This window comes from Lithobates pipiens, unplaced genomic scaffold (genome assembly GCF_037356315.1).
Source record: "Lithobates pipiens isolate NorthernLeopardFrog02 unplaced genomic scaffold, aLitPip1_a1.2 Scaffold_8, whole genome shotgun sequence".
Classification (NCBI taxonomy): domain Eukaryota; kingdom Metazoa; phylum Chordata; class Amphibia; order Anura; family Ranidae; genus Lithobates; species Lithobates pipiens.
The window spans coordinates 610,025,167-610,169,345 of NW_027507903.1; the positions used below are offsets into that span (position 1 = coordinate 610,025,167).

At 45.5% G+C, this 144,179-nt stretch overlaps 1 protein-coding gene across 2 annotated transcripts; it reads left to right on the plus strand.

Moving 5' to 3' along the window:
- Positions 1 to 18,641: 18,641 nt before the first annotated feature.
- KCNAB3 (potassium voltage-gated channel subfamily A regulatory beta subunit 3) lies at positions 18,642 to 106,654 on the plus strand. 2 transcript variants are annotated; one of them, XM_077470631.1, is made up of 15 exons: positions 18,642 to 19,736; positions 40,669 to 40,712; positions 53,789 to 53,826; positions 53,973 to 54,052; positions 56,474 to 56,545; positions 66,601 to 66,645; positions 66,744 to 66,788; positions 70,487 to 70,530; positions 75,719 to 75,805; positions 81,520 to 81,605; positions 94,132 to 94,252; positions 100,290 to 100,384; positions 102,976 to 103,096; positions 103,179 to 103,267; positions 106,206 to 106,654. In XM_077470631.1, exons 1-15 carry the CDS (start codon positions 19,516 to 19,518, stop codon positions 106,293 to 106,295), a joined length of 1,278 nt encoding a protein of 425 aa, XP_077326757.1. In that variant the 5' UTR covers positions 18,642 to 19,515; the 3' UTR covers positions 106,296 to 106,654. The 2 variants fall into 2 exon arrangements, with proteins under 2 accessions (XP_077326757.1, XP_077326758.1); XM_077470632.1 differs by lacking the exon at positions 56,474 to 56,545 and having other exon boundaries at positions 18,646 to 19,736.
- The last annotated feature ends 37,525 nt before the right edge of the window (positions 106,655 to 144,179 follow it).

The following is a 144,179-nucleotide window of genomic DNA, read 5'->3' on the forward strand; positions in this document are numbered from 1 at the left end:
TTCTTTTAACATTCCTTTTTATATTTTTGAAGGGAAAGAGGGTTAGGGCCAGGACACCCTTTAGTAGTTGCAATTTCAATTAGCAGACTCCGAGACTTCAATAGGGGGACAGCTGTACAGGGAAAGGTCCCAGCAAGGCACCACTTCTGCATGTGCAGGATTGCTGTCTCCTATGGCAACAGTACTTAACAGTTCCTAACACAAGGTTCAACAGTTCACTCAGCTTCACTACAACGTCTACTTGTAGTTCTTCAGCCCCTTGAGCTCCTAGTCTCTCACTGGACTCTCTGATTCACTGACTCTGAATCCCTGGAGCTCCTTAAGGCTTTTGTGGTGGTATCTCCCTCAAGCATCACCCCCGCTTCCCTGCCAGGTCTCTAGCTTGGCACTCCAGATATTCCTCAAGCTTCCCCCCTGCTAACCGGCTCGGTCCCTGGCTTGACACACAAGGCTGCTCTGCAAGTGTCACCTCCACTGGTTGATTCCCTGACTTGATCACCGACCTGAAGTTTTTTCCGATTCTCCACCATGCCCGTTTGGTGAGAATGTTGCTTCGGTACTCACTGTGGTACCTAGTAAAGGCGATTGGTCCCTTAGTGGCGACAGCTTCCCTTCTACCTCCGACCACGACAAGTTCTCCAGCTGGTAGAACCATCACTTTTGGTTGGACTGCAAGCCGCAGCCCCAACCCTGCGCTGCCCTCTTACTTCTGGATAAGCCCTCACACAACCTGACAGCCCGATGCACCCGGGATAGGCCCAATCTCTGACCTAGCAGCCCGGGCGTACAACACACGTCCACCCAGACTGCACAGAATAGTGATCACCTGACCTCACCCGATTATATAGGCTCCCAGCAGGCCAAGGGATTCAATAAAACACCTGCCCATTGGCTGAGATACACCATATACCCATAACCTGACCTTGGGTTGCTCTTCTCAGATCTAGTACCACCAAGTTCCCGTCGACCTAGTGGTAGAATAGAAAAGTGCAACAAGGCCAAACTTAGGGAAAAATCAATGGATCTCTAACAATTAACTGCAGTAGCTACTCCTGACAAGGAATTTTGTTGAGGAGCTCCCTGACTAAACCCCAGGGCGCTACCTCCATTTATTTAAAAATGTTCTCTTTTTGCTTGCTTTTCCTCTTTCTTTGAGAAAATTCATTTTTTATTTTGTCAGCTCTTTCCGGCTGCTTTCTCTCTCTGTTGTTCTCCTTTCCTCTATCTTTTTTTTTTAATCTCTCCCCATTCCTTTATTTATTATCTTCCATTTTTCTTCCCACATTCCCTTTTATTTTTACCTTTCCTATCTGTATAGTTTTTTTATTTTTTTAATTATTTTTTTTAAATTAATTTTGAACCATCATATCTCTGTCAATTGCTCTCTCTCTGGGCCATCCACTGTCATTTTATCCTCGGTGTCACCCTAGTCCATCCGTCTCTCTGTCTGTTTTCCTCCAGCTCCGTCTCTCTCTGCGTCACTACATGCTGAGTCAGAGAATTCAGTGTAGCAGTGTGGGTTCTGCAGTTTTCGCTGTGCTGCATTAAATCTCTATGCACATCCATCTCACTCACCAGCCTCTCCTCCCTGCCTCCACAGCCTCTCCTCCTCGGCTCCCCAGCCTCTCCTCCTCGGCCCCCCAGCCTCTTCCAATACAAAGTTTCCTCCTAACTTACAGGCCTCTTTTAACCCTTCTCTTGCTGGGGACTTGGACAGTGACCCATGATGTGAGATTTCACGTTCCTCTGCTATTTTGCCTTTTCACTCCATTTTTCTACGGAGCGATTTGGAGGACGCTGCAGGTGTTATTATGATACTTGGCACCGGCCTCATTTTTATGTATCAGACAGTAAAATCTTCTCCGGGAAAAAAGCTTGAAATTTTATGACATAATGGTCTTTTCTGCGGGGAGGGTGGGAGAGGATGTACAGTACAGGCCGTAGTGTCAATTTTGGAGAGAATTTCTAAATTAGGTTCTATTCAGATGGAGAGAGAAGGAAGCATGCTAGAAGGAGAAGGGGATAGAGAGAGAGAGAGAGGATGATGGGAAATGGCAAGAGGGGAGAGAAGGATGGGAATGAGAGAGAGAGCGAGCGAGCATGGGGAGATAGGGATCAGGAGAGAGCATAGGGTAGGGGGAGAGAGAGGAGATAGTGAGAATAGGTCAGGGGGAGAGAGAGGAGAGAAGACTAGAGCAGATGGGAGAGAGAGGAGAGGGTTAGAATAGCGTAGGGGGAGAGAAGGGAGAGGGTTATAATAGCGTAGGGGGAGAGAAGGGAGAGGGTTCAATAGGGTAGGGGGAGAGAGAGGAGAGAAGGACAATAGGGCAGGGGAGAGAGGAGAGGGTGAGAATAGGGCAGGGGGAGAGAGAGGAGAGAAGAATAGAGCAGGCGAGAGAGAGAAGAGGGTTATAATAGCGTAGGGGGAGAGAGAGGAGAGGGTTATAATAGCGTAGGGGGAAAGAGAGGAGAGGGTTAGAATAGGGTAGGGGGGGAGAGAGGAGAGAAGGACAATAGGGCAGGGGAGAGAGGAGAGGGTGAGAATAGGGCAGGGGGAGAAAGAGAAGAGTGAGTGAGAATAGGGTAGGGGAATGAAAAGAGTGAGAGCGAAAGAGAGCAGGGGTGAGAAGAGAGAGAGAGAAAGAGTGAAAATAGGGCAGGGGGAGAAAGAAGAGAGAAGGAAAATAGGGCAGGGGGAGAGAGAGGAGAGAGTGAGAATAGGATAGGAGGAGAGAGGAGAGGGATTGAGAATAGTGCAGGGGGAGGGAACAGACAGTGTGAGAAAAGGGCAGGGGGAGAGAGGAAAGGGGGTGAGAAAAGGGCAGGGGGAGAGAGGAAAGGGGGTGAGAATAGGGCAGGGGGAGAGAGAGGAGATAGTGAGAATAGGGCAGGTGGAAAGAGGAGAGAGTAAGAATCTGGAAAGGGGAGAAATAGGAGAGAGTGAGAAAAGGGCAGAGGGGAGAGGAGAGAAAGTAAGAATAGGGCAGGGGGGAGAGAAGAAAGAGTGATAAAATGGCGGGGGGAGGAAAGTGAGAGCATTTAAAAGGGGTGAGGAGAGAGTAGAAATGAGAAGAAAGAGCACAAGAAAAGGGCAGGGAGAGCGAAAAAAAATAGGCTTATGGGGAAGAGGGAGAGAGCGGTAGAGGGTGGAGAGAGGGAGATCAAGAAAATAAAAAGGGCCAAGAAGAGTTACAAAAAGAGGCTAGAGCAGGAATGGTGGATAGAAAGGAAGGATGGAGTGAAAAAAAAAAAAGATAAAAGGATAGCATGCGATGGAGGGCGATAAAAAAAAGTTGGAGAGGAACGGGTGGGGGCATGAGAGTTGGACAGGGAAAAGGAAAAAGCAGGATAAAAAAGGGCAGATGAGAGGAAGTGAAGAAAGAGGAGGGAGTAGAAAAGAAAAAGCAAGAAAGAGACAGAGAAAAAAATAAATGAAAAGAGAACGGAAGGGAGAGAGCAGGAAAGAGAGAAACAGGGAAAAGAGAGAGCAGAAGAGAATGAAAATTGGGAGGAAGAGAGATGGAGAGATAAACATGGGGAGGAGGAGCAAACTAGAAGAAGAGAATGAAAAGAAGAGGGGTGAGGGGGGAGAGATGTAAACAAAAACAAGATAAAATGGAAGAGAGGAAAGGAGGAGAGGGGGAAAAGAAAGGAAAAGAGAGGAGAAAGCAGGGCAGAGGAAGCAGGATATAGAAGAGATTGGGTGGATGGTGTGAAAGGCATTGGATGGGATAAAGAGTGAAAACAGGAGTTGGGAAGGTGGGAGAGAGAGAAGTGAGGGATACACAAAGAGAGAGAAAAATGAAGGGAAGCAAAGCGGCAGAGATAGAGAAGCAGGAAAAGAGTGCAGGGAGGGAAAAAACTGAGGGAGGACAAGGGCAAGAATATATCGAGAGAGCAGGGAGGGCTAGAGAGAGCAGGGGGGGGATAGGGAGGGCAGAGAGAGATAGAGAGATAGAGAGAGAGAGAGCAGGGAGGGATAGAGAGAGAGAGCAGGGAGGGATAGAGAGAGAGAGCAGGGGGGGATAGAGAGAGAGCAGGGAGGGATAACAAGAGAGCAGGGAAGGATAGAAAGAGAGCAGGGAAGGATAGAGAGCAGGGAGGGATCATGAGAGAGCCAGGAGGGATATCGAGAGCAGGGAGGGATAGAAAGAGAGCAGGGAAGGATAGAGAGAGCGGGGAAGGATAGAGAGAGAGAGTGCGAGCAGGGAAGGGATAGAGAGAGCAGGGAGGGATAGAGAGAGCAAAGAGGGATAGAGAGAGAGAGCTAGGAGGGATAGAGAGAGAACAGGGAGGGATAGCAAGAGAGCAGGGAGGGATAGAAAGAGAGCAGGGAAGGATAGAGAGCAGGGAGAGATCATGAGAGAGCCAGGAGGGATATCGAGGGCAGGGAGGGATAGAAAGAGAGCAGGGAGGGATAGAAGGAGAGCAGGGAAGGATAGAGAGAGAGAGTGCAAGCAGGGAAGGATAGAGAGAGAGATAGCAGGGAGGAATAGAGAGGCGGGAGGGATAGAGAGAGCAGGGAGGGGTAGCAAGAGAGTAAGGAGGGATAGAAAGAGAGCAGGGAAGGATAGAGAGCAGGGAATGATAGAGAGAGAGAGAGAGAGAGCAAGGAGGGATAGAGAGAGCTGGTAGGGATAGAAAGAGAGCAGGGAGGGATAGAAAGAGAGCAGGGAATGATACAGAGAGAGGAGGGAGGGATAGAGAGAGAGAGAGGAGGGAGGGATAGAGAGAGAGAGCATGGGGGGATAGAGAGCAGGGAGGGATAGAGAGCAGGGGGGTAGAGAGAGCAGGCGGGATAGAGAGAGCAGGGAAGGATAGAAAGAGAGCAGGGATGGATAGAAAGAGAGCAGGGAAGGATAGAGAGAGCGGGGAAAGATAGAGAGAGCAGGGAGGGATAGAAAGAGAGCAGGGAGGGATAGAAAGAGAGCAGGGAAGGATAGAGAGAGCGGGGAAGGATAGAGAGAGAGAGAGTGCGATCAGGGAGGAATAGAGAGGCGGGAGGGATAGAGAGAGAAGGAGGGGTAGCAAGAGAGTAAGGAGGGATAGAAAGAGAGCAGGGAAGGATAGAGAGCAGGGAATGATAGAGAGAGAGCAAGGAGGGATAAAGAGAGCTGGTAGGGATATAAAGAGAGCAGGGAGGGATAGAAAGAGAGCAGGGAATGATACGGAGAGAGGAGGGAGGGATAGAGAGAGAGGAGGAGGGAGGGATAGAGAGAGAGAGAGCAGGGAGGGATAGAGAGCAGGGAGGGATAGAGAGAGCAGGGAGGGATAGAGAGAGCAGGGAGGGATAGCAAGGGAGCAGGGAGGAGAAAAAAGAGAGCAGGGAAGGATAGAGAGAGAGAGCAGGGAGGGATAGAGAGAGCAGGGAGGGATAGAAGGGGGGAGGGAGGTATAGAGAGAGCAGGGAGGGATAGCAAGGGAGCAGGGAGGATAAAAAAGAGAGCAGGGAAGGATAGAGAGAGAGAGCAGGGAGGGATAGAGAGAGAGAGCAGGGAGGGATAGAGAGAGAGAGAGAGAGAGCCGGGAAGGATAGAGAGAGAGCAGGGAGGGATAGAGAGAGAGAGAGAGGCGGGAGGGGTAGAAAGAGAGCAGGGAATGATACAGAGAGAGGAGGGAGGGATAGAGAGAGAGAGAGGAGGGAGGGATAGAGAGAGAGAGCATGGGCGGATAGAGAGCAGGGAGGGATAGAGAGCAGGGGGGTAGAGAGAGCAGGCGGGATAGAGAGAGCAGGGAAGGATAGAAAGAGAGCAGGGATGGATAGAAAGAGAGCAGGGAAGGATAGAGAGAGCGGGGAAAGATAGAGAGAGCAGGGAGGGATAGAAAGAGAGCAGGGAGGGATAGAAAGAGAGCAGGGAAGGATAGAGAGAGCGGGGAAGGATAGAGAGAGAGAGAGTGCGATCAGGGAGGAATAGAGAGGCGGGAGGGATAGAGAGAGAAGGAGGGGTAGCAAGAGAGTAAGGAGGGATAGAAAGAGAGCAGGGAATGATAGAGAGAGAGCAAGGAGGGATAAAGAGAGCTGGTAGGGATATAAAGAGAGCAGGGAGGGATAGAAAGAGAGCAGGGAATGATACGGAGAGAGGAGGGAGGGGTAGAGAGAGAGGAGGAGGGAGGGATAGAGAGAGCAGGGAGGGATAGAGAGCAGGGAGGGATAGAGAGAGCAGGGAGGGATAGAGAGAGCAGGGAGGGATAGCAAGGGAGCAGGGAGGAGAAAAAAGAGAGCAGGGAAGGATAGAGAGAGAGAGCAGGGAGGGATAGAGAGAGCAGGGAGGGATAGAAGGGGGGAGGGAGGTATAGAGAGAGCAGGGAGGGATAGCAAGGGAGCAGGGAGGATAAAAAAGAGAGCAGGGAAGGATAGAGAGAGAGAGAGCAGGGAGGGATAGAGAGAGAGAGCAGGGAGGGATAGAGAGAGAGCAGGGAGGGATAGAGAGAGAGAGGCGGGAGGGGTAGAAAGAGAGCAGGGAAGGATAGAGAAAGCAGGGAAGGATATAGAGAGAGCAGGGAAGGATATAGAGAGAGAGAGCAGGGAGGGATAGAGAGAGAGAGCAGGGAGGGATAGAGAAAGCAGGGAAGGATATAGAGAGAGCAGGGAAGGATAGAGAGAGAGAGCAGGGAGGGATAGAGAGAGAGAGCAGGGAGGGATAGAGAGAGAGAGAGAGAGAGAGAGAGAGGCGGGAGGGGTAGAAAGAGAGCAGGGAAGGATAGAGAAAGCAGGGAAGGATATAGAGAGAGAGCAACGAGGGATATAGATAGAGAGCAGCGAGGGATAGAGAGAGAGAGAGCAGGGAGGTATAGGAATTAGGGAAGGGAATTGGTACTGTAAATGATGTGAATATGCACACTAAAGAAAAAAATGCATCTGTCTTTGTACTTTTTCTGCAATTGCCACATAAAGGATAAATTATAGCAACAGCCAATAAAGGCCTGGACTAACAATGCACAGCTGTCATAGGCCAACACAGGCAAGGAGCCAATTACAACTTCTCCATCTCACCTGAAGTTGAACTGGATGCTATACTGGACATAACATGGACAGCAACATGTCTATTAAATGTTACAGAAAAAATGTATATTTAAATTAAAACCTCAGCTATCACTGGTTTCTTGTGAGGGGTGTGGTTGGTAATTTGATGCATAGGTGAATTGATGCACAGCAAATGTATTTGTAGATTGTATTAACTTGATTATGACAATTCATTGATTTCTTATGTTTGGACGGGCAGTGTTCTCATGAATGTAAAGTGTCAGTGATGACGTCACTGGTCTCTAGTGATTGGACGGGCTGTGTTCTCATGAATGTAAAGTGTCAGTGATGACGTCACTGGTCTCTAGTGATTGGACGGGCTGTGTTCTCATGAATGTAAAGTGTCAGTGATGACGTCACTGGTCTCTAGTGATTGGACGGGCAGTGTTCTCATGAATGTAAAGTGTCAGTGATGACGTCACTGGTCTCTAGTGATTGGACGGGCTGTGTTCTCATGAATGTAAAGTGTCAGTGATGACGTCACTGGTCTCTAGTGATTGGACGGGCAGTGTTCTCATGAATGTAAAGTGTCAGTGATGACGTCACTGGTCTCTAGTGATTGGACGGGCAGTGTTCTCATGAATGTAAAGTGTGAGTGATGACGTCACTGGTCTCTAGTGATTGGACGGGCTGTGTTCTCATGAATGTAAAGTGTCAGTGATGACGTCACTGGTCTCTAGTGATTGGACGGGCTGTGCTCTCATGAATGTAAAGTGTCAGTGATGACGTCACTGGTCTCTAGTGATTGGACAGGCTGTGTTCTCATGAATGTAAAGTGTCAGTGATGACGTTACTGGTCTCTAGTGATTGGACGGGCTGTGTTCTCATGAATGTAAAGTGTCAGTGATGACGTCACTGGTCTCTAGTGATTGGACGGGCTGTGCTCTCATGAATGTAAAGTGTCAGTGATGACGTCACTGGTCTCTAGTGATTGGACGGGCTGTGTTCTCATGAATGTAAAGTGTCAGTGATGACGTCACTGGTCTCTAGTGATTGGACGGGCAGTGTTCTCATGAATGTAAAGTGTCAGTGATGACGTCACTGGTCTCTAGTGATTGGACGGGCAGTGTTCTCATGAATGTAAAGTGTGAGTGATGACGTCACTGGTCTCTAGTGATTGGACGGGCTGTGTTCTCATGAATGTAAAGTGTCAGTGATGACGTCACTGGTCTCTAGTGATTGGACGGGCTGTGCTCTCATGAATGTAAAGTGTCAGTGATGACGTCACTGGTCTCTAGTGATTGGACGGGCTGTGTTCTCATGAATGTAAAGTGTCAGTGATGACGTTACTGGTCTCTAGTGATTGGACGGGCTGTGTTCTCATGAATGTAAAGTGTCAGTGATGACGTCACTGGTCTCTAGTGATTGGACGGGCTGTGCTCTCATGAATGTAAAGTGTCAGTGATGACGTCACTGGTCTCTAGTGATTGGACGGGCTGTGCTCTCATGAATGTAAAGTGTCAGTGATGACGTCACTGGTCTCTAGTGATTGGACGGGCAGTGTTCTCATGAATGTAAAGTGTCAGTGATGACGTCACTGGTCTCTAGTGATTGGACGGGCAGTGTTCTCATGAATGTAAAGTGTGAGTGATGACGTCACTGGTCTCTAGTGATTGGACGGGCTGTGTTCTCATGAATGTAAAGTGTCAGTGATGACGTCACTGGTCTCTAGTGATTGGACGGGCTGTGCTCTCATGAATGTAAAGTGTCAGTGATGACGTCACTGGTCTCTAGTGATTGGACGGGCTGTGTTCTCATGAATGTAAAGTGTCAGTGATGACGTCACTGGTCTCTAGTGATTGGACGGACTGTGTTCTCATGAATGTAAAGTGTCAGTGATGACGTCACTGGTCTCTAGTGATTGGACGGGCTGTGCTCTCATGAATGTAAAGTGTCAGTGATGACGTCACTGGTCTCTAGTGATTGGACGGGCAGTGTTCTCATGAATGTAAAGTGTCAGTGATGACGTCACTGGTCTCTAGTGATTGGACGGGCTGTGTTCTCATGAATGTAAAGTGTCAGTGGTGACGTCACTGGTCTCTAGTGATTGGACGGGCTGTGCTCTCATGAATGTAAAGTGTCAGTGATGACGTCACTGGTCTCTAGTGATTGGACGGGCTGTGTTCTCATGAATGTAAAGTGTCAGTGGTGACGTCACTGGTCTCTAGTGATTGGACGGGCTGTGCTCTCATGAATGTAAAGTGTCAGTGATGACGTCACTGGTCTCTAGTGATTGGACGGGCTGTGCTCTCATGAATGTAAAGTGTCAGTGATGACGTCACTGGTCTCTAGTGATTGGACGGGCTGTGCTCTCATGAATGTAAAGTGTCAGTGATGACGTCACTGGTCTCTAGTGATTGGACGGGCAGTGTTCTCATGAATGTAAAGTGTCAGTGATGACGTCACTGGTCTCTAGTGATTGGACGGGCAGTGTTCTCATGAATGTAAAGTGTGAGTGATGACGTCACTGGTCTCTAGTGATTGGACGGGCTGTGTTCTCATGGATGTAAAGTGTCAGTGATGACGTCACTGGTCTCTAGTGATTGGACGGGCTGTGTTCTCATGAATGTAAAGTGTCAGTGATGACGTCACTGGTCTCTAGTGATTGGACGGGCTGTGTTCTCATGAATGTAAAGTGTCAGTGATGACGTCACTGGTCTCTAGTGATTGGACGGGCTGTGTTCTCATGAATGTAAAGTGTCAGTGATGACGTCACTGGTCTCTAGTGATTGGACGGGCAGTGTTCTCATGAATGTAAAGTGTCAGTGATGACGTCACTGGTCTCTAGTGATTGGACGGGCAGTGTTCTCATGAATGTAAAGTGTCAGTGATGACGTCACTGGTCTCTAGTGATTGGACGGGCAGTGTTCTCATGAATGTAAAGTGTCAGTGATGACGTCACTGGTCTCTAGTGATTGGACGGGCAGTGTTCTCATGAATGTAAAGTGTCAGTGATGACGTCACTGGTCTCTAGTGATTGGACGGGCTGTGTTTTCATGAATGTAAAGTGTCAGTGATGACATCACTGGTCTCTAGTGATTGGACGGGCTGTGTCCTCATGAATGTAAAGTGTCAGTGATGACGTCACTGGTCTCTAGTGATTGGACGGGCTGTGTTCTCATGAATGTAAAGTGTCAGTGATGACGTCACTGGTCTCTAGTGATTGGACGGGCTGTGTTCTCATGAATGTAAAGTGTCAGTGGTGACGTCACTGGTCTCTAGTGATTGGACGGGCTGTGCTCTCATGAATGTAAAGTGTCAGTGATGACGTCACTGGTCTCTAGTGATTGGACGGGCAGTGTTCTCATGAATGTAAAGTGTCAGTGATGACGTCACTGGTCTCTAGTGATTGGACGGGCTGTGTTCTCATGAATGTAAAGTGTCAGTGATGACGTCACTGGTCTCTAGTGATTGGACGGGCTGTGTTCTCATGAATGTAAAGTGTCAGTGATGACGTCACTGGTCTCTAGTGATTGGACGGGCAGTGTTCTCATGAATGTAAAGTGTCAGTGATGACGTCACTGGTCTCTAGTGATTGGACGGGCTGTGTTCTCATGAATGTAAAGTGTCAGTGATGACGTCACTGGTCTCTAGTGATTGGACGGGCTGTGTTCTCATGAATGTAAAGTGTCAGTGATGACGTCACTGGTCTCTAGTGATTGGATGGGCAGTGTTCTCATGAATGTAAAGTGTCAGTGATGACGTCACTGGTCTCTAGTGATTGGACGGGCTGTGTTCTCATGAATGTAAAGTGTCAGTGATGACATCACTGGTCTCTAGTGATTGGACGGGCTGTGTTCTCATGAATGTAAAGTGTCAGTGATGACGTCACTGGTCTCTAGTGATTGGACGGGCTGTGTTCTCATGAATGAAAAGTGTCAGTGATGACGTCACTGGTCTCTAGTGATTGGCCGGGCTGTGTTCTCATGAATGTAAAGTGTCAGTGATGACGTCACTGGTCTCTAGTGATTGGACGGGCCGTGTTCTCATGAATGTAAAGTGTCAGTGATGACATCACTGGTCTCTAGTGATTGGACGGGCTGTGTTCTCATGAATGTAAAGTGTCAGTGATGACGTCACTGGTCTCGTAGTGATTGTATCGGATGTTCTCATGAATCGGAAGCTTCTCTGGTACTTTTTCATCTTTATACTTTTGAAGACTTTCTGCTTCCTTTCTAACATTGTTTTACTATGGAATTCTGCAGCATTGTCTTTTTCAGAACCTCCATTACAACAAACAGTATACAATAACTCAATAACTAACAACCAATAAGAATCTCTTTTACATTGTTCTTGTTAATTTAACAATGAAAGGTGAAATATGTCTTTATTCTCTTCCTTTCTTCATACTGCCTTAATTGGATAAGCTTCATTGCCTCTCTCTGGCCTAGAAGCTGCAGAGCGTTTGTGTATTAGCATTTCTGTCACATCACCTGCTGTTCACCGGAATGGGAGATTTTCTAATGTAACCAGGGAGCATTGCACTTTGTCCGCTCCTCTGCCCTCCTTCTCTCACCTGGCACCTGTAGGTCAACCATCATATCTTGGGATCTCCCTCACCTGTGACCTGAAGGACATCAATGTACCATCTAGCCCACTTGGCACCCCCCATTAGAGTACCAATGTAACAGGTAGAGCATACGTTTCACTTCTCCCCAGCTGGAACTTTCAGTGGGCCACCTAATATCTCTGAACCTTTCCCCTTCAGAGTATCAGATTAACCTCTTCCATAGGTGTGCACAGCCTATTGATTTGACATTATTCAGACCCACAAGTCTAATCTCTCCCAACCTGACACCTGAAGAGTACCAGCCTGGCCTTTTTTCCACCTGGCAACCGCAGAGCACCAGTATGACCTCTCTCCACTTTGACACCTGCAGAGTATCAATCTGACCTCTCACCATCTGACATCTGCAGAGTATCATTATGACCTCTCCCCACCATGCACCTGTTTAGTACCAGTCTGACCTCCTCTCACCCGAGACCTGCAGACTACTAGTCTCATGCTTCCGTGCCAGGCACCTACATGGCATCAGCCTGCCCTCTCCCCACCAAACCTGTAGAGTACCAGTCTGACTGCTCCTCACCTTGCACCTGAAGAGCACCAGTAGACCTCTCTCCACCTGAGTACCAGTCTGACCTCTCCCTATCTGGCACCTGCAGAGTACACGTCTAACCTTTCCCTGCCTGACACCTGCAGAGTACCAGTCTGACCTCTCCCAACCTGGCACCTTCACAGTACCAGTCTAACTTCTTCCAACCTAAAATCTGCAGAGTACCAATCTGAACTTCCCCACCTGACACCTTCAGAGTACCAGTCTGACCTATCCTTACCAGGCACCGGCAAAGTACCAGTCTGACCTCTCCTCACCTGACACCTGCAGAGTACCAGTCTGACCTCTCCTCACCTGACACCTGCAGAGTACCAGTCTGACCTGTAGATTACAAATATGATGTCTCCCCACTTGCCACCTACAGAGTACCAGTCTGACCACTCCCATGCTGGCAACTGCAGAGCATCAAACTGAACTCTCCCCACATGAAATCTACAAAAGGCAAGTCAAAACTCTCCACACCTGACACTTGCAGAACACCAATCTTACTTCTTCCAACCTGGTACCCACAGAGCACCACTGTGACCTCTCCCCACCTGACACCTGCAGAGTACCAGTTTGACCTCTCCATAATTGGCACCTTCACAGTACCAGTCTGACCTCTCCCAGCCTGAAACCTGCACAGTAGCAGCCTTACCTCTCTCCACTTGGCACCTGCAGAGCACCAACCTGACTTCTCCCCACCTCACACTTACAAATTATCAGTCTGATCTCTCCCTACCTGGCACCTGCAGAGTAATAATCTGCCCTTTCCCCACCAGTATCAGTCTGACCCCTTTCCGCCTGGTACCTGCGTACCAGTGTGACTGTTCCCCACATGAAACCTACAGAGTGCCAACCTGACCTCTCCCTACCTGGCGCCTGCAGAGTACCAACCTGACCTCTGCCCACCTGGTACCTGCAGTGTATCAGTCTGACCTCTCCCTACCTGATACCTGCAGAGTACCAGTCTGACCTCTCCTTACCTGGAACCTGCAGAGCACCAGTATGAACTCTCTCCCCCTGATACCCGAAGAGTACCAGTCTGACCCGCTACCAACCTTGCAACTGCAGAGTACCAGTTTGACCTCCCCTACCTGACAGGTGAAAAGTACCAGTATGATCTCTCCCCACCTGACACATGCTTAGTACTAGTCTTAGTACTAGTCTGACCTCTCCCCACCTGATGAGTACCAGTTTGACCTCTCCCAACCTGCAGAGTACCAGTCTGACATTTACACAAATCGACAACTGCAGAGTACCAACCTTACCTCTCCCCACCTCGCACCTGCAGACCACCACTATGACCTTCCTCTACCTGACACCTGAAAAGTACCAGTGTGATCTCTCCCTACCCCTACCTGGCACCTGCTTAGTACTAGTCTGACCCTCCCCACATAATGAGCACCAGTTTGACATCTCCCAACCTTGCACCTGCAGAGTACCAGTTTGACCTCCACCTACCTGATACCTGAAAAGTACCAGTCTGATCTCTCCCCACCTGAACCCTGAAAAGTACCAGTCTGACCTATCCCAACCTTGCACCTGCAGAGCACCAGTTTTTCCTCCCCTACCTGGCACCTGAAAAGTACCGGTGTGATCTCTCCCCACCTGTCACCTTCACAGTACCAGTCTGATCTCTTCCAACTTGACACCTGGAGAGTACCAGCCTGACATCACCCCACCTGACCTGACACTTGCAGAGTATCAGTTTGATCTCCCCCTACCTGACACCTAAAAAGTACCAGTCTGACCTCTCTCCACATGATGTCTCCCCATCTGGCACCTGCAGAGTGATAATCTGACCTCCCCCCCACCTTGCATCTGCAGAGTATCAGTCTGGCCTCTCCCCACCGGGCACCTGCAGAGTACCAGCCTAACCTCTCCCCACATGACACCTACAGTGTACCAACCTGACCTCTCCCCACCTGACACCTTCAGAGTACCAGTCTGACTCCTTTTTACCTCACACATTTAAAGTACCAGTCTGACCTCTCCCTACTTGGCAACTGGAGAGAACCAGTCTGACCTATCCTCACCTGGTACCTACAGAGTACCAGTCTGACCTCTCCTCACCTGCAGAGTACCAATCTAACCTCTCCCCACCTGACACCTACAGAGTACCAGTTTGACCTCTCTCCATCTGGCACCCGCAGAGTACCAGGCTGATCTCTCCTCACCTGGCACCTGCAGAGTGCCAGTCTGACCTCCCCCCCACCTGGCACCCCCAGAGTAGCAGGCTGACCTCTCCCCACCTGCAGAGTACCAGTCTGACCTCTCCCCACCTGGCACTCACAGAATACCAGTCTGACCTCTCCCCACCTGCAGAGTACCAGTCTGACCTCCCCCTACCTGGCACCCGCAGAGTACCAGTCTGACCTCTCCTCACCTGGCACCTGCAGAGTATCAGTCTGACCTCTCCCCACCTGACACCTGCAGAGTACCAGTCTGACCTCTCCCCACCTGGCACCTGCAGAGTACCAGTCTGACCTCTCCTCACCTGGCACCTGCAGAGTATCAGTCTGACCTCTCCCCACCTGACACCTGCAGAGTACCAGTCTGACCTCTCCCCACCTGGCACCCGCAGAGTACCAGTCTGACCTCTCCTCACCTGGCACCTGCAGAGTACCAGTCTGACCTCTCCTCACCTGGCACCTGCAGAGTATCAGTCTGACCTCTCCCCACCTGACACCTGCAGAGTACCAGTCTGACCTCTCCCCACCTAACACCTGCAGAGTACCAGTCTGATCTCTCCTCACCTGACACCTGCAGAGTACCAGTCTGATCTCTCCTCACCTGACACCCGCAGAGTACCAGTCTGACCTCCCCCCACCTGGCACCCGCAGAGTACCAGTCTGACCTCTCCCCACCTGGCACCCGCAGAATACCAGTCTGACCTCTCCCCACCTGCAGAGTACCAGTCTAAACTCTTCCCACCTGGCACCCGCAGAATACCAGTCTGACCTCTCCCCACCTGCAGAGTGCCAGTCTGACCTCCCCTACCTGGCACCCGCAGAGTACCAGTCTGACCTCTTCTCACCTAGCACCTGCAGAGTACCAGTTTGACTTCTCCCCACCTGACAACTGCAGAGTACCAGTCTGACCTCTCCCCACCTGACACCCACAGAATACCAGTCTGACCTCTCCCCACCTGCAGAGTACCAGTCTGACCTCCCCCACCTGCAGAGTACCAGTCTGACCTCTCCCCACCTGACACCTGCAGAGTACCAGTCTGACCTCTCCCCACCTGACACCTGCAGAGTACCAGTCTGACCTCTCTCCATCTGGCACCCACAGAGTACCAGTCTGACCTCTCCTCACCTGGCACCTGCAGAGTACCAGTCTGACCTCCCCCCACCTGACACCTGCAGAGTACCAGTCTGACCTCTCCCCACCTGGCACCCACAGAATACCAGTCTGACCTCTGCCCACCTGCAGAGTACCAGTCTGACCTCTCCCCGCCTGCAGAGTGCCAGTCTGACCTCCCCCTACCTGGCACTCGCAGAGTACCAATCTGACCTCTCCTCACCTGGCACCTGCAGAGTACCAGTCTGACCTCTCCCCACCTGACACCTGCAGAGTACCAGTCTGATCTCTCCTCACCTGACACCTGAAGAGCACCAGTCTGACCTCTCCCCACCTGACACCTGTAGAGTACCAGTCTGACCTCTCCTCATCTGGCACCTGCAGAGTACCAGTCTGACCTCTCCCCACCTCACACCTGCAAAGTACCAGTCTGACCTCTCCCCACCTGACACCTGCAGAGTACCAGTCTGATCTCTCCTCACCTGACACTTGAAGAGTACCAGTCTGACCTCTCCCCATCTGACACCTGCAGAGTACCAGTCTGACCCCCCCCCACCTGGCACCCGCAGAGTACCAGTCTGACCTCTCCTCACCTGGCACCTGCAGAGTACCAATCTGACCTCTGTCCACCTGATACCTCCAGAGTACCAGTCTGACCTCTCCCCACCTGGCACCCGCAGAATACCAGTCTGACCTCTCCCCACCTGCAGAGTACCAGTCTAACCTCTCCACACCTGGCACCCGCAGAATACCAGTCTGACCTCTCTCCACCTGCAGAGTGCCAGTCTGACCTTCCCCTACCTGGCACCCGCAGAGTACCAGTCTGACCTCTCCTCACCTGGCACCTGCAGAGTAGCAGTCTGACTTCTCCCCACCTGACACATGCAGAGTACCAGTCTGACCTCTCCCCACCTGCAGAGTATCAGTCTGATCTCTCCTCAACTGACACCTGCAGAACACCAGTCTGGCCTCTCCCCACCTGGCACCTGCAGAGTACCAGTCTGATCTCTCCTCAACTGACACCTGCAGAGTACCAGTCTGACCTCTCTCCATCTGGCACCTGCAGAGTACCAGTCTGACCTCTCCCCACCTGACACCTGCAGAGTACCAGTCTGATCTCTCCTCACCTGACACCTGAAGAGCACCAGTCTGACCTCTCCCCACCTGACACCTGTAGAGTACCAGTCTGACCCCCCCACCTGGCACCCGCAGAGTACCAGTCTGACCTCTCCTCATCTGGCACCTGCAGAGTACCAGTCTGACCTCTCCTTAACTGACACCTGCAGAGTACCAGTCTGACCTCTCTCCATCTGGCACCTGCAGAGTACCAGTCTGACCTCTCCTCACCTGACACCTGCAGAATACCAGTCTGACCTCTCCCCACCTGGCACCTGCAGAGTACCAGTCTGACCTCTCCTCACCTGGCACCTGCAGAGTACCAGTCTGACCTCTCTCCATCTGGCACCCGCAGAGTACCAGTCTGACCTCTGCTCACCTGGCACCTGCAGAGTACCAGTCTGACCTCTCCTCACCTGGCACCTGCAGAGTACCAGTCTGACCTCTCCTCACCTGGCACCTGCAGAGTACCAGTGTGACCTCTCCTCACCTGCAGAGTACCAGTCTGACCTCCCCCCACCTGATACCTGCAGAGTACCAGTCTAACCTCTCCCCACCTGGCATCCGCAGAATACCAGTCTGACCTCTCCCCACCTGCAGAGTGCCAGTCTGACCTCCCCCTACCTGGCACCCGCAGAGTACCAGTCTGACCTCTCCCCACCTGCAGAGTGCCAGTCTGACCTCCCCCTACCTGGCACTCGCAGAGTACCAATCTGACCTCTCCCCACCTGGCACCTGCAGAGTACCAGTCTGATCTCTCCTCAACTGACACCCGCAGAGTACCAGTCTGACCTCTCTCCATCTGGCACCCGCAGAGTACCAATCTGACCTCTGCTCACCTGGCACCTGCAGAGTACCAGTCTGACCTCTCCTCACCTGGCACCTGCAGAGTACCAGTCTGACCTCTCCTCACCTGGCACCTGCAGAGTACCAGTCTGACCTCTCCGCACCTGCAGAGTACCAGTCTGACCTCCCCCCACCTGATACCTGCAGAGTACCAGTCTAACCTCTCCCCACCTGGCACCCGCAGAATACCAGTCTGACCTCTCCCCACCTGCAGAGTGCCAGTCTGACCACCCCCTACCTGGCACCCGCAGAGTACCAGTCTGACCTCTCCTCACCTGGCACCTGCAGAGTAGCAGTCTGACCTCCCCCCACCTGATACCTGCAGAGTACCAGTCAAACCTCTCCCCACCTGGCACCCGCAGAATACCAGTCTGACCTCTCCCCACCTGCAGAGTGCCAGTCTGACCTCCCCCTACCTGGCACCCGCAGAGTACCATTCTGACCTCTCCCCACCTGACACCTGCAGAGTACCAGTCTGACCTCTCCCCACCTGCAGAGTACCAGTCTGATCTCTCCTCAACTGACACCTGCAGAGTACCAGTCTGACCTCTCTCCATCTGGCACCTGCAGAGTACCAGTCTGACCTCTCCCCACCTGGCACCCGCAGAGTACCAGTCTGACCTCTCCTCACCTGGCACCTGCAGAGTAGCAGTCTGACCTCCCCCCACCTGATACCTGCAGAGTACCAGTCAAACCTCTCCCCACCTGGCACCCGCAGAATACCAGTCTGACCTCTCCCCACCTGCAGAGTGCCAGTCTGACCTCCCCCTACCTGGCACCCGCAGAGTACCATTCTGACCTCTCCCCACCTGACACCTGCAGAGTACCAGTCTGACCTCTCCCCACCTGCAGAGTACCAGTCTGATCTCTCCTCAACTGACACCTGCAGAGTACCAGTCTGACCTCTCTCCATCTGGCACCTGCAGAGTACCAGTCTGACCTCTCCTCACCTGGCACCTGCAGAGTACCAGTCTGACCTCTCCTCACCTGGCACCTGCAGAGTACCAGTCTGACCTCTCCTCACCTGCAGAGTACCAGTCTGACCTCCCCCCACCTGATACCTGCAGAGTACCAGTCTGACCTCCCCCACCTGGCACCTGCAGAGAGTACCAGTCTGACCTCTCCCCACCTGGCACCTGCAGAGCACCAGTCCAAGCCCCTCCCCCTCCCAGTAGACCTCCCTCATCCTCTCCATCACCTGCAGTCTGCGGAGCTCCGCTCAGCATCCCCCTTTAACCACACGCAGCTTAACAGCATCCTCTCATCTCATCATCCTCATCCTACCAGGCACCTGCTGTGCACCTCACATCTTAATTTCCCTGCTGCAAGGTGCCATCCTCTGTCATCACCTGCAGAGCATCGCTCTTGCCAGGGCAGCACAGCTTGGCCTCTCGCCCGCCCGTCCATAGACAAACTGCATGCACTGCATGCAGCGTGGTGAGTGAATGAGGAGGAGGGGCTCCTATTAGCTGCATCGGTGCAGAGTGGGGGGATGAGAGCGAGAAGCAGGGAGGGAGAGGGATGTGTGAAGTCTGTACCCTTGATAACTGCAGAGCTGTCCCACCACTGCACACAGCCTGCCCTCTCCCTATTTCATCCAGCTCTGCAAGTCCTGCAAAAGCAACCTCCACCCCCCTACACCAGTCCAATCCCTGGAATCTGCTCTGAACACCTCTGCTTGCAGCTCTCCCTAACCCACGCACCATCCTGCCATTCTCTATACATCCTTCTGGACTCCTCACTTTTTTTTGTCTTACTTTTCCCATCCCCCTCCTCTCCAGTCTCTCTCCATCCCCCCTCTGTCTCATTCTCTCTATACCTCTCATCTCCTTTCTTCGAAACACATCTTCATGCCCTTAGTGGCTCGTCGTCCTGGTCACTACTGCCCTGGGATATTGCCCCTCTAGGCTACCCCACCTTGCTGGACCCCCCCTGTGCCCAAGGATATTGACCCCCCCCCCCAGGCTACCCCTTCTTGCTGGACCCCCTCATCCCCAATCATATTGACCTACCCAGGTCAATCCCTTGGAACACCGACTTCTCTTACCACTCATTTTAGCAGGACCCTTACACCCTCTTGCCCCCTTCCTTGATTAGGCACCCTACCTTTCCCCTCTTACCTGTCTCACTATGCAAGTTTCATTTGCTTGCACTGAGCAGACTCTAAGAAGTAGGACCAGCGAGGACCGTCTTTGCCCCAATCGCCCTTCTGGGGGGCAAAATGGGGGAAACAGTGGGCAGACTAAGCAGCGCACTCCCCCCATGGGGACCAAATACCCTAATCAGGTGCTCCCGCTGCTTACACACATGCTACGGGAGTCTACGGGCAAAGCTACGGGTATGAAGTACAGGTAAGAGGATGCAGAATACTTCAATTAGGAGGCTTCTGGGGTTTGACTAATTTTAAGGGAAGGTGACTTTCTCCTATTGGCATAGAGTTGATACATATATGGGGATAGTACAGTAAATGACATTGGACTTCTTCTATGTATGTCCTCTATATTCTAATAACTGCTTCAGTTGGGCTACAGTTGTAAGTACATTTAAGCTTGGCTATCTACTGTGTGCAGCCTGTTATGTACGCTATAACTACATGGGCAACTAATTTAGAGAAAAATACAAAGTGTCACCTTATATTGTCCTGAAGAGGCTTAAATTAATAGAATTAAAAACTTCTTGACACTTCTAAGCTAATGCAAAAATATACTGGCGGTCCCTAAAGATTGTATGAGATACTCCTGACATGTTGAAGTGGAGCTAAGATATTCTCAAGATCGTAACGATGTACCCCTGTGGTGTGCTGAAGTATATCTGAGATATTCCCAAGATTGTAATGAGATACCCCTGAGATTGTGTCAAGATATACAATGACATACTGCTGAGAAATTCCAGAGGTAGTGCTACAATATATCTGATACGCACTTGAGAGATTGTTGACATATACCTGAGATAGTGCTGAGCTATACCTTAGATTTTGCTCAGATATACCTGAGATAGTACTGAGATGTACCTGAGATTGTCTGGGAAATACCTGAGATAGTGCTGGGATGTACCTAAGATAGTGCTGAGATGTACCCGAGATTTTGCTGGAATATACCTGAGATAGTGCTGAGATGTACCTGAGATAGTGCTGAGATGTACCTGAGATAGTCCTGGGATATACCTGAGATAGTACTGAGATATACCTGAGATTGTGTTGGGATATCCCTGAGATAGTGCTGGGATGTACCTGAGATAGTGCTGGAATGTACCTAAAATAGTGCTGAGATGTTCCTGAGATTGTGTTGGGATATACCTGAGATCGTGCTGGGATGTACCTGAAATAGTGCTGGGGCGTACCTGAGATAGTGCTGGGACATACCTAAGATAGTACTGGGATGTACCTAAGATAGTGCTGGGATGTACCTAAGATAGTGCTGGGATGTACCTAAGATAGTGCTGGGATGTACCTGAGCTAGTGCAGGGATATACTTGAGATAGTGCCGGTATATACCTGAGATAGTTTTGAGATGTACCTATGATAGTGCTGGTATTTACCTAAGATAGTGCTGAGATTTACCCGAGATTGTGCTGGAATATACCTGAGATAGTGCTGAGATGTACCTGAGATAGTGCTGGGATATACCTGAGATAGTACTGAGATATACCTGAGATCGTGTTGGGATATCCCTGAGATAGTGCTGAGATGTACCAGAGATTGTGCTGGAATATACCTGAGATAGTGCTGGGTTGTACCTGAGATAGTGCTGGGATATACCTGAGATAGTACTGAGATATACCTGAGATCGTGTTGGGATATCCCTGAGATAGTGTTGGGATGTACCTGAGATAGTGCTGGAATGTACCTAAGATAGCGCTGGGATGTACCTAAAATAGTGCTGAGATGTTCCTGAGATCGTGTTGTGATATACCTGAGATCGTGCTGGGATGTACCTGAGATCGTGCTGGGATGTACCTGAGATCATGCTGGGATGTACCTGAGATCGTGCTGGGATGTACCTGAGATAGTGCTGGGACGTACCTGAGATCGTGCTGGGACGTACCTAAGATAGTGCTGGGATGTACCTAAGCTAGTGTAGGGATATACTTGAGATAGTGCTGGTATATACCTGAGATAGTGCTGAGATGTACCTGAGATAGTGCTGGAATATACCTGAGATGTACCTGAGATTGTGGTGGGATATACCGGAGATAGCGCTGAGATGTAACTGAGATTGTGTTGGAATATACCTGAGAGAGTGTTGAGATGTACCCAAGATAGTGCTGGAATATACCTGAGGTGGTGCTGAGATGTACCTGAGTTAGTACTGGAATATGCCTGAGATAGTGCTGAGATGTACCTGAGATAGTGCTGAGATGTACCTGAGATAGTGCTGAGATGTACCTGAGATAGTGCTGGGATATAACTGACCTAGCGCTGAGATGTACCTGAGATAGTGCTGAGATGTACCTGAGATAGTGCTGAGATGTACCTGAGATAGTGCTGAGATGTACCTGAGATAGTGCTGAGATGTACCTGAGATAGTGCTGGGATATAACTGACCTAGCGCTGAGATGTACCTGAGATAACACTGGGATATACCTGAGATTGTGCTGAGATGTACCTGAGATTGTAGTGGGATATACCTGAATAGTTCTGAGATGGATTTGAGATTGTGCTGGCATACCTGAGATAGTGCTGATATGTACCTGAGATTGTGGTGGGATATAGCTGAGATAGTGCTACGATGTAACCAAGATAGTGCTGGGATGTACCTAAGATAGTGCTGGGATGTACCTGAGCTAGTGCAGGGATATACTTGAGATAGTGCCGGTATATACCTGAGATAGTTTTGAGATGTACCTATGATAGTGCTGGTATTTACCTAAGATAGTGCTGAGATTTACCCGAGATTGTGCTGGAATATACCTGAGATAGTGCTGAGATGTACCTGAGATAGTGCTGGGATATACCTGAGATAGTACTGAGATATACCTGAGATCGTGTTGGGATATCCCTGAGATAGTGCTGAGATGTACCAGAGATTGTGCTGGAATATACCTGAGATAGTGCTGGGTTGTACCTGAGATAGTGCTGGGATATACCTGAGATAGTACTGAGATATACCTGAGATCGTGTTGGGATATCCCTGAGATAGTGTTGGGATGTACCTGAGATAGTGCTGGAATGTACCTAAGATAGCGCTGGGATGTACCTAAAATAGTGCTGAGATGTTCCTGAGATCGTGTTGTGATATACCTGAGATCGTGCTGGGATGTACCTGAGATCGTGCTGGGATGTACCTGAGATCATGCTGGGATGTACCTGAGATCGTGCTGGGATGTACCTGAGATAGTGCTGGGACGTACCTGAGATCGTGCTGGGACGTACCTAAGATAGTGCTGGGATGTACCTAAGCTAGTGTAGGGATATACTTGAGATAGTGCTGGTATATACCTGAGATAGTGCTGAGATGTACCTGAGATAGTGCTGGAATATACCTGAGATGTACCTGAGATTGTGGTGGGATATACCGGAGATAGCGCTGAGATGTAACTGAGATTGTGTTGGAATATACCTGAGAGAGTGTTGAGATGTACCCAAGATAGTGCTGGAATATACCTGAGGTGGTGCTGAGATGTACCTGAGTTAGTACTGGAATATGCCTGAGATAGTGCTGAGATGTACCTGAGATAGTGCTGAGATGTACCTGAGATAGTGCTGAGATGTACCTGAGATAGTGCTGGGATATAACTGACCTAGCGCTGAGATGTACCTGAGATAGTGCTGAGATGTACCTGAGATAGTGCTGAGATGTACCTGAGATAGTGCTGAGATGTACCTGAGATAGTGCTGAGATGTACCTGAGATAGTGCTGAGATGTACCTGAGATAGTGCTGGGATATAACTGACCTAGCGCTGAGATGTACCTGAGATAACACTGGGATATACCTGAGATTGTGCTGAGATGTACCTGAGATTGTAGTGGGATATACCTGAATAGTTCTGAGATGGATTTGAGATTGTGCTGGCATACCTGAGATAGTGCTGATATGTACCTGAGATTGTGGTGGGATATAGCTGAGATAGTGCTACGATGTAACCAAGATAGTGCTGGGATGTACCTAAGATAGTGCTGGGATGTACCTGAGCTAGTGCAGGGATATACTTGAGATAGTGCCGGTATATACCTGAGATAGTTTTGAGATGTACCTATGATAGTGCTGGTATTTACCTAAGATAGTGCTGAGATTTACCCGAGATTGTGCTGGAATATACCTGAGATAGTGCTGAGATGTACCTGAGATAGTGCTGGGATATACCTGAGATAGTACTGAGATATACCTGAGATCGTGTTGGGATATCCCTGAGATAGTGCTGAGATGTACCAGAGATTGTGCTGGAATATACCTGAGATAGTGCTGGGTTGTACCTGAGATAGTGCTGGGATATACCTGAGATAGTACTGAGATATACCTGAGATCGTGTTGGGATATCCCTGAGATAGTGTTGGGATGTACCTGAGATAGTGCTGGAATGTACCTAAGATAGCGCTGGGATGTACCTAAAATAGTGCTGAGATGTTCCTGAGATCGTGTTGTGATATACCTGAGATCGTGCTGGGATGTACCTGAGATCGTGCTGGGATGTACCTGAGATCATGCTGGGATGTACCTGAGATCGTGCTGGGATGTACCTGAGATAGTGCTGGGACGTACCTGAGATCGTGCTGGGACGTACCTAAGATAGTGCTGGGATGTACCTAAGCTAGTGTAGGGATATACTTGAGATAGTGCTGGTATATACCTGAGATAGTGCTGAGATGTACCTGAGATAGTGCTGGAATATACCTGAGATGTACCTGAGATTGTGGTGGGATATACCGGAGATAGCGCTGAGATGTAACTGAGATTGTGTTGGAATATACCTGAGAGAGTGTTGAGATGTACCCAAGATAGTGCTGGAATATACCTGAGGTGGTGCTGAGATGTACCTGAGTTAGTACTGGAATATGCCTGAGATAGTGCTGAGATGTACCTGAGATAGTGCTGAGATGTACCTGAGATAGTGCTGAGATGTACCTGAGATAGTGCTGGGATATAACTGACCTAGCGCTGAGATGTACCTGAGATAGTGCTGAGATGTACCTGAGATAGTGCTGAGATGTACCTGAGATAGTGCTGAGATGTACCTGAGATAGTGCTGGGATATAACTGACCTAGCGCTGAGATGTACCTGAGATAACACTGGGATATACCTGAGATAGTGCTGGGATATAACTGACCTAGCGCTGAGATGTACCTGAGATAACACTGGGATATACCTGAGATTGTGCTGAGATGTACCTGAGATTGTAGTGGGATATACCTGAATAGTTCTGAGATGGATTTGAGATTGTGCTGGCATACCTGAGATAGTGCTGATATGTACCTGAGATTGTGGTGGGATATAGCTGAGATAGTGCTACGATGTAACCAAGATAGTGCTGGGATATAGCTGAGATTGTGTTGGGATATCCCTGAGATAGTGCTGGGATGTACCTGAGATAGTGCTGGAATGTACCTAAAATAATGCTGAGATGTTCCTGAGATTGAGTTGGGATATACCTGAGATCGTGCTGGGATGTACCTGAAATAGTGCTGGGGCGTACCTGAGATAGTGCTGGGACATACCTAAGATAGTACTGGGATGTACCTAAGATAGTGCTGGGATGTACCTAAGATAGTGCTGGGATGTACCTAAGATAGTGCTGGGATGTACCTAAGCTAGTGCAGGGATATACTTGAGATAGTGCCGGTATATACCTGAGATAGTTTTGAGATGTACCTATGATAGTGCTGGTATTTACCTAAGATAGTGCTGAGATTTACCCGAGATTGTGCTGGAATATACCTGAGATAGTGCTGAGATGTACCTGAGATAGTACTGGGATATACCTGAGATAGTACTGAGATATACCTGAGATAGTGTTGGGATGTACCTGAGATAGTGCTGGAATGTACCTAAGATAGCGCTGGGATGTACCTAAAATAGTGCTGAGATGTTCCTGAGATCGTGTTGTGATATACCTGAGATCGTGCTGGGATGTACCTGAGATCGTGCTGGGATGTACCTGAGATCATGCTGGGATGTACCTGAGATAGTGCTGGGACGTACCTGAGATAGTGCTGGGACGTACCTGAGATCGTGCTGGGATGTACCTGAGATAGTGCTGGGATGTACCTAAGCTAGTGTAGGGATATACTTGAGATAGTGCTGGTATATACCTGAGATAGTGCTGAGATGTACCTGAGATAGTGCTGGAATATACCTGAGATGTACCTGAGATTGTGGTGGGATATACCGGAGATAGCGCTGAGATGTAACTGAGATTGTGTTGGAATATACCTGAGAGAGTGTTGAGATGTACCCAAGATAGTGCTGGAATATACCTGAGGTGGTGCTGAGATGTACCTGAGTTAGTACTGGAATATGCCTGAGATAGTGCTGAGATGTACCTGAGATAGTGCTGAGATGTACCTGAGATAGTGCTGAGATGTACCTGAGATAGTGCTGAGATGTACCTGAGATAACACTGGGATATACCTGAGATTGTGCTGAGATGTACCTGAGATTGTAGTGGGATATACCTGAATAGTTCTGAGATGGATTTGAGATTGTGCTGGCATACCTGAGATAGTGCTGATATGTACCTGAGATTGTGGTGGGATATAGCTGAGATAGTGCTACGATGTACCCAAGATAGTGCTGGGATATAACTGAATTAGCGCTGGAATATACCTGAGATAGTGCTGAGATCTACCTGAGATAGTGGTGGGATATACCTGAATAGTGACAAGATGGACTTGAGATCGTGCTGGCATACCTGAGATAGTAATGGGATGTACCCAAGATTGTGGTGGGATATAGCTGAGATAGCGCTGGGATGTACCAAGATATACAATGACAAACTGCTGAGAAATTCTTGAGATAGTGCTATAATATATCTGATAGACACTTGAGACATTGTTGAAATATACCTGAGATTTTGGTCAGATATACCTGAGATTGTCTGGGAAATACCTGAGATAGTGCTGAGATGGTGCTGAAGTATACCTGAGATAGTGCTGAAGTATACCTGAGATGGTGCTGAAGTATACCTGAGATGGTGCTGAAGTATACCTGAGATAGTGCTGAAGTATACCTGAGATGGTGCTGAAGTATACCTGAGATAGTGCTGAAGTATACCTGAGATGGTGCTGAAGTATACCTGAGATAGTGCTGAAGTATACCTGAGATGGTGCTGAAGTATACCTGAGATGGTGCTGAAGTATACCTGAGATGGTGCTGAAGTATACCTGAGATGGTGCTGAAGTATACCTGAGATGGTGCTGAAGTATACCTGAGATGGTGCTGAAGTATACCTGAGGTTGTCTGGAATATACCTGAAATAGTGCTGAGACGTACCTGAGATTGTGGTGGGATATAGCTGAGATAGTGCTGGGATGTACCCAAGATAGTCCTGAAATATACCTGAGTTAATGCTGAGATATATCCAAAATAATACTGAGATATATGTCTGTGAGAATGCTAAGATGTACAGTATGTGAGAGAGTGTACCTAAAACAGTGTTGAGATACACATACAAAGCTCTGAGATACACCTGAAATACTGTGCCTGTGATAGTACAGAGATATATCTAAGATAGTGTTGATATATACCTGGGATAGTTGAGATACTCTATACATGAGATAGTACAGTGATATACACTGATTGGCCATTGTATTAGGTACACCTTGCTAGTACCAGGTTGGATCCACTTTTGCATTCAGAACTGCCTTAATTCTTAGTGGTATAGATTCAACAAGGTGTTGGAAACATTCATTTCGAGATTTTGGTCCATATTGACATGATAGCATCACACAGTTGCTACAGATTTGTCGACTGCACATCCATGATGCAAATCTCCCATTCCACCACATCCCAAAGGCGCTGGAGATCTGGTGAGTGTGGAGGCCATTGGAGTACAGTGACATCATTGTCATGTTCAGGAAACCAGTGGTGAGATGATTTGAGCTTTGTGACATGGTGCATGATCCTGCTGGAAGATGGGTACACTGGACATGGTCAGCAACAATACCGTGACATTTAAACAATGCCAAGAAAATATTGCCCACATCATTACACCACCACCACCAGCCTGAATCGTTAATACAAGGTAGGATGGATCCATGTTTTCATGCTGTTTACTCCAAATTCTGACCCTGCCATATGATTTTTTCAGCTGAAATTCAGACTGATCAGACCAGGCAACGTTTTTCCAATTTTGGTGAGCCTGTGCGAATTGTAGCCTCAGTTTCCTGTTTTTAGCTGACTGGAGTGGCACCAGGTGTAGTCTTCTGCTGTAGCCCATCTGCTTCAATGTTCAATGTGTTGTGCACTCAGAGATGTTATTCTGCATACCTTGGGTGTAGCGAGTGGTTATTTGAGTTACCGTTGCCTTTCTATCATCTCAAACCAGTCTGCCCATTCTCCTCTGACCACTGACCTCAACAAGGCATTTTCCTCCACACAGCTGCCGCCCACTGGATATTTTCTCTTTTTCGGACCATTCTCTGTAAACCTGAGAGATGCTTGTGGGTGAAAATCCCAGTAGATCAGCAGTTTCTGAAATACTCAGACCAGCCTCTCTGGCACCAACAACCATGCCACGTTCAAAGTCACTTAAATCCTTTTTCTTCCCCATTTTGATGCTCGGTTTGAACTTCAGCAAGTCGCCTTCACTACGCCTAGATGACTAAGTGCATTGAGTTGCTGCCATGTGATTGGCTGATAACATGAGATTGCTAAAATAAACCCAAGATTGTACAGAGATATACATGAGATTGTGTTGATAGATGCCCAAGAGAGTGTTGAAATATACCTGATATAGTACTGAGATATACCCGAGATAGTACAGACATATGTAGCGGCCACAACCTTTGCTGTGCGGCCTTGACTTATTGGGCTTACCAGTTACCTTCTCTCGGCCTGCTCTTCCACGTCTAGAGGTTCCCAGGGTTGATACCCAACAACTTGAACACTGACACAGATGAAGTCCTCTTTAAAGGGTTTTATTTTGCAATATTAACTTCCAAACAACACAGTCTTTTTGGGAACAGAGGGCACGGGTGAAGAACTCAGGCACCTTGAACTGCAGGTCTAGCAAAGTCTCTAATTCCACCCAGAGAGTAGCCACTCACAGCTGGGTACTTCAAGGCTGAACAGATCTCTAGCCAGAGATCATGGCAGTCAGCACATTGACTCAAAACTTGAAACAGTCCTGTGAACATGGACAAGTTGTAACCAAAGGCGAACAGGAACCTTTTTCCTCCGTACCTGGAACGTTTCCCGTCTCCTCAATGGTACTGGAAAAGCGTGAATTTGTCAATGTCCTTCCCAACTCAGTAACAAGGCACTTCTCAGGATGCCACTTGCTGGCCCTCCTCTGAAGAGTCCTCCCCCGGTCACTTCCACAAGCTGCGGCGCCTCTCCGAGCCAAGAGCACACCCGGACACCTTGAATCCTCCCTCAGTTACTGCGCCTCGGACCAGCAGGTTCCGAAACTCGGGAACAGACTGATCCCTACCCCAGACCAGGCGGGTCTATCAGGGGCCTTCCACAGGAACATGTTGCGGGGTGTCGAATACCCCGTGACCGGGACCCCTCACAGGGCTATCCCAGTACTGGAACCAGAACACACCACACGAGTCTCACAAACTCCTCTCTCTCAAACACGCGACCCACACCTCTTAAGTACACCTTCCCAGACTCCCCAGCGGGCCCGGCACTCCCACTGATTGGTTCCTACAAGGCTGATACCTAAACATCCAACCAGACCTGGTTCTGGCCTGTCATGTGCACCTCACCGTTCACATGACCAGGCAGAACTTCCAAACACAGCCTGGCCAGACTGGTGTTAAGGCCTAACCTACACAATTAACCCTCAGAACCCCTATTGTTCTGAGGCAAAAACTAAATTTACATGCGTATGACATTTTGTCCAAAATGTCCTCCACTACACATATATCTGAGATAGTGCTGAGATATAACTGAGAAAGGGCTAGGACATACCTTAGATAGTGCTGAGGTGCCCCTGACATAGTACTGAGATACAGCCGAGACAATACTGTGATACAACATCTGGCATAGTACTGAGATACTCCTGAGAGAGTACAAGGATATGCCTCAGGTACAGTATTGCTAAAGGTAATCTGAAATGTTGCTGAGATGTACCTGAGCTCTAAGGGTATAAGCAGTGCCAGAACAAGGTCATCCAGCGCCCAGGGCAAATATTCCCATCTGCGCACCCCTCCCTATTCATGATGTGCAAGCTTAGAGGATCCTACACCCAGTAAACCATTGTGCCCAGGGCAATCGTGCCTCCCGTCCACCCCTTGTCTTGGGTAAAAGCGATAAACTGCTCTGTTTCACCTGGCTGAGATCCCACATATCTCAACTTGTGATCCACCTCACAGTTTAGATTATCTTCCATCTACTGCAGGCAATAAGCATACCCTTAAAGTGGTTGTAAACCCTTACAACACACTTTGACCTACAGGTAAACCTAGATTAAGGCTTACCTGTAGGTCCAAGAAATATCTCCTAAACCTACACGGTTTAGGAGATATTTGCCGAAAGACAGGCACTGCTGTCTACGGCGCATGCACGCAGGCGCACTGAGCGCGGCACCGTCAACGACGAAGATGCCGCGCATGTCGGCTCCCATGCGCATGCGCAAGAGTGACGTCATCGCGGCTTCACCGAATGACAGCGGCGGAGCAGCGAGACCCCACCGAGAAGATGGATGCGCCGGACTACAGGGAACGGCGGTGACTTTGCTGGCTCCTGTGTCAGGTAAGTAACACATAATGGACTACTATGCGATGCATAGTAGTCCATTATGCTTTGTCTTTGCAGGGAATGAAAGAGGAAGTAAACTCATCAGGGTTTACTTCCTCTTTAAGAACTCATGTTGTAAAGTGCTGAGCAAACTGTTGGCGCTATATACATCCTGTATAATAATAATAATAAAGGAATCCTTTGGAACTCCTACCATTCTACTTCTATATTAGAGTGCTAATCCCTTTTCACCTTTGCTCCAGATATGTATTATTATTATACGGGATTTATATAGCGCCAACGGTTTGCGCAGTGCTATACAATGTAGGAAGACATTACACCAACAGTACAATTCAAAACAAGGGAGGGGGTTAGAGGCCCTGCTCCTGTGACTTTACAATCTGAGAGGGAGGGGCTGGTGAAACAAAAAGGTAGGGACTGCGAGGGATGAACTCATGAGAGGAGTAGAAGATGCGGTTGTTAGCTGGAGGCAGGATAGGCCACCCTGAGGAGATGAGTTTTCAGGGATCGTCTAAAAGTGGACAGAGTAGGAGATAGCTGGACAGAATGGGGTAGTGAGTTCCAGAGGATGGGAGAGGCTCTGTAGAAGTCCTGGAGACAAGCATGGGAGGAGGAAACAAAGGGAGCTAAAGCGCAGAAGGTCACGGGAGGAGCGGAGAGGACCGTTTGGGTGATATTTGGAGATAAGATTGTTGATGTAGCTCAGGGCAGAATTGTGAATGGCTTTGTGTGTTATTGTTAGTGTTTTGAATTTTATTCGTTGGGCAATGGGAATCCAGTGGAGGTATTGACAGAGAGGAGTGGTGGACACTAAACGGTTGGTAAGGTGGATGAGTCTGGCTGCTGCATTCCTCCACCTATAGAGGTCGCCTGCCAACCCCTTCTAACATGGTTAGTGAGCGATTGGTCCAGCAGTCCCACCTCAGGTAGTCTTATTTGGACTGAATGTTCCTTACAAAAAAACAATCTCTTTTTAGAACCGGCAATACATTTGTGGGGGTGGATGGAGACCTATGGGTAGAGTGAACGTCTTGTGCACCATACAGTAAAAAGTACTCCTTCATCCGTTTATTAGAAGAAATGGTCCCTCGGTAGGGTGATCCCACAACAAACATCTGATTGATGGGAATCTGGGGGTTCCACAATTCATTTGCTTCCTTAAACATTTGTTTATAGAAGGTTTTATAGAGCTCAAGGTTTAACCAAGTAGTGACTTCACCTGATTATTGAGAGCTAAAATATCAGATAAAACAGCATTCCCGAGGTGTGTGGAAGATCAAAGACCCTGAATGACAGGACAGAATGTAGAATTGATGCCTGTAGGATGATGTACACATATCCGATCCCTTGTCTCTGCTAGATAAATATGCAGTCAATGAATATTTTATGACTCAAATTCAATTTAGTAAATCTATTAAACATATATCAAGTTTAAAGAAGAGTCAGTCATTATGAATTAATGCTGCCAGTCTGCCACTATAAAAAATTTAATAATAAAATGACACACTATACAACTTCTTACATTTTATATTAGTCTGTCAGTACAATAAATAGATCAGTGACATCACTAACACTTCAGGGTCATGAGAACAGTGACGTCATCACTGACACTTTACATTCATGAGAGCACAGCCCGTCCAATCACTAGAGACCAGTGACGTCATCACTGACACTTTACATTCATGAGAACACAGCCTGTCCAATCACTAGAGACCAGTGACGTCATCACTGACACTTTACATTCATGAGAACACAGCCCGTCCAATCACTAGAGACCAGTGACGTCATCACTGACACTTTTCATTCATGAGAACACTGCCCGTCCAATCACTAGAGACCAGTGACGTCATCACTGACACTTTACATTCATGAGAACACAGCCCGTCCAATCACTAGAGACCAGTGACGTCATCACTGACACTTTACATTCATGAGAACACAGCCCGTCCAATCACTAGAGACCAGTGACGTCATCACTGACACTTTACATTCATGAGAACACAGCCTGTCCAATCACTAGAGACCAGTGATATCACCGACACTTTATATTCATGAGAACACAGCCGGTCCAATCACTAAAGATCAGTGACACCATTGGCACTTCCTATTTATATAATCTAATTGCTAGAGACCAGCGACATCCCCAACACAACCTGTAACAAACAAATAAATAAATAAATAAATAACTAACACCCAACCACAACACTACCTGCCTGGAGTTTGCATGTTCTCCCTGTACCTGCGTGGGTTTCCTCCCAGTACTCTGGTTTCCTCCCACACTCCGAAAACATGCAGGTAGGTTAATTGGCTTCTGTCCAAAATTGGCCCTAGTATATGAATGGGGACCTTGGATTGTGGGCTCCTTGAGGGTAGGGACTGATGTGAGTGTGCAATGTACAGGGATAGGGACAATTGTAGACACTCACTCAGGTTGAACTGGATGGACTGGTGTCTCTATTCAACCTTACTAACTATGTAACACTTCATGGTCATGAGAACACAGCCTGTCCAATCACTAGAGACCAGTGACATCACTGACATGGCGGACAGGGGCGGACTGACCATTGGGCCACTCGGGCACTACCTGAGGGCCCCATGCCACTAGGGGGCCCCATCAGGGTTGCCAGCCTCAGCAAAACCAGGGACACTATGTAAAAATGTGTGGGTTTTTTTACATCTGTCTCTGAAATGTCCCTTACCGACATCCTTTTGGTCTAAAAATCCAGAGATTATAGCTGCCCCACCTCTCCAGTACCTTCTCAGCCAATAGAAACATGTCTGTGTATACTGTGTGATTGTATACTGTGTGTGTGTGTTTGTGTATACTGTGTGGCCCCATAATCTCTGATTGCCTGGGGGCCCCATAATCTACTATTGCCGGGGGGCCCCATGAGTTGTCAGTCCATCCCTGCTGACACTTCATATTCATGGGAACACAGCCCATCCAATCACTAGAGACCAGTGACACCATTGACATCTCCTATTCATGTAATCAAATCTCTAGAGACCAGTGACATCCCCAACACAACCTGTAACAAATAAATAAATAACATTTCATATTCATGAGAACACAGCCCGTCCAATGACTAGAGACCAGTGACATCACCAACACTTCATCTTCTTGAGAACACAGCCCGTCCAATCACAAGAGACCAGTGACATCACCAACACTTCATCTTCTTGAGAACACAGCTCGTCCAATCACAAGAGACCAGTGATATCACCGACACTTTATATGCATGAGAATACAGCCCGTCCAATCACTAGAGACCAGTGACATCACCAAAATTTCATATTCTTCAGAACACAGCCCATCCAATCACTAGAGACCAGTGACATCACCAACACTTCATCTTCTTGAGAACACAGCTCGTCCAATCACAAGAGACCAGTGATATCACCGACACTTTATATGCATGAGAATACAGCCCGTCCAATCACTAGAGACTAGTGACATCACCAAAATTTCATATTCTTCAGAACACAGCCCATCCAATCACTAGAGACCAGTGACATCACCAAAATTTCATATTCTTGGGAGCACAGCTCGTCCAATCACAAGAGACCAGTGATATCGCCGACACTTCATATTCTTGAGAACACAACTCGGGCTGTGTTCTCATGAATATGAAGTGTCGGTGATATCACTATATCACTAACACTTCATATTCATAAGAACACAGCCCATCCAATCACTAGAGACCAGTGACATCACAGACGCTTCATATTCACGAGAACAAAGCCTGTCCAATCACAAGAGAACAGTGACATCACCAACACTTCATATTCTTGAGAACACAGCCAATCCAATCACTAGAGACCAGTGACATCACCAACATTTCATATTCTTGAGAACACAGCTCATCCAATCACAAGAGACCAGTGACATCACAGACACTTCATATTCACGAGAACACAGCCCGTCCAATTACAAGAGACCAGTAACATCACAGACACTTCATATTCTTGAGAACACAGCTCGTCCAATCACAAGAGACCAGTGACATCACCAACACTTCTTATTCATAAAAACACAGCCTCAAAATTTGGGTGAAATTTTTTAAGGATATTAAAAAACAAGTGAATTGAAAATTTTTCTTGCCAGCCATGTCTATGAGACACAGCTGGCCCTGCCCAGTGGCATTGACCCCGGGAACTATTCAGGCATCATCAAGTCAATCAGCCACAGCCCACTGAACCCCTAGTAATTTCTGGAGGAACCCTATGATCTCACAGGACCCCGGTTACAAATGGCTAGGTGAAAACTGCCCATGGATGAGTAGAATTTCAAATGAAAATTCTCAGAAAAATAATTCTCTAAGTAAGTTTTTTTTTCGTTCTTCTGATTATTAGTGGGGTCAAATTGATGTTCATTTTTGACCGCAGTAAGGAGAAAATTCAAAGGAGTAGGATGGAAATTTTAGCTTTAATGAACTCATTTCTAACAGTATATTTTGGTTTTCATGAATTCGTCCGTTAATTCCAAAATCAAATGTCAAAAATTTCAAATGAGAATTTTCGTAGGAATTTTCCAAAGAAGTTGGAAATTCTATGGCCAGCTTAAGCCATAGTGTGAGGGAAGTCACCTAATGTCCCTAGACCAGGGGTGTCCCCATAGAGATAGAGTGGTGGGACAATTCTCTCCTTGGCAATGACCAGTTGTGCTACCACTGGGCTGAGCTCTCAATGCACAATCTGCTAAGCAACCAATGTTGACACTTTAGGTCATTTTTTTCCCCCTTCCTCATTATTTGTTTCTGAAAGGAGCCCCTTCCCCCATAATGCCCCAGGGAGCTTCCAGGGCTGCCTTATCTTGTGCTTACACATGCAAGTACATCACTAAAGATGAAGGCTCTATGTAGACCTTTGGAAAAACAGCAATTCATTTGCATGAGCAGGGCGATACGTATTTAGGGATGTCCTGTCAATGGGGTACTGTTGCTATTGTTGTAGAAAGAGAAAACGATCTAAAAAATTAGACAGGCACTGTAACTACTTAAAGGGATACTAAACACCCGCTGTTAAATGTACATGGCCCCTTCTATTTCTGTATGTGGATGATGGCACTGTAATTATTTTAAATTAAAAAACAAACAAAAAAAACAAAGTTATTTTTTCCCAATCGTTATACAGCTGTCACATGACCCAGCTCTCTCCCAGCCTGTCTGCAGGGAAATGTAAGTAGGAGGAGCTTCTAGTCCTCTGCTGCTGGTTTAAAAAAAAAAAAAAAAACAGCCTTTGGATACAGAGTAAAAATAAATAAATAATACCAATAAACTGCTTTAAATTGTATATAAATATATATTTGAAATCAAATTATTTATTATTTTGTGGAAATTACAGGGTGTCAGTCACAGGCTTTGTCACTTTCCTCCAGTCTGTGTCTTAGAATAAGGGGGAGGTGAAGCCTCCGTTAATCTACATGTAATATCCTACCCCCATTGTGTTTAGTTGGTTAGTGGGCATGGAGAAGCAGGGAGGGAGTGGGCTGTCATCATACGTGTGTGCAGTCTATTGTATTAGGGTTTGCACCCCACAACACAAATATGCATGTGACTATATATATATATATATTCAGACATACATACTATTTTAAATAGTTTTTTTTATGTTCCAATACATTTAACATCTTATGGCAGAGAGGGGAGTGTGAGGGAGGTAAGAGAGAGGGGGAGAGAGAGAGAGAGAGAGAGAGAGAGAGAGAGAGAGAGAGAGAGGAGGGTGAGAGAGGGTAATGGATAGGGGAGGGTGATAAGAGAGAGGGGGTGAGAGGGGAGGGTGAGGGGGGTAAGAGAGAGAGAAGAGGGTGAGAGTGGGTAATTGAGGAGGGAGGGTGAAGAGGGTAAGAGAGAGGGGGGAGTGAGGGGGTAAGATAGAGGGGGTGAGAGAGATGGGAGGGTGAGAGGGGGTAAGAGAGAGAGTGGGGTGAGAGAGAGGGGAGGGTGAGAGGGGGTAAGAGTGAGGGGAGGGTGAGGGGGTAAGAGTGAGGGGAGGGTGAGGGGGGTAAGAGAGAGGGCAGGGTGAAAGAGAGGGGAGGGTGAGGGGGTAAGAGAGATATGGATTACGTGTGTAGTGCATGACAGGGCACAGTGCGTTCCCTTTCCCTCGGGTCCCATTTGGCCTGCACACTTCTGTACACTGGATGATACATTGGATGGCACTAGTGCATGGGGTCATTAGGGTGTGCCCAGACACACCTGTCACCCCCCTTGAACATGCCCATGGCTGTCATTTACCACTGTGTATACACCCACATATGTGACTCTATAGTCACATGGTCTGCAATGTTTTCTGGAAGCTATGTACAGACTCTGCCAGCCTCTCCCATCAGCCACGATCTGCCTACATTGCACAGAGAAGCACAGAGACCCAGTGAAGACACATCACTGAGTCTAAAATAAAGTATGTAATGAAGATGGAAAGGTTTTATTTAAACATTTAATTATCGAGTTAATGAGGATGGAGGGAGGCGAAAAATAAGCAGATTAAACTTCAGCTTTAATTTTTTTCTTATGACAGCTTGACAAATGGCCGATGCTCTATTAGAGAGATACAGGGATTTATTATACAACCAAACTTTTCTGTGCTTTTCTTGCATTTTATGCTGATGTTCGCTGGCTCTCATCTCCCCAGTCTAGACTTGTAATGATCCTGTACCATTTATGTATCAACAACGAGAATCAGAACATTCCGATCTGTACTCCCCGGGAGAGACCTTGGTAGATCTGTGCCAACTTATGAGGGACATTCATCATAAACCAGCTCATGGTTATGGCAGGAATACTATCATTAGTTACATATCAAAACCTACCAGCGCGAAGATCTGCGCTGCGAGCGAGTCAATGCAGAATAATCACAATACAGAAGCACGGATGATAATGATTATAACAACAATAATAATAATAATTTTTATTATTACTTTTTATTATTATTTTAATTATTATTATTATATCATATTATAAACAGATAAAAAGCCCCAAATTTGTGGACTTCTGCCCAGTGTTAATTTTGACGTCAAATTTAGTTTTAGTCATAGTCTTTTGACTGCCATTTTAGTTTTAGTTGTATCTTAGTCATCTGAATTTTTTAGTTTTAGTCGTATTTTAGTTGACTAAAATCTCCAGTACCAGTGTTAATTTCATCGATAAGAATATTTTCGTCTATTTATTATTATTGTACACGATTTATATAGCGCCAACAGTTTGTGCAGCGTATTACAGTGTGTGTGTGTGTGTGTGTGTGTGTGTGTGTGTGTGTGTGTGTGTGTGTGTGTGTGTGCGCAGTACAATTACAATACAGTGCAATACAGAAGGGATGGGAGGGCCCTGCTCATGGCACTTCCAATCTAAAGCAGTGGTCTCCAAACTGGACGTGGCCTTTTGCTTGCCTTTATCTGGCCCTTGGGGCACTATTCCTTCCACTGATACAGCACTATATCTCCCACTGACACCAACAATGGGTGTACGATCCCACCTACTGACACAATCGTTGGGGCACAATTCTTCGCACTGACATCAATGATGGGGATTATTATTGATGGGGCACTACTACTCCCACTAATACCAGTGATAGGGCACTATTCCTCTCACTGATACCAAGGATGGGGTACTATTCCTGCCACTAATACCAATGATGGGGCACCATTCTTCCCACTGACACCAACAATGGAAATTATTCTTTCTACCAATACCAATGATGAGGCACCATTCCGCCCACTGACACCAACAATGGAAATTATTCTTTCCACCAATACCAATGATGAGGCACTGTTTCTCCCCCTGCCACCTACAGGTGGTATTATGTAATTGTTTTATGGATTTTTTTTTTACCATCTCTGATCACCAAGTCTGAGGAATTGTCTACTCTTGATGGTCACAATCTGGCCCTCCTAGAGTTTGAAGGACAGTAAACTGGCCCTTTGCCTAGAACAGTCTTTCTCAACCTTTTCAACACAGAGGAACCCTTGAAATAGTTCTCCGGTCTCGGGGAACCCCTGCTAAAAATTTGAAATGTACAACTCATGATACGTTAGTGTGATGGTCAGTGGGAGGAATGGTCCTTACACTTGTGGTCATTGGGAAGAATTACCTCCTTACAGATAGCTAAAAAGATCAATGGTATCAGTGGGAACTTATCTGAGTGGCAGAAATTGCCCAATGCTGAAGGAACCCCTAGCAACCTTTGGGAGAACCCTAGGATTCTACGGAACCGTGGTTGAAAATCACTGGCCTAGAAAGTTTGGAGACCCCTGATCTAATGGAAGGGGTAGATGGTAAAAAAGGTAATAGCTGCGGGGGGATGATCTGATGGAGGTGGCTCGGGTACGGTTGTTAGGTGGGATAGGCTTCCCTGAATAAATGAGTTTTCAGGGGATCACCTACTCTACAAAAGGAACAATGCCTCTGACCATCATACATATACGAGATTGTTGTACATTCCATATGACCCCATGTGAGGTCAGGTACTGGGGTTGGATGAGAAGATCTTACTCACAATCACCATTCCAATTCATCACAAAGGTGTTCTATCAGGTTGAGGTCAGGGCTCTGTACAGGTCACCCAAGTTCCTCCAGACCAAACTCACCCATCCATGTCTTTATGGAGCTGGCTTTGTGAACAGGGGCACAGTCATGATGGGCCAGAAAAGGGTCTTCCCCAAATGGGAAACATCTGAAGTCAATGGTCTGGAGGTTGTCCTACATACATGTAGCCATGTTTCAAATGATGTTAAAGCTTATAGGAGATTTCAGTGATTGAGTTTACATCTACTTTAGGATTTCCTGAAGGGGAGAACCGAGACATTGGAGAAAAGGTTACAGTTTTTTTATAAGTTATAGATTAGGAACAAGGTTTTATAGTTCCTAACATTTGTTTTTGGTGCTGAAGCTACAACACTAAGATATCAGATGTGAAAACAGAATTACCTTATGTCTACTACCAATAAAAATACTAGGGTTCCCCATTGGTGGATCCTATAGTTCTCCTGGGGTTATCCTTTAGGCTGGGTTCACACAAGTGTGAATCGGATGTAGTTTTCTCCGCATCCAATTCGCTTGTCGGGAGACTGTGACCGGCTGTCAATGGAGGCGGTTGACACAGCTCCGGGAGCGAATTGCACAAAGGTCCTGTGCGTCTTCTGGTCCACTTCAGGTCCGAATCCAGCCAAAAATTTGGGCCTAATTCATCCCTGGAACCGAGAACAGGGACACGCCAGACTCCTGTTGTGAGCCGCTCAGCACAGCAGTGTGTGAACCCAGCCTTAAAGTAAACCTGTGTTTTGGCCATGCAAAACAAGAGGTAGTCTATATGGGTGGGCCCTGCTGCTTATACTAACCCTTCTGTCTAAACCTCACCACTTGATTTGGCCAATGGGCATGTCGAGAGAAAGACCCCTGTAAGTTGGAGCTTATAGAGTGCTGGGAGTTCTCTCTGCCACTCCATTTGTTGGTTATGTATACTTGTAGGCAGGTGCAGTCTACTTTCTCCCCTGCAGGTGGCTCCATTCCACAGCAGCACTGCAGCTAGAGAGGAAGTCAGGAGGAACATGGTTCCTCGAAAGTTTCCTGGGCCACTGGGGAAGTGATTAAAATGGATGTTGCAGCCTCATGTGACTTGCGCAGCCAGGGCTGGACTGGGACAGAAATTTGGCCCTGGACTTCACTCAGACCGGCCCACTTACATTTTGAGTGTCCCATCAGCACCCCCTTACAACATAGTGTCCCATCACCAGTCCCCTTACAACATAGTGTCCCATCAGCACCCCTTACAACAGAGTGTCCCATTACCAGCCCCCTTACATCAGAGTGTCCCATCAGCACCCCCTTACGTCAGAGTGTCCCATGAGCAGCCCCCTTACATCAGAGTGGCCCATCACCAGCCCCCTTACATCAGAGTGGCCCATTGAGCCATCAGCCCACCGGGAAACTCCCGGTAGTCCCAATGGCCAGTACATGCCTGTGCGCAGCCATCTTGGGTCAGGCAGAGTCTATTTAAGGCCCTGGCTCCCAGACTTGGAGCTGGAAGAGTAGGGACAGGCACTCTGTCTGTTAGGGACAGTAGTAGCGTTAGGGAGAGGTTTGGAAGGGAAAGCGTGGGGTTGCATCTCTCTTGTACACCTTGCCGGCTGGGCACTACTGTTTTTGGTGTCCATGTATCAGTTGTACATTACATGTCATGACACCTGATGTGGATATTTGTTTTTGGTCAGTGAAGGAAGGTCAAGCCCTTAAAATATAGGTCAGCTATGTTCTGTTGTTTTTTCTTAAGGGGTAAAAAAAAAAAGAAAAAAAAAAAAAAGAAGAAAGACTAGTAAAGGTCATACAATTCAAACTAGTCTAATACTGTATCAACCAAATACATAATACTAAACTCTGTTCTGTCAAAAATGATCTTCATTTTTTTTTTTTTTCCCCTTCTAACAGGAATCTGGGGAAATCTGGATTACGTGTATCTTGTCTTGGACTAGGTAAGTGAGTCTTTAATCGGTGTCTTACTTCCTCCACCTCAGTTTCTTTCTTTTCCTCTTTATATATACAGTAATGTGTATATATAGCATCTTATATGTTGCCTAGGCAAAAAAAAGTCTCATACATCTAATTGCACACACATGCTACAAGAGATTTGGGATACACTACAGGGTTTGTAAGGTCAGTAAACTGGGGACATGCTACAGGGGGTTATCATAGATTGTGGGCATTATATAATAGTTGGTCAAAGACCAGGGACATGCTACAGGAGATGGTCAGAGAATGAGGGCCTCCACAACGGAAGGGAACATCTTTTATCTATTTTCCTGCCAGTGACCACCTTGTCTCGGCACAGAGTCAGAGACAGTTTAGACTATACAGAACATTAGTCCTTCTACATGCTCCAAAAGGTGAACTTAGCCTTTCATTAATTTTTAATACTCAAAGCAAACTCCGTCCATAGAGCTAAACATCCCATGATATCCCAAGGCAGACAGACACAACAGAAGATTGGAATACAGCCACACCCCAAACTATCATAGCAAAGAGTCTATAACAAAATGAGACAATATACAATATATACATATATACAAGATTGAGTCACATTAGTACAGATCCGATTGTGTTTCTCATTCACCTCGCAAAGAGTATTGTTCCCTTAAAATACAGGGCCCATAATCAGAATTCAAGAGGCCAGCATTCAATTCTCTCTCCCGGCTAGGTCTGTCACAGCTAGAAAGGGAGCCACTCCAGTACCCTCACAAGGCCTTGCTGTCAGAAACCATGAATCAGGCTGAGACAGAAGTACAATTAAATCACACTTTTTTATTAATAAAAATAAAAAGGTAAATAGAAAAAGCATAGTCAAGCATAGCCAGAGTCCAGTAACCAGATCGGGTAGTCAGCCAGGCCAGAAGTCAGGGATCCAAGTAGAGCACAGCAAGCAGGATAAGGAGCCAGAAGGGATGTCAGCAAGCCAGTCTTTAAACATACCGCAGGAGATGATTTCAGTGATGTGGCTAAGGCGAAGGCAGAGGTGAAGTGAGCTGAAAGGCTTTAAGTAGGCAGGTGAGACGAGCAAGTTCAGGAACAGCTGGGTGACTGTGGAGAGAGATGAGAGCTGGCAATTAGCTGACAGCTGAGCAGCCAGCCCAGAGAAGGCAGGGCTAAGCCAGCCCTGACAGTACCCCCTCCTCAATGACCTCTTTCCCTCGGGGGGGCCACCGGCTTGAGGGGAAAACATCTATGGAATGCGTGGAGGAGGACAGGGGCATATATGTCCGAGGATGAAACCCAGGAGCGTTCCTCCGGACCGTACCCCTTCTAATGCACCAGGTACTGTATGCGCCCACGGAACCTACAGGAGTCAACAATAGATTGTACCTCATACTCCTCAGGGCTCTCAAACTGAATAGGGTGAGGATGTGGCACCGAGGTGGTAAATCGGTTGCAGACCAACAGTTTCAATAAGGAGACATGAAACACATTAGAGATGCGCATACTAGGAGGAAGGTCCAAAGCGTAAGAAAACTGGGTTAATCCTGCGAAGGATACGGAAAGGCCCAATAAACTGAGGTGCAAACTTCAGTGAGGGAGCATGAAGTCGGAGGTTTGCGATATGACAGCCAGACCCTGTCTAAAACCTGGTAGGAAGGCACAGGCAGGCATCTGCGGTCAGCATGGAGTCCATACCTATCATTAGCATGACGTAAAGCCTCCTGGACTTGTACCCAAGTGAAATAAAGACCACAAAGATGCTCCTCTAACGCAGGAATACTCTGCGGAACAAACGAGTCAGGCAACATGGAAGGTTGGAAACCATAATTTGCCATAAATGGAGACAATCCGGAGGCAGAATTCAAGGCACTATTGTGAGCAAACTCTGCCCATGGTAATAGGTCTGACCAGTTATTATGGTGGTCAGAAATATAGCAACGTAGGAATTGCTCCAAGGACTGATTGGCTCGATCTGCGGCCCCATTAGACTGCGAGTGATACGCAGAAGAGAACGCAAGCTGGATTCCCACCTGTGCACAAAAGGCTCGCCAGAATCCAGGGAACTGACTGCCCCTGTCCGAGACAATCACCTTGGGTAGCCCATGTAAGCGAAAGCTCTCCCGAGCAAAAATGGAAGCCAGTTCCTTAGAAGTAGGCAACTTCTTAAGTGGAATACAATGACACATCTTTGAGAACCAATCAACCACCATAAGGATAACAGTGTTGCCTTGGAAGTTGGGCAACTCCACAATGAAATCCATTGACAGGTGGGTCCAGGGCCTCTCTCCATTGGGTATGGTTGGTAGGAGGCCCACTGGAAGGTGTCGTGGAGTCTAATTCAGAACACACGGAACAGGCAGCTATGAAGGCAGTAACATCAGCCTGTAGACTAGGCCGCCAGAACTGTTGGGAAATGGCCCAAATGAGTTGATTCTTCCCAGGATGGCCAGCTGCCTTGGGAGAATGGTAAGTTTGGAGCATGGCAGTATGGAGACTCTCTGGGACAAAGCAGCGGGTTTCTCAGGAAGAGCATGGACCTGAGAAGCAAGAATTTTGTCACCCAAAGGAGAAGGAAGACTGGTGCGAACCGTAGCCAAGATATGATCAGGAGGAATCACAGGAACCGGTAGAGACTCCGACTTGGAAATGGAGGAAAATTGTTGTGACAAGGCACCAGCCCTTACATTCTTAGTACTGTGTAAGAATGAGACTATGCAATTAAAATACGACAAAAAAAGAGCCCATCGCAACCTTCTGGGAGAGAGGCACTTAGCCTCTGACAAGAATGTAAGATTCTCATGGTCAATAAGAATAAGAACCGGCACTGTGGTACCTTCAAGGAGATGTCTCCATTCTTTCAGGACTAAAATGATCGCCAACAGCTCTCTGTCACCAATCTCATAAATGCACTCAGCAGGTGACAATTTCTTGGAAAAGTAGCCACACGGATGCATAGCACTCTCAGAGTTAGGACGTTAAGACAGAAGGGCGCCAACCCAGTCTCAGAAGCATCAACTTCTAGGATAAAAGGCAACGTAGGATCAGGATGTATCAACACAGGAGCAGAAACAAAGGCAGCCTTGAGAGTCTCAAAGGCCTTAATGGACTCCGGAGACCAACTCTGTGGGTTACCGTCCTTTCTGGTCATATCAGTCGGAGGCTTGACTAGAGACAAGAAGTTATGAATAAACTTCCGATAGTAGTTGGCAAAGCCCTGGAAACGCTGCAGAGGATGTAAACCTACAGGTCGAGGCCACTGTAGGACTGCCAAAAGTTTCCCTGGGTCCATCGAAAAACCAGCAGTGGAAATGAGAACCTGTTCACAATGGAACTCGCACTTCTCCAGTTTACAATGGAGATTGCTCTCTATTAGTTTCTGAAGCACACGACAGACATCTGTGTGGTGGCTCTCCAGGGAAAATATGAGGATATCATCGAGATAAACCACCACACATAACTGCAACAAATCTTGGAGGACATCGTTAATAAATTCCTGGAAAACTGCCGGGGCATTACAAAGGACAAAAGGCATTACCAGGTACTCATAATGACCCGTTCTGGTAGTAAACACAGTTTTCCACTTGTTGCCCTCCTTAATGCGCAAGAGATTGTATGCCCCTCTCAAGTCAAGCTTTGTGAAAACCGCTGCTCCCTTGAGGCAGTCAAATAACTCTGTAATCAACGGAATTGGGTAGGTATTCTTAATCGTGACACGATTGAGACCCCTATAATCTATACAAGGTCTCAGTTCACCGCTCTTCTTCTTCACAAAGAAGAAACCAGCACCAGCAGGAGACGAGGATTTGCGGATGAAACCTTGAGAAAGAGTGTCTGCAACATACTCCTCCATGGCCTTATCCTCCAAGACCGACAAAGGGTAAACCCGGCCACGAGGAGGTATAGCACCAGGCTGAAGGTCAATGGCGCAATCATAAGACCGGTGTGGAGGCAAACTACCGGCTTGACCTTTGTCAAAGACATCGCTGAAATCGCAGTACTCCTCCGGCAGGGAGGAAAGTGAAGAGGTGCACAGGACCTTGTATACCTTAAGGAAGCATGTCTCACTGCATTGTGGTGACCAGGAGAGAACCTCAGCACGGAGCCAATCAAAAGAGGGGTTGTGCCTCTGTAACCAATGATAACCAATAACCAGCGGAAACCTGGGTGAGAAAATAATTTTGAATTGGATTATCTCATGGTGAAGAGCCCCTACGACCATGGACAATGGAACCGTCTCATGAGTTGCATGGGCAGGCTGTAAAGGTCTCCCGTCAAGAGCCTCAATGGTAAGTGGAGCATCACGCAGCTCAGCGGAATCAAGTGCTGTGAAACAAATGCAGCATCAATGAACAGGCCTGCAGCCCCAGAGTCGATTAGAGCCTGTATCTCAATGGACAACTCAGCCCAAGAAAGGGTGACCAAAACCAGGGGCTTATACTTCTGAATAACTGGGGATGAAACAATGCCACCGCTCTGTGACGGCAGCGGCTGGGATAAGGTCCTCACATAAGAGATGAAAGATCCAGTTTGGATATCCTGAAACTTTTCTGATACCTATACCTGGTCTCTGAGGATTTGTTTTTTGTCCTGGCTGAAAGTTATCTTTTGAAACCTGCAGGCTGACCCCTGCCGTCGCCGCTTCTATTCAACCCCCCTTGTCCGTCCCCAGGGGGGTGCCCCCTGGTTAGGGCACCTCAGCAATTACCTTCTCTGCCCTTTGGGATTATTCTTCCATGTGGATTTCATGGGTGACGCCTCTTGAGAAAGCGGCTCTTATGTCGCGAAACTAGTCTAGGAATACGTTCAAACCCTTTATCCATCGGCCCCTGACCTACTGGAGGGGCAATAGACACTATTGTAATTTATGAATTTGGTGTATTTATCATGTAGTGTTGTTCATTATGTGGTTTTTCTGTGATTGTTTTTTCTAAATTTATGTCACTGTTACTAATTTCTTTAATAAATATTTATTTGTATTTTAATACTTTTCAAAGTTGATATATTGGTACCGTAATAGTCCCCCATCCCCCTTTTTCTTGCTCAAAGGTACCCTCTGGAGTTACCACTATTTGAGTTTCTGTTTTCATATGCCACGTTGTGTTGGTCTATCACATAAACCCCCAATATGTTTACGTTTTTTGGTTGTAACATGACAAAACGTGGAAAATTTCAAGGGGTACGAATACTTTGTCTCCCGCAGCATGTCCTAAATTTATAGTGCCTTGAAAAAGACTGTGTGGACCTGTTACAAGAGACCTGCTGGAAATCATTTCCACTACAACCCTTGGGCTATGGGGACTATAGTTTCCCTTTCAAGATCATAAATCCCCCTAACAGTGAGATTTACAAAACAGAAGGAAAAAGATGAAAGCTTTCCATTTTAGATTTCTGTTGGCATCCAGTCGCAAAATATTTACTTCCTTTTCCAGGTGATAAATCCATTTTGCTGTTACATATTTTAAATGAGTTTGTGCTGATGTAGGACGCTTGCTCCCTTTATAATGCGAAATAATATTTTTTTGATTTGTTGGCAACTCTATTGATGGAACGCGGTTCCATTTCCTCACCTCCCCAGAGCACAATAGATATTTTATTCTGAGAAGAAAAGGATGCCTACTATTCTTTATTCAGACATTATCCCGTGTCTGAAAGCAAGCGTATACTTTACGCTCCTCTGACGTCTCATTCGCTCGTTAGAGGAAAATCATAGTTTAGCTTCTAAGCCAAATGCTATACTGGGTTTATATATGGATCTATTAGGCAAACGAGGTAGCAGGGAGAGAACACGCTAAAAACCCTGAATAGGTAAAATACAAGTTCACCCTAAAGTCAGGCGCAAATTCCTTCTAAAGCCAAATTCCAGGCAGACAAAAAAGACACAAATTATTCCAGCCCTGTAATTAATATATCATTAAGCACTTAAGAACTGGAAGGATTTACCCCTTAATGACCGGGCCATTTTTTGCGATACAGCACTGCGCCGCTTTAACTGACAATTGAGCGGTCGTGCGACGTTGTACCCAAACAAAATTGACGTCCTTTTCCCACAAACAGAGCTTTCTTTTGGTGGTATTTGATCTCCTCTGCGGTTTTTATTTCTTGCGCTATAAACAAAAAAAGAACGACAATTTTGAAAAAAAACAAAACACAATATTTTGTACTTTTTGCTATAATAAATATCGCAATAAGAGTATATTGATTGGTTTGCTCAAAAGTTATAGCGTCTACAAAATAGGGGATAGAGTTATAGCATTTTTATAATTTTTTTCTTTACTAGTAATGGCGGCGAACTGCGATTTTTATCGGGACTGCGACATTATGGCGGACACATTTGCCACAAATAGCGCTTTCTTTTGGTGGTATTTGATCTCCTCTGCTGTTTTTATTTCTTGCGCTATAAACAAAAAAAGAACGACAATTTTGAAAAAAAAAAACACAATATTTTGTACTTTTTGCTATAATAAATATCGCAATAAGAGTATATTGATTGGTTTGCTCAAAAGTTATAGCGTCAACAAAATAGGGCAGGGGTAATGAATTAAAATTCAAGGAGGTCCGGTCACCAAAATTTTCTTTGGGCCGAGGTCCGAATCTGAAGTCTGCGCTATGACTCAGAAAGATTGTAGTAACTGTATATCTATCAAAAACATGAGAAATGTACAATTTCCTTAGCATTTCAACAATATTTATTGTCAAGTTTCCATCACAGTGCCCCTTTACATCGGGTGTCCCCATCACAGTGCCCCTTTACATCGGGTGTCCCCATCACAGTGCCCCTTTACATCGGGTGTCCCCATCACAGTGCCCCTTTACATCGGGTGTCCCCATCACAGTGCCCCTTTACATCGGGTGTCCCCATCACAGTGCCCCTTTACATCGGGTGTCCCCATCACAGTGCCCCTTTACATCGGGTGTCCCCATCCCAGTGCCCCTTTACATCGGGTGTCCCCATCCCAGTGTCCCTTTACATCGGGTGTCCCAATCACAGTGTCCCTTTACATCGGGTGTCCCAATCACAGTGCCCCTTTACATCGGGTGTCCCCATCACAGTGCCCCTTTACATCGGGTGTCCCCATCCCAGTGCCCCTTTACATCGGGTGTCCCCATCCCAGTGCCCCTTTACATCGGGTGTCCCCATCCCAGTGCCCCTTTACATCGGGTGTCCCCATCCCAGTGCCCCTTTACATCGGGTGTCCCCATCCCAGTGCCCCTTTACATCGGGTGTCCCCATCACAGTGCCCCTTTACATCGGGTGTCCCAATCACAGTGCCCCTTTACATCGGGTGTCCCCATCACAGTGCCCCTTTACATCGGGTGTCCCCATCCCAGTGCCCCTTTACATCGGGGGTCCCCATCCCAGTGCCCCTTTACATCGGGTGTCCCCATCCCAGTGCCCCTTTACATCGGGTGTCCCCATCCCAGTGCCCCTTTACATCGGGTGTCCCCATCACAGTGCCCCTTTACATCAGTCGTCCCCATCATAGTGCCCCTTTAAATCGGGTGTCCCCATCACAGTGCCCCTTTACATCGGGTGTCCCAACCACAGTGCCCCTTTACATCGGGTGTCCCCATCACAGTGCCCCTTTACATCGGGTGTCCCCATTACAGTGCCCCTTTACATCGGGTGCCCCCATCACAGTGCCCCTTTACATCAGGTGCCCCCATCACAGTGCCCCTTTACATCAGTCGTCCCCATCATAGTGCCCCTTTAAATCGGGTGTCCCCATCACAGTGCCCCTTTACATCGGGTGTCCCAACCACAGTGCCCCTTTACATCGGGTGTCCCCATCACAGTGCCCCTTTACATCGGGTGTCCCCATTACAGTGCCCCTTTACATCGGGTGCCCCCATCACAGTGCCCCTTTACATCAGGTGCCCCCATCACAGTGCCCCTTTACATCAGGTGCCCCTTTACATCAGTCGTCCCCATCACAGTGCCCCTTTACATCGGGTGTCCCCATCACAGTGCCCCTTAACAAAATGTGCACATCAGGGTGTCCCTTAACATAAAATAAGGGTCATGCTGACGGGCACATTTTATATTAAGTGGGACTCTGATGGACAACAAAATGTGCCCCTTAATTTAAAATTTGCCCATCAAAGTGCCCCTTTTAATATAAAATGTACCCATCAGTGTTGCTCTTAAAATAAAATATGCCCATCAGCATGCCCCTTAACATGAAATAAGGGTCACATTGATGGGCGCCTATTATGTTAGGAGGCACTCTGATGGACAAATTTTATTTTAAGGGGCATGCTGGTGGGTATATTTTTAATGTGCACATCGATGGGCATATTTTTTAAGGCACATTTTGTTGTGCCCCTTAACAAAATATGCCCATCGATGTGCACATTAAAAATATACCCATCAGCGTGCCCCGTAAAATTAAATTTATCCATCAGAGTACCCCTTAACATAAAAGGTGCCCATTAGCGTGACCCTTATTTTATGCTAAAGGGCACTCTGATGAACACATTTTATTTTAAGGGGCATGCTGATGGGTATATTTGTAATTTGCACAATGCTGGGCTTTTTTTGTAAGGGGCATGCTGATGGATATATTTTTAAGTGCACACTGATGGGCATATTTTGTTAAGGCGCACCTTAACAAAACATGCAAATCAGTGTGCACATCAAAAATATACCCATCAGCATGCCCCTTACAAAAAAAGCCCAGCATTGTGCAAATTACAAATATACCCATCACCATGCCCCTTACAAAAAAGCCCAGCATTTTGTAAATTACCAATATAGAAATACAGTCATGATCACTATGTGCCCACATACCTCAACTGCAGGAGGGCACAACAGAAACTGCCTCAAGGAGTCGGAGAGCCAGGACCCGGGAATTCGGAACCGCTGGCAGCATGGGGGGCGGAGCGCGCACGTGACGTCACACCCCCTACTGCCTGTGAGCGTGCGTGTCTTCAGCTCCGAGACGCGGCCAGGAGCAGGGGGCGGGCGCATGCGCACAGCGTCACTGGTTGCTGGTCCCAGCAAACCAGTGATTGCTGTCATTTAATATGCGGGCGGCATAGCGGTCCGGGCGGAAGCCCCGCTCGGTCCGGACTCGGACCGCGGGCCGCCATTTGATGACGGCTGAAATAGGGGATAGAGTTATAGCATTTTTATTATTTTTTTCTTTACTAGTAATGGTGGCGATCTGCGATTTTTTTTATCGGGACTGCGACAGTATGGCGGACACATTTGCCACAAATAGAGCTTTCTTTTGGTGGTATTTGAAATTCTGAAAAGAAAACTGCAATATTTTTTACTTATTGCTATACCAAATATCCCCAAAAATGTTTTTAAAAAACAAAATTTCTTCATTAGTTTAGGCCAATATATATTAAACAGTGTAGACATTTTTGGTGAATACCGCGCTGTCAGCAAAATAAAAGACAGCTGCCGGCACAACAAGTGACAATTGTAAATAACAAAAATATCTAAAAAAAAAGTGCAGCGCTGCACTTTTTTATATAATTTTAGTCCAATATGTATTCTTCTACATATTTTTGGTAAAAGAAAAATCACAATAAGCATATATTGATTGGTTTACACAAAAAAAGATATAGTGTCTACAAAATAGGGGATAGATTTATGGCATTTCTTTTTTTTTTTTTTTTTTTTTACTAGTAATAGCAGTGATCTGGGATTTTTTCCGGGACTGCAACATTGCGGCGGACAGATCGGACACTTTTGACACATTTTTGGGATGAACAGTGCTACAAAAATGCACTGATTACTGTGTAAATGTCACTGGCAGGGAAGGGGTTAAAAATAGGGGGCGATCAAGGGGTTACATTTGTTACCTAGGTGTGTTTCTAACTGTGAGCGGATGTGATGCACTAGAGGAGGAGCCAAATCACTCTTCCTACTTAGTAGGAACACACGATCTGTCTCTCCTCTCCTGAGAGAATGGGGATTTATGTATTTACACACACAAAACCCCGTTCTGGTTCTCGTTCCTGCAATCGCGGGTGGCCGGCGGTGATCATGGCTGACGGGCATGCGCAGCATGCACGCCTGCTATGACTCTTAAAGGAGCCGACATACAGGTATGGCGTTTCGCGGGAACGAGCCACTTTCCTGACGTATATGTGCGTGAACTGGTCGGCAAGTGGTTAAAGGTATGATTTTTAAATGCAAATGGTGTAAGCAAATGGAAAGAAAGTGGTAAGTAAGGTAAGTGTGAGTTACTGGGGGAACGAGCATTTAAACAAACCTGTTGCTTAGCCCTGTATAGACCTTTGAGGACATGGGCCATTGATCCCTAGATGCCCAGGCCCAATTTATTAGCATCAGCTTGTGTCAGTTAACCAGACAATTGCACTGTATCTAATTTGCATGTCTAGATGATTTTTATATTTATTTTAGGACATACAAAACTTTTAAGTGGTAAACTGATTTTATAAAAACTCTACTCTGTTTGGCTCTATTTTTTTTTTATTATTATTATTTCTTAAATTGTATTACAATTACAATTACAGTACTAAATTGATAGCGCTAAGGATTCCACTGGAGCCTGAAGGTGCAAGTTTTTTATTTGCAGGCTGAAGGTTGATTATGTTAAAGGGCTGAAGGTTGATTACGTTAAAGCAGGTTCCATCCTGCATGTGATCACTAGATCTAAGCTCACTTATTGATCACATGGCTTTGAACCATTCTGATTGGTTGACAATTGTCCGTGGGGACAGCCAGGATTGAGATCCACGAGCCATGCAAAGTATTAGTTGATGGCTCTCAAGGGAGGGACATTTAAGGTAGAAGCGCAGTCAGATCCTGACTACACTTAAACCCGCGGACCACCCCATTTCTAAGCCCTATTCTACCCTATGAAAGGAAAGATTTTTTATTTTTTTTTATCAAGTCATTTTTTTAATTGATTTTTTAAGCAGACAATACAAACAAACATACATCCCATGTACCCATACATGGGTGTAGTATAAGGGGTTGCAGGGGTCACAATCGCAACCCCACCTCTAGCTCTAGGGGGCCCCTGAAGCCTCCCTGTCATATTATCATATCCTCCACAAAATCCAGCTCTGCCCCAGGGCCCTACATGTCCTAAATGTGCTGTGTGCTGGCAACATGGAATGGTAACCAAGCTCAGCGACTGACCTGCCAGGGGTCCATGTCCTCTGATTCTCCAGCGGTGATCCCTGTCCTCTGATTCTCCAGCGGTGATCTCTGTCCTCTGATTCTCCAACGGTGATCCCTGTCCTCTGATTCTCCAGCGGTGGTCCCTGTCCTCTCATTCTCCAGCGGTGGTCCCTGTCCTCTCATTCTCCAGCGGTGGTCCCTGTCCTCTCATTCTCCAGCGGTGGTCCCTGTCCTCTCATTCTCCAGCTGTGGTCCCTGTCCTCTCATTCTCCAGCGGTGGTCCCTGTCCTCTGATTCTCCAGCGGTGGTCCCTGTCCTCTGATTCTCCAGCGGTGGTCCCTGTCCTCTGATCCTCCAGCAGTGATCCCTGTCCTCTGATTCTCCAGCGGTGATCCCCTGTCCTCTGATTCTCCAGCGGTGATCCCCTGTCCTCTGATTCTCCAGCGGTGGTCCCTGTCCTCTTATTCTCCAGCGGTAATACCTGTCCTCTCATTCTCTAGCGGTGATCCCTGTCCTCTGATGTAAAGAGGAACTCTGGGAACTCTTGCACTAATAAGAGCCCTTCAATCTAATGATATAATGCAGTCTTTTGATCATATGTCTACCCTGGTTCCCCATACCCCAGTAATCAGACATAACCACATTCTTCCATCCTCTCAGCATGGCTTGGTCAGCATCTCTGACTCACACTAGCCAGCATAGCCTTTTATTATCACAAAAGCTTTCACAAACAGGAAGTGCTGGTTTCAGCCAATCACATCTTACATGGGAAGTGACATCACAGGAAATGACAAACACAGGATATGAATGAGCATATAAGGACATGACCAACTAAAGACATGACAGAATAAATTCATTTATACAATAACCAATGAATGATGACTACAATTACGCTTATTATGCATTGTTCCAGAGAACAATGCATACCTGGATTATGCTACCCTTCCTTGTAGGTGGAAGGCTACTAGCAGGTGCACTCTGCGAATCTCGACATGTGCTGATCAGACAAAGCAGAGACAACAAGCGTAGATCGGCCCATAACCGATCCTTGCAGAGCAAGCATATCACCTCAGACGATCGTCTGTGCAATGCACAGGGGCCCTTTCACTGGCGGACATACCCCCACTCTGCAAACACCTCTCTCCAATCCCAGGAAGTTTTCCACTAACTAACGGATCTCAACCAGCGTCAGTCTGCCCAAGTCAGCTCTTTAGAACGGCCTGCGGGAGTGCTAACTCTGGGAGACTTATGACAATACATCTTCATAAAATTTTCCACAACACAGGCCAACTTTTGCATTGGGGCCCATAAGCTTCAAGCTACACCTCTGTACCCATGTACATATTAAAATACACATCGTATATAAGTATCCCATGCCCCCAACCCCTCTCCCATAACAAGTTAAAAAAAAAAATTACAAAAAAAAAACCCAACCCCTAGACTGTTTATTGGAGACTGCTGCTTGGGTGACTGGCAGCCTCCGTACAGTTTGGGGAAAAAAACGTTAATATCAGTGGCCCCTGCAGGGCTAGTGCTACAGCTGATAATGTCAAAGCAGACTCCATCCTGCATGTGATCACTGACATATTGATCACATGCCTGGGAACCAATCTGATTGATTCCTGATTGTCAGCAGGGATTGAGAGCCACAAGCCATGCAAAGGGTTAGCTAATGGCTCTCAAGGGAAGACGTTTAATGATTTGTTCCCAGCACAGGGCATGGGGAACGTTAATATCCAAGGGAAGGAAGGGGGTTAATATCACCCCTACCTAATCAGGTTCGTATTACGAATGTACTAAAATAGAGACAATCCCAAGAGCCATTAAGTACGGTAACCCACACCAGTTAATCAATATACAACTGATCTTATTTGATGCTATGGAATTCTAAATGGTGTTTGTTACCATTGCACCTCAGTCTTTGTTACTGAATTATCTTGGATATTTTTAATAGCTTTGTTCCCTCTCTTGCAGGCACCTGGGTGACGTTTGGATCTCAGATTACAGATGAGGTAAGGAGATAGCTGAGATTCGCAAGGAAGCCGGCTACTGTAGGTGGTCAGGGCACTACAGTAAAAGCCAGCTCGGGACATATAGTATTACAAAGTTCCATGAAGACTGCTGAAACGACTAATCCTGTCCATTTATCTTCCACCAGATGGCAGAAAATCTCATGACAATTGCATATGAACACGGGGTCAATCTGTTCGATACTGCGGAGGTGTATGCAGCAGGGAGGTAAGGTGTGAGCCCTAGAGCCAAACACCTGGTAGATGAGAGGAAGAATTGATTAATAAGATAATGGTATAACAAAACATGGTATGAAACAAGCTGTTACACTTTTTTAGAACGTTAATAAAAAAAAAAAGGAAGACTCAGATTTATTAGTACTGGGATTTAAAGCCCAATTAAAGTTACAGAACTATATGGACAGTCACATAGACAGTGTAATACCAATAGACATTTTTAAAATTGCCTTCACTTTGCCGTTATACCGTTACGTAAATATGGCAGTACAATGGGCAGTAGAGTTTGACCACGCTGCCCAGTGCTCTCAGCAATCTAACAGACCTGGTCGACATGACCCCTTTCTTCCTCAACACTACCTTTTGGCTAAGAGCAAGTGTAGTAGCTGTTCTTTATCAGTGTCCAGTAGGGGTGCTGTGCCGCTATTCTGACCTTTTGGTAGGAATGGCTGGCTATATAGAATATCTGCTGGTATGATGGGGGGCTCTGAAGGTTCAACCAGAAACCCATGGGATCTGGGGCATGGGAGTAATTCCTCTGGAAGGATTGGAGGGGCCCAATGCCTCCTGATTTACATGGGTTTACCTGGTCTGGCCATGGGCTGGGAAGGCAGAGAGCCTGCGTTGCCAGTGCCCCCTGGGAGTTGGTCAGCCTAGGGGTGTTCGTAGAATCACTTGGGTGTGAACGAGCACAAGGCCACGCCACCTTTTTCTGAGCAAGGTCTAGGCCTTTTGGCTATGTCCGGAGCAGTTTTGGCTACCAGGCCTCAAGGCCTAGCCAATGCACCTGCACTGGCACTATTTATTTAATTTAATTTTCTCACTGGTTTGTCACTTGCACTTTTGTCTGTGATTATTTTTCTCACTAGGATGGAGGGTGTGGGTCTTCAGGCCTACCGTGAAGTGTGGGGGGAAGCAGGGCCGTCTTTAAGGCAGGGCAAAAGGGGCAGCTGCCCTGGGCCCTGTCATTGTTGTGGGGCCCAAAGCAGCTGCCTCATACTTGCCAACTATCCCAGTGTAAATTCCCTTGTCCCTTGAAGTTTTAGTCCTGTAATGTGTCCTGATATCTCAGTGTGAAGTGATGGTACTAATGCTGCTCAGCTCTGCCTTATTGTTGTCTACAGATGACTCACCTGCAGACCCTGTGTTTACATGTGAATAACCGGCATTCATATGTAAATATTGGCACTGGCAGCATTACTAAGTAAATAGATGCGGCTGGCAGCATTGATATGTAAATAAAGGTAGCATTCATATGTGTATCATGCTCCCCTGCAGTGAGGAGATGATGTGCTGTAACCTCTAGAAACCAATCAGTGAGCAGTATTACTTAACAGTAATCTCTAGCAACCAATTAACAAGAAGAAATCATTTGCTGTAACCTCTAGCAACTAATCAGTGAGCCGTAATGTGTGCTGTAACCTCTAGCAACCAGTCAGTAAGCAGTAATGAAATGCTGTAACCACTGACAACAAATCGCAATCGCTGCCTGATCTGATACAGTAAACTGATTTTAAGTCTAGCTGCTATTTATTGTATGTCTCAGAGCAGGTGGAGAGCAAAATTGCATGGGGGGGGGGGGCCCCAAGAACATTTTTGCCCAGGGTCCAATCAATATTAAAGACGGCCCTTGGGGGAAGGAATTTTTCTTCGGGAGAGCCCCTCAGCTAGTACTCGTGGTTGGCTTCAGCTGACTATCAGTAGAGGGGTCCTTCAGCCCTTTGGCTAGGTGGACCGCGTTAAGCCTTGCGCCCTGGTGGGGGGGAGGGGGTCAGGGTAGAGTCTTACTTCTTTGGGAGGTGGACTAGAGACAAACCCTTAAGTGCACTTTTCTATGTGAGTTTTTCACATGAACTTTTTTGTACACTTAGGTGTTTGATTTTTGCACACGACCACGTAAAAGAAAAAAGAAAAAGTCTGTGGAAGACTGTGTGGAAGGGGTGTGGCCATTACTCAGCTATGCCAACATATATCGCTGGAGCAGGAGCAATACAAGTGCATTTCTACTAATAGAAAAGAGTATTTACATTTTCTAGTAAAAAATCAGCTAAAGTCATAAAATACAATAGTAAAGCAATATAAAGAGAAACAGAAGTGTAAAAACTTCAAAAGGCCACCAAATCATTCATGGAATACGTTAGGATAATTGTAGACATAAGAGCTCTCCAGCCTTACAAACATTCAGTACAGTGTGCAACTATACACAAGATACCCATTTATGGGATCTCAAAAATGAGAGTGAGAAAAAAATCTTGGCTTTAGATACACTTTAATTATTGAACTGCCACACACACCGAATAGGAAGCAACTCCAGATACCCACCAGCCAGGTTCCTTTACCTACCCAGGTATAATATGTAAACACTGTGTCCAGGTTCGTGTATAAACCAATCATGACTGTTTTTCTATAACAGAACTGAAAGTCACAACACCCATAGGCACAAGACTTCTGTGGTCCTACCACACCTCTCCATAGGTCCAGTACGGTGAGTGAGAATTGTCACCCTAGGACAGTGAGGGGCAGATTTCTAAAACCGGAGCATGCAAAATCTGGTGCAGCTCTGCATAGAAACAGCTTCCAGGTTTTATTATGAAAGCTTAAAGTGATTGTAAAGCTTTGATTATTTAAAAAAACAAAAAAAAACAAACATGTCATACTTACCCAAACACCATCTTCTGGGGTCCCTTGGCGGCTTTCGTGGCTCCTACTCACATCAGATAACCCCCTAGGAGAAGTGCTCTCACAGGGGGTACCTTCTGGGTACGCTCCCGAGTCCATCATTTGGCATCCATAGGTGCCGGATGTATGACTCGGCCCATTGGATTTGATTGACAGCAGCGGGAGCCAATGGACGCACTGCTTTCAATCTATCCAATCAAGAGCTGAGAACCCCGGGCAGAGGGACAGCGCATCCCCGCTGTGTGAAATTCCAGGGCTCAGGTAAATAAAACAGGGGGGCTGGGGGGCGGTCACTGCCAGGTGTTTTTTCACCTTAATGCATTGAATGCATTAAGGTGAAAAAAAACACGTGGGTTTACAACCCCTATAATTGGGCAAGCTGAAGTTAGAAGCTGATTGGCCGCCATGCACAGCTGCACCAGATTCTGTGTGCTCCAGGGTTGGTCAATCTTCCCTTAAGTGTGTTAATGGCTGAAACACCATGTGAAAATGAAGGCGATAAAAAAAGCATAAAACATTGCAGCCACCACATCTAAGGACCAGTATGGTCTGCAATATATTCAATTCTTGTTCTTGTTTTAAGATAACCTATAATTTTTATCACTTTAATCTCTTAGTCGTGTATGTCCACCTTAAGACCACCTTAAGACCATCAAACCAATAAAGCTGTTGTACTGTACATCCAGTTTAAAGAGGAACTGCAGTCTGCTCATATAATTTGTAATAAAAACATCTTTGCCATTCTGAAGCTTCCCTCCAACCACTTTGCAAATAATTTTATATATACGTATACGGTGATTCTGTACTTGCCAAATATGCTGCAGAAATCTCCCTCCATTGAGTCTGGCTGCAGCCATTTTAACTGTGGGCAGCTGAAGCTGCTGCCTGTTCACTTCCTGGATTTACACAGACACACAGAGGCACCGGACACGTGCAGTGAGGTCAGTGGCTGGTGAGGCGCTGGCTAGTTTACGAGCCAGATGCACACAGGTTGCATACGCCGCGAGCGATAGTGCGAGAGCAATAATTCTAGCACTGGACCTCCTCTGTAACTCTAGACATGTAACCTGTAAAAATGTTTAAAGCGTCGCCGTGGAGATTATTAAGTACTGAAGTTTTGCTCCATTCCTCAAGTGTGCGCAATTTCAAAACATGTTGGGTATCTACTTACTCATCATCTTTCATAGTATATAAAAAAAAAAAAAAAAAAAAAAAAAAAATCGGGCTAACTTTAGTGTTTTATTTACTTATTTTTTTATGCATGAAACTGCTTCTTTCCCAAAAAAATGCATTTGGAAAATTGCTGCGCAAATACCATGTGACATAAAAAGTTGCAACGACCGCCATTTTATTCCCTAGGTGTCTGCTAAAACAATATATATCTTTGGGGGTTCTGAGTAATTTTCTAGCCAAAATATTATAATTTTTACATGTCGGAGAGAAGTGTCAGAATTGGCCTGGGTGGCGAGGGGTTCATTACCATAAGTAATATACAAATAATTATTATATATTATTTTTAAGGTAATTTACTATATTTTCAAAGACTGTACTCAAGCGGGTGGCTTAACGGACAAATTACTGAGGTTTGAAGTTATAATTTCCAACCAGTAATTTCACAGTAAATAGATAAATAATACATTATTATCTTATAACATATAGCATAATAATATATTATTTAGCTTGAATATAACAGTACCTTTTCAGCAGCAGCAGATTCCAATTCTCCCTCTTCACTGTGTGAGAAAAACACGGGATTATGGGTAAATCTTATACCCATAATCCCATGTTTTTTCCTTGTAGTTAAGAGGGCTGGGCTTTTAGACACACCCCCTTCTATGGCACTGCAGTGAGAGGCAGGCCTCCACTGCAACATTTTTATTGGACAGCTTAGGCTAATAGTACTTTACCATTGGTCCAAGACTCCAAGCTGTCCATTGAGCTCAGTGCCTCTGACGAGAAGTGAGGAGAGGCTCTGCGAGCTCATCCTCTCAGTCTGCTGCAAACAGAGTGTGCCAGCTTTTATTTAAACTGGCTGCTCTGTGTGTAGCTTCTGACAGGCTGTACAAGAAGCCTCGGATCTCCGGAACCATAGGTCGTAGGAGCCCAAAATTTTGACCAGTGGCGGGGTAGGATTTCAGCTACCCACCCTTCAAATTTGCAGAGCTACGACCCTCAAAGTTTTTTTTATGTTCATGGCAGGTGAGGCTCTGCCTCACCTGACTGCACATCCCTGAGAGGCACACCTCCAGCTCTCCAGCTTTTATTGGCCCTCTTATGACTCATCCCCCCTTCCTTCCTGGCATACTCTCACAAGAGTGAGAGAGAGAGCTGTGTCTGATGTCATAAGCCTAGGCTTTTTACCAGACAAGAAACAGGAAGTGGGCTGTATAAGGTATTTCAATATCCAAAGTTAAAACAACAAGGGCAGAAGATTTGATAGGATGGAAAGTTGGAAAAAAATGACTGAAGGTCCACTTTAAGTAATTAAGTCTCTTCTGTCATTCTCTATTGCCTCAATTAGCTGAAATAGAATTGTGTGTGTAGTCAGCCTTCCCCAGCACTCAGAAGACGATTGAATGCTCACTTACTGGGAGTGATTGAATAATACTGGATTAGTGATCTATTTTTATTTCTGTGGCCTCTGATGTCATCACTAAGAGCAGGTCAAAGAAAACGTAGCTTTAATAGATGATGTTACATGTCAAGTGAGTTCCCTGGTCTATACTGGTTGAAATATTGTCAATGCAACTCCATGTACAGATCTAATTAGAAGGTATATTAACCACTACAGATCCGCGCTATTGCCAAATGACGGCATTAGCGCGGACCTACATTTCCGGGACTACGTCTATTGACGTCGTCCCGGATACGAGCGGCCTGCGCGCCCCCTGAGGGGCGCGCGCGGCACGCTCTGTGATCGGCGAGTCCGTGAGACTCGCCTGATCACCGATCCGTGCAAGGGGTCGATCCCGACCCCTTATCACGTGATCAGCTGTCAGCCAACGACAGCTGATCATGTGATAAAACGGAGCCGGTAATCGGCTATTATTCCTCCTCGCACTGACAGCGCGAGGAGAGAAAAAAAAAAGCCGATCACCGGCGGCCGTGATCGGGACATCAGTCCCAATCACGGCCAGCAATACAGCTGACCACCTGCCCCCTGCCAGTGCCCACCTGCCCACCGCCGTGCCATCCTGAATAAAAGTAAGTGCCCCCCATCAGTGCCCCCCATCAGTGCCCATAGTGCCCACAGTGCCACCTACAGTGCCACCCACAATGCCACCCACAGTGCCATCCAGCAGTGCCACCAACAGTGCCACCCACAGTGCCCACAATCTGCCTCAAAGGTGCTGCGACCCAGTGCCACCCATCAGTGCCCAGCAGTGCCGCCCATCAGTGCCCAGCAGTGCCGCCCATCAGTGCCCAGCAGTGCCACCTATCAGAGCCACCTATCAGTGCCCATCAGTCCCATCTATCAGTGGTACCTATCAGTGCCCATCCGTGCCACCCATCCGTGCCACTTATCCGTGCCACCCATCCATGCCATCTTATCTGTGCCCATCTTTGCCCATCAGTGCCGCCTTATCTGTGCCCATCGGTGCCACCTTATCTGTGCCTATTAGTGCCGCCTTAACTATGCAGTGCCCACCAGTGCAGCCTATCAGTGCCCACCAATGCAGCCCATCAGTGCCCACCAATGCAGCCCATCAGTGCCCACCAATGCAGCCCATCAGTGCCCACCAATGCAGCCATCAGTGCCGCCTAATCAGCGCACTTCAATGAAGGAGAAAAATGACCCGTTTGCAAAATTTTATAACAAACTATTAAAACATGATTTTTTTTTTTTTGCATCTTTTTTTGTTTGTTTAGCAAAAAATAAAACTCCGAGCTGTAACTAAATACCACCAAAAGAAAGCTCTATTTGTGGGAAAAAAATTATAAAAATTTCATTTGGGTACAGTGTTGTATGACCGCGCAATTGTCATTCAAAGTGCATCAGCGCTGAAAGCTGAAAATTGGTCTGGGACTGAGGGGGGTTTAAGTGCCCAGTAAGCAAGTGGTTAAAGCTGAAAGAATAGGTATGTCAGTTTTTCCATAAGTACAAGTCCAGCCTGGACCAATATAAGTATATTGTACATATTCCTTACCTGTAGGTAAGTATACATATTCCATACCTGTAGGATCTCTGTTCAATCAGAGAATCGCTGTAGTAGCTCCTGCTACTACATTGATCCACACTGTCTTCTGGTGTCCCCAGCTGTCCTGCTGCATAGTGACCACAGGGGGTCACTTGCTGGGCATGGGCAATGCTCAGAGAACACCTTGCTTTTTGTCAATGAATGCAAAGCATTCTCTGATTGGATGAGGTAGAGAGATAGGGTGGTGACATCATGATCTCCACCGATCAGCCTGGAGCCCAGAAGAGTGCAAAGATCACTGTAGTACCCCGTTTCCCCTAAAATAAGACCTAGCGTGATGGCTGCAATATAAGCCCTACCCCCCCAAATAAACCCCACCCTCTTTCCCCGAAAATAAGCCCTACCCTGAGAATAAGACATAGAAGGACTTTAACTAGAGCTTATTTGGGGGGGTAGGGCTTATATTGCAGCCATCGTCGACAATCACGCTAGGTCTTATTTTAGGGGAAACAGGGTAGTAGCTGCTTCCACAAGGATCGGCCAGGTATGGAATATGTATACTTGCATTGGTCCAAACTGGAGTTGCAAGGTTGGCCTCATGTTCAGTAAGCCCCTGTACACACAGTCGGAGATTTCCACAACCAAATCCGTCAGATTTTGCCCGTCGGATTTTGTCCGTCGGATCTTGTCCGAAACTGTTGCATACACACGGTCGGACAAAGTTGGCAAAAAATCCGATCTTTCAGAACGTGATGACGTAATTTTGTTACGATGGGACTACATTCAGGCCAGTAGCCAATAGCTTTGATGTAGGAATTTGATCTGAGCATGCGTGGCACTTGGTCCGATCAAAATTCTCTACACATAATCGGAGTATGTCCGATCGGCCCAGTTGGTCGGAAAATATTTCCAACATGTTGGAAAATTGGGTCCGACAGATATTCCGACGGAATCAGTCCGATGCATACCACACACAGTCGGATTATCCGACAACACGGTCCGATAGGACACATTCCGACGGATTCTCCGACCGTGTGTACAAGGGCTAAGAGAAGGGAATTCTGATGAAAGGTAAGCACGATTCATTTCAAAAGGTCAGTCCACAAAGAAATGGTTTTATAAATAGAGACTGGTGGTCCCCCTGCTTATTAAAGTGGTTGTAAACCCTTACAACCAACTTTGACCTACAGGTAAGCCTAGATTAAGGCTTACCTGTAGGTCCAAGAAATATCTCCTAAACCTACACGGTTTAGGAGATATTTGCCGAAAGACAGGCGATATGCCACGAGTGGCGGCTCCTGTGCACATGCGCGGGAGTGACGTCATTGCGGCTCCGCCGAATGACAGCGCCGGAGCAGCGAGACCCACCAAGAACATGGAGGCTCCGGACTACAGGGGACAGTGGTGACTTCGCTGTCTCCTGTGTCAGGTAAGTGACACATAATGGGCTACTATGCGATGCATAGTAGTCCATTATGCTTTACCTTTGCAGGGAATCAAAGAGGAAGTAAACCCATCAGGGTTTACTTCCTCTTTAAAGTCTTGGATACTCCAACAGTAAGATTTCTCTGCCTTAATTCCCAGGCTCTGGTTCTGTCCACATTTGTGTGCGCCACCTCCTCTGATTAAAAATGAAAGTAACCTACACCACATGTTGGCCTACGGAATATGTTTTTGAAGTTCTCAGTTTGATGTTGACATATAATATTACGATTTTCTTTTGGAGGTCCAAGAACAATGGAAACACTGAAACGTGGGACCCAGGGAACACAGGGGAAGCCTAAAATTGGGTCGCACCGTAATATAAAGCTACCACTCTAGAACTCACCTATTTAGGTCAAAGTGACTGGTTTTCTTGGAACTACAACCATCCCTACTTGCTTTGCCAATTGAGCCATTGGGAATGCATGGTGCTTCTTGGTATGGGATGGCAAGATACCTTCTATCCTTACCAAGGATACAGTGCTGGGGTCAGATTCAAACACTATCACATCAGGGAGAGAAGGAAGTCATTCTCAAATAATAATAATAATTAAAAAAAAGGATAGTGGGAACCCAACAAAACGGAAATAACAGTTGTGCATAGATCTCACCAACAAAGTCCCCACATGATAGCAGAGCAGGTCTGGTGATGTATTTCCTTAGCAATTACCAAAAAACTCAATTATCTGCTGACCCTGAAAGTGCATTCTACCTGTTCTTCATTTTTCCTGTATTATTGTGGTATGTAATGATAAATAATGATGTAGTGCAACGTCCTCAATATCAACACGAGAGTCCAAAGAAATTGTTATTAGTCCATAAATTGTCAAATGTCGTCCTGTTCATTACACGCCACCAATGCTCCACATGCTGCACCTCATATGAAATTCTCACCTCCAATATTTGACCTTTAATAATTAATCAAGGTGAAATGCGCTTTTTGTCCCCTGCTGGGCTATGCTCAGAGCCGTTGCCTACTGAGGAAGCTTGATTCCAAGCATAACACGCATAGGGGTGACGTCACACCGCGGCTATCTTTGGGTCGGTTGAGTATATGGTGAGAAGTGGATGTTGCCATACGAAATACTAAAAGCAATGGGAGTCTCACAGCACTTTGTGTGTGTTTTTATGTGAGCGTATTTTCATTCATTAGCTTCATTAAACGTTTGTACGGAGAGCACTATTGGTCCCATTTTTATCTTGTATGGTATTAATATATATATATATATATATATATATATATATATATATATATATATATATATATATATATATATATATATATATATCTATATCTATATATATATATATGTGGTAAAGGTGACAGGTGTGTGAAGCTGGTCCTGGAATGACTCTGAGCATAGCCCAGGAGCGGGCAAAAATCACATTTGACCTTGATTATTTATTAAGGTCAACTATTGGAGGCGAGCATTCACTTTTCAAACGAGGTACAGCATGTGAGGCACGGGAGACGTGCAGTGGTGTATTTTAGTTTTGTGCTGCCGTAGGCAAGGCTCAAATCGGGCCCTCCCCCCATTTAAATGTTCCCCCGTTTCCTTCCTGTTTAAGATCAACCCCTTCATCTGTAAGCTCCACCCCTTCCTCGTTAGGCTCCACCTTTTCCTATTAGAGCGCCAACTCTTCCTCTCTGTACATTAAAAGATAACAAGTCCATATAGTTTGTTGTTTTATGTACCACCACAAATGTTGTATATATTATTTTAAGAGATATTTATACGAAATAATGAAATCTGTAAAGTCAACCATTTTTACTTTATTTTAAGTAAACAAATATATAAATAGTTTAAACTTAAATTCAACTGGTTGAATCTCAAAAGATGAGAATTGAAGGACTACAACCTCTAAGATCTAAGGATGTGACCCGTTAGATCTCATGGGTTCATTCTGGGAACTGTAGCCCTTCACTAGTTTGGGGGGGGGGGGGGCAGGGGTGTCACATTCTCAGCTCTCAAGGGGTGTCACACCCCCCAAAAGTGAAGGACTACAAGTCCCAGCATGAACCACTCCTCTTTGTATGGGTCTCTGCAGTGCCCGACTCCCTCATGACACACAAGATCCCAATCAATCCCTGGCACCCAACCTCAAGTAAGAGTTTTGAAAGTTGCTCTAAACTGAGTCCTGGCAGTTCCCTTTCCCTTTCATTCCCTCTGAGCATGCAGAGAAGATGGAGAAGTTGGGTGAAACTAAAGCACTAGGCATGGAATGGCAGAGGAGGAAGTTAAAACCTTCTCTGCTTTATATGCTGGGGCCTTGGCCTCGCTCTGCATTAGAGTGGGGACGTGATGTCAATGGTTGCTAGACACCAGGTGTTGTGACTCAAGCAACCAGTGGGCAGTAGAGCCAGCAGTGGAGGTGGAGCAAGCTACGGGTCTGGCCGGGATTAATACTGTCAGTTAGTAAAGAGGCACTGTCTGCAGCGGACTTTTTTAAGGCAGCAGATTGGCGACCCAGTCCACCCCTGTTCTCTGCAGTCCTCACTAGTGTCCCTTCTGCCTGGTGGCCAGCACCGCATCCCTGTAAAATGGCGCCCAGGGCAAATGCCTTGTTTGCCTCGCGGTAGATACACCCCTGGTGGTGTATGAAGACTTCTGCTTATATGAGACACTTTGTTGGCTGGAAGCACGATTTATGGACTAATAATAATCTCTTTGGACTTGCGCTCCATATTTATTTCTTATTATAATGGTATAGGGGAAAAGTGAAATCACTTAATGGTGTTTATTTGCAATGTGAATATTTGTATAGGGGATACACTGCCTTAAAAAAAGTATTCATACCCCTTGACATTTTCCACATTTTGTCATGTTATAGCTAAAAACCTAAATGTATTTTATTGGGATTTTATGTGATAGATCAACACAAAGTGGCAGATAATTGTGAAGTGGAAGGAAAATGATAAATGGTTTTCAACATTTTTTATAAATAAATATCTGAAAAGTCTGACATGCATTTATATTCAGCCCCCTTTACAGTGATACCCCTAACTAAAACCTAGTGGAACCAATTGCCTTCAGAAGTCACCTAATTCGTAAAAGGAGTCCACCTATGTGTAATTTATTCTCAGTATAAATACAGCTATTCTGTGAAGCCCTCAGAGGTTTGTTAGAGAACCTTAGCGAACAAACAGCATCACAAAGGCCAAGGAACACACCAGACAGGTCAGGTCCCATTTGCAGTTTTCTGACCAGAGCCACTTCTTCCACATGGGGGACACAGCAAACATGTGGAAGAAGGTGCTCTGGTCAGATGAGACCAAAATTGAACTTTTTGGCATAAAAAACAAAACACTATATGTGGTGGAAAACTAACACTACACATCACCCTGAACACACCATCCCCACCGTGAAACATGATGGTGGCAGCATCATGTTGGGGGTGCTTTTCTTCAGCAGGGACAGGGAAGCTGGTCAGAGTTGATGGGAAGATGGATGGAGCCCAATACAGGACAATCTTAGAAGAAAACCTGTTAGAGTCTGCAAAAGACTTGAGACTGGCACATCACACTTTTCACATATGTATTTGTAAAAAAAATTTTGAAAACCATTTATCATTTTCCTTCCACTTCACAATTATGTGCCACTTAAGCCGCGTACACACGGGCAGACTGTCTGTCCAACTTAGTCCGCTGAAACACATTTCAGCGGACAGTCCGCTCGTGTGTGGGCTTCAGCGGACTTTTTCAGCGGACAGTCTGGCGGACTAAGTATTTCGGAATTTCCGTAATATTGTCCGTCCAACTTTGGTTTCAGCGGACAGTCCGCTCGTGAGTAGGCTAGTTGGACGGACTAAGTATGGCGCATGCTCAGAAAGGATTTACACGGCGGAAGGTTGCATTGCTGAGTATTGGACGTCCTATTTCTAGTCCCGTCGTACGTGCTGTACACGTCATCGCGCAAGCTTTCAACGGACTGTCTGTTCATCGTGTGTGGTCAAGTCCGTTCATTCAAAAGTAGGAGGGACTGTCCGTCGGATTGTCTGACGGACTTAGTTGGCCAGACAGTCCGCCCGTGTGTACGCGGCTTTAGTGTTGGTCTATCACATAAAATCCCAATAAAATACATTTACGTTTTTGGTTGCAACATGACAAAATGTGGAAAATTACAAGGGGTATGAATACTTTTTTTAAGGCACTGTATAAGGTTCATGTGTTTATTTTAAGAGCTTTTGACTGCCCTGATTGCTTTTGGTTACATATTTGTGGTATGTGTTCTCTCAACAGGGCAGAGAGGACTTTGGGAAACATCCTTAAAAAGAAAGAGTGGAGGTGAGTGAGGTCATAATCTGACCTACATACCCAGCAAACCCCCCCAATATAAGGAGACCCCCATTAAGTGTAATGTATCTTCTCTTTTCTCTTTGGAGGCGTTCCAGTTATGTAGTAACAACCAAAATCTTCTGGGGAGGACAGTAAGTGTTTTTATCTATCTATCTATCTATCTATCTATCTATCTATCTATCTATCTATCTATCTATCTATCTATCTATCTATCTATCTATCTATCTATCTATCTATCTATCTATCGAGGACCTTGTTGTAATAGTTTGGGGAAGGTCCTTTCCTGTTCAACCATGACTGTTCCCCTGTGTACAAAGCCAGCTCCATAAAGACATGGTATGATGAGTATGGTGTGGAGGAACTAAAGTGTCCTGCACAGGGCCTTGACCCCAAACCCTACTGTACATCTTTGGGTTGAATTGAAACATCAATTGTGAGCCAGATCTTCTCATCCAACATTAGTACCTGACCTCACAAATGTTCTTTTGACTGAATAGGCACAAATCCCTATAGACACACTCCAAAATCTTGGACAGAGCCTTCCCATTAAAGTGTAGACCAGAGTTTCCAAACCTTTTCAACACAGAGGAACCTTTGAAATAATTTTCCAGGCTCAGGGAACCCCTGTCAAATATTACTTTATCTACAACTCATGATACATTAGTGTGATGGTCAGTGAGAAGAATGCTCCTTACATATGTGGTCTTTGGGAAGAATTAGCCCCTTACAGATAGCTAAAAATGATCAATAGTGTTCAGTGGCGCCTTATTTGAGAAGTAGAAGTTGCTCACTACTCAAGGAACCACTAACAACCTCTGAAAGAACCCTAGGGTTCCATGGAACCCTGGTTGAAAAACCCTGGTGTAGGCTGTTGAAGATGCAAGAGGATCCATCTAATATCAGTGCCCGTGGTTTTGTTATGGGTTGTTCAGCAAGCTCATGTAGGAGTGATGGTCATAAGTCCATGAACCTACAGTATTTAGCTATTATATACAGTGCCTTGCGAAAGTATTCGCCCCCCTTGAACTTTTCAACCTTTTGCCACATTTCAGGCTTCAAACATAAAGATATAACATTTTAATTTTTTGTGAAGAATCACCAACAAGTGGGACACAATTGTGAAGTGGAACGAAATCTATTGGATATTTTAAACTTTTTTAGCAAATAAAAAACTGAAAAGTGGTGCGTGCAAAATTATTCGGCCCCTTTACTTTCAGTGCAGCAAACTCCCTCCAGAAGTTCAGCGAGGATCTCTGAATGATCCAATGTTGTCCTAAATGACTGATGGTGATAAATAGAATCCACCTGTGTGTAATCAAGTCTCTGTATAAATGCATCTGCTCTGTGATAGTCTCAGGGTTCTGTTGAAAGTGCAGAGAGCATCATGAAGACCAAGGAACACACCAGGCAGGTCCGTAATACTGTTGTGGAGAAGTTTAAAGCCGGATTTGGATAGAAAAAGATTTCCCAAGCTTTAAACATCCCAAGGAGCACTGTGCAAGCGATCATTTTGAAATGGAAGGAGTATCAGACCACTGCAAATCTACCAAGACCTGGCCGTCCCTCTAAACGTTCAGCTCAGACAAGGAGAAGACTGATCAGAGATGCAGCCAAGAGGCCCATGATCACTCTGGATGAACTGCAGAGAACTACAGCTGAGGTGGGAGAGTCTGTCCATAGGACAACAATCAGTCGTACACTGCACAAATCTGGCCTTTATGGAAGAGTGGCAAGAAGAAAGCCATTTCTCAAAGATATCCATAAAAAGTCTCATCTAAAGTTTGCCACAAGCCACCTGGGAGACGCACCAAACATGTGGAAGAAGGTGCTCTGGTCAGATGAAACCAAAATCGAACTTTTTGCCCACAATGCAAAACGATATGTTTGGCGTAAAAGCAACACAGCTCATCACCCTCAACACACCATCCCCACTGTGAAACATGGTGGTGGCAGCATCATGGTTTGGGCCTGCTTTTCTTCAGCAGGGACAGGGAAGATGGTTAAAATTGAGGGGAAGATGGATGCAGCCAAATACAGGACCATTCTGAATGAAAACCTGTTGGAGTCTGCAAAAGACCTGAAACTGGGACGGAGATTTATCTTCCAACAAGACAATGATCCCAAACATACAGCAAAATCTACAAAGGAATGGTTCACAAATAAACGTATCCAGGTGTTAGAATGGCCAAGTCAAAGTTCAGACCTGAATCCAATCGAGAATCTGTGGAAAGAGCTGAAAACTGCTGTTCACAAACGCTCTCCATCCAACCTCACTGAGCTCGAGTTGTTTTGCAAGGAAGAATGGGCAAGAATTTCAGTCTCTCGATGTGCAAAACTGATAGAGACATACCCCAAGCGACTTGCAGCTGTAATCGCAGCAAAAAGTGGCTCTACAAAGTATTAACGCAAGGGGGCCGAATAATTTTGCACACCCCACTTTTCATTTTTTTATTAGTTAAAAAAGTTTAAATTATCCAATAGATTTCGTTCCACTTCACAATTGTGTCCCACTTGTTGGTGATTCTTCACAAAAAATTTAAATGTTATATCTTTATGTTTGAAGCCTGAAATGTGGCAAAAGGTTGAAAAGTTCAAGGGGGCCGAATACTTTCACAAGGCACTGTATCTATCTATTTACATTTTTGGTTTACATATCTATCTTTCTATCTATTCAAATTTAAGTTACCATATGAGGTTTTCTCTCTCCTTTTATTGTATTTTAACCCTATGTAACCTACACCACATGTTGGCCTTCAGAATATGTTTTGGAGTTCTCAGATTAAAAGATGTATAAAATCTTCTTTTGGAGGTCCAAAGACAATGGAAACACTGAAACCTGGGACCAGGGGAACATTGGAAAGCCCAAAATTGGGTTGCACCCTAATCTAACACTCTAGAACTCACTGGTTGCCATTGGGAAAATCCGGTGCTTCTTGGTATGGGTGACCTTCTCTATTTCCTCCAAGGATGCAGTGCCAGGCCCGACCCAAACAATATCACATCAGCGAGAGGAGGAAGTCATTAACCCTATGTAAGCTCTGACACCACCGCAACTTATGTGGGTGTTTGAAAAATGAATTGGTAGGGAACACAAAATAGATAAATACTAATGAGTTGGGTGTTGTTCTTTCAAGATAACCAGTTCCTTCCCTGGAATGGCCAGTGGCTGGGTCTCCTTAACATATGGCTCTTAGCCCTTGTACACACGGTCGGAGATTCCGACAACCAAATCCGTCGGATTTTGTCCGACGGATTTTGTCCGACGGATTTTGTCCGACGGATTTTGTCCGACGGATTTTGTCCGACGGATTTTGTCCAAAACTGTTGTATACACACGGTCGGACGAAGTTGTCGGGAAATCAGATCGTGCAGAACGTGATGATGTTATTTCATTACGATGGTACTACGTTCAGGCTAGTAACCAATAGCTTTGATGTAGGAATTTGATCTAAGCATGCGTGACACTTTGTCCGATCGGAATTCTCTACACATGATTGGAGTATGTCCTATCGGAGCATTTTGTCGGAAAATTTTACCAACAAGTTAGAAAATTTGGTCCGTCGGAGTATCCGACGGACCAAATTTTCTAACTTGTTGGTAAAATTTTCCGACAAAATGCTCCGATAGGACATACTCCAATCATGTGTAGAGAATTCCGATCGGACAAAGTCCAATGGCGACCACACACAGTCGGAATATCCGACAAAACGGTCCGATCGGACACATTCCATCGGAATCTCCGACCGTGTGTACAAGGGCTTAGGTTTTGTATACAATTCAAGAGAATGCATTTAACAAAATGAATAACCAACTTTTCTACCTTGTCCAGGGCAGAGACTGAGAGGGGCCTTTCTCGGAAACATATCATCGAAGGTGAGTAATCTGTAAATAAAGACAACAAATGGGCAAAGGAAAATATAACCATACCATAATATGGTTTAACCCCTTCCCGCCGAGCGTACGCAGATATGCGTACTCGGCTTCCGGGGGTTATACCGGGATGATGCCCGCACCTGCAGGCATCATCCCGGTACCGTTTTTTGCAGCGGGCGATTGGCTATCCAGGCATAACAACCGATGCGGCTAAAAGCCGCTCGGCTGTTATGCCGGAGGAGCGGGAGGGGACTTCCCCCCCCCCTCCCGCCGCCTCTCGCCGCTGTTACCGGTGCTCCCGCTCGATCGGGAGCACCGATCAGTGATCTGACGCCTCCAGCTGCTGCGGAGGAACTGGAATGAAGCCGTAATCTGCTTCGTTCCAGTCTCCTCATCGTAAACACGGAAGCGACGTCATGACGTCACTTCCCGTTTACTCGGCTGCCAATGGCGCCGTTTTAAAAAAAATATCCGGTATTCAGAATCGCCGTTTTCGGCGATCTGAATACATTGAAGTGTAAAGGAGGGGTGGGGGGTCTTTTAGACCCCCGATCCCTCCATAAAGAGGACCTGTCACCACCTATTACTGTCACAAGGGATGTTTACATTCCTTGTGACAGCAATAAAAGCGATCAATTTTTTTTTTTTTTTTAAACAATTTAGTCATTTTAAAATAAATAAAATAAATAAAAAAATTAAAAAAAATTTTTTAAAGCGCCCGCCGTCCCCGCGAGCTCGCGAAGCAAAGAAAACGCATACGGAAGTCGCGCCCGCGTATGTAAACGGTGTTCAAATCACACATGTGAGGTATCGCCGCGATCGTCAGAGCGAGAGCAATAATTCTAGCACTAGACCTCCTCTGTAACGCTAACCTGGTAACCGTAAAAACTTTTTAAAGCGTCGCCTATTGAGATTTTTAGGTACCGTACTTTGTCGTCAATCTACAAGTGCGCGCAATTATAAAGTGTGACATGTTTGGTATCTATTTACTCGGCATAACATTATCTTTCACATTACGCAAAAAAATTGGGCTAATTTTACTGTTTTTTTTTTTTTTTATTCATGAAAGTGTCCCTTTTCCCAAAAAGTTGCGTTTAAAACACCACTGCACAAATACCGTGTGACATAAAATATTGCAACAATCGCCGTTTTATTCTCTAGAGTCTCTGCTAAAAATATATATATAATGTTTGGGGGTTCCAAGTAATTTTCTAGCAAAAAATATGGATTTTAACTTGTAAACACCAAATTCCAAAAAGAGGCTTAGTCATGAAAGGGTTAAAGCCCAACTCCATAAAATATTTTTGGTTTTGGATAGAGTATTGAGGGGTTAGAAAGCTTTTTTGATTTTTTTTTATTCCGTCTGCGTCCCCTTAGGGAAGATTTTTCCTCACTTGCTATCCTGAAGACCGTATATGAAGTAATGAGACCCCGCAATGGGCACAGCGATGACAATAAAAACCTGACAATGGTTGCCAACCCAATCCCACTCTATATGAAAACAAAAAATTTTGGTTTAGAGTTTTCAAACAAATATTTCTTTCACGTTGTCATAATGGGGTATCGTTTGTAGAATTTTGAGGAAAATTATTAATTGAATCCATTTTGGAATAAGGATGTAACGTAACAAAATGTGGAAAAAGTGAAGAGCTGTGAATACTTTCCAGACGCACTGTATATGGCATTTCACATACTTGATATTCTCATTACATTGGGATGTGTGGAACTATAGAGAGTAGAGAATGTTGTAGTAATCGGGGAAGAACATAGGGGGATGGTTGATGGTCCCTGCGGGAGTCACATCCTGATCTCTTCCTCCTCTTCCTCCAACATATCGTATCTTCCTCCAGCTGGACGGGGAGATTTAATCCCTGGAACACCCATTGGTAGCAGTGCAGGATCCCAGACAATGAACAGTGTAACAGTGAATATATTACTATATACAGTGCCTTGAAAAAGTATTCACACCCCTTGAGATTTTCCACATTCTGTCATGTTACAACCAAAAACGTAAATGTATTTTATTGGGATTTTATGTGATAGACCAACATGAAGTGGCTCATAATTGTGAAGTGGAAGGAAAATGATAAATGGTTTTCAATTTTTTTACAAATAAATATGTGAAAAGTGTGGTGTGCATTTGTATAGCGCCCCCCGGAGTCAATACTTTGTAGAACCACCTTTCACTGCAATTACAGATTCAAGTCTTTTTGGGGGTGTCTCTACCAGCTTTGCACATCCAGAGAGGGACATTTTTGCCCATTCTTCTTCTTTGAAAAACATCTCAAGCTCTGTATGATTGGATGGAGAGCATCTGTGAACAGCAATTTTCAAGTCTTGCCACAGATTCTCAATTGGGTTTAGGTCTGGACTTTGACTGGGCCATTCTAACATATGAATATGCTTTGATCTAAACCATTCCATTGTAGCTCTGGCTGTATGTTTAGGGTCGTTGTCCTACTGGAAGGAGAACCTCCGCCCCGGTCTCAAGTCTTTTGCAGACTCTAATGCCGCGTACACACGAGCGGAATGTCCGACAGAAAAAGCCAGACGGAAGCTTTTCATCGTATATTCCGATCCTGTGTGGGCCTCATCTGACTTTTTTATTTATTTTTTTACGAAAATTCTGACGGACCTAGAAATAGAACATGCTTTAAATATTTCTGAAGGAAACAATTGCTATCGGGAAAACCGCTCGTCTGTATGCTGTTCCGACGGACCAAAAACGGCGCATGCTCTGAAGCAAGTACGAGATGGAGGCTATTGGCTACTGAACTTCCTCCCGTCGTACGTGTTGTACGTCACCGTGTTCTTAACGATCAGACTTTGGTGTCAGGGCCGTCTTTAATATTGATTGGACCCCAGGCAAAAAAAAATTTGGGGGCCCCCTCCCATGCAATTTCACTCTCCACCTGCTCTGAGACATACAATAAATAGAAGCTGGACTTAAAATCAGTTTACTGTATCAGATCAGGCAGCAATTGTGATCGGTTGCCAGAGGTTACAGCATATCATTACTGCTTACTGACTGGTTGCTAGAAGTTACAGCATACATTACGGCTCACTGATTAGTTGCTAGAGGTTACAGCAAATGATTTCTGCTTGTTAATTAGTTGCTAGAGATTACTGTACAGTAATACCGCTCACTGATTGCTAGAGGTTACAGCACATCATCTCCTCACTGCAGGGGAGCATGCGATACATATGAATGCCACCTTTATTTACATATCAATGCAGATGGCCACAGCTATTTGCTTAGTAATGCCGCTGCTATTTACATATCAATGCCAGTTATTTACATGTAAACACAGGGTCTGCAGGTGAGTCATCTGTACACAACAACAGGGCTAAAACTTCAAGGGACAAGGAAATTTAAACCAGGATAGTTGGCAAGTATGAGGGAGCTGCTTTGGGCCCCACAACAATGACAGGGCCCAGGGCAGCTGCCCCTTTTGCCCTGCCTTAAAGACGGCCCTGTTTGGTGTGATCGTGTTTAGACAGTTCCAGTGGAACTGAAAAAACTTCTGCAAAAACGTTGGAGTTTATTTCAACAGGAAAACCGGTCGTGTGTACGCGGCATAACAGGTTTTCTTCTAAGATTGCCCTGTATTTGGCTTCATCCATCTTCCCATCAACTCTGACCAGCTTCCCTGTCCCTGCTGAAGAAAAGCATCTCCACAACATGATGCTGCCACCACTATGTTTCACAGTAGGGATGGTGTGTTCAGAGTGATGTGTAGTGTTAGTTTTCCACCACACATAGCGTTTTGCTTTTAGGACAAAAAGTAACATTTTGGTCTCATCTGACCAGAGCACCTTCTTCCACATTTGCTGTGTCCTCCACATGATTTCTCTAAAACTGCAAACGGGACTTCTTATGGCTTTTCTTTCAACAATGTCTTTCTTCTTGCCACTCTTCCATAAAGGCCAGATTTGTGGAGAGCACGACTAAGCCCTTGTACACACAGTCGGACATTCCGACGGAAAATATCTGATCAGACCGCGTTGTCGGATAATCCGACCGTGTGTGAGCTTCATCAGACTTTTTGCGTCGGAATGTCCGACCAACAAAGTTTGAGAGCTGGATATAAAATTTTCCAACAACATGATCCGGTAGGACTTTGTCCGATCGTTTGTAGAGAATTCCGATCGGATAAAGTGCCACGCATGCTCAGATCAAATTACGAGACCAAAGCTATTGGCTACTAGCCTGAACGTAGTCCCTTCATAACGAAGGAACGTCACCACGTTCTGAACGATCGGATTTTCCGACAACTTTGTCCGACCGTGTGTATGCAACACCAGTTTCGGACAAAATCCGTCGGGAAAAATCCTACGGATTTTGTTGTCGGAATGTCCGACCGTGTGTACAAGGGCTATTAGTTGTCCTATGGACAGATTCTCCCACCTGAGCTGTGGATCTCTGCAGCTCCTCCAGAGTTACCATGGGCCTCTTGGCTGCTTCTCTGATGAACGCTCTCATTGCCCGGCCGGTCAGTTTAGGTGGACGGCCATGTCTTGGTAGGTTTGCAGTTGTGCCATACTCTTTCCATTTTCAGGTGATGGATTGAACCTTGCTAAGTTAGATGTTCAAAGCTTGGGATATTGTTTTATAACTTAACCCTGCTTTAAACTTATCCACAACTTTATCCATAACCTGTCTGGTGTGTTCCTTGGCCTTCATGATGCTGTTTGTTCACTAAGGTCGTCTAACAAACTTCTGAGGGCTTCACAGAACAGCTGTATTTATACTGAGATTAAATTACACACAATATGTACTAATTAGGAGACTTCTGAAGGCCATTGGTTCCACTAGATTTTAGTTAGGGGTATCAGAGTAAAGGGGGCTGAATATAAATGCACGCCACACTTTTCACATATTTATTTGTAAAAAATCTTGAAAACCATTTATCATTTTCCTTCCATTTCACAATTATGTGCTGCTTTGTGTTGGTCTATCACATAAAATCAATTATCTGATTTTATATGATAATTGATCATATTATTGATCAATTATTAAGTTTTTTCGGTTGGAAATTTCAAGACTATGAATCCTTTTTCCAGGCACTGTATCATACCCATAGACACGGCGGTACCGTTATGTGGTTAATTCTCGCTGGTCTTCATGTCTCCGTTCAGGTTCTCATTTCTCCTGATCCGTCTCTAATTGCTCCTTTCTGCCCCGCAGGTCTCCGGGGGTCCCTGGAACGGCTGCAGTTGGAATATGTCGATATCGTCTTCGCAAATCGAATGGATGCAAACAGCCCCATGGAAGGTGAATCCATCTCATTACTGTCACTTTTTTTTTCTTTACTTTCGTTCCGGCCGCCCCCCCTCAGTGACCCCGGCAGGCTGGATTGATATTAATATTGATCTACAGGAAGTAGTAAGGGCTGGTTATCAATAATGCAATTACTTGTTTTAGAGCTGAGCTCTGCACACAAAACATTTTCATTTAGGTAAATATATTCTTCAATAGTCACAAAGGGTATAAATCCATTTTGCGGGCACAAAATGCCTTTGCAACCCCAGATATTACCTTGTAAAAGTGACATCATCACCGTGCTGTACATAGCCTGTGCAGAGCTGTGTGTGCGGGGGAGTGTCCAGCAGGCTCCACCCACTACAGACTGTCATGGAGGGGTGGAGGGGGGCGGAGACAAGACCAGTCATCCTAAACAAGGAGAAAGAGCAGCAGTGACTGGTCTTTATTACAGGAAGCTCCTGCACAGAGGTAAAGTCTCACAATAAAAAAAAAAATAATAATAAAATAATACACAAAGCACACCAAGATTCAAGGAAGAACACCCATCTCTTGTATATAGACAATATTTAATGATCCTGGAGGTCACCTCTAAAAACACAAACTGCCAACACCAGTTAAAAAAAAAGAACTATTAGCCAAGGAAAATCAAAACTATATAGTCTTTGCTGCAATACTTACACTCAGTCTGAAGGTGTCCTCCATAGTAAATTCCTTACCACCACTAGGTGTCACCAGTCTTCTGGGTTAAATGATAGCAATGACCACACCCCAGGAGCCCAGGCAGTCACAGACCCGTCCCCTAAAGATGCCCTCTAGGGCACCCTCCCTTCAACCCGTGAACATCCGACAACATGGCAAGGAGGTGACCTCTGGGAATTCTGATGTGATGAGATGATTCTATGATTGGGGGACACTGCTGATGTCATAAGGGGGGAAATCTTTCATGATGGGAGTGAGACTCTGAAGTTAAGTAGGGGACTCTGACAAAATGGGGGGAGGGGTCATCATGGGATGGAGGGGGATCCTGGCATTATAAAGAGGACTCTGATATGATGGGGGGACTCTGACGTGATGGAGGAGGTGGGTGGGGGGTCTGATGTGATAGCTCTGATGTGATAAGGGGAGTTCTCACAAGATGGAAGGGGATTCTGACATAAGGAAGCCTCTGATTTGATGGGGGTGAGTCTAACATTATGGGGCTTTGACATGATTGGAGGGGGAATCTGATGTCATGAGGGAGCTCTGATGTGATAATGAGGACTCTGATGTCATGGAGAGGGAGTCTGACATAATAAGGAGGACTATGATGTGATGGAGTGGGGGCTCTGATATGATGACAGTGAGTCTTACATTATGGGGCTCTGACATGATAAGGAGGACTCTGATTTGATAGGAGGGGGGTTCTGCCATAATGAGGACTATGATGTGAAAGGGAGACTCTGATGCAATGGGGGGACTCCGAAGCGACGGGAGGATTCAGCCATAAGGAGGTCTATGATGTGATAGGGGGGCTCTGATGTGATAGGGGGACTCTGATGTGATGGGGGACTTTGCCATAAGGAGGTCTATGATGTGATAGGGGGGCTCTGATGTGATAGGGTGCTCTGATGCGATGGGGGGGCTCTGATGCGATGGGAGGATTCTGCCATAAGGAGGTCTATGATATGATAGGGGGACTCTGATGTGATGGGGGGACTCTGATGTGATGGGGAGACTTTGCCATAAGGGGGTCTATGATGTGATGGGGGACTCTGATGCTATGAGGGGTCGCCGACGCGATGGGAGGATTCTGCCATAAGGAGGTCTATGATGTGTTGGGGGGGACTCCGATGCGATGGGGGGCTCTGATGTGATGGGAGAACTCCGATGTGATGGGGGGATTCTGCCATAAGGTGGACTATGATGTGATAGGGGGGCTCTAATGCAATGGGGGGGTCCGATGCAATGGGGGGGCTCCGATGCAATGGGGGGACTCCGATGCAATGGGGGGATTCTGCCATAAGGAGGACTATGATGTGATAGGGGGACTCCGATGTGATGGGGGGACTCCGATGCGATGGGGGGACTCCGATGCGACGGGGGATTCTGCCATAAGGAGGACTATGATGTGATAGGGGGACAATGATGCGATGGGGGGACTCCGATGTGATGGGGGGATTCTGCCATAAGGAGGACAATGATGTGATGGGGGGACTCTGATGTGATGGGGGGACTCCGATGCCATGGGGGGCTCCGATGCAATGGGGGGACTCCGATGCAATGGGGGGATTCTGCCATAAGGAGGACTATGATGTGATAGGGGGACAATGATTTGATGGGGGGACAATTATGTGATGGGGGGACAATTATGTGATGGGGGGACTCCGATGTGATGGGGGATTCTGCCATAAGGAGGACTATGATGTGATAGGGGGACTCCGATGTGATGGGGGGACTCCGATGCCATGGGGGGACTCCGATGCGACGGGGGATTCTGCCATAAGGAGGACTATGATGTGATAGGGGGACAATGATGCGATGGGGGGACTCCGATGTGATGGGGGGATTCTGCCATAAGGAGGACAATGATGTGATGGGGGGACTCCGATGCTATGGGGGGGACTCTGATGCGATGGAGGGACTATGATGTGATGGGGGGGCTCTGATGTGAGGGGCTTTAGTTTTGGGTCCACTTTGACCCTCTGACATTTCTGGGCTCCCTCCATCTATTCTCATCCAGCCAATCATAGAGGAGAGCTCACTCCACCATCTATTATCCCCCCCCCCCCCCCCATCCAATCAGCTCCTTCCCGCCTCCCTATTGGCTCCCTGTGTCCCCAGCCTCATCATCTCCATCTCTGCTGTCGCTTTTCTTCCTTCTCCCTTTCCATCCCCCGATGGCAGAATTTATGATGACCTCAGCACATTGCAAATCGCCCCCCCCCCCATCCCCCCACCCCCTCCCCCGCTCACACCGAGCGTGCAGGTCCCTCTACAGATGGACGCAGGAACGGCGACCTAAAAATAGGCGATTCTATATTTATCTGAATATATCTGCAAGAATATGGGAGCTTTTCTTCCAGGCAGGAGGACGGCGAGCGATTCCATCCCATAACTCGGCGTACGAGCGCCACAAACTGACAGCCGTCAGAAGTATTCCATCAACCTACATACTGCGCCATGTGTGATAAGACCTACGAGCCATCCATCCATCCATCCATCCATCCATCCCCTCCCCCCCCCCCCTCTTTGTATTGATGGTGCTATGGATCTGGAAATGATTGAATATAATCAAATAAGCCCAATACCAGATCTAAAGGGAACCCGGCGCTTTGGTGAGGCAGGAAATGACCTCTGTGCCCAGCCGATGGGCATTAGGGGCCCGTTCACTCCGGGGGCCCATGGACATTGGAGGATGTGAAGTCCTGACTGATAGGGAGACCTCAGAACTCGGGGGGGGGGGGGGGGGGGGATCAGTTACCGTGTGTTGTGCTACAGCGGAACTCAACTCCCCACCCCCATGTTTTTATTCCGCCACTTACAGTGCCTTGAAAAAGTATTCATACCCTACGAAATTATCCTGCGGGAAGGTGACCCTCCGCCCCAGTCTCAAGTCTTTTGCCGACTCCAACAGGTTTTCTTCTAAGATTTCCCTGTATTTGGCTCCATCCATCTTCCCATCAACTCTGACCAGCTTCCCTGTCCCTGCTGAAGAAAAGCATCTCCACAACATGATGCTGCCACCGCCATGTTTCACAGTAGGGATGGTGTGTTCAGGGTGATGTGCAGTGTTAGTTTTCCCCCACACATATCGTTTTGCTTTTAGGCCAAAAATGTAAATTTTGGTCTCATCTGATCAGAGCACCTTCTTCCACATGATTGCTGTGTCCCCCACATAGTTGGTAGCTATGACAGATCCCCCACCAGCAACAACAGATCTCCCAGCGTCAATAGACTGCCCAGTAGCAACTATAGACTTCTTCCTCAACAGTAGATCCTTCCCAGCAACAAGAGATCCCCCACCAGCAACAATAGATCTCCCAGCAGCCAGAGTCAATAGAGTCTCCAGTAGCCATCAACTATAGACTCTTTCCTCAACAGTAGATCCTTCCCAGCAATAATTGACTCGTAGCAACCATAGATCTCCCACCAGCAACAATAGATCTCCCACCAGCAACCATAGATCTCCCACCAGCAACCATAGATCTCCCACCAGCAACAATAGATCTCCCACCAGCAACAACAGATTTTCCCCAGCAACAATAGATCTCCCACCAGCAACAATAGATTTCTCACTAGCAACAATAGATCTCCCAGCAACAATAGATTTTCCACAGCAACCACAGATCTCCCACCAGCAAATATAGATTTTCCCCAGCAATAATAGATCTCCCACCAGCAACAATAGATCTCCAACCAGCAACAATAGATCTCCCACCAGCAACAACAGATCTCCCACCAGCAACAATAGATTTTCCCCAGCAACAATAGATTTTCCCCAGCAACAATAGATCTCCCACCAGCAACTATAGATTTTCCCCAGCAACAATAGATCTCTCACCAGCAACAATCGATCTCCCACCAGCAACAATAGATCTACCACCAGCAACAATAGATCTCCCACCAGCCAAAGTCAATAGAGTCGCCAGTGGCCATCAACTATAGACTCCTTCCTTAACAGTAGATCCTTCCCAGCAATAATTGACTCGTAGCAACCATAGATCTCCCGGCCAGCAACAATAGATCTCCCACCAGCAACAATAGATCTCCAACCAGCAACAATAGATTTTCCCCAGCAACAATAGATCTCCCACCAGCAACAATAGATCTCCCACCAGCAACAATAGATCTTCCAACAACAACAATAGATCTTCCAACAACAACAATAGATCTCCCCCCAGCAACAATAGATCTCCCAACAATAGATCTCCCACCAGCAACAATAGATTTTCCCCAGCAACAATAGATCTCCCACCAGCAACAATAGATCTCCCACCAGCAACAATAGATCTTCCAACAACAACAATAGATCTTCCAACAACAACAATAGATCTCCCCCCAGCAACAATAGATCTCCCAACAATAGATCTCCCACCAGCAACAATAGATTTTCCCCAGCAACAATAGATCTCCCACCAGCAACAATGGATCCCTATAATCCCCAGTAGCCAGCATCAATAGACCTTCCAGAACACCCCAGCACCCCTTTCCATTACCTGACAGCAGTGCTGGAGGTGCCAGAGCTGCGTATAGTGATATATATATATATACCACCAACAAATTCTACAGTGAAAGTGCAGCAGCCATACATTGTACAATGCAAGACGGATACTTCGGGGTCTATTTATAAATGATTCATTGCACAAATCTCAGGAAACATTTGTGCAAGATGACCTAAATCTCACTGTATATTTTTGAATAGATTATCTCATGTATGCTCAGCTCCATCTAGTGGCCAAGTTGTGGCATCGTTTTCTGAAATACCTCAATGAGGAAATATGCCGCCTTTTGGCCACTGGATGGCGCTGATGATGCAGGGGTTTCTCTATTTTTAAAAGGTATGAAATTTCGCTTCAGTTCGCACAAATGTTTCTAACATTCGTGCAACAATTGTTTTATAAATATACGCTTTAATATGTGCGTCTGGGTCATAAGAGCTTACTATCTAATATTAGAAGTGTAATGGGACAGAGCAGGCTGAAGTGTAGATATCTCGGTAAATACCGTGTTTCTCTTATTTCCAGAAATCGTAAGAGCCATGACGTTTGTGATCAACCAAGGGATGGCGATGTACTGGGGGACGTCCCGCTGGGGCGCAATGGAAATCATGGTAGGTGATCTTCATTAACCAGTTAAATTGAAGATATCACTAAGTATACAAGTCCGCATCACTAGGCTCCTGACATCACAACATGCAACTCATCAAAGCTCCGCCTTTATCATTGAAAACCCACCCATGAGCTCCAGTCCAGGGACTTTGCCTAGGCTTGATATGATGTCATCAGTCTGCTGCAGGCAGGAAGAAGCATTTCCTCCTTCTCCCCCCCACCCAGTGATCAGACTGTACATTGTAACTTTGTAGCAAATCAGAAGCTGAGACTGCAGCAGGGGCTGATCTGTGTCAGACGTTTGCGAACACAGTCTGCACGTGCAGCAGGATATACATGATTGTGTGATCTGCGAGCCGCCACCTCTGTCCAGGAAGTTTATGATGATCCTGGATGATGCCTGAACAAAGATGGCTCCGTATACTATAGATAAAGGCATTATGAAGGGTAATAAATACCCGGAAGTGTTATAGTGACACAGCCCCAATGTTATTCAAAGAGAAAAGCAAAATGTGAGAACCTGCAGCCCCCCATAGTTCCCCCGACCTCCAACAGTGTCCTACAGTGCCCCCTAGCTTACTACAGAGCTTTCACCCCACCATGGTGACCCCAACCTCCAACCGTGCCTCCCTGTTGCCTGCAGTGCACTCCAGTCTACCATCATACCCCTGGAATGTGTCCAGCCTCCTGGAGAGACCCACAGTCCCTTCCAGAGACCCCCATTCCCACAATTGCCCCCAGGTACCTCCAAAATACCCCTACAGTCCCCAAACCCCCTTGAGAACCCCCCACAGTTGGCCCCATATACCTACAGAATCCCCTACAGAGCCACAAAGCCAGATGCAGAGTCCCCAAATGCCCTTTAGAACCCCAATTTCCCCACAGTTGCCCCTATATACCTGCAGAATCCGCCCCTCAACAACTCACGGTGCTCCAAGGCCCGCTGAGAGCCTCACAGTGCCCCTCCAACCTCCCACAGTGTTCCCAAGATTGCTACTGAGGCTGCAGCCCCCCATAGTGCCCCCAACAGTGTCCCCTAGCTTGCTACAGAGCCTCCAACCCCCCACATTGACCCCAACCTCCAACAGTGCCCCCCAGTGCCTGCAATGCATTACAGTCTACTACAATACTCCTGGAATGTGTCCAACTTCCCGGAGAGACCCCCAGTCCCCTTCAGAGACCTCATCCCCACGGTTGCCCCCAGATACCTCCAGAATTCCCTACAGAGCCACCAAGTCTGCAGCAGAGTCCCCAAACCCCCTTCAGCACCCCAATTCCACCACACTGACACATGAGGAACTTTCTAGTATTTCAATACATATTCTGTATTCCCATCCTTTTATTGTTTTGGTGTATACCGTATATATATCTATATACGATATTACCAAAAGTATTGGAACGCTTGCCTTTACACACACATGAACTTTAATGGCATCCCAGTCTTAGTCCGTAGGGTTCAATATTGAGTTGGCCCACCCTTTGCAGCTATAACAGCTTCAACTCTTCTGGGTAGGCTGTCCACAAGGTTTAGGAGTGTGTCTATGGGAATGCTTGACCATTCTTCTAGAAGAGCATTTGTGAGGTCAGGCACTGATGTGGATGAGAAGTCCTGGCTAGCCGTCCCTGCTCTAACTCATCCCAAAGGTGTTCTGTTGGGTTGAGGTCAGGACCCTGTGCAGGCCAGTCAAGTTCCTCCACCCCAAACTCGTTCATCCATGTCTTTATTGACCTTTTCTTTTAACAGCTAGAGTAGACCCATTAAAATTTGAAAGCAAACATTACATTAGACACAATGGGTGGTGGGGGTGAAGCACTGGGGGTGAAGCGGGGGGGGGGGGGGGGGGGGTAAGACCGGTGCACAGGGAAACTGGTGCAGCTATGCATAGCAACCAATCAGCTTCTATCTTCAGCTTGTTAAATGAAGCTTTGATCATAAAACCTGTAAGCTGATTGGTTCCTATGCACAGCTGTGCCAGATTCTGTGTGCTCCAGTTTTTAGTAAATTGTATTTATTATTTTATTTTATTCTGCATTTTTTTTTGTTTTTTTCCACCGGTTTCCTACATCCTACTTCCTCAGCTAGTTAAAAACGTCTTCTGAGAAAGACTGCGGACCTGGCCAATCAAAACCAGCGGGTCAGCACAGCGGCCAGGTCATTAGCATTTCAGAAGGAGGTCAACAGTGGCATGGCGGCTTTATATTAAAGGGGCTGAGTGTATGCGGTCCATAGAAAACTGATGACACAGTGACACCTGCTGGACAATACCGACACAACACTTTACAGTTATTTTTGACGCAGTGATTTGCTTTTCATGCCCGAGCTCCTAGCACGCTGATACTTTCTCACATCCTTACACAGCTCTGCTGCTGTTTTTAACAAATCTTCGCTTATTCGCAACTTTTCCTGTGAAAAAAATAATGGAAAGAGACTTGCGAAATCAAAACGCACGACTTTGCACGAAGAGGGAGAATTGCGTTATTTTTATCAGCGGGCTGCAAGGATTTAATTAGAGGATAACGGTACTTAAAGCTGAACTCTAGGGAAAGGATTGCAGCTCTGTCATTTATCCTATATTATAAATCATCGATTGTAAAGTAAATACAAGCAGCGCAAGGACCGGACTGTGATCTGATGTCAGGTCCTGTACAGCAGGGCTGGAGGGCGAGCGAAAGAAGCAGTACAAGGAGCCAACATGAAGCGCGCTGATAGAAGTGTAGAGCAAAGCGACGTAGAGATGATTTAATCGCTGTGTTGCTTCTTCTTTCAGTGTCCAGTCACAGGCTAGGGACGGGTTCAGGGTGACCTGGGCTCAGAGGAAGTGGGTTGAATGATGCTGCCCATCAGGCAGAGAACACCTAGTGGCAGAAAAAAAAAAAGTGGCAGGAAAAAAAAGTGGCAGGAAAAAAAAGTGGCAGAAAAAAAATTACCAGGGAAAAAAAAGTACCAGGGAAAAAAAAGTACTTAGAGGGAAATCTTACTGGTTAATATTGCAACAAAAGCCGGTGTCCCTTTTTTATCTTTTTTTAAGGACTTGTTCACGTGAGCTTTGGTCTCTGAAGAGCGATCCGCATTTGGGTTTCTCTTCAGAGAGCATTTGGCAGGTGGTGAGGAAGCATTGAATTGCCGCCTTGTGACTTGCTTTAACCCCTTGATCGCCACACTCGACCGCATGCATTGCACATTATTGCAGGGCACTTTGCCCCGTCCACTTAAATGGCAACTGCATTTAGCAGACGCTATGCCTGCCAACACCTACAGGGGTAGAATTCTTGCCACAGCCGCAAAACAGAGCACTTTGGCTGTGGCATGTGTGTGTGGCGGGTGTACAAGTCAGGGGTGGTAAAACCGTGGCTCAACTGTAGGGTTTTACCGTCCCCTAACCTCACATGTAAACATGTCCTTAATAGTTTATTTTAGCCTACCCTGTTTCCCCAAAAATAAGACCTAGTGTGATTGTCGGTGATAGCTGCAATATAAGCCCTACCTCCCAAATAAACCCTAGTTAAAGTCTTTGTAGGTCTTATTTTCAGGGTAGGGCTTATTTTTGGGGAAAAAGGGTAGGGCTTATTTGGGGGGTAGGGCTTATATTGCAGCCATCACAGACAATCACACTAGGTTTTACCTGTCAGGGTATTACCTGTCAATACCGGCTTCACCTACTTTAACCATTTAAGGACCGGGCTAACATTTAAAATAGATAATAGCTAAAAGTTAAAATGTGTTTTTTTTTGCTAGAAAATTACTTAGAACCCCCAAACATTATATATATTTTTTTCAGACACCCTAGAGAATAAAATGGCGGTCGTTGCAATACTTTATGTCACACCGTATTCGTGCAGCGGTCTTACAAACGCAATTATTTGGGGGAAAAAAATAAAAAATTTTAAATAAAAAAATAAGAAAACAATAGTTAGCCCAATTTTTTTATACTGTGAAAGATGATGTTACGCCGAGTAAATCGATACCCAACGTGACGCACTTCAAAACTGCCCCTGCTCGCAGAATAGCGATAAACGTTGACCCTGAAAAATCTCCCTAGGCGACGTTTAACAAATTTCTACCAATTTGGAGTTACAGAGGATGTCTAGGGCTAGAATTATTGCTCTCGCTCTACCGATCGCGGCGATACCTCACATGTGTGGTTTGAACACCGTTTTCATATGCGGGCACAACTTACGTATGCGTTGGGCTCGGCGGGACGGTCCGCTTTTAAAAAAAAATTTTGTCTTTCTTATTTATTTTACTTTTTATTTTTACACTGTCCCTTTAAAAAGAAAAATTCGGATCACTTTTATTCCTATTCCTAAATCACCGACTACAATGACAGCGGTTTGCGGTAAGTGGTTAAGCGTTGCTTTGTTTACCGTCAGCCTGTCTGCATTGTGCACCGTACAGTATAAAGTACAGCATATCTGTAGATCAGGACTGAGGACAACCATAAGGACGGTGTCTTCAGTGCCAAGAGAAATGATTTATATTCTATGTTGCACTCGTGTAATCACCGGGGAGACAGATCACAAACTGCTAAGTCTTGCTAGACCCTTCCCAGCTCATGGCATTCCAATCAGCCAGCTGCGGGCAGCAGAATACGCCCACGTTCACAGCGGGCCGTTTTGGCAAATGCGATTTGACATGTCAAGTCGCTGGGTATTTCCGGCAACCAGGGCCATCTTAATAACATCATGGGCCCCTGGGCAAAGTAATGCTGTGGGGCCCCTACAAGCTTGCCCCAATTTATACACCTACTCTCAAGAATGAAAGTACAATATTTTTACTTTACAGCGTGTCACTTGCCACCGCTCCCCTGCCACCAGATTCAGTGTGTCACTTGCCACCATCCCCTGCCACCAAATTCAGCGTGTCACTTGCCACCCATCCCCTGCCACCAAATTCAGCGTGTCACTTGCCACCCACCCCCTGCCACCAAATTCAGCGTGTCACTTGCCACCGGTCCCCTGTCACCAGACTTAGCATTGTCTCTTGCCACCATCCGCTGCCACCAAATTCAGCGTGTCACTTGCCATCCATCCCCTGCCACCAAATTCAGCGTGTCACTTGTCACCCTCCCCCTGCCACCAAATTCAGCATGTCACTTGCCACCGGTCCCCTGTCACCAGACTTAGTGTGTCACTTGCCACCATCCCCTGCCCCCAAATTCAGCATGTCACTTGTCACCCTCCCCCTGCCACCAAATTCAGCATGTCACTTGCCACCCTCCCCCTGCCACCAAATTCAGCGTGTCACTTGCCACCCTCCCCCTGCCACCAAATTCAGCATGTCACTTGCTACCGGTCCCCTGTCACCAGACTTAGCGTGTCACTTGCCACCATCCCCTGCCCCCAAATTCAGCATGTCACTTGCCACCCTCCCCCTGCCACCCAATTCAGCGTGTCACTTGCCACCGGTCCCCTGTCACCAGACTTAGCGTGTCACTTGTCACCATCCCCTGCCCCCAAATTCAGCATGTCACTTGCCACCAGTCCCCTGTCACCAGACTTAGAGTGTCACTTGCCACTATCCCCTGCCCCCAAATTCAGCATGTCACTTGCCACCCTCCCCTGCCACCAAATTCAGCGTGTCACTTGCCACCCTCCCCCTGCCACCAAATTCAGCATGTCACTTGCCACCGGTCCCCTGTCACCAGACTTAGTGTGTCACTTGCCACCATCCCCTGCCCCCAAATTCAGCATGTCACTTGTCACCCTCCCCCTGCCACCAAATTCAGCATGTCACTTGCCACCCTCCCCCTGCCACCAAATTTAGCGTGTCACTTGCCACCGGTCCCCTGTCCCAAGACTTAGCGTGTCACTTGCCACCAGTCCCTTTTCACCAGATTCAGCGTGTCACATGCCACCCACCCCCTGCCACCAAATTCAGCATGTCACCGGTCCCCTGCCACCAAATTCAGCATGTCACTTGCCACCCATCCGCTGCTACCAAATTCAGCGTGTCACTTGCCACCAGTCCCTTTTCACCAGATTCAGCGTGTCACTTACCACCCCGCCACCAAATTCAGCGTGTCACTTGCCACCGGTCCCCTGTCACCAGACTTAGCGTGTCACTTGCCACCGTCACCTGCCATCAAATTCAGCGTGTCACTTGCCACCGGTCCCCTGTCCCCAGACTTAGCGTGTCACTTGCCACCGTCACCTGCCATCAAATTCAGCGTGTCACTTGCCACCAGTCCCTTTTCACCAGATTCAGCGTGTCACATGCCACCCATCCGCTGCTACCAAATTCAGCGTGTCACTTGCCACCAGTCCCTTTTCACCAGATTCAGCGTGTCACTTACCACCCCGCCACCAAATTCAGCGTGTCACTTGCCACCGGTCCTCTGTCACCAGACTTAGCGTGTCACTTGCCACCGTCACCTGCCATCAAATTCAGCGTGTCACTTGCCACCGGTCCCCTGTCCCCAGACTTAGCGTGTCACTTGCCACCGTCACCTGCCATCAAATTCAGCGTGTCACTTGCCACCAGTCCCTTTTCACCAGATTCAGCGTGTCACATGCCACCCATCACCTGCCACCAAATTCAGCATGTCACCGGTCCCATGCCACCAGATTTTGCATGTCACTACCCCCCTTCCCTTGCCACCAAATTCAGCGTGTCACTTGCCACCGGTCCCCTGTCCCCAGACTTAGCATGTCACTTGCCACCGTCACCTGCCATCAAATTCAGCGTGTCACTTGCCACCAGTCCCTTTTCACCAGGTTCAGCGTGTCACATGCCACCCACCCCCTGCCACCAAATTCAGCATGTCACTTGCCACCCATCCCCTGCCACCAAATTCAGCATGTCACTTGCCACCCATCCGCTGCCACCAAATTCAGCGTGTCACTTGCCATCGGTCCCTTTTCACCAGATTTAGCGGGTCACTTGCCACCCTCCCCCTGCCACCAAATTCAGCGTGTCACTTGCCACCGGTCTCCTGTCACCAGACTTAGCATGTCACTTGCCACCGGTCTCCTGTCACCAGACTTGGCATGTCACTTGCCACCGGTCTCCTGTCACCAGACTTAGCATGTCACTTGCCACAATCCCCTGCCACCAAATTCAGCGTGTCACTTGCCACCCATCCCCAGCCACCAAATTCAGCGTGTCACTTGCCACCGGTCCCCTTTCACCAGAATCAGCGTGTCACTTGCCACCCTCCCCCTGCCACTAAATTCGCATGTCACTTGCCACCCATCCCCTGCCACCAGATTTAGCGGGTCACTTTCCAACTGGTCCCTTGTCACCAGATTTAGCATTTCACTTGCAAGTCAATTGCCACCGGTCCCTTGAGCTTCGGCGCCCCCCCTCTGCCTTAGCTCGCTCAGTCACTCAGAGAGGCTCAGGCGAAAGTGCCAGGTGCTGAAGTTGGTAAAGACGGCCCTGTCCCTGGTGATTACATGAGTGCAATGCAGAATATAAATTATACAGGCCCGTATAGGGGACCCAATCGGCATCAAGGATCCCTCCAAACATTTAGCCCGGGTTCACATTGAGAGCGGGTTTGAAGTCGTGCGGGTTCAGCTGAACTCTTGGGATTTCATACCGCTGTTTCATCAGATTTGGCGACCCGTCAGAATGTCTAACCGCTTCAGCCCCGGAATATTTTACCCCCTTCCTGACCAGAGCACTTTTTGCGATTCGGCACTGCGTCGCTTTAGCTGACAATTGCGCGGTCGTGCGACGTTACACCCAAACAAAATTGACGTTCTTTTTTTCCCACAAATAGAGCTTTGTTTTAGTGGTATTTGATCATCTCTGCGTTTTTATATTTTTTGCGCTATAAACAAAAAAAAACACAATATTTTGTACTTCATGCTATAATAAATATCCCTTTTTTTTTTTTAAATCATTTTTTTCCTCAGTTTAGACCAATGTGTATTCTTCTACATATTTTTGGTAATAAAATTAATTCATTTTTTTAATTAAAAAAAAAAATTCTTCTTCTTCATATTTTTGGAAATAAAATGTATTTATTTTTTAAATTTAAAAAAAATTTCAATATTTTTTCTTTTTTTTTTTTTTTTTAAGTTGCAGATTACATATTTAGAGGGATCCTTGATTCAGATCCTGGCCCGCAGACATGTTGCTCCCTATACCCTACCCTTTTTTTTCCCACAAATAGAGCTTTCTTTTGGTGGTATTTTATCACCTCTGTGTTTTTTATTTTTTGCACTATAAACAAAAAAAGAGCGACAACTTTGAAAAAAAATTTAAAAACACAATATTTTGTACTTTTTTTACTATAATAAATATCCCCATTTTTTTAAAAAAAGTAAATTTTTTCCTCGTTTTAGGCCAGTGTATATTCATCTACATATTTTTGGTAATACAATTAATTTATTTTTTAAATTAAAAAAAAAAAAACATTTTTTTATTTTTTTTAAGTTGCAGTTTACATATTTAGAGGGACCCTTGATGCAGACTGTGTCCTCTATCCTGGCCCACAGACAGAGCTTTCTTTTGGTGGTATTTGATCATCTCTGCGTTTTTTATTTTTTTGCGCTGTAAACAAAAAAAGAGCGACCATTTTGAAAAAAAACACAATATTTTGTACTTTTTTACTATAATAAATATCCCCATTTTTTTTTTTAAGTAAATGTTTTCCTCAGTTTAGGCCAGTGTATATTCTTCTACATACACAATCTGCGTCAAGGATCCCTCTAAATATGTAATCTGCAACTTTAAAAATAAATAAATAAATAAATAAATAAATAATTTTTTTTTTTTTTTTATTTAAAAAATAAATTAATTGTCAAGGATCCCTCTAAATATGTAATCTGCAACTTTAAAAAAAAAAAAAAAAAATATATATATATTTTTTTAATTTAAAAAATAAATTAATTGTATTAATTAATTTATTTTTTAAATTAAAAAAAAATAAAATAATTTTTTTATTTTTTATTTTTTTAAAGTTGCAGATTACATATTTAGAGGGATCCTTGATGCAGATTGTGTCCTCTATCCTGGCCCGCAGACAATGTAGACTGCAGACAAGCAAAGCAACGTTTACACTCTCCAGACTGTGATAAGAGATGGAAAAGCAGAGGGAAAGAAAAGACAAGTTGGAGGTTTTATATGTAAGGTAGCTTAATATCCTGTGATAGAAGAGCTCTAGTTGTGAAAGCATGATTATCCTATAAGGAAAGAAGAGATAAGTTGGCGGTATTAAGCGGCATTAAGGAGGTCACCCCGCGCCAATCCTCCGCTACTCACTACTTTATACATGAAAAACACAGTTGCAGCTTCAAAGGTCTGAGAATCATTGAGAATCTTCACAGCAAACACATTCCTTTTCATGTGGCTCTTTGAAGAGGATCAGTGATCTCTTTGCTCCCAGAGCGCCCCCCGGTGTACATGTGTGTGTGTGTGCGGTCTCCGGGCAGCCCGGAGCTTTCTCTGCCTCCTTTCATGGGTGGCCTTAAAGAGAAACTAATGGTTTTGGATAATTCTAATTTTATATTTTTAGGCTGATTTATTTTATTTTTTTATTTATTTTTATTTTTTTTTAATTTTTATTATTTTTTTTTTTTTTTTTTGCTACTACTTTATAAATCCATGCTTTACAAATTAACATTTAACCACTTAAAGTGTTACTAAAGCTCACAACAGTAAAATCAGTCTGTGTATGCAGTAAAGCATGCTTGTTATACTCACTGTGGAATCTAAGGGGTTAATCCTCTGCATTGTGTGAAAAAAAGGCTGTTTGATCCTGTCTTCTCTGATCCTCCCCTTCTTGTGTTGTCTCCACAACATGTCCGGATAAGACAGAGTTACTGGAGTCAGGCTGCACATGCTCAGTTTGGTGTGTATTGCTAGAGAGTTTTTTTTTTTTTCTTGGGCGAGTGCATGTGATCAGCACAGGGCCAATCAGCACTGTCCAGACAGAGGGTCAGGGGTCCTGAATCCTGATAGGACAGCCAGTGCAGTATGAAAACTCCTACTATAAGTTTTAACCAGACACTGATAGAAGTCACAAGACTGCTATATACTGCTGATGAGAAAAGGTATTTAGCAGTTTATAGTTACTAACATAATTGCATTTCCATGTTCTGTGTACTGTGGGAGGCCAGATATAGTGAATACAGAGTCCTGGGTTTATTAACACTTTAAAGTGGTTGTAAACCCTTACATAAACCCAGTGGTATGTGTTCTGGTCCCAGGTGATCCAGATGAAACAAATCCTTCTACACATAGGTGTGAGCACAGGGTTTGCCAGGTGTGCCTGGGCACACCCTAATAACCCTGTGGGGTGCAGATTACATTTAAAAAAATAAAAATATAAACTACTGACACCAATCTCTTCGCTACTGACACCGCCCATTGCCCTACTGACACCGCCCATTGCTCTACTGACACCACCCACTGCTCTACTGACACCGCCCATTGCCCTACTGACACCGCCCATTGCCCTACTGACACCGCCCATTGCCCTACTGACACCGCCCATTGCTCTACTGACACCACCCACTGCTCTACTGAAACTGCCCATTTCTCTACTGACACCGCCCACTGCTCTACTAACACCGCCCACTGCTCTACTGAAACTGCCCACTGCTCTACTGACACCACCCACTGCTCTACTGACACCGCCCACTGCTCTGACACCATCCACTGCTCTACTGACACTGCCCATTGCTCTACTGAAACTGCCCATTTCTCTACTGACACCGCCCACTGCTCTACTAACACCGCCCACTGCTCTACTGAAACTGCCCATTTCCCTACTGACACCACCCACTGCTCTACTGACACCACCCACTGCTCTACTGACACCGCCCACTGCTCTACTGACACCGCCCATTGCTCTACTGACACCGCCCACTGCTCTACTGACCCCACCCCTGCTCTACTGACACCATCCATTGCTCTACTGACACTGCCCATTGCTCTACTGACCCCACCCCTGCTCTACTGACACCGCCCACTGCTCTACTGACACCGCCCACTGCTCTACTGACACCATCCATTGCTCTACTGACACTGCCCATTGCTCTACTGACCCCACCCACTGCTCTACTGACACCGCCCACTGCTCTACTGACACCGCCCATTGCTCTACTGACACCTCCCACTGCTCTACTGACCCCACCCCTGCTCTACTGACACCATCCATTGCTCTACTGACACTGCCCATTGCTCTACTGACCCCACCCCTGCTCTACTGACACCGCCCACTGCTCTACTGACACCGCCCACTGCTCTACTGACACCATCCACTGCTCTATTGACACCGTCCATTGCTCTATTGACACTGTCCACTGCTCTACTGACACTGCCCATTGCTCTACTGACACCGCCCATTGCTCTACTGACACCGCCCAATGCTCTACTGACACCGCCCACTGCTCTACTGACACCGCCCATTGCTCTACTGACACCGCCCACTGCTCTACTGACACCGCCCACTGCTCTACTGACACCGCCCATTGCTCTTCTGACACCACCCACTGCTCTATTGACACCGCCCACTGCTCTACTGACACCGCCCACTGCTATACTGACACCATCCACTGCTCTATTGACACCGTCCATTGCTCTATTGACACCGTCCACTGCTCTACTGACACCGCCCATTGCTCTACTGACACCGCCCACTGCTCTACTGACACCGCCCATTGCTCTACTGACACCGCCCATTGCTATACTGACACCGCCCACTGCTCTACTGACACCGCCCACTGCTCTACTGACACCGCCCACTGCTCTATTGACACCGTCCACTGCTCTACTGACACCGCCCATTGCTCTTCTGACACCGCCCACTGCTCTACTGACACCGCCCACTGCTCTACTGACACCGCCCACTGCTCTATTGACACCGTCCACTGCTCTACTGACACCGTCCATTGCCTGTTTGTCTCCAGCTGTCTTTCCTCTACATCCATTCAAAGTGCAGAATTTACACAGGATTTCTCAGCTCTAAAAAGCAGGGGGCGGAGAGCTGAAGTTACAGCAGTGAGGAGAGCTCTGAGACCTGATTGGAGGGAAGGGACACTCCCCCCCCCCCCTTACACAGCACACAGGAACAGAGCTGAGACTGTCAATCACAGGCTGTGCCCTCCCCGTCACCTTTTTTTCTCTCGGTGTCAGGAAAACTAGTCAGAAGTGACCTATGCAGATATCTGAGGAAGGGGGCAGCGGACATAAATGACACTTGCCCTAGATAGAGAGCAAAAAAATAAATAAAAAGCGGAACTTCACCCTTTTTGGGTGAAGTTCCGCTTTAAAAAAAAAAAAAAAGCAGAAAAATAATATCTAAAGGGCAAAAAGGAGTTAATTAGGACCAATTAGGATTTCCTAAGGGTTGAAAGGAAAATATAATGTCGTATGCAGATCAAAGGTCACACCTTGGTTTCCTTAGTTGGTTTAACTCATCTTAGCCAGTTAAAATGTAGCCTTTCATTGGTTCTAAGCCCGCTGCCAATCTCAGAGAAGCGCTGTGATTTGCTGTTAAATGTTGACAAACAAAGAGAAGATTACCATCCATACTGTATGTTTCTGATAATTTTCTGCTGTCTCTCATGTGACAGGAAGCGTATTCTGTGGCCCGTCAGTTCAATCTAATACCTCCGGTGTGCGAACAAGCCGAATATCACCTATTTCAGCGGGAAAAGATAGAGACTCAAATGCCGGAGTTGTACCATAAGATAGGTGAGTACTTCTGTTTACTACAAAGACCTACCCAGGGCTGGTGCAAGGTTTTTTTGACACCCTAAGTGAGAACTCATTTTGCTGCCCCCCTTGGCTCTATCCCTGACTCCACCTCCCTGCCCATGTATACCCAACATTTTTCATGAAGTGCCTTCTAAAATGTAGCTCACCAGTGCCCATCAATGCAGCCTAAGCAGTGCCCATCAATACAGCCTCTCCAGCGCCCATCAATGCAGCCTCACCAGCAGCCTCACCAGTGCCCATCAATGCAGCGTTACCAGTGCCCATCAATGCAGCGTCACCAGCGCCCATCAATGCAGCATCACCAGCACCCATCAATGCAGCCTCACCATCAATGCAGCCTCACCAGTGCCCATCAATGCAGCCTCACCAGTGCCCATCAATGCAGCGTCACCAGCGCCCATCACTGCAGCCTCACCATCAATGCAGCCTCACCAGCGCCCATCAATGCAGCCTCACCAGCGCCCATCAATGCAACCTCACCAGTGCCCATCAATGCAGCATCACCAGTGCCCATCAATTCAGCCTCACCAGCAGCCTCACCATCAGCCTCACCAGTGCCCATCAATGCAGCCTCACAGCAGCCTCACCAGCGCACATCAATGCAGTCTCCCCAGCACCCATCAATGCAGACTCACCAGTGCCCATCAAATGCAGCCTCACCAGCGCCCATCAAATGCAGCCTCACTAGCGCCCATCAATGCAGCCTCACCAGCGCCCTCACCAGCGCCCATCAAATGCAACCTCACCAGCGCCCATCAAATGCAGCCTCACCAGCATCCATCAAATGCAGCCTCACCAGTGCCCATCAATGCAGCCTTGGAAACATTCTGGAACAGAGTGTTTCCGAGGCTTGCCGGCGCCCCACCCACCTCTGGCCACATGCAGAATTGCATGCAATTGAAGTCATTGCGGAACAAATTATCTTAGTTTCCAATCTATGGGGAAACTCGCTTTGATATGCGAGTGCTTTGGATTACTAGCATTCTCCTGGAACGGATTAGGCTAGTAATCCAAGGTTCCACTGTATATGACTTGGTTTATGTGATAGTTATAGCCATAGGTGTGCCCAGCCTATTGCATTAGGGTGTAATGCAATAGGTAAAAGTAAGTACACCCCTCATTTTTTGTAAATATCTATCTGTTATTAGTTTATTTTATTTATTTTATATTCTATCTTTTCATGTGACAACACTTAAGAAATGACACTTTGCTACAATGTAAAGTAGTGAGTGTACAGCTTGTATAACAGAATAAATTTGCTGTTTCCTCAAAATAACTCAACACACAGCCATTCATTTTTAAAACGCTGACAACAAAAGTGAGTACACCCCTAAGTGAAAATGTCCAAATTGGGCCTAAAGTGTCAATATTTTGTGTGGCCGCCATTAATTTCCAGCACTGCCTTAACCCTCTTGGGCATGGAGATCACCAGAGCAGAAACATAATGCAATAAATACAGTAAGATATAAAAGTGAAATAAGATGATGACTCTTACTTAGGCTGCCTAGTAGAATAGAAAAATAGGATAGAATAGAAAGAAATAGAATAGAAAAGAAAAGAAAAAATAGAATTGCATTAAAAAGAAAAAATAGAATAGAATAAAATAAAAGAATAGAATCGAGCTGAAAAAATAGAATAGAATAAAATAGAAGGTAGTGCACTTACATTTAAAATTACATAGTTGCGCCTTTTAACATATGTTACAAAGAACAAGTACATTTCCCAAAACCAAGATGGCAGAACCTTGGTCGCGCATGCGCAGTAAGGTATGTACATAGGCCGACCCGACGCATTTTGTCATATGTGACGTCATCATTATATAAAGAGAATTAGATTCCTTTGCTTAAAGTGATTGTAAAGAAAAAAATATATATAAAAAAAAAAAGTCATACTTACCTGCTATGTGTAGTGGTTTTGCACAGAGCAGCCCCAATCCTCCTCTTCTTGGGTCCCTCGCTGGCACTCTGGGCCCCTCTCCCTTGTTGAGTGCCCCGATAGCAAGTGCGATTCCTTTCGCTATGAATTGACATTCGAACAAGCTTTTCGTTATTCAAATGTATCTGAATTTCCGAATCACAATCGTAATTTCAACAAACCTGAAATAAATGATAACGGAAGGAAATAACGAATTGTCAAAATTCTAATTAGAAAATGAATTAGAATTTGAAATGGAAACAATAATGCAATAAATACAGTAAGATTTAAAGTGAAATAAGATGATGACTCTTACTTAGGCTGCCTAGTAGAATAGAAAAATAGGATAGAATAGAATAGAATAGAAAAAATAGAATAGATTAAAATAAAATAGAAAATAAAATAATAGAGCTGAACAGAAAAAATAGAATAGAATAAAATTAAATTGAAGGTAGTACATTTACATTTAAAATTACATAGTTGTGCCTTTTAACATATGTTACAAAGAACAAGCTAGTTTACGAAAACCAAGACGGCAGAACCTCGACTGCGCATGCGCAGTAGCGTGTGTACATAGCCCGACCCAATGCATTTAATCAGATGTGATGTCATCATTATATATAAGAGAATTCGATTCTGTTGCTTAAAGTGATTGTAAAGCAAAAAAATAATAAAAAAATTAATAAATAAATAGCTTAGGCTGCCTAATAGAATAGATTAGAAAAATAGGATAGAATAGAATAGAAAACATAGAATAGAATAAAATAGAAAATAAAATAATAGAAAAGAAATAAATTGAATTGCATAAAAAAAAAAATAGAAAAGAATAGAATAAAATGAAATAGAGAATAATAGAAAACAAAAAATAGAATAGAATAAATAAAATAGAAAATAAAAGAATAGAATTGAATAGAAAAAATTTAATAAAATAAAATAGAAGGTAGAAATAAATTGAATTGCATAAAAAAATAGAAAAGAATAGAATAAAATGAAATAGAAAATAATAGAAAACAAAAAATAGAATAGAATAGAATAAAATAGAAAATAAAAGAATAGAATTGAATAGAAAAAAATGAATAAAATAAAATAGAAGGTAGTGCACTTACATTTAAAATTACATAGTTGTGCCTTTTAATATATGTTACAAAGAACAAGTTTGTTTCCCAAAACCAAGATGGTAGAAACTCAGTCGCACATACGCGGTAGTGTGTGTACATAGCCCGACCCAACGCATTTCATCAGATGTGACGTCATCATTATATAAAGAAAATTAGATTCCGTTGCTTAAAGTAGTCGTAAAGAAAGAAAAAGTAAATAAAAATTATGAATAAATAACTTTCTTAGGCTGCCTAATAGAATAGATTAGAAAAATAAGATATAATAGAATAAAATAGAATAGAAAATAAAATAATAGAAAATAAATAAATTGAATTATATAAAAATTATTATATAATATAAAAATAAAATTATATAAAAAATAATAGAAAAGAATAGAATAAAATTAAATAGAAAATAAAAGAATAGAAAACAAAAAATAGAATAGAATAAAATAAAATAGAAAATAAAAGAAAAGAAAATAAAACTAGAAAATAAAAGAATAGAATAAAACAGAATTGAATAGAATAGAAAACTATTCAGTCTTAGGGAGTGTAAAAAAGACACGGGGGCCACTCAATGAAACTGGAGATGTGGTTTCACCTTAGGTTGCATAGGGGGTAGGTTAGAATAGAATAAAATAATAAAAATATAGCCGTCTTTCAAAAATGGAATTGTGTGTAAAATAACGAATATACTAGGCCAGTGAAGGCAAACCTTGGCACCCGAATGTTTTGGAACTACATTTCCCATGATGATCATGCACTCTGCAGTGTAGTTGAGCATCATGGGAAATGTAGTTCCAAAACATCCGGGGTGCCAAGGTTCACCATCACTGTACTAAGCACATCCCAATATATTAAACAAATCTGAATATATGAAACAAATTCCAAAAACAAATCATTTTAAAATAACGAATATGAAGAAGTAAAATTATTAGCTTAACAAATCCAAAACGAAACAAAGGGAATTTTCCGGTTGTGCACATCTCTATTGTCAATAGAAAAGCAATTTCATTCCCCGGAAAGTGCGCAGCGCTCGCTCTCTCGTATTTCTGGTATACTGATAAGAGAGAACGTAGAATAGCACCAGATTTAGGTAAGTGGGAGGAAGAGGTGGTGGGGCGGTTGGTGAATGAGAGTCAGAGGTGAAAAACATGAACCTCTCGGCGGGTGGGCCTTGGCACAGAGCGGCCGCATATTTGCACATGATATTGCAAAAACTGCTGTGCTCGGTGCGCGCTGCCGGCACAGTTACCAGCAGAAACCCCCCCCGATCGCTGCTTGTGTTTGGGAGCTTTCCAATCATGTGACTGCCACGACAGCCAATCACGGTTTAATGCCATATCCATTGAATGTAGCTAGAGGGTTGATCTCAAAATATTGGAAAACACAACAAGTTCCAAGTATAGAGGAAAGCAATTGAGGCTGGTGGCACTCCACCCCCGCTCGCTTGCTTGCTTGCTCGCTGTCTGCTGGTCGGTCCTGCTTGCACTTACCCCATCTAGGTGGCGGGCGGCGGGCAGTGGCTCATTTGTCCTATCCTTCAACACGTCTCCTCTCTCCTCCTAGGCGCTCGGCGTCCAATAGGATTGCCTGTCCTTTCAGCCAATCGGGTGACCGGCTCTCATGACCCGCTTCCTGATTGGCTGGGAGGAGGATTAGTGTGAGACTAGCGAATATTCATTGTGCCCCCGAGCCCACCCATTTTTTAAGCCTATTAAAGCCTCTGGCTCTAATCACGTGTTTAACCACTTGCAGCCCGCCATATAGCAAAATGAGGTAGACAAAGTGGTTGTGTTATCCTGACCGGACGTCATTTGACGTCTATCTGGATAACAAGCTGCTGCGCTCCCCCGGGGGCGTGCATCGCGGCGATCATAGTTTGCGTTGTGTCAGTCTGGCACACCGCAACTGCGATCTAGGTACAGAGCCTAGATCAGACCACGTGATCAGCTGTATCCAATCACAGGTGTATCGGCTTTTCCTCACTCCCGTCTGTCGTGGGGTGGGGTGGTCTGTGCTGATTGATTATGAGTGCAGCCCCCCCGAGGATGCCCAAACTGGGCCACCAGGGACATCACCAGTACCATCAGGGATGCCCACCACTAGTCACCACCAGGTATGCCACCCATGGCCACCGGGCATGCCAATCAGTGCCCAAAATGGATGCCAATAAGTGCCTACAATGGATGCCAATCAGTGACAAACAATAATGCCTGCCAATCAGTGATGCCCATCAGTAAAATCCATTAGTGTCCATCCGTGCCGCCTATCAGTGCCCATCCATGCTGCCTTTCAGTGTCCATCAGTGCCGCCTATGTGTGCCCATCAGTGCCGCATATTAGTGCCCATCATCAGTGTCCATCAGTGCTACCTCAACGGTACCCATTAGTGCCGCTTTATCAGTGCCCATCAGTGCAGCCCCATCAGTGCCGTATATTAGTGCCCCCTCATTGGTGCCACCCCATCTGTGCCCATCAGTGCCACTTTATCAGTGCCTGTCAGTGCAGCCCCATCAGTGCCTGCCAGTGAAGGAGAAAACTTACTTATTTACAAAGTTTTGTAACAGAAACAAAAAAAAAATTTTTTTCAAACTTTTCGGTCTTTATTTGTTTAGCAGAAAATAAAAATCCCAGAAATGATCAAATACCACCAAAAGAAAGCTCTATTTGTGGGAAGAAAATTATAAAGTTTGTTAATTTGGGTACAGTGTAGCATGACCGCGCAATTGTCATTCAAAGTGCGACATCGCTGAAAGCTGAAAATGGGTCTGGGCAGGAAGGTGTTGAAATGGTTAAACCCCCCCCCCCCCATTGGAATCCATGGTCCGGCATCCTGTATGTAGATCAGGTGGCTGGGCGCATGGATTGGGGGGTGGGGGGCAGTGCCCCTGAGCCCCTTAATGAATGGGCCACCGCTGGAGGAATGGATTAGGAAAGTAAATAACATACTGTATGTGATATAGAAGAGATGAGATCTCATATTCTAACCTTCTCTCCCAGGCGTGGGCTCCATGACGTGGTCTCCGCTGGCCTGCGGTCTGATCACCGGAAAATATGTCGACAGCATCCCCGAAAAATCCAGAGCTTCATTCAAGGTAACGTTGTATGAACATGGATGATCACATCCTCTGCATTATATAAGTGGACTGGCCACAGGAGGGGCAATTGAAGTGGTTGTAAACCTTAGATATAAAATCTGAACAAAGCCTATCCCTCTATAGTGTGTACTGATCTCCATCCAGAGCACTAAGTGTCATTTCTGTCTGCTGCTTCCTTCTTCTGCTATCAGCATCAGTCATTTCTGATACGTTTTCCTGACACCAAGAAACTATATCCAGCCCCCTGATGACCCCCCCCCCCCCCACCAGCCATGATCTACCTGCATTGCATAGTGAAGTACGGAGGTGATGATGTCACTGAGTCCAACATAGAATGTAATAGGATTTAAAGTGGTTGTAAACCCTTCCATATACCCAGTGAAGTGACTGGCCTCAAGTGATACACAAATCCTCCTACATAAGTTGTGCCTTTACCTATCTGCAGCCCAATAAGTGTATATATTGATTGGTTTAGAGATATAGTGTTTACAAACTACGAGATAGATTTATGGACTTTTAATTTATTTTTATTTTTTACTAGTAATGGCGGCGATCAGCAATTTTTAGCCGGACCGCGACATTGCAGAGGACAAATCTGACCCTAAGTGACACTTTCTGGGGACCAGTGACACCAAAACAGTGATCAGTGCTAAAAAAAAAAAAAAAAATGCAGTATAAATGACACTGGTAGGGAAGGGGTTAACATCAGGGGCGATCATAGGGTTAAATGTGTTCCTTATTGGTGCTTTCTTACTGTGTGGGGGATGGGCTCACTGGGACAACACAGAGATCGCTGTTCCTAATCACTACGAACAACAGATCTCCATGTTGTCCTCTGTTGTCTTGTTCACATAGGCAGATCCCCGTTCTGCCTCCTTGTGATGCGATCGCGGGTGGCCGGCGGACATCGGGGTCACCGGGCACCTCCATTGGCTTCTCCTTCGAGCAGCGGGCCCCCACACTATCTATTGCATGTAACAACGTACAGCTACGTTGTTTTCGCGAAATAGAGCCGTCCTGCCCGGTGGGGGTGGACGGTCTTTAATTGGTTAATCTACATGCAATATCCCGCCCCCATTGTGTTCAGCGGGCATGGAGGAGGAGGGAGGGAGGGGGCTGTCATTTACGCCCACATGTGTGACTCTATAGTTACATGGGATGCTCAGATGTGATAGGGAGGACATACTCAGCCTCACTGGAAACTGAGCATGTGCAGAGCTGCCAACATTACTCTGCAAAATGTTTCGTTGAATTGGGGACATGGACAGAAGGTGGAGACAGAGAGCAGCAGGATCAACCGGGTATTTTGCAGTATACAGAAAATGAATCTCATAGTGACCGAGTGAGTACGAACAGCTTGTAATTCACCATTTATTGAAAGTTTTTTATGATGTGGGTTTAGTGACACTAAAAGTACAAAAGATAACTGTGGATCCTGCCAGACCTGATAAAGAAGCTCCTGTCAGTTAGCATTTCTCCCGCCTCTTTCTGCGGACTACAGAACATAGACATGTGAACTGCCAAAAAATTTGGTCATTTTTGTTCCATTCGTTTTCTTTTTCTTTTTTCAAGTCATTCGTTATGATCAAAATTCTAAAATTTGTAAATTGGTAAATTCATAAAATTCGGAAATTCAAAAATCCGAAAATTTGTAAATTAGAAAATTTGTAAATTTGAAAATGTGTAAATTCGAAAATTCATAAATTCGTAATATCATAAATTCAAAAATCTGTAAATTCGGAAATTCGAAAGTCCAAAAATAAGAAAGAAAATCCGAAAATTCGAAAGAACGAAAATCTAAAAATCCAAAAATTCTAAATAATTGCTAACTAATAATAACTATAAAAAATTTTAAAATTCGTTACGCTCCATTTGTTTGGATGGAATTCGTTATTTGGATAATTCGTAACTTTGGATAACTTCGTATTCGTTGCATTTACTAACAGCCAAATTCTAAAGGAAATACCAATACCTATAATTTAATAGTTAGTGATAGTTAAGTTATTATTAGTTATTATTTTAGATTTTTTAATTTTCTTTTTTTCAAATTTTCATCCTTATTTTTGAATTTTCGTTCTTTTGAATTTTTTCATTCCTATTTTCGGATTTTTGCATTTCTGGATTTTCGGATTTTGAATTTCCGATTTTCCGAATTTTAGAATTTCCGAATTTTAGAATTTAGAATTCCTGATTTTCCGAATTTCAAAATTTTTGTGATTTTCACATTTCAAATTCCCGGATTTTTGAATTTACGAGTTTTCTAATATTCCAATTTACGTATATTCAAATTTACGAATATACAGAAACATTTGTGAAATTAGGTTTTCGTTAATTCGAATATTTACTGCAAATTTGTTGAAATTTGTTCGGAATGAAACGAATTGAACATGTCTAACAAAACACCTATCACCATGGGGAAGAACAGAGGGGGAGGTGTTCTATAGTCCTAACACACTTCCTGGATATCTACTGGGCCTTGGGCCCCTGCCTAGGTTGTGGATGACCCAGGAGCCCTGTGTGATTGCAGTAGTGCCGGCTCCTTTTATCTATTGTACCAGCCGAGGTATTAGTGTGTTTTTGTTGTTTAGGGGTATCACTGGCTGAAGGAAAAAGCTGGGAGTGAAGAAGGCAAGAAGCAGCACTCCAAGGTAAAAGAACTCCATCCCATCGCCGAACGTCTGAACTGCACAGTCACCCAGCTGGCTATCGGTAAGGAAAGGGACCTCTAGGTTCACCTTCTACTCCTTGTGCTGTCTGTTATATGTCATGACTGGGCTCTCTGTTTTACCAGCATGGTGCCTGCGAAGCGAAGGAGTCAGTTCTGTGCTGCTGGGCGTCTCCAATAGTGACCAGTTAATGGAGAATCTGGGATCCATTCAGGTAAGCTTACACCTGCACACCCCCGTGGACAATTGCAATTCTTACATTTCTGCCATGGGGCCATTGATTAGGCAATACATTTGCACAAGGCTTTTTTTTTTTGCGAGAATGTTGGGGAAACACAGTTCCGGCACCTCCAGCACTGACTGTAATGGCAAGGGGTGCTGCAGGGCGCTGCAGGGTCTACTGATGCTGGCTGCTGGGAAATCCATTCTAGCTGGAGGGGATCTATTTTTGCAGGGGGTCTATTGTTGCTGCGGAGGTCTGTTGTTGCTGGTGAGGGACCTACTGTTGCTGAGAGTGAGTCTTATATATCTGGGGGGGGGGGGGTCAGCTGTTGCTGGGAGAGATCTACTGTTGTGGGGTGTATTGTTGCTGCTGATGGAGTGTCTATTGATGCTGGCTGTGGGTAGATCTGTTGTTGCTGCTGAAAGTCTATTATTGCTAGGGGGATCTATTGTTGTTGACGGGGGCCCTATAGGAGATCTATTGTTGTTGGTGGGGGCCCTATAGGGGATCTATTGTTATTGGCGGGGGGGCTCTATTGTTACTGGCTGCAGGGGATCTATTTTATGCTTTTCTTGTTATCACCAAATTCCATACATATTACTTAACACCACAAAATTATACATGGTTCTGGATTCTGGGATTCTTGGAGGTGGGTAGGGGGTGGAACCAAGGAAAGGTGCTTGGAGGTGGGTAGGGGATGGAACCAAGGAACGGTGCTCAGAGGTGGGAAGGTGGTGGAAACAAGGAACGGTGCTCAGAGGTGGTGTCACGTACCTAGTGGACGAGCCCGGAATGCAGGGAGCGGCCCCTCGTATCCCCTGGCTAATGAACCCCTGGAGATGGTGACAGGAATTCAAAAGTTCAGAGGGCACAAGTGCCTGGCAGATGGAGACCGGTCCAGATAAGCAGCAGGGTACCGACAGCGAGTAGGTAGGGCTGGTGGTACTTGGCTGGTGTAGGCAGGCACAAGTGGGTAGACTGGCAGGCAGATGGACGTCAGCAAGGATGGCAGCCACAGGAAATCCAACGGGTAGGCAGGAACAGCAGAGTCGGGTGCAGGCCGGGTCAGCAGGAAACAGTCAGCGTGGTACAAGAGGATGAGGCAGAGACGTGGTCAGACAGGCAGAAGTCGTAGGCAGGCAGCAACGGATCAAGGTCAAGAACTAGCCGGGTATCAGGAACTAAGGGAACGGGTACAGGTATAGAATAGCAGGATCACAGAACACGCTGTAGACTGGACAGCAAGAATGGGATGGAGCAAGGGCCTTAAGAAGTCCTTAGGGCGCCAAAACGGTCGCACGACGGGTCAGCATGCCCCCGCGAGTGGACGTGCGCCCGTTCGTGACCCCGCGTGCACGCGTGCGCTCGTTCATGTCGACGCGGGTGCGTTCGTTCGCTTTAGCGCGCGTCAAGGGGAAACGACGGGTTCTCAACACCAGGCTTCTGCGGGTAAGTCTCCTGTGTACGACCGGAATGCCAGGACGATCGTGACAGGTGGGAAGGTGGTGGAAACAAGGAACGGTGCTCAGAGGTGGGTAGGTGGAACCAAGGATTGGTGCTTGGAGGTGGATAGGGGAGGGAACCAAAAAACGGTACTCGGAGGTGGGTAGGGGAGGGAACCAAGAAACGGTGCTCGGAGGTGGGTAGGGAGTGGAACCAAGGAAAGGTGCTTGGAGGTGGGTAGGGGATGGAACCAAGGAATGGTGCTCAGAGGTGGGAAGGTGGTGGAAACAAGGAACGGTGCTCGGAGGTGGGTAGAGAGTGGAACCAAGGAAAGGTGCTTGGAGGTGGGTAGGGGATGGAACCAAGGAATGGTGCTCAGAGGTGGGAAGGTGGTGGAAACAAGGAACGGTGCTCAGAGGTGGGTAGGTGGAACCAAGGAATGGTGCTTGGAGGTGGATAGGGGAGGGAACCAAGAAACGGTACTCAGAGGTGGGTAGGGGAGGGAACCAAGGAACGGTGCTCGGAGGTGGGTAGGGGGTGGAACCAAGGAACAGTGCTCAGAGGTGGGTAGGGGGTGGAACCAAGGAACGGTGCTCAGAGGTGGGTAGGTGGAACCAAGGATTGGTGCTTGGAGGTGGATAGGGGAGGGAACCAAGAAACGGTACTCGGAGGTGGGTAGGGGAGGGAACCAAGAAACGGTGCTCGGAGGTGGGTAGGGAGTGGAACCAAGGAAAGGTGCTTGGAGGTGGGTAGGGGATGGAACCAAGGAATGGTGCTCAGAGGTGGGAAGGTGGTGGAAACAAGGAACGGTGCTCAGAGGTGGGAAGGTGGTGGAAACAAGGAACGGTGCTCGGAGGTGGGTAGAGAGTGGAACCAAGGAAAGGTGCTTGGAGGTGGGTAGGGGATGGAACCAAGGAATGGTGCTCAGAGGTGGGAAGGTGGTGGAAACAAGGAACGGTGCTCGGAGGTGGGTAGGTGGAACCAAGGAATGGTGCTTGGAGGTGGATAGGGGAGGGAACCAAGAAACGGTACTCGGAGGTGGGTAGGGGAGGGAACCAAGGAACGGTGCTCGGAGGTGGGTAGGGGGTGGAACCAAGGAACAATGCTCAGAGGTGGGTAGGAGGTGGAACCAAGGAACAGCGCTCGGAGGTGGGTAGGGGAAGGAACCAAGGAATGGTGCTTGGAGGTGGAACCAAGGAACGGTGCTCGGAGGTGGGTAGGGGGAGGAGAAAAAGGCTGGCTCTGAGAGGGGCAGTTCCTGCACGTGTTCTCTGAGAAAAAAAAGCCCTGCATTTGTGTACCTCTAATTTTGTTGGAGAAAAAAAAACAATTCTCTCTGGGAGATTAATGTACATTGCAGGAATTTTAACCACTTGACTTCCAGAAGATTTACCCTCACGTACAACAACCTTCTTTACCCCCTACGAAGCTCTTGACTTGATTACTGGAGACTAAATCTATCCTTTGTATCCTTCATTTCTTCCAGGTTCTGGCCCATCTGACGCCACCGGTCATAGCTGAGATTGACCAGATTCTCGGCAACAAGCCCAACATAAAGAAAGACTCTCGTGCGTGAGGAGCTCCTCGGCATACCCTGGAACCGCCGTGTGTTCTCCGAGGCATGGGGACAAAGGACATATGAAATTACGCTCACCTCGTGCATGGTTCCCCCACTCTGGCAGTGCTGAGAGAGCGGGAGAACATTTTACCAGCAATAAGGGGAAGAAAATCAGCTGCCTGCTTAGTTCTCTGGGGTCAGTACATGCATTACTTCATGTCACCCTGCAAGGGGAGGGGCAAAGGATTCAAGATGTATCTAGCAAAGTGAAGAAAAAGGACATATATGATCGGTCAAGGTTTAGCATGAGCAGGACTAACAAAAAGTCCTCATTTATTGTAGCTTTATGGCATCCCCAGTACAGAGAGCCAAGCCAATAGATCTTCTCTGTGACATTTCATTTCTGGGTGGACACAACTGGGCTGAATTACCCTCAAGCTTAAAACTTAATGGGACTCTGGTGGTAAGATCTGTGCGCCTGAGCTCCTGTCTCCATTCACCTTTCACTGCTTTTAAAAGGGGTCTAAATTTGGTCATAGCCCCCTTCTGTCTGTATCATCCTGCAGGAGGAGGACAGACTCATAGATCCCTTCTGTCTGTATCACCCTGCAGGAGGAGGACAGACTCATAGCTCCCTTCTGTCTATCGCCCTGCAGGAGGAGGACAGACTCATAGCTCCCTTCTGTCTGTATCACCCTGCAGGAGGAGAACAGACTCATAGCTCCCTTCTGTCTGTATCATCCTGCAGGAGGAGGACAGACTCATAGCCCCCTTCTGTATCACTCTGCAGGAGGAGGACAGACTCATAGCCCCCTTCAGTCTGTATCACCCTGCAGGAGGAGAACAGACTCATAGCTCCCTTCTGTCTGTATCATCCTGCAGGAGGAGGACAGACTCATAGCTCCCTTCTGTCTGTATCACCCTGCAGGAGGAGGACAGACTCATAGCTCCCTTCTGTCTGTATCACCCTGCAGGAGGAGGACAGACTCATAGCTCCCTTCTGTCTGTATCACCCTGCAGGAGGAGGACAGACTCATAGCTCCCTTCTGTCTGTATCACCCTGCAGGAGGAGGACAGACTCATAGCCCCCTTCAGTCTGTATCACCATGCAGGAGGAGGACAGACTCATAGCTCCTTCTGTCTGTATCACCCTGCAGTAGGAGGATAAACTCATAGCTCTCTTCTGTCTGTATCATCCTGCAGGAGGAGGACAGACTCATAGCCCCCTTCTGTCTGTATCAACCTGCAGGAGGAGGACAGACTCATAGCCCCCTTCTGTCTGTATCAACCTGCAGGAGGAGGACAGACTCATAGCCCCTTCTGTCTGTATCACCCTGCAGGAGGAGGACAGACTCATAGCCCCCTTCTGTATGTATCATCCTGCAGGAGGAGGACAGACTCATAGCCCCCTTCTGTATGTATCATCCTGCAGGAGGAGGACAGACTCATAGCCCCCTTCTGTATGTATCATCCTGCAGGAGGAGGGAATTCCTTTTCATCTTAGCAGGAACAGCATAAAGTCACTGCCATCTCATCTTTCCTTCACGCTCGGTTTTCTGTGGTTGCACATCCCTCACCCCTATGAGTAGAACATAAAGTGGACCTGTCTCTTCATGTAACTTTAACTAAAAGAACCACACCATCGGACACGGATCATCCAAATGCACGTTCATAACTACAACATCAGGAGCCGCATTAAAATCTGCAATGGTTGCCATTAAACTGTGTTATTGATGGGTATGAATACATAATTGCGCCTAATCACAGCAATGGGTCTAAATAATAGGGCAAAGCATGGCAAGCCCAATCAACAACCAATGTTCATTATTCTGACTCCATGGAAGTAAAGAAAGCTGAAATGCTATTGGTTGCTCTGGGTTAGTCTGTTTTGCATGTAGGGTTGTCACCAGGCTGATATTTAAAGAGGTCCTGTCACCTGACCACTCCAAAAACATCCGTCCTCTAAGATTATACTCTATGTGCATTTAATATATTTAATTTATGGTTTTTACCTGTAAAATCCCCTTTTGTGTAGACATCCAAAAGCCCTGAGACTACTGCTAGGTGCCGCCCTCTTGGATCTGATGTCAGCAGCCCCACCAGACTCAGAGCTGGACACTCCCACAAGAGGTGGAGACTATGATGTCTAAGGAGGGTGGGGGCTGTGCTAGGGATCTGACTTTTCCTGGAGTGTCAATTCCCTAGTAAATCCAGGGGGAATATAGTAAATCAATAAAAAATAATAATAATCATTTACGGAAAAGAAAAAATTATGCAAACATTTGACATTTTTTTCTGAGAGCACAGTGAATTGTTTATAAATGCTCTGTTAGCATGCCTATTTAAAATTTTAGTAAATATTATTATACAGTATTATTATTATACAGGAATTATATAGCGCCAACAGTTTGCACAGCACTTTGAAAAAAAAAAACGAGATAGTAGTAGTAGAGAGTAGTAGATATATTAGAAAATAATTTTAAAAAATCACAAATAAAGTGGAAATGATTTTTATTATTAAATTGGCTTTATACTACATACTACTGGGGGTCCCAGTAGTTACATTTTTATTTTAGAAATCACAAATAAAGTTGAAATATTATTTCATATAGTTTCCGTCATTCCTAGCACCATATCTTCTTTATTTGGGAATTTTTTTTAAATTTATTTTTTTAAGTAATTTTAATTTAATTTTAAGTAATCTGCTAGGGCCTCAGGGTATTTTTTTTTTACTATTTAATGAAGTTTTAAATATGCTTATTTTTAATATAGTTTATTGTGTTCTCGGATTTCACCTTTTATAGTGTGGATTTTATTATTATCCTTATTTAATTTTTTATTATTTATTAATATTTAGTGGGTTTTATTCCTATTGGAGTAGAGGCTCTTTGTTATCTGCCAGGGCTATGGTTGCCACCTCATCGCTTTAAACCCGAACACACATTAATTACAAAGGTTCTGCAGCTGATTAAGGTGGTAATTAAACTCACTTGGTGTCTTATCTGAATTAAATTAGCCTCAGAACCTGTGTAATGCATACGTGTTCGGGTTTAAAAGGATGAAGTGGCAATCCTAGCCAGGGCCTCAGATATGTTTTTTTTTGGTTTGTTTTACTATTTTGTTATTTAATGAAATTTTAAATAGGCTTATATTTAATATAATTAAATGTGTTCTCAGATTTCACTTTCTATAATATTACATCTCTGAGTGAATAATATTATTATTTCATTAGATTTTTATTATTTATTATCTTTTTTATTATTTAGTAGGTTGTATTCCTATTGAGTAGAGGCTCTTTGACACACAATACCTATTTGTTTTATATAAATACTTGATTTTTCTGTGCTTTTACATACAATTTTTGAGAAAAACACAAAAGACTTGTCAGTATAAATTGGATTTTTTTTCACAAATGTTGTTTATAGGAAAGACATAATGTAACTGTTATTTTTCATCATTCTTAGCACCATTTAAAATTTCATTAAATAAAATAGTAAAACAAAAAAAAAAAAAATACCCTGGGGCCCTGGCAGATAATTTTCAAAATAATAAAAATCACAAATAAAGGGGATATGGTTACATAGTTATTATGTAACTATGGGGGTTATTTACAAAAGGCAAATCCACTTTGCACTGCAAGTGCACTTGGAAGTGCAGTCGCTCTAAATCTAAGGGGCAGATCTGAAATGAGTGGAAGCTCTTCTGATTTTATCACACAATCATGTGCGAGCTAAAATGCTGTTTTTTTTAAATTTTCCTTGCATGTCCCCCTCGGATCTATAGCGACTTTACTTCCAAGTGCACTTGCAGTACAAAGTGAATTTTCCTTTAGTAAATAACCCCATGTGCAACCATATCCCCATTATTTGCAATTTTTATTATTTTTAAAGTTATCTGCCAAGGCCCTAGGGCAGTGATGGCGAACCTTGGCACCCCAGATGTTTTGGAACTACATTTCCCATGATGTTCAACTACACTGAAGAGTGCATGAGCATCATGGGAAATGTAGTTCCAAAACATCTGGAGTGCCAAGGTTCGCCATCACTGCCCTAGGGTATTTTTTTTTTTTTTTTTACTATTTTGTTATTTAATTAAATTTTATATAGGCTTATTTTTCATATAATGTAATGTGTTCTCAGATTTCACTTTTTATAATATTAGATCTCCAATTATTATTATTATTATTATTTATTATTATTTAATTTGATCTTTATTATTATTCTTTTTTTATATTTAGTGGGTTTTATTCTTATTGAGTGGGGGCCCTTTGACACAGAACTATACCTATTTTTCAAATAAGCATTTTTCTGTTTTTTTTACCTACAATTTTTGAGAAAAGCACAAAAGCTTGTCACCGGGTCTGTTTAATCAGTCTTGCCGGTAAAAATTTGACTTATTTCGCAAAGGTTCATAGGAAAGAAATCATAAAACTGATATATTTTTTTTTTTTTTTTTTTTTGCAAAAAGGGTGGCAAGTTTATCTGCATATCTTGATGGTTGGTGACCTTCATTTGGCATACCTGGTAGTGACTTAGAAAGAACATAGGATGCCCCTTACAATTTTTTTTTTTTATTATTAAAAGTTTTGTAGCTCAACTAATTTAATTTGCCTCAGGCCTTGAAACCCCTTGAGTCAGGTTATAAGCAACTTCCCGAACAATGAATTAGTAAGGACGTGGAATTGTACAATCCGCTTTGTAGCCATTTCCCTAGACACAGCGGCGGGGTATGTCTACCTTCTCTGTAGTCTCGGAATGCTGCCGATTTTGGATTATTTGCATAATTAGCCTCAGGCAATTAGGAAGATCATCTTGTAAAAGATGGAAGCCGATTAAGCCGAATGTTTATATGATTGAGTCTTATAGATTATCTCTAGAAATTAAATGATTTATTTTAGGTAGAAAGTGATGGGGGAAACTTGGCAAACAAAAAAATTTATATACTTACTTTTATGGCCAATATGTCTGTGAGGGTTCTCATTGGTCCAGGTCATGGTGTGTATATATACACTCACCAGCCACTTTATTAGGTACACCTTGCTAGTCCCGAGTTGGACCCCCTTTTGCCTTCAGAACCTCCTTCATTCTTCATGGTATAGATTCAACAAGGTGTTGGAAACATTCCTCAGAGATTTTGGTCCATATGACACAATAGCATCACATCCCAAAGGTGCTCTATTGGATGGAGATCTGGTGAGTGTGGAGCTCTATTGGATGGAGATCTGGTGAGTGTGGAGGCCATTGGAGTACAGGGACCTCATTGTCCAGTGATGAGATGATTTGAGCTTTGTGACATGGGGCATTATCCTGCTGGAAGGAACCATCAGAAGATTGGGACACTGTAGTCATAAAGGGATGGATGTGGTCAGCAACAATACTCAGGAAGGCCGTGGTGTTTAACCACTTCCCGACCGCCGCACGACGATGTACGTCGACAGCATGGCACGGGCAGGCATATGGGCGTACATGTACGTCCCTGCCTTCCCGCGGGTCGGGGGCCCGATCGGGCCCCCGCCCGGTGCCTGCGGCGGTCGGTATCCGTGCAGGAGCGATCGGTGATGAGGAGGCGGCCATTCATTCATGGCCACCCCCTCGCGATCGCTCCTGACGAATGGGAGTGAAGCATTGCATCACTTCCTCTCCTGTAATGTAAACACAGGAGAGGAAGTGATGTAATCTCTCCTCCGTGTCGGTATTTTTCGTTCCGGCACTGAGGAGAGAGCATCGGTGAGTTGCACAAGCACTACACTACACAGTAGAACATGCCAGGCACACTCACACCCCCCCTTTATCCCCCGATCACCCCCCCAATTACCCCTGCCCCCCCAGTCACAGTGACACCAATGCATTTTTTTTTTTTTGCATTGGTGTCATTTGTGACTGTAATAACTGTTAGGGCAGTTAGGGTTAGCCCCCTTTAGTTCTAATGTACCCCCCTAACCCCCCCAATAAAGGTTTAACCCCGTGATCACCCCCCGTCGCCAGTGTCACTAAGGCTGGGTTCACATTGCAGCGGTTTATGAGAACGGATGTGATTCGCACCGCACTGCAGTGCAAATCACATCCGATCTCTGCGATTCGAGTTCAGCCATTCGCCGCACCCGCCGCACCCGCCGCAAATTCGCACGGGACCCTTTTTTTGGTCCGCAGCAGAATCGGATCGCATGGGTGTTCACACCATGCGATCCGAGTTTGCAGATCGCACTGCGATATGCGAACTGATCTGGGGGTGTCATTAACATTTCACTGACACTCCTAGCAGTTCGCATAGGGCAGTGTGAACTGCCGCTGGGAGGCATGCGATGCGGGAACCCGCCGCGGATTTGTGGCGTTCCCGCATCACTCCAGTGTGAACCCAGCCTAATAAGCGATCATTTTTCTGATCGCTGTATTAGTGTCACAGGTGACGCTAGTTAGGCAGGTAGGTATTTAGGTTCGCCGCAGCTTTTTATAGCGCCAGGGACCCCCATATACTACCGCATAAAGCCCCCTGATTGCCCCCTAGTTAACCCTTTCACCAGTGATCACCATATAACTGTTACAGGTGACGCTGGTTGGTTAGTTATTTTTTTATAGTTTCAGGGCACCCGCCATTTATTACCTAATAAAGGTTTAACCCCCTGATCACACGGCGGGTGTCATTTGTGACTGTAATAACTGTTAGGGCAGTTAGGGTTAGCCCCCTTTAGTTCTAAGGTACCCCCCCAACCCCCCCAATAAAGGTTTAACCCCGTGATCACCCCCCGTCGCCAGTGTCACTAAGGCTGGGTTCACATTGCAGCGGTTTATGAGAACGGATGTGATTCGCACCGCACTGCAGTGCAAATCACATCCGATCTCTGCGATTCGAGTTCAGCCATACAGATAGTATGGCTGAATTCGCGTTGCACCCGCCGCACCCGCCGCAAACTCGCACGGGACCCTTTTTTTGGTCCGCAGCAGAATCGGATCACATGGGTGTTCACACCATGCGATCCGAGTTTGCAGATCGCACTGCGATATGCGAACTGATCTGGGGGTGTCATTAGCATTTCACTGACACTCCCAGCAGTTCGCATAGGGCAGTGTGAACTGCCGCCGGGAGGCATGCGATGCGGGAACCCGCCGCGGATTCGTGGCGTTCCCGCATCGCTCCAGTGTGAACCCAGCCTAATAAGCGATCGTTTTTCTGATCGCTGTATTAGTGTCACAGGTGACGCTAGTTAGGCAGGTAGGTATTTAGGTTTGCCGCAGCTTTTTATAGCGCCAGGGACCCCCATATACTACCGCATAAAGCCCCCTGATTGCCCCCTAGTTAACCCTTTCACCAGTGATCACTATATAACTGTTACAGGTGACGCTGGTTGGTTAGTTATTTTTTTATAGTTTCAGGGCACCCGCCATTTATTACCTAGTCTCACTAGTGTACCCGTAAATTTAGGGGTGTCTACTTTCCAAAATGGGGTCATTTGGGGGGGGTTTGTGCTATCTTGGCATTTTATGGCCTTCAAAACTGTAACGCCCTTAGAAAGCCTGAAGGCGGTGCTTGGTTCTCGGGGCCCCGTACGCGGCTAGGCTCCCAAAAAGTCCCACATATGTGGTATCCCCATACTCAGGAGAAGCAGCAGAATTTATTTTGGGTGTCATTTCACATATGCCCATGGCATGCGTGAGCAATATATCATTTAGTGACAACTTTGTGTAAAAAAAAAAAAAAAAGTTTGTAATTTTCCCGCAACTTGTGGCAAAATATAAAATATTCCATGGACTCAACATGCCTCTCAGCAAATAGCTTGGGGTGTCTACTTTCTAAAATGGGGTCATTTGTGGGGGTTTTGTGCCATCTTGGCATTTTATGGCCTTCAAAACTGTAATAGGTAGTGAGAAGTGAAATCAAAAATTTACGCCCTTAGAAAGCCTGAAGGCGGTGCTTGGTTTTCGGGGCCCCGTACGCGGCTAGGCTCCCAAAAAGTCCCACATATGTGGTATCCCCGTACTCAGGAGAAGCAGCAGAATTTATTTTGGGGTGTCATTTCACATATGCCCATAGCATGTGTGAGCAATATATCATTAAATGACAACTTTGTGTAAAAAAAAAAAAAAAAAAAAAAATTTTTGTCATTATTCAATCGCTTGAGGCAAAAAAATAAAATATTCAATGGGCACAACATGCCACTTATCAATTTCCTTAGGGTGTCTACTTTCCAAAATGGGGTCATTTGGGGGGGTTGTACTGCCCTGCCATTTTAGCACCTCAAGAAATGAGATAGGCAGTCGTAAACTAAAAGCTGCGTAAATTCCAGAAAACGTACCTTAGTTTGTAGATGTGACAACTTTTGCGCAAACCAATAAATATACAATTATTGACTTTTTTTTTACCAAAGACATGTGGCTGAATACATTTTGGCCTAAATGTATGACTAAAATTGAGTTTATTGGATTTTTCTAATAACAAAAAGTAGAAAATATCATTTTTTTTCAAAATTTGCGGTCTTTTTACGTTTATATCACAAAAAATAAAAATCGCAGAGTCAGTCAAATACCTTTAAAAGAAAGCTCTATTTGTGGGAAGAAAAGGACGCAAATTTTGTTTGGGTACAACATTGCATGACCGCGCAATTACCAGTTAAAGCAGCGCAGTGCCAAAGTGTAAAAAGACCTCTGGTCATTTACCAGCAAAATGGTCCGGTCTGAAAGTGGTTAAACAATGCTCAATTGGTACTAAGGTACTCAAAGTGTGCCGAGAAAATATCCTCCACACCATTATACCACCACCACCAGCCTGAACCGTTGATACAAGGCAGGATGGATCCATGCTTTTATGTTGTTTATGCCAAATTCTGACCCTACCATCTGAATGTCGCAGCTGAAATCCAGACTCATCAGACCGGGCAACGTTTTTCTAATCTTCTAATGCCCAATTTTGGTGTGCTTGTGCGAATTGTAGCCTCAGTCTCCTGTTATTAGCTGACAGAAGTGGCACCCGGCGTGGTCTTCTGCTGCTGTAGCCCATCTGCTTCATGGTTTGATGTCTTGTGCCCTCAGAGATGGTATTCTGCATATCTTGGTTGTAACGAGTGGTTATTTGAGTTACTGTTGCCTTTCGATCATCTTGAACCGTGGAAATTTCTGTCCATTCTCCTCTGACTTCTGACATCAACAAGGCATTTTCTTTCACACAGCTGACGCTCACTGGTTATTTTCTCTTTTTTGACCCATTCTCTGTAAACCTGAGAGATGGTTGTGTGTGAAAATCCCAGTAGATCAGCAGTTTTTGAAATACTCAGACCAGCCCGTCTTGCACCAACAACCGTGCCACGTTCAAAGTCAATCAAATCTCCTTTCTTCCCCATTCTGATGCTCGGTTTGAACATTAGCATGTTATCTTCACCACATCTAGATGCCTAAATGGATTGAGTTGCTGCCATGTGATTGGCTGATTAGTAATTTGTGTTACCAAGCAATTAAACATAAAGAAATTGAGAGCTTGGTCCCCAACCAAGCTTTCCAAAAGAAAGCAATTGAACAGATGTAACGAATAAAGTGGCCGGTGAGTGTATATAGTAGTAGTGGCCAAATGCAGTGTTTTCTTTTTTTTTTTTTTTTAATCAATGAAAAACATTCAACATTCACTCATCGCCTATACTAGCCTAACGATTAGCACATTACAATGCAAATGTTCTATGAATAAACAACAGAGCAGTGGCGTCGCTGGGGGGGTGCAGAGGGTGAACCAAGCTCAGACAAGTACCGGCAACGCAGCTCCCTTCTTCCCTTCTGGGATCTCTTCAGCTTCTCGCGATGTTCAGGGAGAGTGGGGGAGGAGTGAGTGAGGCAGAGAGAGACAGGGTGCCCGGGATCCGAAGTCCCTTCCGCACGCTACAATCAAATCTCTACGCTGACTGCAGACCGGACTATAGCCGCCTCCTCCTCGGTTCTGACATTTCAAGTACACAGACTGGGAGGAAGAGCCGAGGAGGAGGAAAAGGACCACCACACTACAGCACCTGCCCGGGGCTAAGGTACTGTATGTAACAACAGGAATATTGCAGGGGAGGGGTACATAGTGATGGGGGGGGGGATTGACAGGTAACATCTATGCTGCTAGGAGTGATTTGTGGGGGTTAGACCTTATGTGCTGGAGGGGTTTGATTTGGGTTAGAACCAGTGCTAGAGTAGAAGGAGGGGGGGCAGATTTAAAGACTGACTCCCCAGCACAATTCCTCTTCCTTCCCAAAGAGCACCCTAAAACAAATCCTCTAATCCCCCCTCCTCCCCAATCAAAGATCCCACCCCAGGTCCCTCTATTCCCCCGATCTTATCCCGGCTCTGTCCACCCTCCAATCCCATCCTAGCTCCATTCACCCCCCAATCCCATCCCGGCTCCATCCACACCTCCGATCCCATCCCGACTCCATCTACCTCCTCCGATTTCATCCTAGCTCCATTAAGCCCCCCAATCCCAGCTCAGCTCTATCCACCGCCTCCAATCCCATGCCAACTCCATCTACTCCCTCCGATCTCATCCCAGCTCCATTCACCCGCCTCCTAATTCCAGCCTGGCTCCATCCACCCCCTCTGATCTCATCCCGACTCCATCTACACCCTCTGATCTCATCCCAGCTCCATTCACCCACCCCCCGATTCCATCCCGACTCCATCCACCCCCTCTGGTCCCACCCTGGCTCAGTCTACTCCCTTCAATCCCATCCTGGCTCCATCCACCCCGATCCCATCCCAACTCCATCTACCCTCTCCGATCTCATCCTAGTTCCATCCACCCCCTCCAATCCCATCCCGACTCCATCTACCCCCTCCGATCTCATCCCAGCTCTATTCACCCACCCCAATCCCAGCCCGGCTCCATCCACCCCCTCTGATCCCATCCTAGCTCCATCTAACCCCTCCAATCCCGTTCCGGGGTGGCTTCCCAGCTGCTTCTCCTCCTCAGCTGCTTCCCAGCTGCTTCTCCTCCCCATGGGGTTTCTAGGTGGCTTTGGTGGCTTCCCAGCTGCTTCTCCTCCTCGGCGGCTTCCCAGCTGCTTCTCCTCCTTGGTGGCTTCGGTGGCTTCCCATCTGCGTCTCCTCCTCTGCGGCTTCCTGGGTGGCTTCGATGGTAGCTTCCCAGCTGCTTCTCCTCCTCGGCAGCTTCCCAGCTGCTTCTCCTCCTCTGCGGCTTCCTGGGTGGCTTCCCAGCTGCTTCTCCGCTTCGGCCGCTTCCCGGCTGCTTCTCCTCCTCGGGGGCTTCCAAGATGGCATTGGTGACTTCCCAGCTGCTTCCCCTCCTGGGCAGCTTCCCAGCTGCTTCTCCTCCTTGTAGGCTTCCTGGCTGGCTTTGGTGGCTTCCCAGCTGCTTCTCCTCCCCGGTGGCTTCCTGGGTGGCTTTGATGGCAGCTTCCCAGCTGCTTCTCCTCAGCAGCTTTGCAGCTGCTTCTCCTCCTCCGCGGCTTCCTGGGTGGCTTCCCAGCTGCTTCTCCTCCTCAGCCGCTTCCCAGCTGCTTCTCCTCCTCGGCGGCTTCCCAGCTGCTTTGGCGGCTTCCCAGCTGCTTCTCCACCTTGGCGGCTTCCCAGGGGGCTTTGGCTGCTTCCCCACTGCTTCTCCTATCGGCCAATCCGGTCACTTCTCCTCTGCAGTTTCCCAGGCGGCTTTGGCAGCTTCCCAGCTGCTTCTTCTCCTCACCAGCTTCCCCAATGCTTCTCCTACCGCCCAATCCGATCGCTTATCCTCTTGGCCAATTGGGTCCTAAGACCCGATTCCTGATTAGCCGGGAGGAGAAGCAGGAAGTGGTTAGTGGCAAATTAGTGCTTTAAATATGACCAACCGTATGACCAACCGCCACTGGTTCCCAGTCCCAGTATGTTCTTTAAAGCCTATAGCCGGCCATACATGGATCGAAATTCAGGCAGGTTCATCGGGAACCAGCTGAATTTCAATTCATCTATGGACAGGCTGGCTGTATTGAAGTTGCTCTATCAATCAACTTCAGTACAACCAGCCTGCTGTGTTTTTTGGTTCGATCACTGCCGGTGGCTCTAGAGATAGATCAATTTCAGTACAACCAGCCTACCCATACATGGATCTAAATTTGTACGGTTTCTGTTGAACCAGGCCTAATTTGGATCCATTGTTTTTGTTTTAAAGGTTTACTTCCACTTTAACAGATCTATGTCCCCAGCTGGTGGCAGACCGGAGTCTTCCTATCACTGAAATATCACTTTGGCAGGGACCGACCCATAAAGTATTATCTAAAGAGTGATGATGTGTGCACTTTAAACTCCTCCTTGTAGCCAAACTGTAAAAAGCTTATTTATACATCTCTCTATTAGATAGATACAATGCATACTATATATATATATATATATATATATATATATATATATATATATATATTCAATGATTTTTTTCTCAGATAATATGTGCAGGAACTCTCCCTTTTGGGAGTTATCCATTGTCTTTTCGCCTACCTACCTCTGAGCACCAGTCGTTGGTTCCACCCCCTACCCACCTCCCAGCACTGCCCCATTTAGAGAATACAGAACCAAGTAAAACATTTATGCTAATAAGTAATTTGTATGGAATTTGTTATTGATAACAAGAAAAGCAGTAAAATAGACCCACCAGCAACAATAGAGCCCCCCCCCCCCCCGCAACAATGGACCACCTACGACAAAATACCACCCAGCAACAATAGACCCTCTAGCAGCCAGCTATAATAGACTGCACCCTCAACAGTAGATCCCGTCCAGCGAAAACTGACCCCCCCCTGCAACAATAGATCCACTCCAGCATCAATAGACACTGCAGCACAACCCAGCACTCCTTGCCATTACATACATTCAGTAGTGAAGGTGCCGGAACTGCATTCCCCAGCGTTCCCGCTGAAAAAAAGCCCTGTATCCAATGATAGGGCTATTAAGGGCTGAAAAAACATAGCTTCCTCTCATGGGAATGTTCTAATATTTATAAATGCATAAAAACCTCCATAGTTGGTCATATTAATAATCAAATGATGCATTAATAATAGTTTTTGTTTTCTCAATAAAGGTTTATTTTAGGAATGTGAGAATACAATGAGATCAACATTCTACATTTATATGAAAAGATAGGTATAAACAGTGATGTATATAATAATATACATATAATATAATAATAATATAACATACATATACTATAATAATATAATAACATACATATAATAATAATATACATATAATATAATAAGAATATAATAACATACATATAATATAATAATAATATACATATAATACATTAATAGTTATATCAACTAAGTTTTATATACTTTACAAAGGAGTGATGTAGTACTCGACTTTGAACACAAGGTGGCAGAAGAAAGTTGTCACTAAAGATCAATTGGCACAACTACCCCATAGTAGAAGTAAATGTCCCGCATACATAAAGAGATATAAGTAATAATAAGTCGGGGGCTAGATTTAAAAGGGAATTTTCAGTTTAACTGAAACCCTCCTATTTTTTTCCTGGGACATGGAGCTGTAAAATTCTCACATTCATTTTTACGTAACTGATAAAGGTGACCCAACCATGTAGGATAGGCGCACACGTTGCAGAAGGGCCCCGACCCAGTACCCCCCACCCACCTTTACTGCCTTGCTGTAAATGAAAATTTAAGATTTTGAATGTTGGAGCTCAGTGACAATTCCTCATGTGCCCCTGTGCCCGGTTGTGTTATTTGTGATGTCACATGCCCGGGATTATGGGTTGCATGGCAAAGGACCACTTTTCAGCAGCATGATCAAAAAAGTGGCTCTCAACTCTGCTTAATTGTGAGGTCACCGTGGGGCAGTAAAGGAGAGGTGGGGGTGCAACAAAGAAAGGGGGTTGACAGTAAAAAGGAGAAAAACAATTAAGGTGTAACACTGAGAATGCCCAGCAGGGGGAGCATAGACCAAAATTTGCAATGGACCCCGGATGTCTGCCGGTACACCGCCAACAGGTAAATATTGTGTAAAACAGGCAGTGATTGCGTAGAATTGGTGTAAAAAAAGTTTTCTGTTCCCAAAGATAACTAAAAAATATTTCGCAAACCAAATGTCATATGAAAAGCGACCGTCATCTGACCTTTGGTTTGCCATATATTTTTGGGTTATTTTTAGACACAGCGCACCTTTTTTTGCACCATTTCTACCCAATCCACATTTCTAGGATCTATAGGATGCAGCAGTTCACGTTTCATAGTAGGTCAGCGCAAAATACACATTTTTTATTCTTAGTGATTGGTTAGGGAGGTGTTCAGGCAGAGTCATGCAGAAGGCGAGGGGTGGACGTTCATACCTTTTTAAAGGAGCTCGTGATTGGACGGGGCTGGTTGAGCAGACAGCTGCAGCAATTGTCAATTTAATGCATAGCTCTCTTAAGCCTTGTACACACGATCGGCTTGTTGGCCAACAGAGCGTCAGACTTTTGTCCGAAGGGCATGTGCCTGGATCTTGTCTTGCATACAAGTGCCACAAAATTGTCGGCCAACAAACTCGAACGTAGTGACGCACTACGTGGAATTTCAGCTCTTGAGCGCCACATTTTGGGCACCTTCTGCTAATGTCGTGTTTGGTGTGCATTGATTCCGGGCATGCGTGTTCGTACTTTGGACTTTTGTGTGACGGACTTGTGTACAGACGATAGGAAAATCTGACAACAGACCATTGTCCGCCGAAAATTTACTAACCTTCCATCCAACAGGTGAAAAGTTGGACAACAATTGTCTGACGGAGCGTACTAACGGTCTAATTGTAGGCCATCAGTCTATCATCACACTATTTCCTGCCAAAAATCCAATGGTGTGTACGAGGCTTTACAGCTTCACTGAAAAGGGAGGGCCCAGCAGGGGGCGCATACCAAAATTTGTGCTGGGCACTCCACCGCCCCCCCCCCCCCATGTTTGCAGGTGCCCCACAAACAGGCAGATATGGTGTAAAACAGGCAGTGATTGGGTAAGGCAGTGTTCAGACAGAGGCATACAGAAGGCAAGCGGTGGACTTTCATACCTTTTGAAGGAGCTCATGATTGGACGGGGCTGGTTGAGCAGACAGCTGCAGCAATTGGCATTTGAATGCATAGCCCTCGTACACCTTCATTAAAGTAAGTGCAATACTTGGAGGGCCCACCAGGGGGCATGCACAAAAATCTGTGCTGAGCCCTATGTTTGTAGATGCACCACCAACAGGCAGATATGGTGTAAAACAGGTAGTTTTTGTGTAAGGAGGTGTGCAGAAGGTGGAGGTGGGATGGGGGGGGGGGGGACATTTGTACCTTTCATGAATGGATGGGGCTGGACAAGCAGTTAGCTGCAGCAATTGCCATTTTATCGTATAGGCCTCTTCCAGCTTAATTAGAGTAAGAGCACATACACTATAGTTCTGGTGCTTCTGTACTGTGGGAAGGCTCCATTGTATAAGTTGGGGTTCCCTTTGGAATGAAAAGATATATTTATTCATTTTGTGTTCTTGTAACATTTCCCTGAATATCATTTTTGAAGCGGAATTGTTGCTAAACGACTTTTTTACGTATTTTTACGTAATATGATGCTTGCTGATCGAATTAAGTCATCCTGGAGAAAATGACTGATCTGGCACAAAACATACAAACAATAGAACGTTCATACTTCCAGTAAGTACCGACGGGTTCACCGAGGGACACATGGGTTGAATGGAGATCAACTAGAAGCGCTAGTGGGTTATGCTGCCATCTAGAGGAGTAGGAGTGTCTACCCCTTGAAAATGCCTAAAGTGAACCTTTCTTGGGAGAAACATGGGGGCTATCATTGCAGACGTTTTAAAGCCTAAGTGAATTTTCTGTTTTGCCACCTCACTATCAGCATATTACACCCTATCCTGTCCAGGTCATTTTTCTTTATTGTAATAGTTTGACTGACAATTACTCCATCAATTACTCCATCTTTTGAAAAATTCATTCGAGCGTGTCTAATGCAACCAAAATATGTTCTATGGCAGCGGTGTCAAACTCCATTTCATTGCAGGCATTATGTGTCAGCATTATGGTTGCCCCCAAAGGGCCAGTTGCATCTGTAAGACTAGATGTCTAGAGCACCCCACCCCCCTTACATCAGATGTCAAGAGCCCCCCCCATCAGTAGTCAAGAGCCCCCCCCCCACCATCAGAAATCATGAGTCTCTTCACCATCAGAAAACGAGAGCCCCCCACCATCAGTAATCAAGAGACCCCCACCATCATAAATCAGGAGCCTCTCCACCATCATAAATCAAGAGCCCCCTCACCATCAGAAATCAGGAGGCCCTCCACCATCAGAAATCATGAACCTCCTCACCATCAGAAATCATGAGCCCCCCACCATCAAAAATCATGAGCCCCTCCACCATCAGAAATCATGAGCCCCTCCACCATCAGAAATTATAAGCCCCTTTACCATCAGAAATCATGAGCCCCCCACCATCAAATATCAAGAGTCCCCCACCATCAGAAATCAAGAGCCCCCTCATCATCAGAAATCAAGAACCCCCCCATTGGAAATCAAGAGCCCCCTCACCATCAGAAATCAAGAGCCCCCCACCATAAGAAATCATGAGCCCCTCCACCATCAGAAATCAAGAGCCCCCCCACCATCATAAATCAGGAGCCTCTCCACCATCATAAATCAAGAGCCCTCTCACCATCAGAAATCAGGAGGCCCTCCACCATCAGAAATCATGAACCTCCTCACCATCAGAAATCATGAGCCCCCCACCATCAGAAATCATGAGCCCCTCCACCATCAGAAATCATGAGCCCCTCCACCATCAGAAATTATAAGCCCCTTTACCATCAGAAATCATGAGCCCCCCACCATCAAATATCAAGAGTCCCCCACCATCAGAAATCAAGAGCCCCCTCATCATCAGAAATCAAGAACCCCCCCATTGGAAATCAAGAGCCCCCTCACCATCAGAAATCAAGAGCCCCCCCCACCATAAGAAATCATGAGCCCCTCCACCATCAGAAATCAAGAGCCCCCCCACCATCAGAAATCAAGAGCCCCCCCACCATCAGAAGTCAAGAGCCCCCCCCCACCATCAGAAATCAAGTCAAGAGACCCCCCACCATCAGAAGTCAAGAGCCTCCCCCCCCACCATCAGAAATCAAGTCAAGAGACCCCCCCATCAGAAATCAATATCTCACCACCCTCCCATCACAGTGCATCCTCTTACTTTGTGCTGCTGCCAAGAAGAGTTGGGGAGCAGAAAGTGCAGGGGCTGGAGTCAGCTGCCAGAGTTTTCTGAATGTTGAGACCGGGGGGGAGGACACGAGGAGTTGCTGCGGCTGCACAAAGGTGCAGGATTTGTAGGAGGAGTTCTGTCCTCCTATCCTCTGTTAACTGCTGAGACAAGGAGGGGGTGAAGACAGGGGGGGGGGTGCCACAGCTGCAGGAGAGGTGTTAGGGCCACATGAAATGGCCTGGTGGGCTGGATTCGGCCCACGGGCCTTGTGCTGGACACGTGTTCTATGGTGTTTGGGGTGTCATACACAGTACATGCAGGAGGGGGCGCTTTGAAGTTCTTCACCAAGTGGATCTCAGTTGCTTCTCTGACAAAACTGGACTTGCCTTCACTGACTTGCTGGGTAATTACTGTCAAATGACAGTGATCCTTAGCTGGAAGTGGACAGGGCCACTAGACGACCTGTGACCCCCCCCCCCCATTATTTGTGTTTAGTGGCCCTTTAAAAGCCCCCTCCTTTAATGCAAGCTTCTGCTTGCTCTCCGGCCCTGATGTCCTCCTGCTCTCCTTCCTGCCTTCGGTGAGAGGAAGGAGAGGGCTGATTTTTCTAAACAACAGAAGGCGTGCCTGACTGCGGCAGAGAGACCACTGCTTCCTCACAGAGAGCAAGGGTCGTACTTCGCAGCATACTGGCAGCAAACAGACTTTTCTACTCAGAGGCTGTGGCTGCTTTAAACAGATAATGAGCTGTAGGACTTTGCACCCCCTCTTGCTTTGATGTACCCTGGAATGTACTTAGCTGATTTAATCTGAAAGTTCATTTTGAGCTTAGCTGCATATATCTATATTCCAAACAATTTGAGTCTTGGATCTGCAGAAGCTTTATGTGCATGCAGCATCTACGCTAAGAAACCTTTTCTTGGCATTTCCCACTTTCAGAGAAACGTTATGAATTTGGGTTTTCAATATCACTACCTTAAGTGAAGAGGGACAGCATAGTACAAGCATTGTGCTGCACTCCTATACAAGATGTGAAAAGCATGTGTATGCCGACATGTAAGTAATATAGAAAACATTAGCATATAAAATAACACTGTGTTAAAGAACATAGAACAAAACTCATAGATCTCGTATAGCAGCTATTGTTTTAGCGTAACTTGGAAAATCTTCAAAGCACGATCCTCCAGTCTTGGTATATGGACACTATGTTATATGAGCCCTGGTCTGATATACAATTCACATGTTGTCATGTCAATATGGACTCGGAGTAGTGAATTCCTAAATTCCCTTAGAGCCAGGAGAGAGAGTTCGGCACTACAGCATAGCAGGTCCCACCAAATTCTCAGGGTCAGTCCTGCATTAAAGGAAATCAACACTCAGGAACAAAAAAAAGATATATTGTTTTGCAGATTACCAGTCCTTAGATGTGGTGGTTGCATTCATTTTCTCTTTTCGACCTAATAACATTTTCAGCAAGTACCGAAAAAAATTTGTTGCTCCTGCCAGAAATTTAGTGTCATTGTAACTTCCTCTGCTCTGAAATCTCAACCAATAATATCAGCTAGACATGTGCAATTCGTTTAGTTCCGAATACATTTTTTAACAAATTTTGCCAAATTCGTTAATTCCGAAATTTCCAAATTTTTCAATTTGCGAAATCTCCAAAATTGCGAATTTCAGAATTTCGGAATTTCGGAGATTTAGAATTTCCACATTTCTGAAATTTAGAATTTTAGAATTTTCAAATTTCCCAATTTCCGAAATTCTGAATTTACAAATTTTTGAATTTATGAACTTCCGAAAATTCTAAATTTCGGAAATTCTAAAATTTGGAAATTCAAATATTCGAAAATTTCATAAAATTTAAAATTCGAAAATTTGGAAATTTGCAAATGCAAGAATAAGAATGAAAATCAGAAAGTTCAAAAGAATGAAAATCAGAAAATTCGAAAAGCTGAAAATCTGAAATAATAACTAACAATTAATATTAAATTATAGATATTGGAATTTCCTTTCAAATTTGACTGTTAGTGAATGCAACGAGTACAAATTTATCTGAAGTTCCGAATTATCTGAAAAAACGAATGCCGAACAGACAAATTTTAAAGGAAATTCCAATACCTATAATTTAATAGTTATTATTTAGAATTTTACTGATTTTCTTTCTTTTTTTTTGAGATTTTCAGATTTTTGAAATTCCGAAAAATCTGAAATTTGAAAATTCGAACATTCGGAAAATGAGAAATGTGAAAATCTGAATTCCGAATTTTGAATTTCCGAATTTCCTAAAAAAAAAGCAAAAAAAGAATGAATTGAAAACTAACAAATCTTTTGTCAGTGCACATGTCTAGTATCAGCTCGGCTAGTTTTGTTTGTGAACTTCAGAACAACTTCCCCTATGCCATGGAGATAAGGACAGTAGAAGGTGTTTGTAGTCCAAATCAGGAGAGAAGCCAAGGATGACAACTCTCTTGCTCTACAGTCACAGAGTGCATACATGCCAAGTGTCCTGGATTTGCTGGGATAGTCCTGCATCTTGGCCCTCTCTCTCCCAACGATGCTGTGTCCAGGGTCATGTTTCAGGATCTCCCACCAATCCTATTAGCAGGGCTGTTTTTAAGGCAGGGCAAAAGGGGCAGCTGCCCTGGGCCCTGTCATTGTTGTGGGGCCCAAAGCAGCTGCCTCATACTTGCCAACTATCCCATTTTTAATTTCCTTATCTCTTGCTGTGTCCTGATATCTCAGTGTGAAGTGCTGCTACTAATGCTGCCCAGCTCTGCCCTACTGTTGTGTACCGATGACTCACCTGCAGACCCTGTGTTTACATGTAAATAACCAGCATTCATATGTAAATAGCAGCAGCTTTCATATGTAAATAGCTGCATAGATATGTAAATAAAGGCGGCATCCATATGTATAGCATGGCCCCTGGAGTGAAGAGATGATGTGCTGTAACCTCTAGCAACGAATCAGTGAGCAGTAATACTGTACAGTAATCTCAACAAGCAGAAATCATGTGCTGTAACCTCTAGCAACAAATCAGTGAGCAGTAATACTGTACAGTAATCTCAACAAGCAGAAATCATGTTCTGTAACCTCTAGCAACTAATCAGTGAGTGCTGTAACATCTAGCAACCAATCAGTGAGCGGTAATGATACACTTTAACCTCTGGCAACCAATCGCAATAGCTGCCTGATCTGATTCAGTAAACAGATTTTGAGTCTAGCTGCTATTTATTGTATGTCTCAGAGCAGGTGGAGAGCAAAAAAGTTTTGCCCAGGGTCCAATCAATATTAAAGACGGCGCTGCCTATTAGAGTTACTGAACATGCACATTGTGGGGATCAGGGCTGCAAGTGGGTGGCCCCCACATGTTTAGAGGCAGGGGCTGTGCGTGACTAACTTAGGAGGTGGGCTTGATGGGTGGTCTGCACATTTTTAGAGGTTGGGGTCTGGGTGGGACTTAGTCAGAAGAGCAGCCTAAGGTGATAACATTGCTTTTCCACAGTCGCAGTATGCATACATGCTAAGTGTCCCGGATTTGCCGGGACAGCTCTCCATCTTTGCCTTCTCTCCCACCAATGCTATGTCCCAGGCCATGACCCCGGAACTCAACATCATCCTTCTTTGGGATCCTGCGCATGTGCATTAATTGTGGGAATCAGGGCTGCAAGTACATATTTAAAAGCAATGTCTATGCATGACTAACCCAAGAGTATGATGGGCGGTCCCCAAATTTTTTAAGGCGGGATATAGTTGGGACTAAATCAGAGGAGCAAGCCTAGGGTGGTAACATTGCTTTTCCACAGTCAGAGTATGCGTACATGCCAACTGTCCTGGATTGGCTGGGACAGCCCTCCATCTTGGCCCCCACCCCCGATGCTGTTTCCTGGGCCACGTCCCAGGATCACAGCATCCTTCGCATTTGGATTACTGAACATGTGCATTGTAGGGATCAAGGCTGCAAGTGGGCAGACCCCCATATTTAAAAGCGGGGTCTGTGAGTTACTAACCTGAGAGGTGGGTATGATGGATGGTGCCCACATTTTTAGAGGCGCGGTCTGGGTGGGACCAACCCTATAAGTGAGCATAATTTGAGACCATGCCAACCAAAAAGTGGGTGCACATAAAGCAGTCTTTGTATCATGGAATCCAGGACCATATTGTTGGTAAGTATGAATATGGTGCTTGAGTGTTGTCACTCTGGAACATAAAGTGTGTTACTGACAGGATCAGAGAAAAGTAAAAAAAGTCTGAAAAAGAAAACTAAATGCAGCCACCACATCTAAAGCTTGATAAGTTCCAATGTATAAATTTTTTGTTCTTGGGTTTAGATTTACACTTTAAGTATGGGCTTTTTAGTGAATATAGAACGTTTATTGGTCTACCACAGCCAGGTGTTGACCTAAGAGGACCTGTCTGTGAGAAGTAGAGAAGATGTTGAAGAATAGGCCTACAACTTTTTGATTGAGTTTATAGACGGTCTTTATGAACTTTTCTTGCTGTATTTTGACTTGGATCAGGAATTCATGGCCATTTTTTCGAACAGAACTCTTAGCACACAGGAAGCACTGAGTGATGTGATCTGCATGGACGGGAAGGAAGATTTCAGATTAAAAAATATGCAAATTAATGACAATTATGTATGTCTGGAAGGCAGAAAATTCATTGCTCAAGCTTGCTTCTATTAACTGAAATTAAGAATACAAATAAAGAAAATATGTTAAGCCAATCTTTGCTCGTGTTCAGTTTTCTTTCTAAAATATTGCAAAATGACCATATACAGGGCCGGGTTAACAAAGAGGAACAAGAGGCATGGTCCTATAGGGGGCAGAGGAAAATCATTTTCCTTCTTTATTTATTGGTTACATGTGTTACCTTTGTATTTCACTTATTGGCCGTTTGGCTAAGATCAAGTATAGTATTTGTTCTTTTCAGTGTCCAGTAAGGGTGCTCCACCATCTCTCTGGCCTTTTGGCAAGAATGGCTGGCTGTATGGTATCCTTGCTGGTAGGTCCCTTGCCTTGGGACCTTGCTTGTGGGAAAAAAACCTGAATTAAGCACCTTCTGGGTAAGGCAGGGGACAGTAGTACGTCCCAAGAGGGGAGTACGCAGTGTTACACTCCCCCTGGGAGTGGCGCCCCACCAACAACACCACTTGTTTTTTTCTGCACAATGCTTCATGGGCTAGGCCTTTTTGGTTGAGGGCATTTTTTGTTACCAGGCTGCAAGGCCTAGACACTGCACATGCACTGGCACCTTTTTTAATGTTTTTTATTTTTATGTGTGTGTTACCTGCACTTATATATGTTTTTTTCACTCAAGTATTGTAGGGTGTGGGTCTTCGGGCCTACCCTAAAGTCTAGGGGGAGGATGTGCAGTCTTTGGGTTCCTTCCTCCCCGTCTTTGTGGGTGGGGATCTCTCTTTGGGAAAGCCCCTCATCCAGTACTTGTTTGTCGGCTTTGGCTAATAATGAGGAACAGGGTCCTCCAGCTCTTTTGGCAAGGTAGACCTTTGTGTGCCTTTCCCCATCAGAAGTCTTGCACCCCAAGGGGTCAGGAAAGTGTCCGTCCTCTTTGGGAGGGGACTATATTACACACCCTAGGTGCACAGAAACCTTTTTGGTTCAATTTGGTGTTTTGTTTTTGCGCACTGCACTGCGAGCTTGAGGAAAAAAAATACTTTTCCCATTATGGGTTACTTACAAAGTATTACAATATTCCAAATGTAGTGTAGCCCTGAAGGAGCCACAGGTGATACCCCTGATCCTTTCCCCCCTAGATTTTAGTGCACACACAACCAGGCACACCGCATTTTCATTTCCTCAATGGCTCAATAACATTATAGGGATTTTTTTCTATGCTTTATAGCTGATGTAAACTTGGATGAGGTGAAGGGATACCCCAAAAGAAAACTGGAAATGCCCAGGATATGCTTTTGCAGAACTAAGAACTGCATACAGTCCCTCGGCACGGGATTTAGGCCAGTACTCACAATGCCACAGGATCATCAGTTGCCCCCTTCCGAAATCCACCAGGTAGTCTTCAGACTCACAATACAAGACATGCTGGTATCTTAATTGGCTTCTGTCCAAAAAAATGGCCCTAGTATATGAATGGAGAGTTGCGGACCTTGGATTGTGGGCTCCTTGAGGGTAGGGACCGATGTGAGTGCACGATGTATGTGTGGAGCGCTGCGTAAATTGACGGCGCTATATGGGAACCTTAAATGAATAATGATATAATAGATAAGCATCTTAATGAGACACAATGTAGAGGGATAGGGACAATTGTAGACACTCACTCAGGTTGAACTGGATGGACTGGTGTCTTTATTCAACCTTACTAACTCTGTAACAATAGGACAGCTGGACACTCTTCTCCCCAACTTCCACTGGGTACTCCTCAGTGAGTTCTCCAGACCATAAGAAAATCCCAGATTGTGGAAATAGGCCCCCTAGCTTAGACCACAGCTGGGACATTGATGACCTTCAAGGAGCATATCCAGCAGATTGTCCTAAGGAGCAGGGCCCCATGAACAGGGGACTCCTCTTGCAGAACTGGACCCAGGACCCACACATTCTGCTCCAGACTTCAGACTAAGGGCTCTCCAGTCACATACTGGACACACCTCCCGAGGGATTGGCTGGGTCCTTATAAATATTCAAGCTGGCCCTCTGTTGTTTCTCCCACTGTAATTCTAGAATGCTCTAGAATACAGGGGGAAATAATCAGATCAACAGCCTGTGAAACATTAAGCAGACCAAAGTAATCAACCACGGCTCATCTGCCTACAGAGGAGCTAAACTAAATCTGCATAGCAACCTACACTAACCAGGAGGGTGCTACACCAACAAGGTTAAAACCAGGAAAACAACTACATGAGATAATCATAGTAGTGGGATAGTAGGAAGGGTGCCAACAGTTGTATGCCTACAAGCTCCAGTGATGAAAATCCAGCCCTGATCGTGTCTGAAAGGAGAAAGGGCTTCTGGATAATGCCATGTTTTATATGGAAGGACTGAGACTGCCCCCTATTCGATAATGAAAGCAATCACACGGCATGTGCTTACATTGGTGATCAGTGGGAAGAATGCTCCTTACATTGGTGATCAGTGGGAAGAATGCTCCTTACATTGGTGATCAGTGGGAAGAATGCTCCTTACATTGGTGATCAGTGGGAAGAATGCTCCTTACATTGGTGATTAATGAGAAGAATGCTCCTTATATTAGTGATCGGTGGGAAGAATGCTCCTTACATTGGTGATCAGTGAGAAGAATGACCCTTACATTGGTGATCAGTGGGAAGAATGCTCCTTACATTGGTTGTCAGTGGGAAGAATGTTCCTTACCTTGGTGATCAGTGGGAAGAATGCTCCTTACATTGGTGATCAGTGAGAAGAATGCTCCTTACATTGGTGATCAGTGAGAAGAATGCTCCTTACATTGGTGATCAGTGAGAAGAATGCCCCTTACATTGGTGATCAGTGAGAAGAATGTTCCTTACATTGGTGATCAGTGAGAAGAATGTTCCTTACATTGGTGATCAGTGGGAAGAATGCTCCTTACATTGGTGATCAGTGAGAAGAATGTTCCTTACATTGGTGATCAGTGAGAAGAATGTTCCTTACATTGGTGATCAGTGGGAAGAATGTTCCTTACATTGGTGATCAGTGAGAAGAATGTTCCTTACATTGGTGATCAGTGAGAAGAATGTTCCTTACATTGGTGATCAGTGGGAAGAATGTTCCTTACATTGGTGATCAGTGAGAAGAATGCTCCTTACATTGGTGATCAGTGAGAAGAATGCTCCTTACATTGGTGATCAGTGGGAAGAATGCTCCTTACATTGGTGATCAGTGAGAAGAATGTTCCTTACATTGGTGATCAGTGAGAAGAATGTTCCTTACATTGGTGATCAGTGAGAAGAATGCTCCTTACATTGGTGATCAGTGAGAAGAATGCTCCTTACATTGGTGATCAGTGAGAAGAATGCTCCTTACATTGGTGATCAGTGAGAAGAATGCTCCTTACATTGGTGATCAGTGGGAAGAATGCTCCTTACATTGGTGATCAGTGGGAAGAATGTTCCTTACATTGGTGATCAGTGGGAAGAATGTTCCTTACATTGGTGATCAGTGGGAAGAATGACCCTTACATTGGTGATCAGTGAGAAGAATGCTCCTTACATTGGTGATCAGTGGGAAGAATGCTCCTTACATTGGTGATCAGTGGGAAGAATGTTCCTTACATTGGTGATCAGTGGGAAGAATGTTCCTTACATTGGTGATCAGTGGGAAGAATGACCCTTACATTGGTGATCAGTGAGAAGAATGCTCCTTACATTGGTGATCAGTGAGAAGAATGCTCCTTACATTGGTGATCAGTGAGAAGAATGCTCCTTACATTGGTGATCAGTGGGAAGAATGCTCCTTACATTGGTGATCAGTGAGAAGAATGTTCCTTACATTGGTGATCAGTGGGAAGAACGTTCCTTACATTGGTGATCAGTGAGAAGAATGTTCCTTACATTGGTGATCAGTGAGAAGAATGTTCCTTACATTGGTGATCAGTGAGAAGAATGTTCCTTACATTGGTGATCAGTGAGAAGAATGTTCCTTACATTGGTGATCAGTGAGAAGAATGTTCCTTACATTGGTGATCAGTGAGAAGAATGTTCCTTACATTGGTGATCAGTGGGAAGAATGTTCCTTACATTGGTGATCAGTGAGAAGAATGTTCCTTACATTGGTGATCAGTGAGAAGAATGCCCCTTACATTGGTGATCAGTGAGAAGAATGCCCCTTACATTGGTGATCAGTGAGAAGAATGCTCCTTACATTGGTGATCAGTGGGAAGAATGACCCTTACATTGGTGATCAGTGGGAAGAATGACCCTTACATTGGTGATCAGTGGGAAGAATGACCCTTACATTGGTGATCAGTGGGAAGAATGACCCTTACATTGGTGATCAGTGAGAAGAATGTTCCTTACATTGGTGATCAGTGGGAAGAATGTTCCTTACATTGGTGATCGGTGGGAAGAACGTTCCTTATATTGGTGGTCAACACAAAGAATTTTCCTTACATTGGTAGTTAGTTAGTGGAAAACTGCTATCCTTATATTCATGGTCAATGGTAAGAATTCTCTGCATGCGCCCCTTAAAATTTAGAGTTTTATTACATAGTTACAAAGGTTGAAAAAAGATACCAGTCCAACCTGAGTGAGTATCCCCATTGTCCCTATCCCTGTACATTGCATACTCACATTGGACCCTACCCTCAAGGAGCCTGCAATCCAAGGTCCCCATTCATATTCTAGGGTCAATTTTGAACAGAAGCCAATTGACCTACCTGCATGTCTTTGGAGTGTGGGAGGAAACTGGAACACCTGGATGAAACCCACACAGTCACAGGGAGAACATACAAACTCCAAGCAGGTAGTGTCATGGTTGGGATTTGAACCAGTGACGTTGTTACTGCTAAGTGAGAGTGCTAACCACTACACCACTGGGCCACCCTATAACACCACTGTTCTGCCCTATTATTAATTGCAGATAGTAGTGATCTCACTATACTTTTCATAGACAGAAGAACGAGAGTTGTGTATCCATCCTCCTCCCCCTTGGCCATTCACAGAATGCCTTGTAGTTTGTGAACCATTCATAGAATACACATTTTGAAGGTGTACAAGGGGGGCCAGGGATGGATTATTGACACTAATGCTTCTGCCTATGAGACCCAGAGCTCTCAAATATAGAGCAGGCTGGAAGTATAGCAAGAGCTTCACTATCTGTCTATCAGTCATAAATAACATTATGAATTTTAAAAGACATACACCTCAGCAGAAGAAATTTTTATATAAATACCATATATTACAAATAAAACACTTTCCGAGCATCAAGCTTTAATACTTTGTTATCTTTGTGTAAGTGTGCTTCCATCTCCCACTCCATGCTCTGTGGTGGCATAGCTGAGTAATAGCCACACCCCTCATCATGTGCCCTTATGTGGACTTGTAGTGAGGAGGGGGCGTGTCTGACTGGGTCTATTAGATGATGGACAGCACTGGGCATTGTGGTCAAACTCTGGTACCCATTGGACTGCTCATATTTAGACACTCTGCACAACAGGAAAGTATGAATGTGGAGGGTGGTACAATGCTGCCTGACTATTTCAATGGCTTCCACAGGATTTCTACCTAACCCCAACACCAATTTTGCCCCTGCAGATTGAAACGTACCCTGCAACCTGCGCCCAGCCGCTATATTGAGATTTCAGCTTATTATAAAACCTTATTTTCTGAGGATCATGTCCCAATAAAAAAAAAATATAATATAAAATGATATATATTATAATAAAAAAAATATTCTTTTTGGGGAGATTTCAACTTATTCCTCACCAAGAAGCTGGGACAGAAAATGAGCTAAAATTTCTCCAGTGGGGTCACAGACAGTAACAAGACCCTAAGAAACATTTTAGATGGAGTTCTACTTCAACCAACATACAGTGCATCCGGAAAGTATTCACGGTGCTTCACTTTTTCCACATTTTGTTATGTAACAGCCTTATTCCAAAATGGATTCAATTCATTATTTTCCTCAAAATTCTATAAACAATACTCCATAATGACAACGCGAAAGAAGTTTGGATGAAATCTTTGCAAATTTATTAAAAATGTTAGTATTCACAGCCTTTGCCATGACACTCAAAATTGAGCTCCATTGATCAACCTTGAGGCCGGGTTCACACTGGTACGACAAACGCTCCGACATTGGGAGCTCATGTCACATGACATGTAAAAATCAATGTTTCCCTATGGGAGCCGTCTTAACTGGTCTGACACAAGTCAGTCCGACTTTGAAAATGCTCCCTGTACTACTTTGGTCCGACTTTGATCCTACTTCAGCCCACTGACTATCACTGAAGTAGGATCAAAGTCGGATCCTTGTCCTAACCATCCAAATTTGGAATTCGGCATTGTGTTATTTCCTGCCCCCTGCTGTAGCCCCTTTCATTGTGTGTTAGTATGACTTGTCCTTTGACCAATCAAAACTATCTGAAAAGTCGGATCAAAGTAGTATCCTCTTCATGAACGTCGGATGGATGTAGGACCAATGTAGGACCAATGTAGGACTGATGTCGCAGAGCAAAGTAGGATGAAAGTCGTACTAGTGTCGTGTAGTATAGTGTGAACCCGGCCTGAGATATTTCTACAACTTGATTGGAGTCCACCTGTCTTAAATTCAGTTGATTGGACATGATTTGGAAAGGCACACACCTGTCTACATAAGCTCCCACACTTAAAAGTGCATGTCAGAGCAAAAACCAAGCCATTAAGTCCAAGGAATTGTCTGTAGACCTCCGAGACAGGATTGCATTGGGGCACAGATCTGGGGATGGGTACAGAAAAATTTCTGCAGCATTGAAGGTCCCCATGAACACAGTGGCCTCCATCATCCATAAATAGAAGAAGTTTGGAACCACCAGGACTCTTCCAAGAGTGGGCCGCCCGACCAAACTGAGTGATCGGGGGAGAAGGGCCTTAGTCATGGAGGTGAACAAGAACCTGATGGTCACTCTGACAGAGCTCCAGCGTTTCTCTGTGGAGAGAAGAGAACCTTCCAGAAGTACAATCATTTCTGCAGCACTCCAACAATCAGGCCTTTGTGGTAGAGTGGCCAGACGGAAGCCACTCCTCAGTAAAAGCCACATGACAGCCCTCCTGGTGTTTGCCAAAAGGCACCTAAAGGACTCTCAAACCATGAGAAACAAAATTCTCTGGCCTGCCGAAACAAAGATTGAACTCTTTGGCCTGAATGGCAAGCGTCATGTCTGGAGGAAGCCAAGCATTGCTCATCACCTGGCCAATACCATCCCTACAGTGAAGCATGGTGGTGGCAGCATCATGCTGTGGGAATGTTTTTCAGTGGCAGGAACTGAAAGACTAGTCAGGATCGAAGGAAAGATGATTGCAGCAATCTACAGAGACATTGTAGAAAACCAGCTCCAGAGCACTCAGGACCTCAGATTGGGGCAAAGGTTCATCTTCCAATAGGACAACAACCCTAAGCACACAGCCAAGATAACAAAGGAGTGGCTACGGGACAACTCTGTGAATGTCCTCGAGTTGTCCAGCAAGAGCCCAGACTTGAACCCGATTGAACATCCCTGGAGAGATCTGATAACGGCTGTGCACTGACGTTCTGATGGAGCCTGAGAGGTCCTGCAAAAGAAGAATGTGAGAAACTGCCCAAAAATAGGTGTGCCAACCTTGTAGCATCATACTCAAAAAGACTTGAGGCTGTAATTGGTGCCAAAGGTGCTTCAACAAATAGGGATGAGCTTCGTGTTCGAGTCGAACGTACGTTCGACTCGAACATTGGCTGTTCGGCCGTTCGGCGAATTCCGAACGTTTGGGCCGTTCGCGTCAAAATTCGAGTGACGCGCGCGCGGACCACAATGCACTGCGGTGGCGCAGTGCATTGTTGCCCCATGATTGGCCAAGCATGCACTGTGACCCCGCATGCTTGGCCAATCGCAGCGCCGGCAGCGGGGAGAGCCATGATTGGCCACAGGCATCCTGCCTGTGGCCAATCATAGCTCAGGCTGTGTAGTGCACGCCCCACACTATATAAGGCCGCCTTTGAGGCGGCCTCGTGTAGTGTGTTACTTAGCATCTGAAGCAGTGGGTGTTCTGTGTACCTTCAACACAGTTACACACCAATCGTTTTTGGCTGATTTCCTATCTTGCTGCTGTGTAGTGGTTGTTGTCTGTGCCCTGACTGCAGTATACACCACTATATTCACCTCACCTATATAGCTAGTGATCTAGCTTTAACCACTTAACAACTGCCCATTGCCGATTAACGGCTTCAGGGGGGTTGTTTAACTCTGAGAGGCCGTTAATTAACGGCCTCCCAGAATTCTGCTCTCGCGTGCCCCGAGGTGTGCGCACTCGAGAGCATCTGTGACCGCCGGGTCGCATCACGGATCAGGGTAAACGGCCGCTCATAGCGGCCGTTTACCACGTGATTGCTCCGTTAAATGACGGAGTGATCACTTGGAAACAAACCGGCGTCATGTTATGACGCCTGTTCCTCCCTCCCCTCTCTGTACCGATCGGTACAGCGGAGGGGAAAGAGATCGGTGTCAGCAGCGATGTGGGCTGCATCTGCAGTGCCCACATCGCTGCTCACCGAATTTAACCCCTCAATTCCCTGCCAATACTCTGCAATACCAGTGCATACTCTGCAGTACCCTGCCATTACTCTGCAGTACCCTGCCATTACTCTGCAGTGCAGTACCCTGCCATTACTCTGCAGTGCAGTACCCTGCCATTACTCTGCAGTACCCCCCATTACTCTGCAGTAACCCCCATTACTCTGCAGTACCCCCCAATACTCTGCAGTACCCGCCATTACTCTGCAGTACCCGCCATTACTCTGCAGTACCCCCAATACTCTGCAGTACCCTGCCATTACTCTGTAGTACCCCCCAATACTCTGCAGTACCCTGCTATTACTCTGTAGTACCCCGCCAATACCCCGCCAATACTCTGTAATACCCTGCCATAAATTGCCATACCCAGCCATACTCAGAGATACCCAGCCATACTCGGTGATACCCTGAAATACCCAGCCATAGACGCCCCCCACCCCTCACCGCCCTCCGGTGCTTCTACCAACTCGCCAGTACGATCAAAGCCAGAATCTTTTTTTTATTTTTTATTTCAGGCTTCCCAGCCTAGAGGTGAGATGTGGGGTCATATTGACCCCCCAGATTTCACTGTAAAGAGGACCTGTCACCCCATATTCCTATTACAAGGGATGTTTACATTTCTTGTAATAGGAATAAAAGTGATCAAAAATATATTTTTGGGAAAAAAAATGTCAAACTAAAATAAATAAAGTAAAATGAACAATAAAAAAATAAAATAAAAATTAAAGCGCCCATGTCCCCATGTGCTCGCATGTGCCACACATGTGAGGTATCGCCGAGAATGTTAGAGCGAGAGCAATAATTCTAGTCCTAGACCTCCTCTGCAACTCAAAACATGTAACCAGTAAAAAAATATTTAAAGCGTCGTCGCCTATGGGGATTTTTTAAGTAGCGACGTTTGGCGCCATTCCACGGGCATGTGCAATTTTGAAGAGTGACATGTTTGATATCTATTTACTCAGCATAACTTCATCTTTCACTTTATGCAAACATTGGGCTAACAAGTGGTTAATAATAGAGCTTGCAGTCAGTAGTGTTAGGAGTGCGTGCTGTCTGCGTGCTCTGTACCCAGTACATACCGCTATAATATAGGGCAGGCCCCTACTTTCAAACATCCAACTTACAAACATCTCCTACTTGCAAACGCAAGGAGACAGCAGCAAGTGAGATGAAAAAAGATGGACGACAAAACAAATTATACAGGGGTGATAACCCTTCCCTATGTTTTCCAAAAAGCTTAAAGATAGTTTTTTTGACTGGAGCTACACTTTAAAAATGTACTGGTTGAAAATGACAAACAGATTCAACTTAACACAACAAACCTACACAGTCCCTGTCTTGTTTGCACCGCCTGTATACTGCTGTTCTGAGTATATAGGGCCTGGGGGCCACACGCATTTCCTTTTTTTAATATGGGTACGGGGTTCCCCTTAATATGCGCACAAGACCCAAATAGGCTGGTAATTGGCAGGGAGGGCTACCCATGCCATGTTTCTCAATGATTTTCAACCATATTGCAGGAACCAGATATAACATTAAAACCGCAAGCAGTTTTAAATGGTGTTATTTCCGTTTAATGTCATTTTGTGCAGGGACTGTTCTAAACACGGGAAACACGTGGCACTTCACAGGCATACTACAGACACCCACCAGGCACCATATTTAAAGGAATATTTCACTTTTTTTTTTCACTTTAATCGTCATTAAAATCAGTGCTCCCGCCAAAACGGCAGTTTTTAAAACTTTTTTTTGCAGTGACCCATGTCCCCTGAGGCAGGAGGCAGGTCCCCAAACCCTTTTTAGGACACTATCTTGCATATTAGCCGTTAAAATTAGCACTTTCCAATTCGAACGTTCCATAGACGTCAATGGGGTTCTAACGTTCGTACCGAACGCGGGGGTCGTTCGCAAGTTCTGGTGCGAACCGAACCGGGGGGTGTTCGGCTCATCCCTATCAACAAAGTATTGAGCAAAGGCTGTGAATACTTATGTACATGGGATTTTTTTCATTTTTTATTTTTAATACATTTGCAAAGATTTCAAACAAACGTCTTTCACGTTGTCATTATGGGGTATTGCTTGTAGATTTTTGAAGAAAATAATGAATTTATTTAATTTTGGAATAAGGCTGTAACATAACAAAATGTGGAAAAAGTGAATCCCTGTGAATACTTTCCCGATAAGCTCTAGCTCTTGTCCTGCCCCCAGCCTGCTGAATGGACAATGAAAGAGAAGCAGCACAATGATGAAGATACCTCCTGACCCTTTCCTCCCATCGGCTTCTATTATTAAATTGACAGGATGTCACAATGCACCCCCCACAACTATCTCACACTGCTATCCATCCAAGTCCTTATCCAAGTGCTGTCCATCCAAGTCCATCCAAGTCCTTATACTAGCTATAATTAAAAATTCATTCTTGATAAAATAAAAAGATAAAAATTAACGGTGCATTAAAAGATAAAAAAATTGTTTTTGCTGCCATAGTCACTTTAAATCCAAAGATTTTCTCGCAGTAGTTTCTCTGCTTCTAGATGTCCTCAGTCTGATGGCCAGTATCATTCAAACCACTGCTTCTGAGCCCAGGTCATCCCGGACTAGTCCCCAGCCTGTGATTGGACAGTGAAAAGAGAAGCAGCATAGCAATAAGCTCATATCTCTGTCTCTCTGCTCGCTCCTACTATCGGCAGCTTTTTGTCAGCACAGGAACTGAATGGCTGCTTGTGCTGCTTCTTCCTCTGATACTCCAACCCTGCTGTACAAACACTGCACGCGGCTGATACCAAGTCCCATTCAGGTACTTACACTGCTTGCATTGAAATAATACATTTAGTGATACATTAATGATTACAGATCTGCATTCCTTTGTGTCTTTTATATCTGTCTGGAGCTTGGCTTTAAAAATGCAACTTATGAATTTCCAATGCATAACTGGATTCAATGGCGATCTTTTATATATGCCTGGAGTGCAGGTTTAGAATTCTGAGATTTGAACAGATAATAAAATTGCAAAACTCCCAAAACACGGGGGAGATGAGGATCAACGTTCACATCCAGGGACTTTTTACAGGAATACATTTCCAAACACGGGACTGTCCATAGAAGTCCATTACAGCTGGCAAATACTTCCTGGACTCGTAGCCAATTCTGGGGTCCAAAGATCTTTATTCAGAACATCAATTGAAATGATACAGAACTGATACTGAGAATACACATGACCATGGTGCAGATAATATTAAATAGTGCCACGGGGTACGGGCAAAAACAGAAAATTTTATTCCTATTGAAAACAGTTGCTACCTTGACTCAAATTCACATCTTTCTTAACCAGCAGGCATCTGCAAATTAACATTTCCAGGTACAAGATCTGAAGGCACCAAAGGGAACATTGATCTCGGTTCCCCATTTGGCAGCTGGGAATGTGCACCAGTGTGCGCTCCTAGCAGTCAGATTGTGGCTCTTGATCATATGATCACCATGATAATTAGTGTAGCATCCTCTACCATAGGTAGGTGCTAGAGTGAGGATTTTTTGGTGAGGAACTGCCAGTACAGGTAAATTTAGGCAGGCCTATGCTGCAAGCTAGGCCTGTTTGTTTTGATCTGGGGGCAGGTACTGGTTAGTGTAGCAGTGGGGGTGACCACCTGTACTTTAGTTCTGAGGCACCTCCCCTGCTTCCAGTGAGAATGTTCTGGAAGAGGGGCAGGGCCTAGAACTGGAGTGGCAGGCAGCTCATGTAAGGAGCCCTGACCAATCCCCAACTGGAATTGACAGGGGGCAGGCCTCCTATATAAGCTGAGGTAACATGCCACGGGGGGAGTTGTCGGCTGGGAGAAGTGGAGAATGGAGTACCAGACAGCAGAAGGAGGGCACCCCCATCTGGGGGGTGGGTGCGCCAATCGGGGAAGGAGGCCTGGGAGAGCTGTAAGGGAGCTTCACCCTTACATGGTCATTAGTGATGTCCTCATTATTACACGGTCATTGATGAGGGGTTCCTGGAGCAGAGGGACGGGAGAAGCTGTCGGAACATATGGTCTGGTTAAGTTCTCCATCATGGACTCGGTGCAGAGGAAGGTCGGTGAGTGTACCACAGTGCAGGGCTGGATGTGGAGACATGCCAGGAAGTCCGTGAGGGAACTTCGTCCTTACACAGTCATGGATGAAGTCCTCATCATTACATGACCATTGATGAGGAGTTCCTGGAGCAGAAGGGCAGGAGAATCCGTCGGAATGTACGGTCTAGTTAAGTTCTCCATCATTGTAGACACTCACTCAGATTGAACTGTATGGACTGGTGTCTTTATTCAACCTTACTAGGTAACTATCATGGACTCGGTGCAGAGGAAGGTCGGTGAGTGTACCACAGTGCAGGGCTGGATGTGGAGACATGCCAGGAAGTCCATGAGGGAACTTCGTCCTTACACAGTCATGGATGAAGTCCTCATCATTACATGACCATTGATGAGGAGTTCCTGGAGCAGAAGGGCAGGAGAATCCGTCGGAATGTACGGTCTAGTTAAGTTCTCCATCATTGTAGACACTCACTCAGATTGAACTGTATGGACTGGTGTCTTTATTCAACCTTACTATGTAACTATCATGGACTTGGGGCAGAGAAAGGTCGCTGAGTGTACCACAGTGGAGAGCTGGATGTGGAGACATGCCAGGAAGTCTGTGAGGGAACTCCATCCTTACACGGTCATGGATGAAGTCCTCATCATTACATGGTCATTGATGAGGAGTCCTGGAGTAGAAGAGAGACTGTGGGGAATAGTGTCAAATCGATGTGGCCTGAGGGTGCAGGATTTGCAAGTTGGACAAGCTAGGAGCAGTAGTCCACCGTTCAGCACATGCTGTTAAACTACTAGGCCTCCGGGGGAGAGGTACTGCAGGCCTCTGGCCTAGTAGCAGCAACCAACCAGCAACCAACCAGAGCAGGGCCGGACTGACAACTCATGGGGCCCCCGGGCAATAGGAGATTATGGGGCCCTTGGGCAATAGAAGATTAAGGGACCCTCGGGCAATAGGAGATTATGGGGCCACACAGTATACACACACACACACATACAGTATATATACACACACACACAATATACACACACAGTATACACACACAGAATACGCATACACACACTGAAAATGTACTGGAGAGGCGGGGCAGCTATAATCTTGGGATTTTTAAAAAAAAAACACAGACTTTTACATACTGTCCCTGGTTTTATTGAGGCTGGCAACCCTGATAGTGCCCCTTAGTGGCATGGGGCCCTCGGGCAGTGCCTAAGTGCCCAAATGGTCAGTCCGCCCCTGAACCAGAGTCAGCATTAGAGACTATTCAGAGTAGGTTTTGCATATAGCAGAGGATGTGACAAGAAACATAATGTGCTACAGAATGAGTTTGTGCAGGAGGGAAGGATTCCTGGGAGCACAGAGGAGGAGCAATAATCTGAATGGTGAAGCGGGGAAGAGACTGTAGATGTCATACATGTGCATCATTTCTTCAAGGCTCAACCAACGTTCTAAATTATAAATATGATGGCAAAGTAATTTGATCTATGGGCATCTCATATACCCCTTTCCCCAACCAAGTTATATCCCCCCAATAAACAAAAACAAAACAAAGCAAATGACTGTTCATTGTCTCAGAGGTGATATATGAAGGTCGGGCATCGGGGTGATATGGTGGATGTTAGTAACTAGTGGCCACACACCGCTACATTAGGATCACCATCTCTCACACTTTATGTGCGCATAGAAGGAAATGCAGTTTAAAAAAAAAAATTGCACATTTAAAAGAAATAAGAAAAAAGTCTTGTATTTCATTTGTTATAGATTTATTAAAAAAATTATTAAATAAATAATTACATTTAAAAAATGTATTTTAATAAAATATAAACACACACACATATATACATATACATATATATATATATATATATATATATATATACATATATATATATATATATATATACATATATATATATATATATATATATATATATATATATATATATATATATATATATATATATATACATATATATATATATACATATATATATACATACATATATATATATATATATATATATATATACATACACATACTTTATATATACAGTGGGACATACAACAGGAGGAATTTTCCAACGTAGTTTAATAAATATAAAAGTTTCGGTTGCATACCGTGTGTGAGAGACCTGGGGCAAGTTTCGTTCTCTTCAGAAGCTAAAAATTCCAAAAATATGTCATGTTTGTTTCAAAAATGCGGAAACTGCTGTCAGTAATAAAAAAAAAAAATCTGTGTGTTTTCTTAAGGGGTCTTGAAAACTCCCCCACCACTCTGTCTACCTGATTATAGGCGTTGTATATTCACCCTCCAATGACTATTAAAGAATATTAAACATCCTTATTGGGAAGGGAAGGAGGTCAATGCATCAAGATGTTATAAAGTACAAACTTCCAGCGGTATATAATGAGTAAGAAATATGATTCTGTCTTCATTATAAGAAGTGAACATCCTCAAATGTCCATTACTTATGTAATTATTAATTACTAATATAATATAATATATAATAAATATAGTAATTATTAATTACTTATGACTTTTTGTATTCTACAGAATTATGCCCTGTACACACGGTTGGACTTTCCGACGTCAAAATCGGTTGGATTTTTTCAGACGGATTTTGGCCTAAACTTGTCTTGCATACACATGGTCGCACAAAGTTGTCGGAAAATCCGATCGTTCTGAATGCGGTGACGTAGAACACGTATGACGGGACTATAAACGGGCCAGTAGCCAAAAGCTTTAGTCTCGTAATTAATTCTGAGCATGCGTGGCACTTTGTCCGTCGGAATTGTCTACACACGATCGTAATTTAAACGATCGGATTTTGTTGTCGGAAAATTTTAGATCCAGCTCTCAAACTTTGTGTGTCGGAAATTCAGACGGAAAAAGTCAGATGGAGCCCACACACGATCGGATTTTTCCCAACAACATGATCCGATCGCACATTTTCCATCGGAAAGTCCAACTGTGTGTACAGGGCATAAGGATTATTGAATCCTGAAAGCAGAATGATTTTATGTTTAGATGTAAAAGGTATGCCCTGGCCTAAAAGGTTTTGTATTAGGACTGGCTGCTATTTCTTATATCTACTTTATGTAGCACCCTCTAGTGTGGTTATAGTGTGAGTGCAGGAAAATGTATGTTTTGGCTCTCGCTTAAAGGGGTTGTAAAGGTTCGTTTTTTATTTTCTAAATAGGTTCCTTTAAGCTAGTGCATTGTTGGTTCACTTACCTTCCTTCGATTTCCCTTCTAAATGTTTTTTTTCTTTGTCTGAATTTCTGACTTCCTGTTTCTCCTCTGTAAACTTCACACCATCATCCGAGCGGTGGTTAGTCAGCCAGAACAGCTTTCTGAACAGCTTACTGAGGAGGAACAGGAAGTGAGAAATTCAGACAAAAACATTTAGAAGGGAAATCGAATGGAA

Bases quoted from the DNA above. Each gene is read 5' to 3' on its own strand.
- KCNAB3 (XM_077470631.1), top strand. From the start codon at position 19,516: ATGCAAGTTTCATTTGCTTGCACTGAGCAGACTCTAAGAAGTAGGACC. The intron at 40,713-53,788 runs GTAAGTGAGTCT...CCTCTCTTGCAG, and splicing joins TGTATCTTGTCTTGGACTAG to GCACCTGGGTGACGTTTGGA. The intron at 75,806-81,519 runs GTGAATCCATCT...TCTTATTTCCAG, and splicing joins TGCAAACAGCCCCATGGAAG to AAATCGTAAGAGCCATGACG.